Raw genomic sequence first — 123,975 nt, 5'->3', positions numbered from 1 at the left:
CCTCTGTTGAAAAGCGTAGCACTGTTTCCTTGACACGTGGTCTTGCCTCTTTCAAAAAACAGCCTGTGAAGATTTTACCATCAATATCGACTAACCTTGACTGCACAGTTACATTTTACTGTAATATGCCTTTCATCATCATGACTTTAGCCCTTGGCCTTTGTGATTTTGTAGTTTTACTGTATACAAATGCTAATTCCACTAACATTCAATACAATCATGCTCGAATGAATGAATTTATCTTATAAAGATAAATCGAACACCAACTTTTTTTTACTGAAATACTGAAGTGTTGTGCTTGTAGTGCTGTGATTGAACGTTATTTTGTTTTGAGCACAGATAAAACACCTTGGAGAGGGAAAAAAAGAAAACAAAAACCAACATTTTATATCTTACACAACAGTATTACATGAGTTGTGAGAGGAAAATAATGAAACATAACTAGTACTTACACGCAATTCAGTTTTATCTTCATAGCACCAGCCAGAAAAATAGTCACCTCAAGGCACGTTATATTTTAAGGTAAAGATTTACAACATTAGAGTGAGAACTTCAATAAGAAAGGAGAATTCAATTTTAGCAGGAGGAGACCTCTGGCAGAGCCAGCCTCAGGCTCTCTCACAGTAGAGAACAGATGAGAAAACAACAAACACGGCATAACTAAAGGACAAATTGCAATACTGGCGTTAAAGACAGAGAGAGTGGAGACGAGCTTAATTCCTTTATGGGATGTCCCTGAGCAGCTTGTGCAGCCTATAGTAGCATAACTACGATTAGATAACCCTGATCCACTATTAACTTTATGAAAAAAGGGAAAATTAAAGTCTAATCAGTCTAATAATAATAAGTCTAATAAGTTCAGATTCCAAGCTGGGACTGGTCCCAGTTTGGGGGGTCCAAAGACTCAGTGGGATTAGCTGGTGATTCTAAATTGCCCGTAGGTGTGAATGTTTGTCTGTCTCTCTGTTAGCCCTGTGACTGCTGCGATAGGTTTCAGCCCAAACTAACTTTTGATTTTCCTCAATGAGTACAGTTGACAGATTTAAAGGATATATCACAATGAATGTATTATCCATTTGTACAAATGCAAACAAAAACCCTTTCAAAGTAAGATGCTAGCAGAGCTGTAATGGCAATGCCATAGAAGAAGCAAAGCAGGAGATAGTCCTGGGGGTGTATGGCCCAGGCTGAAGTGCAATTTTGGTTTGAAGACAGCTGCAGTCATTTCAGAACAATTTATTTTTCTGAATACTATGATACCACATGTATTTCCTGTGCAGCTTTTAAATAATTTCCTCACTTCTGGCATCAGATGGCTGCTATGTGCTTTTGACCAAGCTAGCATGGGGACCCTTTAGCCGCACATTCACAGATTTTGGTGGGATTGTATAATAAGATAAGATAAGATAAGATAAGATAAGATAAGAAGTACAAGAAAGTACAAGTTTAAGAGCAGTAAAAGTTAAGAAATAGAATAAGATAAGATAAAATAGAATAACATACTATAGAACAAGAATAAAATACTTTATACAATAGAATAAAGTACTATACAAAACAGAATAAAAATGCTCTGTTATAGTAGGAAAAAATGGTATGCACTTGGTAATATTGCACATCAGGTAGACAGTTACATTTGTGTATGGGATGTGTGTGTGTGTGTTTGTCTGCACATGTGTGGTTATCTGTAGAGACCATGTTGTAGAGTTTGACAACAGTTGGGAGGAAAGACCTGCAGAGTCTCTCCGTCCCACGTCGTGGGTGCTCCCCAGCAGAGATTCTGCCACCCCAGCAGGGTGCTGTAGAGAGCATCTGAATTATGAGTCCAGTCCAGTTTATTGTTCAGATGAACAACAAGGTACCTGTAGCTATTAAGGTACCTGTATTAATGGGTGTATAGATGGATTGCTACTACACAGTCAACGGAACATACTCACAGGATACAACATCACAACTTGTGGTCATCCTCAAACTTATATATACACTATAATATAAAAGAACTATTGGCTGCATAAATATAAAGACATTTGTATATCTACCCAAAAAAGCTGATTGTATAGCGTCACTACAGAGCATACATGCCAACACTCCTGGTTTTTCCCGTAGTATCCCGAATTTCAGTGCCCCTCCCGAAAATCTCCCTGAGCCACCATTCTCCCGAATTTCTCCCGATTTTTCACCCGGACAACAAAATTGAAAAATCATATCGCAGATTGACCCAGCCAATTCCAGTTTCCAGCCATGGCTACTACTACTGCAGCTACTTAGTTTTAATATTACACTTGTTACTCTTTCTTGGTTGCAAAATAAACTTTTAACATATTTTCAGGCGAGAATGTAGCTGTGTAAACTTCAAATATCTGAGCTGACGAGAACAGCAAACTCCGGGCACATCGTTTTCAACCCCCCGCGGTCTTTCGCTACTCAGGTTAAACATGATATATAAGTCACTTAGATAACGTAAAAATGTTATTATTTGGCGTTTTTCAGTGTTTTATTTGTTCGTGAGTAAATCGGTTTGGCTGAGATTAAAGTTATTAGATTAGATTAGATTAAATAAAACTTTATTAATCCCTCGGAAGGGTTTCCACACAGCTGTATCCCCCCCCCCCCCCCCCCCCCTTTTTTTTAATGTCACCCTAATTCTGAGGTCTCAGGGTTGTCAAGTATGCTACAAAGGCTAAACATTCCAAGTGCTCACAATCACCATTTCCTTCTTTTGTAAGCTGTTAACATTTAATTCAAACGTTGCTTGAGGAAAACCTCAAAAGCCACCAATGTTAACATTGCTGCTGTTTAGACCATGTCTCCAATGAATACTGGCTTTAACAGATCAGGTAAGATTCAATAATGTCTATAAAAACACAAACACCCTCTTTTTGCTCTTTGCTTAGGGAGATCTCTGCTCTTCAACCCGGCTGATCTGATCTTTTACAGTGATATTTAAACATTTTTAACCTAAACTACAAATTTGCTTTAAATTGTGACATCTTCAGAAATTTGGAGGTACTCATCACAAATGCTGTCAGAGTTGTTCATTCTGCTCATGCAGACATGTAGGTGTCGAGCTATGGCTTAATTTGAATACACTCCCACACTCTGTTGCTTTGTGCCGTTTATCTCCCCATTCCCATTTTAACAGATCACTAAGGATACCACATTCAACCTGAAAGGCTCATTTAATTCATTCAGCCAAACATTTACAGGCGGGCTGAAGCAAACCAAAATCAGATGAACTTGCAAAATCAACCTTTAATCGCCTAAGAGGATTTTATAATCAACTTTATAATCATTCACTGCACATAAAACATGGGCTAAGAATAAATACTGGATTTCATGATATTATTTTGTGTATTTCTGCAAGTTTGGGTTTGTGCATGGCATGTAGCCATTCTTAGTTGATCCTCAATCCTATGGTCATCCTGGTTGCTTGAATAAGGCTTATAACTGTAAACAGGCAAAAGCAGAACATAACTGTCCTTTTTTTAAGGCGCTGTTAGGGAGCGACTGAGTGAACGAATGCTGCCTATTCTGACCGAGAACTCATTTCCAGAGGATGGGGTAAATGTTGCTCCATTTTTACCTTCTCATTAAATAGAGACTGCATGCATGTGTTTGATCTGTGGAAGAACAAGGGCGGAAGAAGAGAGGTAAAGGGGGTTGGGAGGCAGTTCCGGGATCATCCCACCAGTAAGAAGCACTTAGTTGAAAGAGCAGCAAATGAGGTCACTTGTCTGCAACCACATCATCACCGATGGGATTTAAACAAGCATCAGCTGTGCTACACACATGTGCACAGACGCACACATACTGTAATTGCTCAGGCATGCTAATGGCACCACTATGGAGATCTATTATATTCTTCCTGTCACTGAACATTGAGTTACTAACTTGTTTGTGATCTCTGGGTGGAAACACATGCAGAAACCTGAGCTGATGCCCTCTAAGTGCGGAGTAACAGAAAGTGTTGTTAAAACATGAACCTGGCTACAATGAAAGATGTGCATTTCAGGGTACAATGTCAGCAATAAATTACTAGCTTCTTGGGGTAAAAGACAGAATTTCTTTTGCCCCAGTTAATCCTGAGATGCTGCTTGTGGCCAATACTGTAGGTTACACATTAATTTAAATCAGAAGAAAATCACAGAGTGCATAAAAGTTCCAAACTTACTCATGTTTTTAATATGTTTCTCACATTTTGGATGACAATCTAATATAAAACCAAGAGAAAAAGCAAACTGACACATTTGCCACATCTCCCATTGAACTTGTTCACCAGTTTGTGGGTCCAAATCGGAGGAACCTCAGAGCTGTGAGAATACAGTTTAACCAAACCCAAATCTTAAAACACAATTTTTTTTAAAATCAGCCTTTTCTTAAAATTTCACGGGTGACTTGAATGACTCATAGACAGGAAAGTTGGGTTACTACCACTCGGTGTTGTGTCTTTAGATGTGCTCTTTCCAGGTAACACCTGCGTTTCCTTGTTCACATGTGCTCTTCATGGCTGCTTTTACTTCCTGTCTGTGTCTGTTTCCTACACTTGTCCCTCCTTGCCCTCATTGGTTGCATCTGTGTCGTATTTGCTCCGAGTCATGTGCGCCTTTCGTTTGTTTTCAGTCTGTCTGTTTACCTACCCTATCTGATCTCCAGCTGTGTCATGTCTTATTTGCAGTCCACTTCTCCTCGTCTTAGTTCACAACACAGTTGTATCCAGTTAAATCCTCTTCCTGAATATTTGCATGCAAAACATTTCAGTTTTGTCCCTTTCTAGCGTCATTTTCAGTCCATGCCAATAACATATTCATTCATCCATTTCTATTCAGCAATAGGCATCACATAAATCTTTTCGAATGAATTTTCAAGCACATCAAAGGTGCAAAGAAGCATGTATGTTATTTTTAGAACATGAAATGAAAAGCAGAGAGACTCGATTGACTTCTGTAGATGAGATCATGCATATTTCACATCTGCTGGCAAGTCAGATCTCTAGACTTTGAGCTCCTGGTGTCTTTCAGTTGTCCGCTAGTAAACTGGATAAAGCAGAGCCCAGAGGGACAGGCAGATTGATGACCCTGAATAAAACAGGGGTTTCAAGAAATGCTTTCTGAGGTTCAGGGAACCGCATACAGTATTTTTATGTATGTTCTTTCTTTGGAGATCATGATTATGACTTGCCCTCTGTAGTGTTCTTACTAACTGATCATAAGCCTGAGCATCTGGCATCACAAAAATAAGTGGATTATCGTTGGGATTTTGTTTGTTTGTTTTGGGTTTTTGCTTGTTTATTTGTCTTAATTGGATGGATTGCTGGGAGTTCATATCAGGCATCACCAGCAAGTGCATTTTATTCAGTGAAGTGGGATGCAGTTGCATCCTTGGTCCCAGGAGGGTCCCCTGCTCTGTCATTTCCTCTAGCACTACCATGAGGTTTACAATTATGTAATTCAATGAAATGAAAATGTGACAAAATTTTTTTGTTATTAAATTTAGCACACACGTTTTCCTATAAAAATAAATTGTGGTCACTATCTTGGTATTTTACAATCTTTCACTGACTGTGAGTGGGTTGAACAAGTCCACTGCTTACATAACAGGTAAACTCATGATAAAGATTTTACTCATTTTAATCAGGAAATGTCAACAGTCTAGCATTCCAAACCTAGGTGGTGAATATCATCATCCTAAGCACCTGCCCTATAGCTTAATTTGGGATTCTGCTTGATTGTCCTGTTTCTTTCCAGGTTTTTTAAATTTTATATCTTTAGATACAATAATGTAAAAAGAATGTTTTCAACTTAGCACATATTTCCTCCATAGGAATCAAGAAGGTAAGTAGTAGCCAGGGACTGATATTCAAATGCACATGACATTAACATGGTAGCACATGTTAGGTTTGAAAGGTTGCTTCCATAGAAATGACAAGACTTCTGGAACAATATCCTTTGGAAGATGAGACCAAGGTGGAGATGTTTGGATGCTGCATACCATCTGACAAGCATGGTGGTGGAGGGGTGATTATCTGGGTTTGTTTTGCGAACACAGGACCTATGCACCTTGTGGTCATTGAGCCGACCACAAACTTCTCTGTTTACCAAATATCCTAGAGTCAAATGTAAGGCCATCTCAGTGACAGATAAAGGTCGAACAATAATCTGAGTCAACAGAATGGCTGAAAAAGGAAAGAGCTTTCCGCCACACAAATCCCCCACAATGATGTGAACTGATAAAGTCATGCAGAAATTAATTTAGTCATGTTTTTACTGCTAATGTTGGCTCTACAAGCTACTAAATCATGGGATGTACTTATTTTCCCCAGGACTGTGAAAGGCCTGTGCCTCTGAAATTCTGGACTTTGCAAAACAGTGCCTACTTTTATTGAGTTTAAATGATTGCAGAAAGTTTTTTGTACTCAAAACTGCTGTGCAGTCTCTTAAATAAAGCATTACCCACGTGGCATATGGAAACAATGTATCTATTACTGGAACACCAAGTCATGAAAGTGCAGTCACTTTATATCTTACTGTTAGAATGTTGAGCAGCTTGACCTGAAATCTTGAATAGATGCTTAAAATTTGAGTGTTGAATAAGCAGCTTCAGTTTTCATAACCTCAGATGTTTATATTCTAGTTTGTGTTCTATTTTCTTCTTTGCTGTGTCATCTTACTGTTGATGCTGCTGTGTCCCAGTTTTTTTCTTTCTTATGGAAACCACATCAGTTTCTGCTTGTCCTCTCAGTGAAAACAGTGAACCACACAGAAGCCACAATGACACAGGACACAAAGCAAGCTCGGTTCGATTTATTCACATATTACCTGCTGCATGTCCGAGTGGCACTACGGTGATGGGCACAGCAGATATGGAGCAAAAGTGGGACGAGAGTGGCAAAGAGATGGAAGCAAAAGTGCAAAATGGTGTGGGTATTTTAGTGAAAATGTTCTACAGTATGTGATGTTGCTGTGAATATAGGTACTTTTATAAAGGATGAATGTGAAGTCCATGAAAAAAATCAAATGTATGCATCTTTTATTTCATTAAAAATATTGTAGTTTATTGCTAGTTTGCCCCTTAATTGCAGGGTCAGTGATTAGAAGTGTCCTGCTTCCAAAGGATGGAGGTGCAGAAGGAATATTGCTTCCAATAAGGAATGTAATGTGGCCTGAAATAATGTGCACGTGACACCCAAACAGTAGAACAACAGTTGACTTCTTAACTCTGCAAGTTAGCAAAACTCTTAAGAAGTATCAGACACAGATACAAATAAGACTCTGTCCCTTTAAATCTGCCTTCAAGAATTAACCATCACACGTTTATACAAATATTTAATCGGATTGCTCTAACACTGTGTTCCCTCTCACGCCCCCTTCCCTTGAGAGATGCTGACATCCCAACGTCTCTTTTGAATGCTCCACAGCTGCTTTTGAAGGGTCTCCAACACTATAGTTCTGCTCACAGCAAGAAATCCATTGAGCATGTTCCCTGAACCATTAAAACTATTTGAAGATTTTCTAGCTGGAAAGGTGAACTTAAAAATCTCAACTCAAAAACAAACAGGTAGATAGCTGAAATTAACTCAACGTTGGTTTTGAGAAAAGGTCAGCCTCAGAAGGCAGAAAGCATTTATGGAGAGTAAATCCAGCAGGGTAAATAACAGGATCCAGCTCTGCCTCTTGTCTTTCTGTCACTGCTACTGTTCCTCAAACAATGCATCATAGCAGGTCTTACTACCATCTCGTAAACCTTCCCTTTCACTCTTGCTGGTATCCTTTTGTAACAAATCCACCCTGACACTCGTCTCCACCCACTCCACCCTTCCCGCACTCTCCTTTTTCACCTCGCCATTGCTTTGAATTGTTGACCCAAGTTATTTAGATTCATCTACCTTGAGCTTTTATCAAGGTAGATGAATCTACTGCATGTTTACCTTTCTACCTGACACAGGACAGGATGGAGCTACAGCACTGTGCAAAAGTTTTAGGCAGGTGTGAAAAAATGCTGTAAACAAAGAATGCTTTCAGAAATATAACTGATTGTTTATTGGCCCCAAATGTAATCTGCAGCAGGACAACGAGTCCAAACATACAGCCAAAGTCACTAAGAACTATCTTCAGCGTAAAAAAGTACTGGAAGTGATGGTATGACCTCCACAGAGCCCTGATGCCAACATCATCGAGTGTGTCTGGGATTACATGAAAAGACAGAAGAATGTGAGGAAGCCTACATCCACAAAAGATCTGTGTTTAGTTCTCCAAGACGTTTGGAACAACCTACCAGCCGAGTTCCTTCAAAAACTGTGTGCAAGTAGAAGAATTGATGCTGTTTTGAAGGCAAAGGGTGGTCACACCAAATATTGATTCGGTTTAGATTTCTCTTTTGTTCATTCACTGCATTTTGCTAATAATGAAAATGAATGATTAACGCTTCCATTTTGAAAATATTCGCTTTCCACCTGCCTAAAACCTTTGCACAGTACTGTATGTTTTCATGTTTCATGCATACAACAGCTTCGATCTCTACTTTCCAAATGTTGCAGCAGAAATCAAGTCTATCACGGCATCCACAGATTAGTCATTACAGAGGAGAGCAAAACAGCTGTATTGGAGACAGAAGAACAGAACTGCCATAGTTTTGACATTACTTCTACCAAGAAGCTGGAGTGTTGCCCATACAGTTAATGGGCAAGGTAGAAAGACTCTTGTGAGACACACAGTGTTTGCTTGTGCTTTTTTTGCTCGTCTGCTTCAATATTTGACATGTTGTGTATTTAGAGATGCTTATTCGCATTCCTTTATTCTAACAAATTTGAGTTATTATTGCTTTCCTACCAGCTTGAAGCAGTCTGGCATTGCATTCTAACCTCTGACATCACCGGATCTTTTCCCTTTTCCGATCCTTCTCTCTAAACTCCAGAGATGCTGGTGTGGGAAAATCCTAGTAGATCAGCAGTTTTTGAAATACCCAGAACAAGCCTTCTGGCACGAAAGTTAATTAAATCACCTTTCTTCCCCATTCTGATGTTCGGTTTGAACTTCAGCAGACTGTCTTGATCATGTCTACATGATTAAATGGAATGAGTTTCTACCATTTGATTAGCTGATTAGATATTTGCAGGAAATTGCAGTGAACCTGTGTATCTAAGTGGCTGGTGAATGTATGTATTTATTATGAGGCTTCATTAGAGCCTCTATGTCTAATGAAGGAAAAAGGCAAACACACAAGCCTGAGTGAACAAATAAGTGATAGTGCTGGCAGACAGTATCTAGTGTAAGCCTTTTTGATTTAGAATATATATTGCACCTATGTGCAGGACACCAGATTTTCTCAAGAATTGTACAGGAGGCATCATTTCATATATTTACCCTTGCCCAGCCAATGCCCCTCTGCTTGTTGCTAAGAATTCAAAATAACAACATGAGTTTTGGGAGTTAAATTATTAAATATTGCAGCAATGTTATCACTGCATCAGGACGCCTATCCTCAGATGAACTTTTCAGGGTCCAAGGTTTTAAAGGAAAGTGACTGCAGTCATTGTCATGGGAACTGTCATAAAGTGCTTGTGCTCTGTTCGGAGCTGAAAGCATGTCTAATTGTTGCTCTCACTGTTTGAGCTGAAACCCAGCAGCTTCAAAACATCATTCAATATTGATCTTTGGTGCATAAAAAGCTATATTGTACTTTCTCTAGCATCTCTTATTCATAAGAATATGATATGTGGGCTGACTTGATGACACTTAAAGTCTCATTGGATTGCACAGGTTTGTTAAACAAGCAGTCAAAGTTCAGAGTTGCAAGTTATGAGGCTTCAGGTTTTATGAGGTTATTATATTTTTAAGTTAAGTCAGTTTAAATATGTAGTTTTTGTGCCTTTTATCTTAATTAATAATAATAATAATAATAATAATAATTTTTACACATTTTTCTGGAATATTAGAAATAACGGATTGTATGACTGTGGTCTTCTTATTAGACAGAGAAAACCAACTCTGCTGAAGTCATAGTAATGTCATTGTAGGACATGTCAGGTTTGCCTGTTATCATTGTGAAAGTGTGGCGTTTTATAGAAACTGGTTTTCAATGCAGGTGCAGCAAAAGGAGCCATTATGGGAAATGTATAATTTCATGTGTTGGAACTTAAAAACAAATGACGCAGACTGCTCTACCTCAGCTTTTATTTTGGCCATGTTTTTAATGTCAGGTATAAGCATTTCAGTAGATGATAGACAGCAGATGCAGAGTAGGGTTATAGCCATTATGAAGCTGTTAATCTGAATATAAGCCAACAATGTTAACAGACACTGAATAAGTCGGACTACATTTTTAGTCCACTCCTACAGAAGAACTGCCGTCCTCATGCCTGTATCTCCATCTAGTGGAATTAAATTGCAAGTACATCAGACACAAGAACTAAATACCACAAAACTACCACCCATAAATGTAATTATATTAGAACTATGAGCTACTCAGCACTCATTCCTGTACTAATTACAAACTTTGGGGTGAGGAAAGAACCAGAAATCTTGATTACTATGAAAAAGACTATTATTTATGGTAAGAATAAATAATAAATAGATGAAGATACATATTCTCACTGAACCTGGACTCCTCTTTGGGTCATATTTTTCAATCCATGCATACAGTCATATGAAAAAGCAAGTACACCCCGAAAACAAATCATCTCGTCTTAAAACGGTGCTAAAATTAGGCAAATACAACGTTTTTGAGCAACAACATGACATATTACACAGTCGTGTTATTTACTGAACAAAAACTGAGCCAAAAATGTAGATGCAGTGTGTGAAAGCAATGATTTTCAACCTTTTAGAACCATTTTTAGTAGCAATAACTTAATTGTTTTCTGTACGACTATCAAACGCTCACATTGTTGTGGAGGAATTCAGGCCCAGTCTTCTTTACAACATTGCGTCAGTACATTGAGGTTTGTGAGGATCCATTTATGCACCTTTATCTTGAGGTCCCACCACAGCACAAGTCCAGAGTTGCTGCTGTGCTTAGGATCGTTGTCCTTTCGCATCACACAGTTTCAGCCATGGCTGATGGACCTCGCATCTGACTCCAGATTACATTATGATCACTGAAAGGTGAAGTGAGTAACACTGGTCATCTGTTCATCTGGTAGTCAGACCTGTTAGTCCGGCGGATATGTTAGGGAGCAAGTGAAAAGTGGGAAAAATGGACACAATTCAGTGATTTAAGCAAGTTTGACAAGGACCAAACTGTGATGACCAGGCACCAGGACTCCGGGCAGTGTTTTGCTGGGAAACACTGGGTCCTGCCATCCATGTGGATGTTACTTTGGCACATACCACCACGTATAATCAAAGGATTTTTGCGCACCATGTACATCCTTTCATGGAGAAGGTATTCGTTGATGGCTGTGGCCTCTTTCAGCATTATAATGCACCTTGCCACAAAGCAAAAGTGTATCAGGAAGAGGAGAACTACAAGTTTGAGGTGTTGACAACATATTCTCCAGGCCAGTCAGTCCAATTGAGCATCTGTGGGATGTGCTGGAAAAAACAAGTCAGATTCATAATGGCCCCAGCTTGCAATTAACACAACTTTGTTGGAAATATCTTGGTGCCAGATACCACAGCACACCTTCAGGGGTCTAAAGAAGTCCAGGGCTCCACAGGCTGGAAATGTTTTGGCAGCAAAAGAGGAATTAGCACAATATTAGGCAGATGGTCATAATGTTATGCCTCATGGATGCAATAACTACTGTTATTATTGCTATTTATTTATATAACTTTTAACATTATTTAACATTAAACAGCGGTATGATAACTAATATCCACTTACCAGTAGTATTGTTAAAATGTCATTTTCTTATCATGAATTAAAAGAATAATAAATTGGTGTTTTGCAATGTTTCACTACTGATCAGCAAGTTTGTTCTCATCCTTAAGGCATTTAAATACAGCAAATATAGTCTGACTAAGTCAGATCAATTTTGTAGTATTGTAGTCATCACTTAACACTTTATACAAGACCTAATATTAGTTATCAAGGAACTATTTATTAGCGGTGGTTATTATAAAGTTGTATGTGTTTCTTTTTTTATTTGAAGGACAATATTGCTTCTTCACTTGTCACCTTGCTGTCATTGTTGGTTCTTACACAACATGCTGAAGGAAGAGCTTCATTAGTGCAATGACACCATGACTCTCACATTTACCATTTTTTTTATTGTAAAGGTGGTTTCTTACAAAAGAGTCACATGGTACAGACATAAAGAAACAAAAGAAAGAGCCCTGTAAATAAAAGAAAGTGACTTCAGAGAAAACATCTACAGAAAACACACCTTTGTGTTGACATTCTTATAAAAAAAATGCAACAAAATCTGCTAAGTAATGCAAAAAAAAAAAAAAAAAAATCCCCAAAAGATTTTACAGATCGATTTTATCTTCACAAAGCGCAGTAAAAACAATACATGGGAAAAATGTGTTGTAACCAAGGTCCCAGTAACAGTCTGCTGTACATTGATCTATCCTACAGGTTTGAATACTGTAGAAACTTCTATATCCTCTACAGTACATATGCCTTTTACAGCCAGCAGATGTGTAAGATGTCTAAGACACTTCTAAGGCTCCGTCTGAACAAAGCAGATACAGTCATTTCGCTAGTGTTTTACGACCGCAACTACAGCTGATAAAGCGTGATGTCCAAATAAAACATAATCACCTCTGAACATGCTAAAATAAACTCTTCTGACAGAATGAGAGCTATCGCAGGCTTGATGCTACATCAGCTGAAATGACAGATAAACAGCAGTACAGTATATAAAGACTCATTTTAACAGTATAAAACATCTCCACTGAAATGGTCTGTTCATAAGGAAAGTGGTTTTTAGTAATTACATAGCAGTGTCATTTATATGCGTTGGTTAGATAGTGAATGTACGTATATCCTCAGATTTTTAGAGACTTCTGTGTTACCATCTATGTCTTGCAAAAAAAAGAAGAAGAAGATTTTCACAGTTAGTTTGCAGTCAATTATTCAATCCGTGGGATTTTTTTCTCACTAGAACCGAAGCTCATTTTTAAAGCAGTGGGTAATACATCCTAAAAATGTTTCTGTTTCCATTATCTGACGTTAAGTTTATTTCATACAACAATAACACTGGAGTAGCACATTAACATTTTGAGAAACAGGCTTCTTTTACACTGATCCAATTGAGTTGGATGTATAAACTTATCCTCTGATGTTTGTGAGAACCAACTTAGTTTGTTTAGCCTGAAGTCTGAAAGCAAGGGGAAGACTTATCCTGGCTCTGCAATGCAATCGCTGTTTCACTGTCACCCTTACAGTGACTGCACATGTCCAAAAAATAGCCCTTCACAGAGCCCAGTGGAAAATGGTGTGCACTAAACATTTTACATAATGAGTAATGTGTCAGTGAACTAGACACACTAGAAGATGGATTTTGTGCTTTTTGAACAGAGCCACTCAGTGCGTTTTCTCATTGTCTTTTATGTAGTTTTCATTTTCCCTCAGCCAACCAGGTAGAAGTTGCATCCTTTTACCACACAAACTAAGAGTAATAATTAAACATGGCATTACTCCAGACAGATCACAACTTCACACTCGGTCACAATCCCGGCTGATTCCCTTCTACACATTCATCCATCCAGCTTCTCCACTGTCACTACAAGCTGCTTTGCAACTGCTCTCCACCCTGCTCCTCCTGTTACCATGTGTCTGACCTTATAGTACAGATGTACATAATATTCTTTTGAGTATAATAGCTCTCACTGAACTAATATTTTTCCTGTGCAAGAAATCTTAATATTACAGTAGCACTGGATGAAACACTAAATCAAAGTAAAGTAGTATCACAGTATTAATGGCATTTAATGGTCAGATTAAAGTTGTCTGGTAGTGTTATAGGAGGCATCTTAATGGGGACAAAGCAGGTTAACATATTTCCAATACAGAGCGTGTAATCCACTTAGCTAATGCTAATTTTGAATTCTCCCCAGTAGAGCCTTTACATAAACCGTACATTAAAAGTATCCAGCTTTCATTAAAATGCTCAGCTCCTGATTTTTTAGTAGCTAAATCAATGTTTTGTAGGTGCTGCAGAGGACAGGGAGATATTGGTGAAAATACACAGAAAATACTTTCCTACTAGGAGTAAACAAAACCCAACTAAAAAGTTAAAGTTTGTTGCAAAATATGTATTAGGTTACTTTAGCGTCAGGTTTCTTTCTTCTTCTTTTTTTTTTGCAGGACACAGGCTTTCTCTCTAATACTTCCACTATGCTCTAAAAGGAAAATAAATCAACCCAGTTAACTAAATGTCCACAAAATCGTCACTAAAACAGCATGTCATTATGTCTTATTCTTCTTATTCCTTCCCTTTCTTAAATCCTTACTTAAATCCTCCGATTTTTCCAATAATAACCCATAATAATCCTGTACGTCTCCTCCCAGCTACATAAAAAAAAAAAATCAATCTCTGTCACCACTGTTTTTAATGAATTCTGATTTTCATGTTTAATCCACTGCACACCTCCCTGCCTCTCTGTAGCTTAGCAGTGCCCCCTAGCATTCCCGAGCGTTACAGGCACGGATCTCCTTCCTGTCCTTACAGCCTTTGGACTTTGTTCTTTTCTTTGCCACCCTGAAACGCTCCTGGATCCCTCCCCCGCACGGTTTGGTGCACTCTGTCCAGCTAGACCACGGCTGCATCCTGCAACCTGATGGAATAAAACAGACTCTTAGTTAATAGAAAAAATTACAAGGAAAAGCAAAATATCCCAAAATTGCTTGAACTTAAACATTTGTTCATTATTTCTCTTACACAGAGGCTTCGATCTCGGAAGGAGAGACAAATCCCTTGCGTCAGGAAGGGCATCTCGTGTTTTTTAAGAGCAAAAAGAATGATCGGCCAAATCAAAACATGTGGAGCTATCTACTTTAACAGTCTCTTGTGAATAAGGGAGAAGCTGAAAGTAGCTTCACTGAACATCTCTGCTCTGTGTATTCTCATGCTTGTCTGCACTCTTGCTCGACCCTTTGCATCGACTATCTTCTGTTGTGGACATGGATACTAAAGACTTAATGTCTGTGCGTCACATTTGTTAATGTGGTATATTTCCACATTCTATATTTCTATCAGGAAACAACTTTAGTTTAAACAGGTCACAAAATCAAACTCAGGCGATGTCATCGCGAGCCAATGTAACCTCATGGATCTGTTGATACGGTTACTCACGTCTAACTAGCTAGGTCCCACATGGAGCCATGCCACCAAAAACAAACAGCTGCAGATGGACATATCAGGGTTTGTCTAGTATCTCAGTCCTGACTTAAATTGCTTTGCTGGAATAAAACAACTAACCATCTAAAACATCGGCTCGTTAAAATGTCTAAATGCTACATGAAGCAGTTTCAACAGACTACCACGACCAACCTGGCACCTCTTCCTCCTTAATCGGTTTTCGCCGACACTTCCGGAGCTTGCACTTCTTCCTCTGGATGGTCTCAGGACAATAGCTGCCTCCAAACTGTGGCTCCACTTTGATCATACGGGTCCGAATGGTGTGTCCTTTACCACAGGTCTTGTTGCACTCTGACCACTCTGTCCACTCTGAGACCATGCAGTCGACAGCTAGATAGATGGAAAGAAAAAAGGAAGAGAAGGGGAAAAGGTAAACATGGAGGGAAAGACAGGAATAAAAGGCACAAAATTTAAAAAGAGCTACTCCAGGATTGGTGAGCTCACTTGACTTTATTATCTTCTCTCTGGCGTTTACTTAGTGTGCTTTTGTCTTGACTTTGCTGGTTCATTGTTACATAGCCCTTAAATATTATTATACCATTTTTCTATTTCTGTATCCATTTCTTTCTTGGTTTTTGCTTGGATCCTGATTCAGTGCTGTCACCAGCATGACACCGTGAGTGCTGATGAACATTTACAGTTACAGCCCAGAACAAAGAGTCTGGAACAAAGAGAGTGTTGCACACCATGCTAACTAAGGCTACGTTCACACTGCAGGCGAAAGCGCATCAAATCCGATTTTTTGACCCTATGCGACCCATATCCGATCATGGTATGACAGTGTGAACGGCGCAAATCCGATATTTTCAAATCCGATCTGGGTCACTTTCGTATGTGGTACTGAATCCGATACATATCCGATGTTTTAGAAAGCGACTGCTGTTTGAACGGTCATGTTGCATTAAATCAGTCTTTTACGTCACCGACACAAGACAGACGCCAATTATCAGCGCCCGAGAAGACATCGCGAACGCTTCCTGGCCATCCCGTGTAGATGTCAGTGAAACTGTTGGGAAGACAACGTTGGAGAAACGTGAACATTTTATTTGTACTGTATAATCTGCAGATTCTGACAGAAATCTGCAACTATCCTTTGAAGCACCGCTCCTCTCTAAAACAGCAATAAGGATAATTATTAGGTTATTTACATTATTATGTAAATAACAAAATAACTTAAAGCAAAAATTGGGAAACGTAAAGTCCGAAGTCTTTATATTAAGGGCCATCAGTCAAACAATACTGTTTGCTCTGGGTCTAAACAGAGCGCGTTGTGTGTGACGTCTTCTTTTGCGCATGCGGGCCGCTTTGAGCGTTCACACTAGAGCACATTTGCTGTCGCATTTTATTTGTAGTGTGAACAAGCAGACAAAAAAATCGGATTTGATCAAAAAATCGGAATTGAGCATTAAGACCTGCAGTGTGAACGTAGCCTAAGACTTAACTTTTGTGTCTCTCTGGATGTACATGCAACTAGTGTATTCACATTATACAGATCAACTCCCAATGAGCATGGCAGCTGCTCACTTTTATACCAAAATTATAAAGTTAATGCAGATAAAAGATTTCTAAAAGCCAACAGTGCATGCTATATCGTGATTGGAAATGACCAATCCAATATGGTGTTCAGTCATGTTTTTGTCACACTATAGTGCTACTAGTCACATGTGGCATGTGGTCAATTTAGGTGAATGGGCTGAATTCATTTCATGCAAAGTTGCTACATCTTCAACACAACGAAACGGTTTATGGTTAATTTCTAACCCTGTACGTGACTAATTTATCATACAAAAATTTTTTGCTGTGCTCAAAGGCAAGTGATTACTATTGTCAATTCTCTGCCAGTCCCCCTGCTCTGCAAGTTTCAGCTCTTAAGCAATGACATATGACTCCACATAGTCCCCAAGTCTGAGAAAAAGTGATGGGGGCATGTTAAATAATTACTGAAATACACTGTGGGCAAGGACAATAAATCTTACTCTTTGGCTATGAAGATGGGAATGACTCTGTGCTGTGTGTGATTTATGTCTAGTAAGTGTGGCAGCGCCACTGTTTTAGTCCTGGAGGAAATCACTGACACCCTGATTAACTAGCCCCTTCTATAGTCAAACAAGAAAAGGAAAGAAAAAAACACTTTTTAACACCTTTCTTAGTAATATCATTAAAGCCTGACCAAAATGTGACTTTTGAGGTTGATACCTCAGGGGGTAGGTTTTGTTTGAGCATTAGGAGGGGCACAGATGAAGTCCAGGGTCCTATCTGAGGAAATATGGAGGATGAGACTCTTATTTCCTGCATTCTTAGGGATCTTTGTAGAAAGGACACCATTATTACATATCAGCTGAAGTTGTAGTTGAAATGAAAACACAAAAAAAAATCAGGAATCAGTTCACAGTTTATCATATTGGGATCTCTTTTGCCTTAACTCCTTCTGGCATAGATTCGGTGAGCTCATCAGAACATCCAGTCTTCTATTGTCCACTTTTGGTGAGTCTGTGCAAAATAGCCTCAGTTTGTTAATATTAGCTGACAGGAGTGGCATTCGATGTGGTCTTTTATAGCCTATTTGCTTTAAAGTTCAATGTGCTGCGAGTTTAGAGATGCTCTTCTGCATCCCATGGTTGTAACAAGTGGCTATTTTGAATTACTGTTGCCTTCCTATCAGCTTAAAGCAATGTTAGTCACCGTTTTAATGGTCAGTTTGAATTTCAGCAGGTTATCTTGGCCACCTCCAAATTTCCAAATGCATTGAGCTGATGTGATCAGATATTAGCATTAATAGGTAACTAGTTACTATGTTAATATACTCTGGCTTTCTGTATTACTTTCAAATATTTAGTCTCCACTTTTCTCATGTAATCCTGTTCAGTTAATGCAAACAGGGATCGTTTAATCTTCAGCGCTCTTTTGTGTTTGGCTGGTTTTAGATGTGAGAGTGTGAGCTGTACCCGGTATCTACCTAAGAACAACAACAACAACAACAAAAGAGCACTTACGACACTCAGGAAGCATGCACTTCTCTGTCTGCTCCAGCTCTTCAGTGCACTCTGCAGGATCAGACTTCAGCATCCTCTGCCGTGTTCGGATCCCCCGTCCACATGTGACACTACAGTCACTCCACTCCGACCAAGGCGACAGCATGCAGGGGATGGTATCTGGTTTAAGTGATACACACACGTAATTATAGTATTTGCTCATTCATTACAGTCAGCTAAAATAAAATGCAAATGAAGTGCTAATATACCAACAAATGCTCATGCAAAAAAACAACATATGACAAAACAGCAACTGTTGACTCACGGCATTCTGGCATCATGCATTTCTCCACTTCAGCTACCTCGGTCTTACACATGGATCCATCTATAGGGGGCATCTTTACCATACGCTCCCTTCTTCTCATGCCTATCCCGCAGGTGACGCTGCAGGGATCCCACTCCACCCACTCAGTCACCACGCAGCTGCTGGGTGCTGTTGGAAGGACAGAATACAAAAACCATCTCCATCCATCAGTTTCAGCTCAAAATTGAACATTTACGGCAAAAATGTATCGTTAGTTCACTTTCAGTTAATATATGTTAGTATTTTAAGCACAGTGGAATAACTACTGTGCAAATTTGACCGACCGATCAATAATAGAGGACAAGTAGGAGAAAAAACACTCCTTTTGCCTTTAAAAAAACCTTAAAAAAAAGCCACCACTGTGATGTAAATACGATGGTTTCTACTCTGTATTTTTATAAAGAGCTTATAGATCTGCCTCTCCTTCAGTTTCCACTTAATTCTGACCATTAATAAGAAAAACTCCTTGCTCCTTTAATATGCAAATGTACTCAAGAGATAAAACAGGCTACTCTCCAAATTTACAAATACAGAGCACATGTTTTATACAAGACAGATAACCTTCACCATCATTCACTTAGTGAATACCAGGAACAAAGCTAGAAGTCTGACGACCTTGAATAGCCATATCTGCTCAGCGTGTCTCTCATGAATTCAATAAAAACCTTACAAACAAAGATGATCACAAATAGTGCAATATCGACTCCTATCAAACTACAAAGAAGCAACAGACACTACGGCAATGAAGCCACTGGCATGGACAGTGTAACAAGACTCAGGCACAAAAGGCATCCATGTGGGTCAGTTAGCTCATAACCTCTGTTGCTATTACTGTTTATCAAGTTACACACTCTTCAGCCACACTACAGGGGGAATTATAAAAAGCTTCCTCTGTCTGTTAATCTCAGAGATCTGAGCCAGTCAGACTCCTCCTAGACTACAAAACACATCATTTTTACTTTTTACTACTTCCAAAACCTGTTTTTATGTAAAAATGTAAGTGACTTTACTTATGTTATTACATTTGTAACCCAAAGTGAGAGTTGGAGAACATTTCTTGGTGTGTAAAGTAGGTGTAATGCAACCACTGACATCCCCCAGGTGATCTGGAGGTGTTGGTGAGGAGAGGGAGTCTGGCATCTCTGCTTAGAACGCTGCCCCATGACCTAGTCCTGGATTTGCAGTAGATAATGGATGGATAGATGGACAGATGGATGTTTGCAGAAAGTGCACTGCATTAAGAGAAGTCCAGTCCCCCCCACTCTGTTTCAAAATGGATATCAGAAATGGCTGCCTGAATGCCCTCAGAGAAAAATCACATATATCCTGCCCAACAGATACGATCTGGCAACCTTATATCGGCTCTATAGGAACAACTTCCTTATCAGCTACACACATTTTCTGGTACCAGTGCATGTTAATGCTAACATCCAGATAAAATTGCTGAAGTAACTTTGTTGCTTCTTTCATGGTTTTATTAGGAGCATAAATACATGTGTTCTAAACTATATTACGGCCGTGAAATACACCTTATTCACCAATTAAATGTGCATTATTTATTTCATTTATGTCATTATTTTTTCACTTTGTTCTTTTATGCTTCTTTGACAACGTTTTTTCTTTTTTTGGTTGGACTATTTTGCATATTAAACACGGTGAAATTAGATGCTCTAATTTAAAGACGACAGGCTACATTAAACTCTATGCGAAAAAGAAATGTAGCAGCTGGCTCAAATTAAAGGCATTGTTAATTTGGTTGGTTGGGTCAATCTGTTCATACGGGAGAAAAAAATAGACTCACAGCATTCATCGTTGACAACACACTTCTCTGTCTCCTCAGTGTTGAGCTGGCAGAGCGAGCCGTCCTCGGGATACTGTTTGACATATCGCTCTCGAGACCTCATCCCCATCCCGCAGGACACGCTGCAGGCCGACCAGCTGATCCACTCTGACATCATGCACGTCGAGGGCTCTGTCCACCAGGAAGAGAAAGCAGACGACAGACTCTTACTGAGTAAACACCAGCATTTGTACTTGAGCAAAATTCAGTGTTGTAATTTGTGCGCAGTGTATGCAGTATAAAAGTAACACTCTGGAAGTCTGTTTCCACAAGACGTCATAAAACATACACTGTCGCCAAAATACTTTTCCTTGTGAACATTCCTTGTTTCAAAAGAGACATGGAGAGGTTAAAGGTCAGATTCTTGGAAATCAGTTTTTTCAATTTTAAAGAGAGTCCTTATTTAAATCTGCTGACTTACAAGTGGCAGCCATGAAAACAAAAAGCCACCATGCTGCCCTGTGTCTGTATGACAGTGAGGTAGCTGATATCAGCTGCTGCAAAGCACAGCTGGTTACTGGAATGAGATCAACAGAGCCTAAAAGCTAAATTATCTGTATATTAACACTAAAACAATAATAAGCAGCTCACCTAACCCACCTCTGGGAAAATGGAAAAACCTATTGATTGAAAACTTACAAACATACATGGAAATACTGTATATAAGGCAAAACCAGAGTTTTTATAATTCTAATAAGTTTAGTCAGTATGTGATATGAGTGCCTTTATTCTTTGTCACAGCCTGAATTCTCTTAGACAAGCTTTTGTGTAATTTCCTTGTAAGTTCAGGAATAGCTCTCCGGGCTTCTTAAGGGACCTTCCAAAGCTATTAATTGGGTATTTATTCATTATCAAATAAAATAAAAACATAAAAACACAGGTAGAACTAAAAGTGGCCTGAATAGTTTTACTCTGTTTCAAAAGCCCAAACATGCTATCAGATTCAGTTTTTGTTTTTATTGGATTTATGAAAGTGAATTCAAAGCCAGTGTTGAAATTCAGCTCTTTACTTATCAAATGTACCACAAACATGACATTGATGTAATGCTGTGTAATATAATAATAATAATAATGATAATAATAATAATAACACCAGACACCAAATAATCATACAGTAAGTAACCCACTGCAGAGCAGTCACATGTGGCAAAAGATTTTAATTTACACCTTTTATGTTCAGACTAGTATATATGGATTCTTGCAGCTCCCTATAGATTTTCAGTGGCAGAAAATTGCCCTAAAGTGGCTCTTTTGAAGGTTACCAACCAATGCTGACTCTACAGTGGCCTTAGGATTACTGGACAATATCCTCATACCCTTTTTTGCAGATTTATCAGACAGTACCTGGTGGGTTGACCATCCTCTTCTACGTTTAGAATCAATGGAGGGTGCCTGACGTCATGCCGCACTGAGCGGACTATTGAGATTAGTCTGAATAAGGAACACCCTGCATGTATACGCTTTAGTGAGCCAATAGGATGAGCGGGATCATCAATAAGACATGAATCTTAGTGACATGCACATATAACTGAACACAAACACAATGGATAAAAACAAACAAATGGACAACATACACACAATAATAACATGGACTGAACCACCACTCACAAGCACTTTATATAGCCTCTGTAGACATTATCCACATACTTCACTTACCTTAACTCCACTATAGAAAATGCTGTATGGACAATCATTCTGTGCAATACGATAATTATAATTCTACAACTGTTTAAAACTGTTTATAACTTGCATAGTTCATATTTCTGTATAGTTTTCATAATTATATCCTGTTCATAGCTTGTACACTCACTGCAGCCTGCACATACTTATACTTATAGTATATTCATAACCTACCTTCATACCGTGTACATTGTAGCATACCCATAATAGACCCATATTTTGTACCCTCATACCTATAACAGACCTATTTCTGTAATATATCTATATTATGGCTAAAGAACTTTCTGGATGGATGCAAACTTCGTTGCCTGTACTTGTGACATGTGCAATGACAATAAAGTTGAATTCTATTCTATTCTATTCTATTCTATAACTTCAGAACCTTCCAGATTCAGAGCACAAATGAATAAGTCTTAAAAACAAAATTGTTGATTTTACAGAATATTACAGACACAGCTTTTATATGCTGCATATTACTATTTTTTAATAAGTCTAACTTTTAATATACTTACCTTATTTATATGGAAGTGCTGTTTTTAGCTCCTAAATTTTAAGCAAATCACTCCATTTCATTTTTTCAGAAGATGCTTTTGAAATGTCAGCTTCTTTAGATGTTTTACATTTTATCCTAGAAGATTTAAACCATTGCGGAAAAAAGACTCAAAAATTCCCAACATTTCCATGCAAAGAAAAGTAATTTCAGCAGGAAACGTGTTTTATTGTCCCACCTGTGCCTTCTGCAGAAGCAGCCTTTCTGCTGCTAAAACCCAGTATTGGAATGGGAACTTCAGATCTTCAGTCTAGCACTCTCCCAAGTGAGCTATTTCAGCTTCACTATCTCAGTCAAGAGGTCCTCATCAAAAAGACTCCATACAGGAGCACTTGAGTTACAGGATTCTCTCTCTACACACCAAACCAGAATCCCCCCACAGCTGCTTAGGTTTCAGACTGTTCAGTCATCTCAGAGTTGAACGTGCCACTTTTAAAAAAGCCCTTCCTCGGACACTGCCTTAACTCTCTTTTAATAAGGCGAGTTGCCTGAGGGACAGTCTTATTCACAGCAGGGGCCTTCAGGGAGTGGAAGTCAATATGTATGACCTCGCTGTGTATCAGCTGAAAAGTGAACTGCAGCTTCTCGAACTTAACAAGGTTCCACTCTGGTATATTTTATCACTATTAGCCAGAATGGTGCTTCGGGATCTCCCTGTTCTTCACTTACACAGAGACGCTGTATGAGCCATCTTGTTCCAACACCTCTTCTGAGAATAGCGACTAAGACAGTGAATCAAAAGTGACAAAAGGGAGTCGGATACAAAGAGATCGTTTTGTAAGAATTTTTTTAAAAGAAGGAACGAATGAACTTCAAGCAACTTAGCATGGGTTTTTCTTTTTTTCTTCTTTTTGGAAATGTATAAGCCTCCTACCAAACTGAGAATAGTGTTACTTATCAGAGGTGGCCTAATAAGCAGAGCTAAGTGAATCATTAATAAAAGATACAGGTATTTGAAGCTTGGATGAGGCCTCTAGAGAGCCAAAATATTTCCCAGGAATATTAATCACCCTTGGAGGCGGCCTCTATCCAGCCCCAGCATGAACCCTGCAATTATCCATCTCCCACTGCACACTAACGGAGCGCTAAATGAAAACAAAGGAGAGGCGCTCAGGAACAAAAAGCTATCCATGTTGCTGGCTGGTAATCAATAAGAGGAGTAGTGAGGGGTGGAAGTGTGTGCATGTGTGTGTTAGAGGCTTGTTGAGCCTTGAACAGCTGGAGCTTCACTAGTTTGAGGCCTTGTAGACATCCTGGGAGCAAAAGAAGAAGAGCGAGGAGGTGGGTGGGGAGCAGACAGGCGCTGACTTTACTGCCTCTCAGTATTTGTTCCAAACTGACAACTTCACCGAAAAACGGGTAAAAGCAAACTTCCGAAGTTTTCTGCTCGTTTGTGTGCTTGCTGTCATTTTTTTTTAAAGCAAAGGTCAACTCTGACTGAAATCAGACGAAAAAGTTTCTCATTTGGCAAGAAGAAAGAGAAACTGAGAGTAGGAGGAAAGAAATGTGGAAAAAGTTGAAAGTAATTTGATAACCTAGATTAGCGTGAACTGCCAGCTTAGTAAATATGTTTGTGTGTGTGGGCCCTCACTTTGTGTCAGACTGATAATTGGCTTCCCGCACATACACAATCCTCCACTTGCTCTTATTAGCTTTAACATAAGATTGAAAGCACGGTGCTTTGATTTCTTTTAGAGATAAACACAATCAAATCCTGATTTAAGTGTCCTGGATGCAGCAGGCCATCCGGCACCAAGACCTGATCCACATAATCTTTTATGTTTGAGTGAAGTAATTAGGGTATCCAATTACCTGTGTTTACTCTGTGTGATTAGGGATTTCCTGTATTTTGTCACATATTCCCTTGATGAAACTATATAAACATATCTTCAGATATGCGTGGCCTTTTTCTCAAATGGAGCTTTCATAGTAGCTAGCTGGAGATTTACTTTTTAATGACAAAGGTGCCACCTGTTTCCTTCCATAAGCGCACAGTAATCCCTCATAACAATAACCTAAACTGTCACAATGGAATTTAGGTAGAAAATAATTTCACCGGGCTGTGAAATATAACCAAGGGAACAAAATTCAATTGGTTTAAGCCACAATGAACCACCCAGAGTCACTGAGTGCGTTTTGTTTTTGGAATAAGATAAATAGCGAAGCTTTAATCTGCTTATTTCGAGGGTTCACCGATTGCCCCTCTTGTTGATCCGATTTTAATGTCTCAAACTCTAAAAGGATTAGGACACAGGAAATGCAAACTTTTTTTAATGTAATATTACAAAATTGTGTTTTGATTCATTTAGTACAATTTGTGACTGTGACATTCCACGTGTCGTTGCTCTGTTAATTTCTGTAATTATTGTTTGTGTATTATTGTATTTTTAACTTCGTCGCTATTAAGTTTAGGTTTAGGTCCACTTGAAACAAGCTGAACATTCCCGTGATGAGACTGAGAGCCAGAGTAGTCAATGTTGTAGCTGTGAAATGATGACTCGGCTTAATGGCAAAGAGAAAAAGCAATGAGCCCAGGTGGTGTAGTGTCCAGGTTTCCTGTAGTGAGGTCTCTGCCCTCTCTTCAGGGGAACACAAATGCATTTCACTTGTGTTTTTTAGGTCAGGACACCTTTACAGAATACAAAAACTTCCTGCTAAAGCTAAACTTTGAATAGTGTGATGAGCTTTTTTAACAGACTGAATTTGAAATTGTGAAGAGAAGAGACTCATTAGTTTGTTGAAGCATTTTTAAAAATGGTTGTTGTCATGTTAGTTATACATTCAGTCACTTACATTACAATTTCTATTCCATCGGACATGAGATTTATTTTTCCGAACCAGCCACTAGAGACCAACTTATCTATCTGGCATTACCATTTTAAGGGGGCACTGATGTGTAGCCATGCCAACATACTGGTTTTGCTAAGGTTTTATGATGTGGAGCAGAGTGAGGTAAAAAACAGTTCAGCACTCCCCAGCTTTCCTCTGGGTGCAGAAGACAAGTGAGTGTTGGCTGCTTTGATTATTTATTTATTTATTTATATATATTTAGTATCTTTAATACATTTTAATAATTTTAACAACTGATTGAAATTTCAAAATTGTGGTTAACCTGAAATCTCTATTCAAACTTTTGGACCCAAGAAAGTTGCAAACTAAATACCATTTGGCTTTATAAATACACTATCAGCATTATTAGTGCCATTTTACATGCTGGGGATCTTAACACCTGACAAATTTATATTTATTTATTATTACAGATCGTAATTTATGTTGATAACTTGGTTAAAAGATGGTTAAAGGATTTGTGAATGTGTTCACTGCAGTAGTACATTTAGTTGAAGATCAGATTGAAACTGAGATTTATGTCACTCAAGGAATTAACAGCAACTTTTAATTTATTTTACACTAGGGGGCAGCAGGAGGACACAAACAATGCTGATTTGGCTTGTGGCAAACTTACTAGTCATAATAACGTACCTTCTTGAAATGAAACAAGGGTCGAGAATATAACAATAAACACAAAAATAAACAGACATTATATAACAGAAATGTTTTTTCATTTTTTAAATCTTTTGTTTCTGTTGTACTGGCTTAAAGGACCAATAACAAGATCATACTGGAAGCCAGAAGTCCAAAACTCTAAAAGCACATTTTTAAGAGGGAGTTCATTTAGTTGTGTTGCACAGATACTTAAACAGTCCTCCAGTTGTTCTTATTAGCTTTAACAGAACAATTTAAGCTTGTTTTGACGTGTGCTGCATGTGTTTGGAGAGAATATAGAAATGTAATTATTCTGCTGCCACAGCATGTGGGCAGACGTGTCAAAAACAGATGGACGATGTTTAATTAAAATGCCTAATTTACTGTATAAGAAGGTATTTAATTAAAAGTAATGGTGTCACAATTTAAAGACATTAAAGAAATCTAAATTAGTGCCACTCAAGAGTTGCTCTTAACTTTTACAGTAGGAGAAAACAAATAAATGAAATAAATGTCTATTTTCCACACTGTGAAGGACATCTTTTTTTTACTTCTGAATTTGTATTTTAGATCATTTTTATAATGTTATTTGTAGAATTTTGTTTTCAGGGCTCTTTAGTAGGTAAAAATCTTCTCTTTTGGCCGTCCTCAGAAGGAATTCAAAAGCAGTTACTTTAAATTTAATAAGGAAGATGAAAAATGATGTGCATTTGCATTTTGTCAGGGTTATTAGAGGTCCTTCTACACAACTGTATAAATATTATTTAAATGGACTGATTCTTATATAGCGCTTTTTTACTCTCCCGGAGTGCACAAAGTGCTGTATACAACATGCCACATTCACCCAATCACAAAAGTACTGTCTCTAAATTGAGTGCTTTTCTAACAACATTCGCACACATTCACACTCCGATGGATGCATCAGAGAGCAACTTGGGGTTGCCCAAGGATACTTGACATGCAGACTGGAGGAGCCAGGGATCGAACCACCAAGCTTCCAATCAGTATTTGACCTGCTCCTGAGCTACAGTCACCCGATATTTACTGAAATAAATCTGGCTGAGAAATCTTAATCTCTTCTAAAGCCTCCATTATTAATGCAGACAAAACTTAAATGAACTCCTGCCCAGTACACTCACTGCAATCTACTGTTGGGGTCTAGAAGAACTTCACGTTCGACCTCTACCAGAATATATACGGAGGGGAAAATAATTATTTGATCCCACTTACAAAGAAATAAATAGTCTCCAAATTTTAATATTTCATTTGAATGGAGAGAGACAGAATATCAACCAAAAATCAAGAACAAACATATAAAAGTTATAAATTGATTTGCATGTCATATTGTGAAATGTGTGTTTGATCCCCTACAACACAGCCAAGATCCAGGCTCCAATTTAGAGTCTCAATCCACTGCGTGTGTATAAAGCACACCTGTCCACAGAAGGTTTCTTCCATTCCAGCCTCTCCACTATCATGGGCAAGACCAAAGAGCTGTCAAAAAAAGATGTCAGGGACAAGATTGTAGAGGCCGGGCTGGGCGACAAGACCATCAGCAAGAAGCTTTCGGAGAAGGTGACAACTGTTGATGTGATTATTCGGAAATGGGAGAAACTGGAAATGACTATCAATCACCCTCAAATAAAGAAGGAACATGATCCCAAGAACACCATCCCCACAGTCAAGCACAGAGGTGGAAACATTATGCTTTGGACAAGTTTACCACATTGAGGGGCCAACGGATGGCGCTATGTGCTGCTAAATTCTGAATGAGAACCTCCTTCCCTCAGCCTGAACCCTGAAGATGGGTTTTCCAGCATGACATTTAACCAAAACATATCGCTAAGGCAACAAAAGAGTGGTTAAAGAAGCAGCACATTAAGGTGATGGAATGTCCTAGCCAGGTTCCAGGCCTCAATCCTATGGACAATCTGTAGAGAGAGCTGAAGCAACATAAAAGATTTAGAGACCTTCTATAAAGAGGAGTGCGCCAGAACCCCTCCTGGTTTCTTGCCACCATTTGCTAGTAGGGATGGGTACCGGTATCCGGTGCCATTATGGCACCGGTTCTGACATAAACTGTAGTAACCAGACCGAAAAGCAGCGCACATTTCAGTGCTTTATTTCGGTGCTTTTTTTCCCTGAGATGTGATACACTCCAGATTCTAGCCAATCATTTTATGTTTCCATGTATAGTAGGCGGGCCCAGGTACGTACGTTCTTTTAGAGCAGAGCTACAGATTAAAAATGCCCAAGGCGAAGTGGTCAAAAGTCTGGCTGTACTTCACAGCAAAAGATGCAAACTCAGCAGCCTGCAACAAGTGCTTTAAGCTGATACTGTGATACTGTCAAAGGAGGTAACTGATGAAACACCTGGCAACACATAGCGGGTTTTTTTAAAGCCGAGAAATGCACCGTACCTACTGCGGGTGTGGTGCCTGTTATCGGACCCGGAGTTAGCAACATCCCCCAAGAACCCAAAGAGTAGAGTCCTGGCCCCTAGCCCTGCCAGTGTAGCAGAAATGATGATGATGGCAGCAGCCGTTCTTCTCTGCGTGAGTAGCTTAATGTTGTTCGTGTGTAGTTTGCGTTGAGTAGGCTAACCACGTTATTACATTAATGTATGTAAGGTGAACTAGCAAACACCGTCGTAGTTACATGCGGCTGTCTTCTTGTTTGATGGCAGATACTCCCTTCACCCTGGCCAAAAAGGCTAAAATGACCAAAGAAAAAGTGGAAAACAGCTAAACATGAGAGGTTTTTGGACAAAGTTTGTGTTTTTTCCATTGATTAAGCACTGCTTCAAGCCAAGAGTGATACAATATGTGCCCTCTAGCCGCAGAAAAGGCTAACATTGTTATCTTTTTACAAAAAAACAGCTAAACATAAGAGGTTTTAGAACAAAGTTTGTGTTCTCCATTCTTTAAGCACCGGTTCGAGCACCGTTTAAGCACCGGCACTGTTTCAAAAGTACCGGTTTGGTACTGGTATCAGATAAAACCTAAACGATAGCCATCCCTATTTACTAGTTATGCTTTGCTTGGGGATCTTATTTCACTTAATGACATGCAAATCAATTTAAAACTTTTATGCAATCCATTCTGGGCCATAGAATGAAACTACCATAAAAATTTGAGACTGTTCACTTCTTTGTAAGTCAGCAAACTTACAAATTAAAACAGGAGTTTAAATAAATATTTCCCCCCAATATATGCAGCCATGTGAAAAAAAACAGAACTCCGCGAAGTGCTGTGAAAATCTAAGCAAACCTAAACACTCTGTTTTCGTTGCAGTATTAAGTAGCAGTCAGGTGCTGCTAATCAAATGCGCCTGATTAACTGATCATCAGTAAGTGTGATGATCTCTATAAAAGCTAAAGCTTTTGCAGTTTGCTGGTGTGAAGAATTTAAGGGTGTGTTGATGCAATGCTACAATCTTCCCAGGTATTCATGTCCTTGCAAATTCACTCCAAGGTCGGAGCGGTGCTCAGAGAAACCACAGGAAAACTTGAGCACTACATCTCAAACTTAAATATTCTCAGCTGTTTCTTTCGATTGTTGTATTATGTGTTGCTTTTAGGGATTCTTTTTAACCTACTTTACTTTGTTAGATTCGGTTCAAGTGACAGTAATCAGTCTTAGGTGCAGCTAGTGAAAGTAAGAAAAAAAGTGGTTAGTCACATTTAATTCATGAGTTAACAAATTACTTTTATCACACAGAGCCAGGTAGGCTTGAATAATGTTCTTCCCTTAATAAATGAAACTGCCATTTAAAAACTGCAGAGTGTATTTGCATGAGTTATCTGTCAAATAATACCTGTGTGTGTCTGTGTGTGTGTGTGTACCCTCTCTGCTGCATCCTGGGCCCATGCAGGGCTGGAAATCTTGAGTGTGGGGACACGGCACGCTGAGATCCAGCTGGGCCTTCAGCATCCTTTGTCTCATCCGGCGACCTTTTTCACATGTAGAGCTGCTACAAGCTGACCAGGGAGACCATCCTGAGTAGATGCACGTCTCAGGTGTGTCATCTACGAGAGAAAGATCGGGATGACTGGGAGAAGAATAATTTCATTTTTTTCAGCAAATAAATTTTCTTTTGCAAAACTTAATTTTCCTTTTCACTCCAGCAAAGTTGCTGAAGTCATTTGTCACATGCAGTGGGAGGGGTGAGGGATGAGGGACTGCACTGACATTGATTGTATAAAAACTGCATCCAAAGGTGATTACCACAGGTAGTCGACCACAAGAGGCCACAAAGTGACATCTGAGGGGGAGAGAAAGGAGCTGAAGGGAGAAGCTGGAGAGGAGTGTGATTTGTGAATGTCCTGTCCAATTATCAGTGATAGCAGAGCTATAAGAAGTAGCAGGGGTACTGGCTTCAATTAATAATGCTCCCTCAGGGCTTCAGAAAGGCAGAGAAAATGAGACGAGAGGCGAGAGAGAATATACTGCCAGGCCACAGAGACAAACGTGAGTGGGTCCAATTCTCTGGGATAAAGTGTAATGACAGGAGAATGAGGGAAGAAAGGAACTGCCAACACTAAGCGGAAGGTAAGAGAAGCGTTGAGCTGATGTGTAAGCGAAAGCGTCAAAGCTTCAGGTGGACCTGGGGGATCAGCCCAAATAGATACTCATCTCTGTAGTGTCATCTCATGCAGAGATAAGGGAGAAAGCGAGGACAGGTTGCGGAACAGAGGAGGGGAAAGAAGCAAATGGCTCATGACTGACTGAGGAAAACATTCATTAGGTGGCAGGAGATCCTTGTTAAGAATTCTGCTGTGTGGGCAAAAACCTTCCCTCTTCTCAAAGCCACTTCTAGTAGAAATAGGCTAAAACATCTACGCGCAGCATAAACAATGTCATGCGACAACCCATATATGGGCTAAAAACCGTTAAACCATTAAAAAACAGGATTTAAAAAACAGGTTACAGCAGGCAGTAACCTCTGGATCTGAAAAACTGCTTCAGTGTCTACAAACATGTGTCAGTCCTTACAGACTGCCATTTAAAACAGCACTGAAAACATATTTACAGCCTCCTTTCTGTAATTTCCTCCTTAATAACTGTACACTGGGTGGAAAAGAAGAAACACCCTCCGTGCATCCACTTACATTCATCTAGACCTCACTTTGATTGACGGGCATCTCAAATTTGAAAGTGGAAGTCATTTTTTATACGACTTTATCAGTCTCTCACATCGTTGAGGAGAAATTTTGGCCCACTCTTCTTTACAAAGTTGAGTCAGTCCATTGATGTTTGCAGAGGTGGACTGGGGACAACCTCTCAGTGGTCCGGTGAAAATTGACCAGTTTTTTTTTAATAGCTCTTAAATTAGCATAACAAACATTTTTCACCACCAAATTCAGTTCAGTGGGTCTTTCATTTGGTCGTTCAGTTCCCATTCATTTCCTATGAACACCACAGATGCAACAAGGTTGATTAAAACACTCAAAATTCAACAAAAGGGGTGATCATCACTTTTTTAAATGTTCAAGTGCAAAGTGTGGAGGATGTCATAAGGCCTTGAGGCAATCAGACGTAAAACACAATATTTATGAGTGTTTTACTTTGTAAATCTATTAGATTTGACCCAAACATGACAGGTACCACAGGCATCTGTGTACCATCACAGCACTTCAATTTAGGTCTGGACTTCGATTGGGTAATTGAATTCTTTGTCAGCTATTGTGTTGTAAATTTGCTGCTGTGTCTGGGATCATTGTCCTGTTTGGAACAAGCTGTTGGACAGATGGCCTCATATTTGACTCTGGAATACTTTGGCGTCCAGAGGAATTTATGTTCAATAACTACAAACTGCCCAGGTCGTGTGGTTACAAAAGAAGCTCAAATCATCACCCCTCCACCACCGTGCTGACAGTTGATACTAGACATTTCTGCTGAAATGCTGTGTTTGGGTTGCTCCAAACGTGGTGCTGTGCATTCTGGCCAAATATCTCTATTTTGGTCTCATCTGTCCAAAGGACATTGTTACAAAAGGCTTGTGGTTTGTCCAGATGCTGATGTTTCTTTTTCCTACTATCATGAACTTTAAGATTACTTTAAGTCCAAGCATTTCACTACATATCGTACTGTGTATGACTGTGTATGTGACAAATAAAATTTGAATTTGAATTTGATTTGAAGATTTAACATCCAGACTGAGTCCTGTAGAGTCTGAATTAAAACAAAAACCTGTGCTTTTACAGAGCAAGGCAAACCCCGTGATCAGGTTGATTTAAATAGCAACACCTTGCTTCTACTTATCATCTTAATTCTCCTTCTTAACAATTTGTAGAAGACGCAACTGTGAAAACTTTTTCACATAACTGTCTTTTCTATAAAGTTTAATGGTTAAATAAAAATAGAACTACTGTCATAACCGTCATAATGAACGTCTTATGACTTTATGCCAAACAGTTAACTCTCACTAACAGCTTTCATGTGCAGAGCCTCAGCCATCAGTGTCCAGACTGAAAACATCTCTGCTGCATCACAGAATATCAGGTATGTTTGATAAGGGCAGGGCTTGCTCCAGACGCAACTGTGGGGGTCTGGAGCTGTGGGGCGCCCACCTGCACACAGCAGGGTGGAGACAAAGCCCTGGCAGATGTGTGTTATGACTGTGTGACCTTCCATCTGAGTCTCAGATGATACCAGTTGTGTCTGTAATGAGCTGTGCGTGCGTCCTTGATAATCTGAAGACACTGAATCCCTATTGTGGCTGCTCATTTTGCCAAGAACAAGGTTTAATAGTTAAAGTAAAAGTTTTGCGAACAAAGAGGCAAGTTCAAAGCACAGGAATGCAATATCTTATAATCATGGGGTTTGAATAATTAGTTAAACACTGAGGCTCTCAGGTAATCTATTATGTCTTGTTTGGGGTCTTTCCCTGAACAACTTTAATTAGGAAAGAATGTATGTGAGTGTGTGTTTACCTGTCTCCTTCTCCTCTTGTCCGATATCTGCTACTATGTCATCTATGGTGTCGGGGACCACATTACACTGCTCCCCCTGTGCACACGAGGAAAGATGTGACCACACACTTAAACACTATCAAAAGCATGTTGACAAAGCGTGACTTTGAGACTTTATTTCTGAAGTTAAAAATAGTAGTTTAACATAGGATGAATAACACTAATTTAAGGCAGACCGCTTATTCATTTACCTTTTTTTCTGCTGTGTATATACGTACTATATGAATTTTAAATAATAAATTACTTCAAAGTACTTCATTTCAAAAAGTTTTTCTACACTTGGCTCTCTATGATCTCAGTGAGATCTCACACTCACAGCCGCCCACCTACTCCTGAAATCTTTTGTTTATGAGGGCCAGCCAATCAGGAAAAAGGTTGGCCTAAAGGGAGGGAAAAGGAGCTAAAACAAGGTCCAGCAAAGGTCCCTGTAATTAGGGATAATTTTAATTGTCATGCAAAGATACTTCAGTATCTTCACTGCAGTGAAGTATCTTTGCATGGGAATGCAAAGATGCTTTATGATACTTCAAAAAGCAGTGGAAAAACTGCATGGGTCACATGAGGTGAGACTAGTACCTGTGCTGGTGAGCTAATTTGCAAGCAGGTTTGTCATCTGCTGACCTTCACTGGCTTTGCTAACCATTATTACAACACAAACTCAGATTCTAACAAATCCCACAATTAACATAAAAAGCTCACTGATGGCTGTGTGTGTGTGTGACTGGCATTTTTATTAGTCAGATTAAAAACTTTTTTTATGTTAACTTTAAAGTTTAACCATCTACAGCAAAGGCATCAACCACAGTAGAATTTCACATAATTTCCTATGAATTAAACTGTGTGCCTTTATTTGTGGTTCGGATTCAAACTTCCCTTATTTCAACATGAAATAAGTTAGGCATGAAAGTACACATAAAATAGTACACGTAAAATTGATAAGAGCCAAAGTCAAAATCGCTATTGGCATCTGTTTCTGCCAAATTTTTATATTAAACATCAGTGTAAGAATCGGTCCCTTAAAGGTCTCACCACAGTAAAAAGCTGCAATGTATAGTTGTGTTTATTTGAAGCCCTAAACACATTCACACAGATGAAATTTTTACCTTTCTAGCAATGCGTTCCACCACTACCCTGGCCACAGGGGTGATTGCTCCGCCCTCTGGGTCATAGAACGGGCTCTGGAGGTGGTCCAAACTGGTCAGAGGTCGGATCTTCTCCTGAGGAACGGTGGGCTTGTTTGGTGACTAAAAGAGGCAGAAGAAAGGGTGTCGATGAGCTTATACGGTGTTTAACATGAACTATAAAAAAATAATAACGCATTTATATTATAAGTGACTCAAATGACTGTTAGTGGAAGATAAAATACATGTACACGCTGACAAACCTAATGATATTAATTTCTATTATGTTTTAGATGTTTTATTGGTTTAAACATTATATAGATTACTGCATCCCTCTTTTATGCTTTTAGTAATCTCTCTGGGCAAAAATATTCCACCATAGCAAAACTAGACAGATGCTATCGCCCAACTAAAGGCAGACCTGCTATACTGAAATCCAAATCAAAGGGCTCTTACTTTTCACTTTTATCTCCCTAGGTAGATGTTACAGAGTTTCAACGTGAATCTAAAGGTGAATCAGCTCTGACGGCTCTTTAACAATCAGGGGAAAGCGGACGTGTCCAAATAATATGCAATGGCTAAAGATCGGGTCGTGAACTGAAAGAGAGCTATTCACACTCTCCCATATTAGGATTGAGCAAAGCACTTGGTCTAAGAAGAGATGGTGTCCTAGAGGAAAACATCTGCTCTCCTATATTGTGCATCCAAAATGCCTGAAAGAAGAGAGTCCCAGTCCTCCACTGAGGAATGGTTAGAGTAATTAAAGTTAAACAGCAAATATTTAGGGCATGGCAATTACTTGTGGGACAAGAATACTAATCCAATAGCGGCCTATTGTGAATGCATGTCTGTGAAACAGGCTTTTAAAATGGGAACAACAGAATTCTTCTTGAGTGAAGCAAACAATACAGAAGTGGCTTATTCATAGTAGAATAATAAAAAAAAATGAATAGCAACACAATAGCTTTTTGATTTTGATTTTCCATTCTGTTCCAAAATGGAGAGGTGGGGAAGTAAAAAAGGCGTGAAAGATCTTATCGAATCACAGATTTTCCCATAAACCACCTGGTCTACAGCTTCATTTCTGTTTGATCTCACCATGCATCATTTATATCCATTCAAACAGACCCTTAATAGGAGATACTTTGTTTCCAGGTATGTGTGTGTCATAGCATGTGTTGCCATGTTCAGTGAGGAGATAAAAACATGTGACAATAATGAATTATTCTCTGTGTTCTCTCAAGTTAACACCGTCCTGTTTTGATGTATTTTAATATATTCAGCACCACTAAATAAGCCATTAGAGGAGGTACAAAGTTACACTCTCATCTCCACTGCAATAGTGTCAATGATTCTCTTCATAACTCTAGCATGGTGACGCTTTGGCGCTGTGTTGGAGCTATGCAGAGCTTTGCAGGTGCACATCTACATGTTAGAGTTGTTTATTGCCACCACAGAAGATGTTAAAATTAACAGGAAATGATTTAAGCTTTACTTTTAATTCAAAGGTTATAGGAATTAGAGCCATAAATAAAAAATCTCCACTTTGATATAGTTATACATATATTGTATCCAGTACGGGTCCATATTGGCTTGGATGTCGCCCAGATTAACAAGGTCCGCGTCAGGTGTTGAGGAATCAGGACACCCTGATGAGAAGTGCGCTTCTGGAACAAGATGGCATAGGTGAGTAAGAGATGAAAATAGGGTGCTGTTGGAATTTTACTACACAAGTAATCCGAGAGGAAGGGGTTACATGAATAGCATGAGTGACCTATGGAATCTTAGATACCCAGGATCCAGATTGATGGCGAAACAACTAGTAGCTCAGTGTTCCAACATTAGGAAGAAGGAACTGCTCTCACAGCTGGAGATTGATGAGGTACAACACAAATGCTACAGCAGGGGGGAGCCAGGACCATGGGTCAGGGGGCAGACCACAGCAACCTCCTTGAACAGGGTCCAGTAACCATCACAGTGGCAGACATCCAAGAAAGGCAGGAAGAGTTGGACAGCACCAGGCCCTGACATGGTTCAGCCAAAAACCTGCCAGAGTACCACATGGCAGCTCCTGTCAGGCAGCATAGTGGCTAAAGGTTGTCAACAAAAGAATTGTGGTTACTGTAACTTATATTATGTTTCTGCTTGATGCAAGAGGGGGTGTGATACCCTGACATATAAAACATTTTAAGTATGCTTTCTAGTGGGGATTTATGCTGAGGATTGTGATGGTGTATTTCTTCCCACACGTGTGTTTAATAAAATCATTGGTCGTTTGTCTCACACCTCAATCACGAATCGGGACAATGATCAGGCACATGGCTACAATACATGAGCAGGGCACAGAAAGGAATTGGCAAGAATACCAGAGGAGCAAAACACTGACTGACCAATCTGTGCACTGCCTGGATTGATTACAAGAAGGCCTATGACTCAATGCCCCACACCTGGATCCTGGAATGCCTAGAACTGTACAAGATCAACAGGACCCTAAGAGCCTTAATCAGGAACTCAATGGGGATGTGGCGTACAACATTAGAGGCCAACTTCAAGCCCGCAGCACAAGTCAGCATTAAGTCCGGGATCTACCAAGGAGATGCTCAGCCCCCACTGCTGTTCTGCATAGGCCTGAACCCGTATGAGATCATTAACAAGACTGGCTACGGATACTGACTGTGGAATGATGCAATCGTAGGCCACCTCCTCTACATGGATGACATCAAGCTGTATGCCAGGAGTGAACGAGACATCGATTCAGTGAAGGTAACAGTCGTCCCAGTGGTAATCGGAGCGCTAGGTGAGCGACTCCCAAGCTAGGCAAGTGGCTCTACCAGATCTCAAGAACAACATCCGAGATCTCTGTCCAGAAGACCGCAGTCGTAGGAACAGCAAAGACACTGCGCAGGACCCTCAAGCTCCCAGGCCTCTGGCAGAGGACCCGAGCTTAAAGGATAGACCGCCTGCAGGAGCGAGAGGGGATTTTTCTTTTAAATATAATGTATCAAGTTCAAGCTTGGCAATGTTGGCTTATTAAATGACCATGTACAAAAGACTCTGTTGCCTTGGTTACTGGTTGAATTCATATTATCCTCGCATTTGCTAAACTGAATAGCTTTCTTCCATCTGCTTAACGTCATTTCCCTGCTTACTTTCTCCTACATGTCCACTGGATTATCTAACTAAGACCAAAATGTAAAAAAAAAAACATTTTCTTCTTACATTTTGGTTGAAAAAATTGTATTTGTGGAAGAAACAAAAAACAATAAAAACAGCTTCACTAATGTCTGCAAACACAAAAACTGCAAAAGCATTTTTGTATAGTTTATGAGAAAGTGTCTGGAAGACTACGTTCCTCCATATGTCTGCATGTGGGTGGCAGGAATTCAATGTCTGATGTACAGGATGATGCATTCATTATCTCGTAGTAAAACTTTTACAACAATACATTGTTTTTACCCAAGTAAGAAGACATTATCGGCTTGGAATGTGTGCCATTTAAGGACAAAAAAAAACAAAAAACAGCAGGGTCTAGGCAATGCATAGTTACATATATTACTTGTGTTATAGCCCACATTTTATACAAAGGCTGACTCATACACAGAATAAAAGAACATGGTTACAAAAATAGCTCACTACTGCTCAAAGTTACATGTTTTTAATGAGGAAACTGTATACTTTGTGTATACTTCCTTTTGAAAATGGTGAGTAAATTGACGACACTTTTATTAATGTCCCTAATTTTATAACTTCGAATACACGTGCATATACAGAAAAAAACCTTGAATTATATGAATGTGAGTGTCAGTGTCAGTTAGAGTGCTTAGGTAGAGACTATGTGATAAAAGACTAAGAAGAAACACTTCCATGTTTACAAAGTAACAGACGTGAGGTGAAAGAGGACCTGGTTTTATGTAAGTGAGGTTTTTGAAAGGTATTTACCACCTCCACTCTGCAGGGTAAGCTCCTTGCTTATTCATGAGCTTGTAAACTATAAATAAATCCCTTTAGTCTCCAAACGGTGGGTGAATATGGATGAGCACCTTTCATTCCAAAAATGAAGAAAACTAAAGAAGTCTCTCAGAGTAACAGACAGGTGAAAGTCAAGAGTGCTGTGATGTGATGAGGCAATTTGATATAAATTCTGTTTAATGCCAGCACAGCCACACAGCACTAAACCTTCTAATAACAGGCAATAAACAGTTTTATCTCTTAGAATTCACTTGAAGATATTATACTGTGTAGTCCATCTGATCTGGTATTAAAATATATGTAAATATTTGGTCTGGTCAGAACATCATGGAGTATTACACCATGTCTAGAGTTATGCCACAAGCTTGTCTGCTGGAGGTGCAGCGTGCTAAGAGTGGAGCCTACATGCTGGACCCCATGTTGATTAAAGAAAAGTTAAAGATTGATCTGCCACATTTGCCCTCCTGCACGAGCTGATGTTGAGCATTTGATGCTACATAAAAAGGCATATTTCTTAAAGCTAATTGTCCCATAATTCCTTAATGATTCCTGTGGCAGTTTTGTTAAACTGTGACAAATCTTCGACGCCTCTTCTGCCTGTCGCACTTTACAGGTGTCTTCTAGTGGCAAAAACGTTTGAAATAAATAGAAAGGTTCTCCGAGAGTGTTTTCAACCAAGGCCAATGCCTTATTTCACAATTTTAGCGAAAATGATCCAGATACTCAGAAAATTTTCATGGGATGAAATCACCTCAATCGGGGGTGGATGTCGCTCAGGAGGTAGAGCAAATCACTTGCTTATCGTAACGTTGGCGGGTCGATCAAATATCCCTGGGAAACATACTATTCCCAAGTTGAATGTTTGCAAATGTGAGATACACTTACATAGAAAAAGTGCTTGTATGAATGGGAGAATGAGGCAAGTTGTATAAAGAGCTTTGAGTTTGCATTGGCATCAACAGTTATTAACTTTAGCCTGGCACCTTTTATGTGATCTTGCTAACCAACAGCAAAGATCACACTTGTAGAATCAGGATACACCACCTCATATGTGACGCCACTGTCAGTGCCTGCATCCCACGGGATGAGGTCTGTCTCCAGTCTCTGGACCCAGCCACACTCCTTGGTACAGAGGTCCTCTCCTGACAGCCCCACATTCCAGTCTGGGCTGGGCCCGAGCATGGTGAGGAAGGACATCAGGTGACGTGTCCGGTCTACGGAAAACTCTGCTGAGGGAGCTGCTCGCCTAGGAATGGTGGTGGAGAAAGAAATCACAGAAGGTAAATAATTCAAAGCATATCCTAAGTACTACTGTAATGGCAGAGCATAATAATCTCATCATTATATCCAACATTCAGCTGTTGCAGTTTCAGTGAAAAACAGCCAGTTTTGATGTCATGACCTCTGATCTATGCTGCACTACTAATTGCTCGATAATTGAGGCTCTAAAATGTCCAATTAGTGACTGAAAATTGCTCATCATTACATATTCGCTTTGCAAGTCCAAACGGTAGTGAAAGCACTAAAGCTACTCTGAATACAATAAAGTAAGCAATTTGAACTTTCTTTTAAAAAGACAAAACAAATCTTCTTAATTATCATGAATTAGCAGAGACATATGTGCAAACACAAATATTTCAGAATCACCTGACAAGTCTGCAAACAAAATACAACAAAATGAGCCAATGCTTCAGACGCCCAGTGAGTGTGTGGAGGTATAGCTGTGCAAGCATGTGTGCGAATGTTCTCATTAGTAAATATAATAGTGGCACAATATATCGCAAATGACAGACAACGCTAGGAGGGGTAATTAAACAGATGTTTAGTGAAAGATACAGTACATTAGTGTGTGTATGCGTGTGCGTGTGTTCATGCTCATGCAGTGCTGAGGGCTACAATTGTGATAAGTTTCTAATTGCTCTTGAACTAATTCCAAAGAGAGCACAGGATGCCAGAGTGTGCAACTATTCAAGTGAGCCTGGCTTTTGAGAGGCGCATAAAGAAAACCGTCATAAAACAATTACGAGTATGTTTATTAAAATGTATGCATTACATTACAATAGTATCTGAATTTTAATTATAATACAAAGTTCACTGAGTGTGTCAGAAATGAAACTTTAAGCCAACGTTTAGATACTTATCCTGCAAATTAAGAATTTAATACTGCTCATCAGGAAGATTAGCTTTCGTTTTTTTGTCATTTGCGGAGAGGTCACGATGTCTTGAAATTGCCACCTGGTAATCAGTAACAAAGACAGAAATATGAATCTCGTTCCGCTTTGTCTTTTGAAGACAAAGAAGTAAATCAATAATAAAAACTAATTCTTTGCCGCGTTGCTTCAAACCAGACAGATTATTTTATGCTTTACAAAACAGACACTTTAAAATAATTTTGGCTTGAAGGAACAATCTTTTCAATTGGACAGATTGATTTAGGGCCTAGAAAGTAACATATTTTTATAAATTTACAAAACCAGGCATTTCAACTATAGGAGATGCAAACTGTCCTGCAAAACAACGGTGCACCTACCAACAACAGTGGCCCGAGTTGGCCAAGCCAAAGATACATAAACATGGGGACAAAATTTTACATTCAGGTAAAACATGCAAACGGCACTATTATGTCTGGTTAAATGTTCCCCAGCAAATACTGCATGTATAATGTACGAGGAAGTGAGATTAATGGGCTAGTGAGATTTGCCTCCTAATGGAGACTCCCTTTAAACTTGGCTAACTCAACATGATAAATAACGGTAAACACATAACCCAGTCCCAATTTTGGCTTAATATCAGCTCCAAGCACCACATTTTCACTGCTTTCTTTCCTGGGGACATGTTGTAAGATAAGTATATATTTCCTGGTGAAGGAATACACATGCTACCTGGTAAGCCACACATTAGTATCAACACAAATGGAACCTTGCAGCAGGGCAAACTGTATGAGTCACAAACAGATGGTATAAAGGATGGATGGAGCTTCTGGTTCAAAGGTGAAGCCAACATGGAAGTGGCTAAAACCTGACAGCCTTTTACTGGCCACCAGGTGGCGATACCTGTGGCTGCAAAAAGACTTTCAGTCCTCTAGAGCAGCAGTCCCCAATCGGTTCAATGTCAGACAATATTTTCACGGACCGGCCTTTAAGGTGTCGCAGATAAATACAACAAAATAAAATGATACGACCAAGGCAAAAACTGTGGTGCGGTATTTTGTAAATATAATAATAAATGCAAATTCACTGTGTAATTGTGTAACTTTATTAGCAGCGTCCTCTTGTTTTGTTTTCGCTTGGTCCAAAGTTGCTGCTTTCATTCTACACTGCTATTAACTAAAGGTAGGCCATCTATCAGCAAGGAAAAAAAAACAACAATAAATACAATTAATTTCACTTTGATCGAGTCAAGAACTAAATTGATTTCCACTGTTTTGAATTGAATGAATCAAATAGCCTATAATCAATGTTCAAGTTTCGATTTTTCCACTCGAACGTTCAGCTTTCACACAAACAGTAAAATAAATATGTTCACTTGTAAACTCAAAAGATTAAGAATTTTCTGCAACACTGTTCTCTTATTTGCAACCAGTGTTGCTTATTGTTTTTAAATTGTTTGACCTTCTTTATATCGCCTATTGTGTCTGAAGCGCTCCAGCTGTCTATTTTGTAGAGAAGAAGAGTCAAACGTCATATTAACCCAGATGATCAAAAAAGGTTTAAAAGTCAATAACTATGTTCAGGATACCCAAGGTCTCTGACTGGGGTTCTTTTTTTTTTTATCATTTTGTCAGCTAATACAATGTTAAGGTAAATAATAAATAATACACAAATAATTAGGTAATAATAAAGTAAAACAAAAACTTTAATCAAGAATTTAATTTTATGGCTGATGTTTCACAGGTTCAATTTAAATTTTCAATATTTCCAACCACATCTTTCCAAGATGCACCTCACCCTTGAGCAAAACTGACACTGTAGATATACTTACAGGTTGAGAGGCTGCCACGCAGGCCACTGAGCCTTCGTTTTAATGACGGTCAGTACTTCATCTCCCTGCAGAGCGAAAGATAGAGAGACATTTACAAGACGTCATTTGTCACTAAATGGATGACTGTAAAGGGACAAAAAAAGAAACATTGAAAGAGAAAAGGACAAAATTGACAAATTGACATGACTGAGGGTGAGTACTCCCATCCAAGGACAGCAAAGCGTATTCCACTTTTCAAAGGCTTAAGAGCCTGGACAAAGTGTGTCTTATCAGGACAAAATGACTCGATGCTGTCTTATAATAGCTGTCTGTCATTCTAGCACAGAGCCACACTTTATACTCTGCGCAGCACCCACCACTCTCTATAGTCTCTCGGTAGCATTATGGCCACTTTATGGACCGCGCAACACATTATCTATCATAATGCATCTCATCCAATTATTCAGCCAAAAGCAGGAAGACAAATGATGAATTTAGTGTGGCGCAGCACTTGATTAGAACTGAATTGGAAAGTCGAAATGTGCCCTTTCTGCTTTAATAAGAGCCTTTATTGTGTTTTCTCCACCTCCATCTTTTGTCTCTTTCTCCTTAAAAGACAAACACACACAGACACACACACACGCGCGCGCGCGCACGCAGTAACACACACACTCTTGTTTTCTCCTTACTGCCCCAGGGAAGAGAGGAAGAGAGGAGGCTTTCAAGGCGACTGTAGAACCTTCAGTCAACCAGAAAAAGGGATTTTTTTTTTGTTTTGGCATATCCCAAACTGATTCAGTTGTGTGTGTGTGTGTGTGTGTGTGTGTGTGTGTGTGTGTGTGTGTGTGTGTGTGTGTGTGTGTGTGTGTGTCTTGGTTGTTTGTTTGTTGGGTGTGCGGGTGTTTGCATGTGTATGTACATGGAGGAAAACTGGTGTAGAAGCAAGTGTCCATCTTCTCTTGAGAGTCGCCCGGGGCTCTGTGACTTCTTTGGCTTCAGACCCCACCAACCTCCTCTCACACACACACACACACACACACACACGCACACACACACACACACACACACACACACACACACACACACGCACACACACACGCACACACACACACACACAAATACATGCACACGCAGATATTTATATGACTACAAAGAGCCAGAGGAGCGGAAATGCAGTGCCATCTCCAAAAGCTGCCACGATGGACTCAAAAGAGACAGACTCATAAATAGAAGGACACATGAGCCATGAACGGATAACCACACAGGAAGGGCGTCATCCACAGAGACAGCAATAATATATGCGTTTTTTTTTTCATATTTTCACTTGAAGCAAATCTGCTTTTTGTGTTTCTTTCACGAATCCACAGCAGCTCCACAAAGTTCAATTAAAAACAAAAGCTTAGGAGAAAAACAATTTTGTCATGATGACAAAAAAAAAAGTGTCTTGATTGTATAATAGACAACAGAATGCTTTGATTTTATCATCCATCAGCATATTAATACACAAGCTCTCCTCGTTTATGTGGCGCTTTCTTCCAAAGTCATGTAAGATAGGAAATGATCCATGCTACAGCTGCTTGGTGTGTCACTGAATACATTTTTTCCCTGTTGCTTTAATGAGACACAGAGCAATGACTCATTTCACTTTTCAGTGTCATTTTAGTTTAACTTTAGCTACTGCTCTCACACTGACAGAGGATAGTTTAGGAAAATCCAACAAATCCTCATCACAGAGTCTAAAACAAAACCGCAGTGTCCCCATCAACTGGTAGCACAGAGATATGCAAAAAGGCTTCCATTAGAGTCTGGATACGATGGCAATGGCAAAACTGGACACAGATAACTCTTTTTTAACAGCCTGATAAAGTCTGGATTTGGAAGCCGACTGGGTGGCAATAGAGAAAGCCACAGCGTTTGGGTGCTTTGAGTATTGCCCTTTAATTTGTGTTCGCTCTGTTTAGCTGTGTTTGGGTTTACACACCACAAGCCAGGAGTACTTTACAAGGATCCACATTTGATGAGTTCAGGGTGACCAAGCCGTCTCACTATTGCCAAAAAAAACATGGTGTGTTCGGGTGCCAAGTACAGAGAACTGGAAAAACATTAACACATTTAATTACCAACATTTAGGGCCATTTAGTTTTGCATGATTAGGGACAAGTTATAGACAAAAGTTAGTGTCAGTTTGCAAGCAGACCAACGTTTACAGAAGATTTGAAGGGAGAGAACAACTAAAACTTATTCTTACTGATAAAATGACAGTTTATTTGAGTTGCTGACTGGTTACCAATCAGTTTGTAGAAGATTATTATATCTCTTTTATTATAAAAGTTAATAAATACTGTGTAGAACATTTATACATATGTAAGGTTATTTTAAAGGTAAGCCAGACATTTATAAGACTTTTTACTAGTTATTTATCCATGCATACAAAAAGTCGTTGGTTAAGTTTTTCAAAAGATTGGGTTTTTGGTTCAAACATGATGTGCGTGGAGTGAGACTGGTCACACTTTTGCACCTCGTGTGCATCTCTGAGGCATCAGCAGCTTGGACTAAATGGAAATGACACAGGGCTCGCTGACCTGGCAAGAGGGATTCTCGTGATCTTGTGAATCGCATAAAGAATTCAGCTGCCTCAGATGGTAATGGGTCAAAATTGGCCAGCAAAGAAGGAAAGAAAAATGCATGTGGCTCATTTTGAAAAGCAGTTTCAGCATCTTTTCATATAGTTTTGCAGACTTCTTATGCCCAACAAGTTGTCAAAATTTCAACATTACATGTAATGTAATGATTCAGTCCAGGCTTTAAGAGACAACAAAGTCGTCTGTGGAAAGGTTGAGGTATTCAACACTGGTGCTGTTTACATAGGTTTTCACACCAAGGAGAAAGTGGGTGAAAGATTATGTACATTATGTACTTTTTTTCCTGTTCAAATGACAGATAATAGGCTACTAGTTCCTAATATGAATAAACTAAACATGACTAAACATTTGTCTATGTTTCATCTTTCTTGTTTAAACATGAGAAACTCAGTAATTACACAATTTATACTTTCAAGAAACACATTCTCAGGATAAACATGATGAAGGCAATTTTCTCTGTCGTTCTTTCACCATCTGCCATTACCAGACACTCTGAATGTTTTGGTTCAATTTAGGCTAAAAGAAACAGCACCCTGTTCTTGTGAATCACTCCTGCACATTTTATGGCAGACCTCAGCCAATATCACATAATGCAAAATGCTTTGTGGAGGCTCATAGGAGATGCAAATCTTCCTGTAATGGTCTTGTTTGTTTATGGCAATTATCGTAATGGCACAAAATGACTGTGATTTAGTAATGTTTAAATGCACATTACATTTTCACGAATGTTTTCGAGGAGAAGAGAAACAGGAGAACAGAAGGACGCGGATTTAGAGACGCTTGTTGGGTAAGGACAGAAAACGGGAGGGAAAGATTCTGGAGGAGGAAGAAGAAAAACGACAAGCATTCGTGAAGTGAGACAAGGAGGATGAAAGGAGAGAGATTTTAAAAAGAGCAAGGCAGGAAATGAGAAGACTGAATTTAATGGTGGAAGAAAATGACAATCTGAGAGGCTACAGACAGGATAGAGCTTAAAAAGAGATGCACACATACATTTAGTTTGATTAAATTGACCTTACCTTCATCACACTTCCCTAGCATAATAACTACTCCCTCCATGCTTGTTTTGTTCTATATTACATTTCCTCAGGTTTGGGAAGCCTTTTAAAAACAATAGCATAAGCTATTTGGGGGCAGGTTAAAGTAAAGACTGCTTTGTTTTATTTGAAATTTGTCACTAGCCTAAATTTTTGGTGATCTTGACCGTGCCATGATCATAAAAGATGGATTTTGCTATTGTAAAACAGCATCTCAGGGAGTAGTTTATTGAGGACTTGAGACACAATGAATCAATTCTCTGCACAGTTAAACTAGGCTGATCGCCATCTGATTCTAGGTACATACCTATGTCATGTACAGATATGAGACTGGAATTTAGTTGTCATCTAATTTTTGGAAGGAGAAAATTCAAAAGCAGGCAGCAGGAACAAACAGGAATTAGGATAAGTGAGAAACAAGGAGCAAGGTGGCTGGTGATGAACTAAACAGCCAAATTATGATGGAACACCCCCATATCTCAACATGTCAGCATGTAGCTGCTTTGGCTAAATGACAGGGACCTCCGCAATAGAAGGAAGGTGGTTTTATGGTGATGATTGACTGGTGTGCACTACAGACCCAGTGGAAACTGTACTCCAACACACTGTATTCAAGTTTAGTTAAATGCTTAAGTAAATATGTTGAGATGTTCACTGTAAGAAATCAATGTTTTTCTCTTTAATATTTAACTTGTCCGCCTTGGACGCCTACTTTGGGTAACCCTTGTTTCTGTTTTCTGAATTGAATGGTTCAGTCATATTTCTGGCCTGATTCCTGAACAAAATAACCGGGTGTTAGTGAGGTTGACCTCTGCTTATACAGCTTACAAGGGCTTCTCTTGGAATGAGGTGGTCATTAAATGGTCATCAAACCACGTCTTTATTAATATATACCGAGGTGTCAAAGCTCACCATTAAGACTACAGGGGAGGAGGTCAAAACCTATCTTTATGGGGAGAAAAGTTAAGAAAGATTCAATTTTAAGTTTAGTATCCTATTTTACTAACCCCACTAATCCTAAAGTAAAGCGCAGGCTATTGAGTTATAAAAGGTCTTACATATCAACTACAATACTGGAAATCGATGAATCCAGTCTCAGCTGGATTTCATGCATTTGAACCAATAATTCATCAGACATCTCAAAACTGTCAACCTCATGTTGACAGTCATCACTGGTGATAACCCTAACTCTCACCTTAGGCCACCAGAATATTTCATTTTTGTTTTTATTAAATTCTTCTTTCAAGTCTTAGCACTGCAGAACAAAGAAAATAATAACTCTAACTGAAATCCATCAAAAACTATTTTATTATTTCCTCTCTCCCCCCCAAAAAAGTAGAGTTCGGGTAAAAACAAATAGCGTTAGGACAGGATAAGAGTTTGGTTTATTACCTACGATGACCTCAGAGTGTTCATGGCGATAGTTTGGAACAAATGTCACTGGTGTAAAAGTACAGGTCGGTTCTCTCTCTGTGTGTCAGGGCTGAAGACAAAACCGCTTGCTGGTTTGTCTAGACTCTAACTTAATCTATCTTTAAGTTAAATTAAATTAAAGCTATCCAGAAACTAACTATTGTTACACTTTGGCTGATGAAAGCTCCCTCCTACAGTCTTTTCATTAGTAATGCAGGCAACAGAAAGGTAGAAGAGACGCCTTTGGGAAGTAAACAGTTAGCAGGTGAATGAATCTTCTCTGCCACAGCCTTTTGTAAATGAATTAGAGTCTTGCTCTGTTAAGCTGCTAGGGTGGCTAATTTTACCACTTAAAATGAGAGTTGAATGGGCTACTGTACTGAAGTGCCAGGGTAACACAGTATTAGACGTCCACACAGACATACAGGTTGGCTAAAAACATACATGCAGAGAACTATAATAGTTTTATTACAATACATTTCTTCTTTTCGCCTAATCAACATCACAACATTTTTTAATGTCTTCCACATAGATGCACATTTACTCATGTGTGCAAAGTGTTGAACTGAGAACCCACTGTTGGGTGAGCGCTGCTCTGTCAGAGACTCGATGTCATTCGTGTTCTGTCAGACTGTACAACAGCAGGTGTCACAGCAGTGAAGAAAAAGCTGAGGCCCAGGACACATATTACAGCAAAATTACAAAGATTAGTGAGTGACACTGCTGGCAAACTCTCGGGCACACGGAGCTGAGGCGAAAGCTTGAGGAAAATAGTGCTGTGACTCACTGCTGTCCATGCGGCATCTGAGCTGTGACAGCAAATATAACGTCTATATCTGGACAATCAGACTGACGGATGGGGAAAATGGTGACAGGGTAAAAGCAAGAGACAGCGACGGAGATCTAGAGTGATGCCGACAAAAAGGATAAATATAAAAGCAGAGATGGAAGCGCACCCGACGAGCCGGTGTGTTGCCTATTTTTACCAAATTAAAAACTGAATGATGAAGGCAGACGTCGAGAACTAATGTTTCCCATTAGGGCAAAAAAAGCTTTTAAAGTCAGTTCACCCTTCAATAAATAAAACAGGAAATAGCCAGGGGTTGAAATGTTTTTGCAGTATAATAATTAAGAAAATCATCCCACGATTGTCCAGAATGGTTTCTGCAGCTTGCATCACAATAGCTTAATGGCCAAGGAGGTTCATAAATGTTCAGAGACTTGTTGACAGAGCAGAACTTCAACCTTCAGCCTATACGCTGATGAAGGCTGTAAGGTCTTAATCAGTTATGCCAGTCAAGTGTGAAGATTTGATCATTTACTAAAAAGCTGATGCACAGGGAGCGATGCCGCAATCTTTGCTCATCCAGTGTCGGGTGTGTTTATGACCTTTTAACCTTTTCTCAGAAAGGAGTTTCAAGTTTTGATTTTAAGCATTGGTCTGCCAATACATCGTTTTTACATTACATTTTACAGCCACATATAATCATCAGCATCAAAAGAAGACACAAACTTTTATAAGACTTTTTCAGTCTTTAACAAAGACTTAAATTCAGCCTAATTTTATAAATCAATACATATTTAACCAGCAAGCAATTTTGTTGTACTCCTGTACTGTTGTATCAAAATGCAAATGCAACCTTTTTGTTTTTTTTTTAAATTATTTTGGATTATGAAATGACTACGATCAGTGCATTCACTTCAGGTACAAACACTACTCTCAGATAGCAAAAAGTCATTTTAATATTGCAGTGAAAAAGTGTTTGTCCTGTTTTTTGGCATATTTGTCACATTGTTCAGAAAGTAAGTAAATAAAAAATGCAGTTTTTAAAAAGACAATTTAATTTATTAAGAGAAAATGTTATACAATACAAGTATAGGAAAGAAATGAATCCAACCAGGAATTTAATCTCATTCTCTAATGTGAGAGAAGAAATGAGACGTATGTCAGACAAGTCTTCTGGGCTCGGAAGGAGGGGGAGGAGTCAATAAGATGGGTAGTGTTTGCTGAAGAAATGTCTCTGAGAAGGTTAGGTTGAAGTTAAAGCATGTATGTAAAGCATCTTAAAATAATCTCAGGTTAGGGTTGTGTCTGCTTTCTGCAAGAAAACAGTTGCGGTACCGTAGCTATTATCTGGAGTCACGTTCCTGTCTACCTGTCCAAAGCTCCACCAAAACTAGGTGGGATTGCAAAATGCTCCACTACGTATATATGTAATGATCAGCTGCCTTTTACAGCTAAAAACAATGCTTGAACCAAAATACATAACCAATCAACTCACAGACAGTTGGGCAGGAACTTGGGGTCATATTTTGATTATATTTTATTGATATTTAGTGTAATTTTCTCACAGACACAGTAATCCTTCAGCACTGATTTCCAAGACAACAAAAAGCTACAAAAGTCCACATTCTGGGGCACGTGGGGCAGAAACAAAAGTCCATGTCCTTTAGGGGATTACTTTTTTTTTTTTTACACTTTGTTACTCCTTTCTGAGTTTTGGCTACACAAATTTGCCTCTTTGGATACTGTGATTATGGGTCCATTGACAGTGACAACACCAGCTGAGTAAACTGGTGGAGAGCAGCTGTGCTTGAATTTTCATATTTGTGGTGCAATAAAAAGGTAGAACTGGAGCCCCGTCGGTGTGCAACCCGTTCATCTTTTTCTTTTTGTCGTCTGCTTGTTTTCAGCCCAGCATCTGCTCTCATTTTGTTGTCAATATATGTTTATTTTTGTATTGTTCAGACAACATACAACTGGTACATCTACCAGGTGTTCAGCTGAAATCAGGTCATGTAAATATTTGGATAATAATGCAGATTGAACCAGTTGGGTCTGAAAAAAAAACCAGCCAGTGATATTAGTTGGTAATTTAAAAATGCCAAATCAATCCTACAAAAACAACAACTAAACTAAAAAAAAATAACCAAAGGTGAAGAAACAAAGATACAGAAGGATCCTAGACTTAAATAACACAATAACCAAAGTGTTTTGAGTAGGATTTTTAAGACTGGAATCAATAAAGATACTTGGTGATTTAAAAATCCAATATAATTTTTATATATTTTTTTCTTTAGACACATGAATTAGTCCAGGATATTGGCAAATGGCTAATATTGACCGATATAGCCACCCTCCCCATATATAGGCTCTAGTTGCCATGGCGATATTACACATTGTTTGAGTGATAACGTAGTAACATAAAACAATGATCCTTGGCGATATGTGTCCTGTCACTTATCAACCATCTTTGAAACACCTCCAGCGAGTTATCTGCAAGACAGTCTCTCAACTGGGAGGGAATTATATATTCTGTTACACTATCCAATGGGACACAACTTCTTTTACAGGATCACCAGTCAAGCCTGGTAAAAATAACGTCAAAAGTCACAAAATAGCAGTTCTAAAGGTTTTATTCCCAGCATAACAACACAACTGGTTAACATCCTTCCTACTTTTAATAGTTTGATAACTTTTTAGGGACAGGTGGGACAACCCTCATCTCAGCAAATCAGTTAGTAGTTCAGTACGTAAGTGGCAATTATTGGGAAACGCATTGATGGAGGAAGAGGGCGTACTCTAGAAAGAGTAGCTTGTAGCAGTTTATTTAAAATAAATACATAAACAAAAATAAGTTGCCTAATAAGAGCTCATTCATTTTAACCTGCACAAACTGATTTTAGAGTTATTCCCTGTGAACATCATCACTTTTAATTATCCGATCAAACGTTATCACTAAAACATCCATTTCCAAGGTGTAAAGTAAACTTTGATGCTCCTACATTTAAGCTGCCCAGCACTCAAAAATGGATCCAGTCAAGCGTAGTATTAAATATCCATCTTTTCTAACTTGATCAAAACACGAATTAGCAGAGGGGATTAACGTGCACGAGGGGAGCATTGCATTGTAACTAGAGCTGCAACGTTTCATTGAGCAATTCAAAGAATTCGATAATAAACAATTCTGGACACAAATTCTTTGCTGCGAAGCTTCATTTAACACATGGCTCTGTACCGCACCGATGTATTAAACGATGTAAACGTGAGCATTTCACCCACATTCACGACTAAAAAGGGAGCTGCAGAAGTACAAACACTTCAGTACTTGAGTAGAATTTATTTTAGGTATCTGTACTTTACTTGAGTTTCATTGTACTTGAGATTATTTATATATTTTTGTATTTAAGAAAATGTTTTCTTAAAAACATTTATTTGAATGTAGCATGTAAAAACAATCAAAGGATTGAGTTATTTGCAGTTATTAAACTTTAAAGCACTGTAATTTTTGTGTCTTTTCTCTTTTGAATATTTATTATTGCTAATTAATAACACAATAATTATTAAGAATAAGAATTTCTTATGCGATTACTCGATTAATCGATGGGATAACCGATAGATTATTCAAGTATTATAATAATAAGTGTAACACTTACAGATTTTCGAGTACATTTTGTTTGTCAGCTAGATTGAAACATACTCGTGTGCACAGGACAGAGGCAGACACACAGGCAGCCTGCAGCATTCCTTCCCAAATCCCCTCAGTGATCTCAGTTCTGCCCACTTATCACTCAGCTCAGTTTGGAATGAAGTTTTGTCTGCAGGGACTCTGTGACAAGAGGCTCTGTATTGTCTTTCCAAACTTGGTCTAATAAAGGAAAATGAGCCTGGGGACTCTGGGAAAAGGTGTCTAATAAAAAATCAACACTGCACTAATGCAATTACAATTGCATAGGGGCTGTGGAACTGTAACTCAGTCGGATAAAATTCCCAGCTTAGGTCAAAGTGTGGGAACACACACACACACAAACACACATCCTCTTCTCACATGCACATGCTGCACAAAACCGCACTCAGGAAACCCATTTTGGTTTTAGGCAAAGGTGAGTGCACGATGAAACAATCTAACCTTTTAGAAACAGCAATTCTCATCATCTTACAGGATATATCTTCAGTCATTTCTCAGATATTATCTTGCATACACACACAGTATCTCAGCTCGGGAGGTTATTTATCAACCATCTGCGACATCGATATAAAGCCATGGGGCATTTCACATCATCTGTCCAATTACATTGTAATTTACTTGTCCCTCAAGCTAGGTGCTGTAATTGTACTATACAATATAGCAACCAGTGTTCCCCTACAGCAAAACCAAGAACAGATTTCAAATAAACAAAGCCAATATCTCCTTTCCCCTGAAGACTCACTAGTTCCAAATCAATCATATAATGTGTTTTTTTCCCCAAGACAACTGATGGACTGTGACAGTGAAATGTTTTGTGCTTTAAATGTTTCTCATTTTAATTTTGCTTCTGGAAAGTTTGTTCATTTCCGTGTACATGTAAAACCCATCATAACTCATATTATAGGAATTTGAGTTAAATTTTAATACTTCACATAAAACACACATATTGGATGTCAGCGTTCAAAATCAAAGTAATGGAGCAATAGAAACCACATTAGAAGTGAGACTTTACGACTGTGTTTCTAATTGTAATGATGCTACTGGCAAATGTTGTAATGTCAGCACAGTTAAACACACTGTTTTATTTGATGCTGCCAATTAAAATCCTGGTGTTAGTACAGAGAAAGAATTCCCCATGGTTTAGGATTTATAGGCGTTGGATCTGCTGTGACAGCAAAAACCACACCCACTGTTTTTAAAGCCACAAAATCTAAAATCTGAGGCAATAACCGATAACACTGAGTATCCACAAGAAAGGTTGAAGAAGAAGAGCAAGGGGAAGGGGGTGGTTGACCAGGCAAATTACAGCTTTGGCACAGCGCACTAGCTGGTTTACTGAAGCCTGGAAAAAAATCTCAGGGGACAGAGATTTGTCACATTGGAGAGGAAAAGGTCCTAGCAAGGATAGTAGAATGGGACCAGAACTATCAACCACAAGATTATTTGACGACTAGGCCTCTGAATCAGTTTTCTGATCCAGTTAAAGTTGTTAGTTCCATCCTTGTTACTTGTTTTAATTTAAAAACACTAGTAGCTTACTTTGGGCATGTTTGGATCTCAGGAATAGCCTTCTCTGAGATGAATACAAAACTTCCTGTTAACTCAGAACAAAGATCATCTTTTGAAAACCCAACATCCTGTCAGAAGCTAGAACAGACTCAAAAACTCTTCCAGATACATCAGCATATAGGGTTGGCACAACAAACAGCAAAACAGCAACTATCTCAGTTCCCTCCACTTTGGTTTCCTTGTTTCGATCTCACAGCTCCACAGTTAATAACCATTTTGCAAATTATAACATCACCTCATGAGATCAGTGGGTCCCACATTGTAATCAAAGAGACGGCCCTGAAAGAGCTGATAAATGGGCTGTTCCGGTAAACTCTGCAACACAGTTCCAGCTGTGAAAACAATGCTTAATGCGGGCTGGCCCCCAGTCGGAAGCCTTACCAATAATATTAAAACCTAGTGCTGAATGTAGTGTCACATGTAATCTAGAGATGGTTTGACAGAGTAGAGTAGAACAAATGCACTGAATTAGTTAAGCAATCTCCTTTGTCAGAAAAACCCCATTTTCTTTCCACTTACAGTCACAAGGTTGACCCAGAGAACCATATTAGAGACACGCTAGCTGCTTTTAGACCAAACATGTCTGGGTGCTACTTGGAGGAAAGTACTCAACTTGAGAAGTCACCTGGGAACTAAATATCTTTTAAGCCTTTTTCTGTTTGCAGACCCTCTACTAACAGGAACAGTGGAATCGTGCATTAGCTGAGCAGCTGCTGGTAAAGCAAAGTCACCTAAGATTGTCCCTTACTTTCTAATCCTTGTGTGGGTTCTCTCCGAATACTCCGGGTTCTGTCAGCCCTGTAATAGACTGGCGACCTGTTCAGGCTGTATGTCGCATTCGTCCTATAAGAGCTGACATAGCAACTTATTTCAAAACTGGAAGGCAAGAGTAAAGAGTTGAAAGCACAGCTGAGTGAAGTAAAATGGCTCTGTATAATTTATCCATTTGCCATGCAAACTACTTAGAAACCAATTTTTTTTATTTGTAAATTTGTGACAGTTTTAAGTATACTTTAGTTGCAGTGATGTGTGACCAGATCTAGAATTCACTCAGTGCAAATCACCTCTGGTTGGGCAGTGGTGAACCCTGACAGGGGCCCTAAGTCAGTGAGCATCTCCTTTATCTCTCTCAGAAAAGCATGACTTCCCATGTCTGTCTTCACGGCATCCATAATGTGTAGTTTTAGAGGCCTGTGTGCTCCATCACTATATCCTTCAAGTACTGATGTCAACCCAAGGGACTTTTTAAAAATTGAATTTTTCTAGAATAGGCAAATATTTAAAAACAATAATTGTTATGCTTTCCAGACCAAGTTCTTACTGGTCAGACAATCAAGTCCAGTCTCCATTATTCACCAGTACTGCCTTTGGAGCACTCTGGAGCATTTTTATTAGAAATACTTGAAAATTAACATGGTTTGCTATGAGGTACTGTCCTACAAATGAGTTTAAGCTCCAGATTCTATGAATGAAATTAAGGTATCTTGTTAGCCGGTGCAGTTTATGGATGTAGCTTGTTAATTTTAATCTGTTCTGACTTTTTTTTAATTACATAAAAGTGGCAAAAGCTACAGCACAGAGGCTTCAAAATGCTCGTCCACAAACCAGCATGAGACTCTAGCTGTGTCAGTCTTTTGTACTGTCCAAGATGTCTTTTTACAATCTACTGAGGCTAAAAAGGCTGGCAGGTAGAGTCACTTCACACACTTTGGCAGACTAATTGATTGTTTTAGGAGCAGGTAGGATTGCAGCCAGGATTTTGTTGACTGCAGCCAAAGTGATTTCACATGGGCCTGCCCTCTCCAAACCATTAAGGGCACAGGAAAAAAGGCAATTTTTTTTTTTTAAAATATTTAAAACTGTAGCTTTTCGTGACATTTAAACTGTGGTTGCTTCCTACGGGTGTAGCTTGGTATTTTAGAAAAAAATTGGCATCACAACACTGTGATGTTTCAGTGTTTCAATACCAAAAATGTTTTTATTTGTGTGTCTATGTTTGTTTGTGTGTTGGTGTGCACATTCCCTGTAACCCGGAGGCCTGGTAATCCATCAAACCCGTGTCAGGTGTAATATGTGACACGTTCACCTGAGGAAACATTGTCACAGTAGTCAGTGTGGATCAATGTTGAGTTTTGTCTTGGAAAATCTCTCTGTCGCAAACAACCAAACAGCTACAATTAATAACAGCTGAAGAGCGAGGTTTTTTTACGCCGTGCATGATTTACAGAGCTCCGTGGTAAAGCATATGCACGAGCTTTTATATTTACATGAGCAAAATGCGAGCAAAAGCACACCCACAGATCATCCCACTTTAAAGTGCTAACACACCTATCGTGCCGTTTGTTTATGTGTTTGCCGTGCCATTAACTGTGAGGTAGTTTGGGAAAATGGATGACTACTGAATCAGAAAGGAATTTGTTTTTCATCACCGGATCCATGGAAAAAGAGGAAAACATCAAAACATGTTATGACAGATTAAGAGAAAAATACTTTGAAGCTCAGATGCAAAATTAGATGTTGTCATTACAATAAAAATAAGTCGACTGACATGAAAGCACGTTTGAAAGTGAGTTCTTGCAGTAGCAGAAATGGGGGTGCTTTGGCACGAAGCCTTTTGAATTTGCATTTGAAGTGGATCTGGAAATGACGTTTTAAAGACTTCTATCCATACAAGGCTGCGAGCACTCATCCAAGACACCTCAAAGGCTTTTAGACTAGGCACTCAGGTTTAAATTTGAAACATCATTATCATCAAGATCTACTGGAGATGAGAAGAGAAGAGGAGGGGTAGCCGAGAAGAGGTAGAAAATTTCGTCTTATTAACCTGAGTAATTTAGTACCTTGTCTTGTGTAATGGGAGTCTCGTACCATTAGGGGGCTTCTCCTCTTCTCCTGCACACTGTCTGTCCATTTCCCTGTTCCTCTTGGTCCCTGTGGTGACTGCCAATTCTTGCCATATTGTTGCAATCACTCATTTCAAGTAAACCTCAACTGATTGGCTCTTTTGTTTCTGCATTTCGGGGAAAGAAAGGTTCTGACATTTTCCCAAGCTTACAAATGTTGCTTTTAGCATAGTGGGCTACAGATAATTGATCAAAACTGCAATCTTGAACCTTTCCTTAGCTGTAATTTAGGAAGAAGGCAAAGGTCATTATGTGCTCAGCTGAGAACTGGTTCTTTGCTTCTGGCAGCTAAGGTGATTATTTTGAAAGCGCCTCTGGCAGTTTCATTTTGTGCTGTATTATGGTAGACTGAAAGGAAAAAAAAGCCCTGACTGACCTGAAAGAAACCTTTTTATATAAAAGAAGGAAGATAACATGCTGCTATTTTTTTTTTTAACGCCTAGTTTTTGCTTAAGCGTTCAGGATTTAGTATTTGTTCTCATGCATCGTTGCCTTGCTACGATTGGCTGGAGGGTGGGCAATATTTTCCAGTTACACCACAGCCCTGACGTAGGACTGGGAACCTTACTAAGGTTAACGTTAACATATTTTTTCGGACAAAGCCAGCTGAGACAGGCCGGCGTTTTTAAACACATTTGTTCCATTCGTTCTTTGGAGCCTGAATCGGGTTTTTGTAAACACCAGAGAAAAAAAGGAAACCTGTTTGGTCTTCACAGTAAGTCGTGTTTGTGCCGGTGAGGGCAGATTTTAAGGTCTGCTAGTAGAAATGCACCAGCTACAATTTTCTTTCCAGTTTCCTCCCAAGTCTGATCTAATTATCTAAATCTGATCATGACAATAACTCTGATTTTCAGCATCATCAAACATTTTCATACGTTTTCTTTAACCCTTTCATGCATGAATTGTGACAGCCGCAATCAGGATTTTTTAAAGTATTTTTATTCATCTTTAGGCATGAAAAATTTTAAACATGTACTTTTCAAAGAGTTTTTTACATGTCCACTTAGGTGGACAACTGGCTGACCAGTGGGTGGCAGGGTATGGAGTGAGACATCAATGTCCAATATAGTGGTTTATGTGCAAGTATACCATCAACACTGACACAAACACAAGAAAACAGCCTTTGAATAGCTGTCCACTGTAGTGACCACTTTGTGTAAAAGGGTTAATGTAAATATCAGTCCACGTACAGAATAAAACACTGACCATTTAAATAATTTTTATCCTTTTTCCAATTTTTTCCTACCAAAAATTCTACAGGTTACAGGGGCAGGGCATCTTTCCACAAATAAAATCTGTATATCCAACTTTCTACAAAATGATTTCTTCAGTGTGCTTCATGCCATGCAGATCGGGCAGAACATTTCACTACTTTTACTGAAATCAAACAAAAAAAGCTTAATCTTTAGAGCTGAGAGTTACTTAGAGTCACAAAGCTGCGAAAACAAAGGAAACGTCGGACAGCCGGCTGCTGCATTAGCATTATGAGAAAGCTAGACACAATTACATTTTTCAAAAAAAATCTCTTTGCCCAAATCAAGCTGCCAAGTTTGTACTGATTTGCATATTTGCACAGCTCATTCTAGCAAGTGGAACGATGCAAGTTGTTCCGGTTTGACTTTGTTATATTGCTCAACAGACGCATGGCTAATTTGATCAGCAGGCAATAAGATACACCTGAGGCTACACAGAAACTGACAGACAGCAGTCACTCACTGATTGGTTGGTGCATCTATACGTAGAAGTTAAACTAATGTTTACTAAGGGACATCGTTTGAGGCAATATACACTTCACACAGCTCCCTCTAGAGCCACTAAAGACATTATACAACTGCTTTTACGTAGAAAGTAATCTCTCCCTGACAGTCAAAGTAGTGCTGGCAGGCTACCAAGCTATTATCACATAAATCTGTGTCTGAGTGGTTAGTTCTCTGTCAAAAGTTACCTCTGAAAAAATCTTTTACTTTGAACTGTAATGATAATGACAAGCTGTATGTTAAGATAATCAGACCTGCAGACTTCTTCTGAGGCTATCACTGGGTCTGTTTGGATGAAGTAGCTGGAAATCTTTTACCACAATCAAACCAATCTGCTGCGATCTGTCCGTTATATCTAATCAGGGACTGATTTACACTCCAGATACAAGGTCACTGCTGCTGACCCGACTGTGGTATCAGCATGTGAAGTCATGTGAACCAGAACTACAAAGTGTGATTTAAAAGCAATTGAATTTGTGTTACAGAGTACAATCAAAGCATCAATGTGACTGAAAAAAATACATTTTGAACACTTGTTAAGCAGAAAGACATGAGTGAGGAAGTAGAGGGGAGTAAGTTCACTAAGGTGCAAAAAGAAAAGCGCAAGGAAGAAAAACAAAGCACAAGTAAGAACAGACGATGGAGAGAAAGCCCACGCAGCACGATGAGAGCGAAGGAAGTGAGGTCAGGGTGGGGAGTAAGAAAAGTAGAGTTTTGTGAAGAGGAGAGCAAAGAAAAGGGAGAGGGGGGAGGTCAGAGAGGGAGTGAAAGTCCAGTAATTGCTTTGACCTTGAGCTGAGCTGAGGTGTAACTCAGTCAAAGCGAGTGATGAATTCCATGCCCTCGGCCCTGTCGCGGGGATAAAGCCACCGCTCGCAGGGATTTTTGTTTATGACCACTTGGAAAAAAATATGGAGGGAGGACAGAAGAGTCGCTGAAAGAGAGCCTTGCTGGGCAGCTTTCACAGCCGCAGAGGGAAACCGGTAAATGGAAACGGTGAGCTGGAGGGGTTGCTTAAAGGCCAGAGAAACAAGACGGAGTGCAGTAGAAATAATTGTAACACGTTTGGGGAAGATCTATTTTGGCTGTGTGACCTGTCAGACGAATGTTTATGACCACTGACAGACCGAGCTCTGGAGAAGGACTCGGAGAAAGCGGCACTCGCAGAGCTTCTCTTCACTTTCTTTCCGGGGTTATAGCAGCTCCAGCACACATTAGCAGGTTTTTCCTGCTCATTAAACTTTCATAAGTCTTATAGCAGCTACAGGAAAATGTCATATTCTGAACGCCTTATACCATGTCACCCACTGTATGAAGAATGACCTTTTATACGACTTGCTTTTCATAGTGTTTCGAGCACATAAATGATGTCACATTGTTCTAGTGGTAAAAAGTCGAGACAATTTCATTCCTTCATTTTTTTCTAATAAACAAATACGCAAGAGTTTGATGATGACCAACGCCAAAATGTGGACACATATTTAACTTGATACGAAAAACCCTTAAAAAAATGTGAAATATAGCGCATGTTTATTTTCTCAAACTCTGTACCTAAAAAATGAATCAAACAGAAAATGCTGATTCTTTGCAAATTTTGCTACCAGCAGATGTTAATACTGAAAAAGTATAACCCCATCACCCACCCGATTCTAATCACAGACAACTCACTCTATTATAGGTTGAAACCTCAATAGGAAATCCTCAACTGATGCCGTACCTGTTACAAGTTAGTCAGTTGGGAGGCGTCAGCACTGTTAGCAGAATGTGCTGATGGTGCAGACGCAACCATTACTAGGAGTTTGGGCAATTTACCACCACACCTGCACCACCACACCTGCACCATCTTCCTCCCTGTTATTATGTGTCAAAACAGCACAGCGTTGCTAAAGTTAGTGAGCTAGGCTAACATGCTTCAATATTAGACCAAATAAAAGTTTTTGTTAATTAGAACTTAGAACTTGTTCAGCAAAGGATAGGGCTACTTAGATTCCTAGGAGGCACATCTTTTGCATGGGGTGGAACACCAAACCTGCTATTAACACAGGTGTGCGACATACTTGCCTAACTGGAAAAAATAAGCAAACTTTAGAGATACAGGTTACAGTTTGGTTAAATGCACATTTTTGACCTGCAAATTCACAACAACAAAAATATTTGAATGTCTCTGCAGGATTACTGCCCGTTTCCGAGCGCCTCTGTCAAAAGCTTTTTGGGAATATGGTTACGTTGTATATATTTTAAAATACTTAAATTATAACCAAACTTACTAGGGCTTCATTACTCTGGCCCCTTAACCCTGTCAGATTAAATTAGGTCCCAAGTTACCCGAAATAAATAGCGGGGCCATATTTTTCTCTGAAATGAGGGCTACAAGTTTCTATAAAAGTAATTACTCCGTAAACTACATGTTAGTCTCATTATTTATGGGCACTCTTATGCATATTACGAACACTCTTGCAGATTGCCAAGCACTCTGCACTTTCTACACTGACCCCCCACTGAAAACATTTCCACCTACGCATTCCTAAAAACAGCCACTAAAAATCCCTGATTAACTTGATGGAAATGACACTGCTCTCTAAAGATGCGACTGCTGCTACAACTTGTACTTGAGTTCCCGGGTCCTCCGTACTACCTGTCTCCCTGAGGAACCCATGGTAATTATCTTGTCATGGGGCTAGATTGGTGTGTTGAACACAACTGATTACACCGAGGCTGATTGGCGCAAAATATAAATGGCTCCAGCGTCACTAATGAAGAGGGATGTGAACTGGTGTCAAGCTGCTGTCATGCAGTAAATGCCAACCCGCATGACACAGCCACTGAGGTTGAGATGATGGCCCTGATTACACCTTATCATCCAATATCCGACTGATAACTGTTAAACAACAGTGGAATGACAGGAATAACATGGAAGAGAGAAATCTGTAGAAGAAATGGAGACAGAAAATGGGAGAGCACAGACAGTCGACAGCATAGAGGATGACATAATGTCTGCGTGTGACAGGGTATGAAAAGTGAACAAATTATTTAAGCCAACAAAAATGAAATGATGACTATTTTTAAGTTAAATTTCTCGAGATATAGGGGAAAAGTACTGTGAGGACAGATTTAGTGTATACTTTACATAAATGACTTTGGGCCAATCCATGACTGATGTGTGTTTTTCTATTGTTGTCATATTGAAAAATTAAGCTGTTGCCAATTAGATGCTTTCCAGATGGTACTGCATGATGGATCAATATATAAGAGCACATTTTTGCATTCATAGTTCCATTAAATCTGACAAAATCCCCAAACACAGTTCCAAACCACAGCAGAACTTTCACTGTTTTACAGTGTCGACACTTACTGTTGAACCTCTCTCCTCCTGACCCGACCTCCTCTGTACACACTGACAATGACTTGTGTTTCCCTTCCTTAGGAATGGCTTCTTGTATGCTACCCTTCCACTGAGACCACTCTCATGAAGCTTCAGCAAACAGTAGATGGATAAACTGAAGGGTCACATGCATTCTCAGGTCCTGTGTCAGGTCTTTGCTAGATTTTTTTCCCCTTTAGGATATTTCAGACACTGCTGCGGATATTTTTTGGCATCAACTTCTTTCGTCCAACAGTTTCGTTAAAATATTTACGGGAAAAAATGATGTGTTGGCAACAGCCTGCTAGTAAAAAAGTGCCTAAAGATATAATTTAAAATGGGTTTCGTTGCCAAGCTGCCCGTTATGTGTAGACACAACATTGGTTCATCACTTGTGTTAGGTGTCTTTTTTATGCTTGAATAAGTAGCTTAAATAATACTAATCTGAAAATGATTAAAAAAAAGCAGCCAATGCCCAAAGAAAAACTTTAAAAGACCTCCAGCAGGAGATTACCTGGAGAGCTGGATATGCTTGGAAGCCAATAATAAAATCTCAAGTGGCCTTTCAAGGACTACATGGCACCTGTGGACAGCAGGTGTTAATACTCATATAACTACTGGCATGCACAGAATGTTAAATTGTTATCACAGGGAGAAAGAACAAGTAATCACAGGCTCATTTCATTTACTCTGTTTTGAACCTGTGATATATATAGGTAATATTTAACCATTTAGCAATCGCAACAGCGCTGTCTACAACTTCTGTAAAGAAACCAAGTCATATGTTTAGGCTGAATACAAGAGCAACAAGCAAGGCTCTAAGACAATGTTCTTCTGAGCAAACACTCTAGCAGCAATCAAAGCCAATCACAATCTCAATTTTATCTGAAAACCAACAAAAGAATAAGAAAGAACAAGTTAAGGTAAGAAGTTTTTAGGTTGATAAAAACAGGGCAGGAAGGAAGAGGAAATGGTCAGGGGTAAAGATACAAAACAAAATATAAGGAAGGAAAAGAGAGACAGTAAAACATCCAGAAAAAAAAAGGAGTGAAAAGTATTATATGTAAGCAAAAAGTAAGGAAAGCAGAAGCTGATTTGAGAAGAAAGTGAGGAGAATAAGTGAAATGCATCAAAGAAAGAAGGTGACAAACAATGCACTGTTTACCATATGTCATTCTGCTGATGTGTTGGGGATTAAAGCTTCGGTCCACATGAAAGAAGCAGCCTCATTATAAAACTCCCAACATATTGCTACCTGGTAGGCGTGTGAAGCTAACAAGCTACTGTACATCTCCCTATTTGTTGTTAGTCATCTGTGCATTCCTGTTACCAACTAGACAACTGATCATCTCACCTCTGTCTCTCTCATGCATGCAAAAAGCCACACGCCCAAACACACGTCTCCTGATCAAAACTTAATCTCTCTTCTCCAACCTAATCAGATACAATGGAAAAAAAATAATTAGGATGAAAATCTATGGTGGGAAGCATGCTAATACGTTAAAAAAAAAATCTGCTCATTATTTCAAGACTGGAAGACAGACTCGGATCTCGCCCCGGGGCCCGCAGCTTGGGAGATAATTGGAGATTCATGATGTGATTGTGATTATTGATGATAGAGGAGAGGGGATGGTTGGCCACTGTTAATCTTGACCCGCCTCCAACAGAGACGCTGCTGACATAAACAACAGGTGTGGACTTGCATCTTAGCGTCCATTCACGGCTTTTAATGAATACAAATTCCCAATTAGGAGAGGACACACACGCACATGCACGAACACACAAAAGCTGCAGATGCAAACATAGAAAAGTGGCAGCTGTAAAAACGCAACGGCGCTCCCTGTGGAGTAGAAACAAAGGATTAACAAAGGGGAAGTGAAGGTATGTAATCATTTGTCCTCAGCCTCAAAAAGGTCGACGCTGACTTTGGATAGAAAGCTTAAAATTGAAGATGTGGCTACGAGTGAGTGCAGAGATTGAGGCGACCTTGGACGTGGTAGTTCGTAAAAAAAGATGTTCACCACAATGCGATTAAGTTTAACAGAATAATCAAGAAAATGACACATTTCGGTGAACTTGTTAATCAGTGTTTATTGTCATTTTCTTACTTTTTGGATAAAAAGTTGCCAAAGTGGGCAGCTGCAATAAAGGGAGGGTGCAATAAACGCAAAGGTGGGGAATAAAGTGAAACATTTAATGCTGTAATGAGCTCATGTAGCACTACCTGCACGCATGAGGTGGGACATCGTATGTGCAGGAAGAGAGAAGATGGACATGGTGGCATTGTTTCTTATTTCCAGCATGTCCATCCCAGCAGGACAGCACACAATCACCCTTAACTTCATTTACATACACCAATGACTCAACATGTAGACATGCGGTCAGCTAAACATCATTAAAATTGCCTGGTTCTTTACTTCTTTATAGCTTTTTTCCCCCACGTGATTTAAACAGAACCGCAGCCCAATAAGGTACATTACCACTTACAGCTTGCCTAAAGAATAAATATAACTAAAAATCACAGGTGCAGACCCAGCTGGTTTGTAATAGACCGGTGCTAAGTGCAGATTGTTCTCACTGTATCATATGGAGAAAAAAAGAAACCCGTAAATATCATTTGCTCCACTGGCCAAAAATAGTCCAGGTCTGATATCAAAAACTGCAGTTTGTTATGAGGCAGATGGCCAGAGGAAATGTTTCCACATGCAGTGGTGGTGTAGTCAGACACTCTCTTACAAACCAGGAGATACTGAACATATTACCACAACTAGGGCTGCCACAAATGATAGTTTTGATAGTCGACTAGTCACCGATTATTTTTGCGATTAGTCGACTAATCATCATCATCCATTGGATGTAAAACGTACAGCTTTTTGCACCAGCAGCATCTGCTCTTATATAACTATCATTAGCTTGCAGCTTTAAGTGTTTAATGTAAAAATAAAGAAAAGATGATAGTTTATTACATTTTAATGAAATTTGCAGATTGTTTCGGTGAAGTTTAATAAACACCTTGCTATCTAAAATATAACAGGACACCGGAGTATATTCTCCAGCATCTCACACTTCTGATAATCAGCTGTCTGCTTGACGTTTATTCAGCTGTGTAAAAACTATAACTTTGATCTCAGCCAAACCGATTTACTCAGGAACAAATAAAATACTAAAAAAAGCCAAACAATAACATTTTTAAGTTATCTAAGTGACTTATATTACATGTTTAACCTGAGTAGCGAAAGACGGCGGTGGGTTTGAAAATGATTTGCCGGGAGTCCGGTGTTCTCACGGCTCTAGTGAGCCTTGAACCCGGCTAGCTATCAAGCTAGTGGGTAACAGACGTCTCTGAAAACATCGGAGCGCTTTTGAAAATATGTGGTGTCTTGATAAACTGAGCAGGTATTTGAGGTTTACACAGCTACATTCTCGCCTGAAAGTATGTTAAACGTTTATTTTGTGACCCAGAAAGAATAATAAGAGTAATATTAAAACTAACTAGCTGCCGCCATTGTTGGAAACTGAGCTGGGCCGCGCTATGAATTCTGGGACAGAGCTATTTCTTCTTCGGGGTTTAACGGCAGCTGGCATCCTTGTACATGCAGTGCTGCCATCTTCTGTTTCAGTCCGTTATTACACTCTTAAATCCTACTACTTATTCCTGCGTCTTTTGTGATCTTACAAAGCTTCAAACAACGCGTCGACTATTAAATCAGTCGTCGACGGTTTTGATAGTCGACGTAATCGTGACTAGTCGACTAATCGTGGCAGCCCTAACCACAACGACAAAAAAAACATAATACAAGAAAAACCCTAAACATGTCTTTCTTTCATACACACAGATATTAGTGACGTTTATTTTTTATACTTAGAAAATCATATTTATGCAAATAATGTATATCTACTTACAAATGATAAAAACCTGTGGTGTTCGCATTTAAAACATGTACACATCACAATATTTAAAATATGTAGCGTTAAGTGTTGACAGTGAAAGGCAGAGTGTGATTAAACCTGGCACGTTTTCTTGCTTCCTCCTCTTCCCACGTTGCACTCGTTGTTTTTCTAAGTTCTAATTAACAAAAGGACATTGTGCACAACGTACGAGGCAGAAAGCCCAAGAAGGACATTCAGCTAATCTTCTTGAAGAGCAACTTTAATTTGAATTTCTTTCTGAAGACCAAAACTAATCTGCTTTTTACTGCAAGAAAAAGCAACAATTTCCTGACGTTCGTTATTATAGATTTTTATTGTTAGCTTCTCTTGAACAATTAATTAATTATAAAAAAAATGCTACTGCTTAGTGTTGTGTTTATGAACTCGATGATTAAATTATTGTTTGGTTCACGTCTATAATAAGAGCTGCTTTATTGTTGCAATTCTATTCCAACTACAATTTTAATCAAATTTTCACATTCACAGTTAATTTACTTGACCTAACTGCTGAATGACATTTAATATTTTATCTGTCCCTGTGTTATAATTGTAGTGTTTTTTTACAGCTCAATCTTCAGTCGAGCTGAATGTTTGCAGATCTTAGTTTAAAGACATTTTCAGACTGAGTGCAAACTTCTGGCTGGGAGCAACTTCATACAAAATTAATGAGAAGATGTTAACTCACCCTGTGTAGCAGCAAATGAGGCAGCATTTATGCGTGTTAAAAATATTTAAACTAAAACACAAAATCTAGGCTCGTAGTAGGACTTAATGATGAGCAGACACAGCTCTCACTTTGGCCATACTAGAAGGACATAATGGTTGTCTGCTGTTGTGAGACACTGCGGACAAAATGGTTTAAGTCCAATAATCAGATGCTTGGGGTCGGGTGGGTTGGGGAGTGCTGGGTTTTTACTTAGGGGGCTGGAGGGAAAACAGCTGCTCCACAGAATGAGCATTGCTCTTCCTGCGTCTGGTTCAACAGTCAGCCAGAGACTTCATTCCTGCACCCTGGGAGGCAATCTTCTGATAGCTTGATGAAACCGCAGATAAAATTCACTTCACAAAAAGTTTGAAACCACCTCGAGGCTGTGCTCAACCCCTAGAAGAAAGTCAGTCACTCACCCTCCACGGCTTGTAAAACTTATTGCTACTAGGACAGGGTAGCAATTAAAGTAGACTCAGACCTTTTTGCGTCTGGTTTATGACAGCTGGAGTACAAGAGGACACATCAAGTAGAAACTGCAGGCAAATTAAAAACTACTGCAGCAAGGGATGTGGATTACTCCCATTATTAGAAGGTTTAAAAAAAGTACTCAAAGTGAACAATGACATCATTGAGGCTGATTTTTTTTAAAGGGACTAGCCAATCAAAATAATCTACTTGTGTTAAGCAATTTGTTGTATTAAAGTCTGCAATCTACCAACAAGCAGCCAGTGCTACTTTGATAAGGTCAAGAAAACAATTAACAGGTTATGTGCATGTCAAAATGAAAGCCCAAACACAGAACACTGAAGGCAGGGACACGGACCAAAAGGCAAGCTTTTCATAATTCACAAAAATGTCCAGAAATCCAGAAAAACAAAGTTTGGAGGGGACGAATTACAAAGGTAACAGGACTATAAATCCATATGGGAACAAGAGAACCAATGAGAATGGGGCATAAGTCAGAACAGAGGGACAAAAGGAAAAAGCAGGAAGGAAAAACACAATTTGCTTGTTAGGTGTCGACAAAGCGATCCTTTGCTTTTTGTCTTTTTGAAAAGATTCAAGTCCCCAACATTTGTGCATTTGTCACTATAGGCCCAAATCTTTTTTAATGCTTCTAAGATTTCAGTCACATCAAAAAATTCAAACCATGCAGCATAATCTTCATACTCCAGTTGTACATGGGGTCCTCTCAGACATTTACTGGAGAACTTAAGGGAGGTTTTATGTTTTGGGGTTTTTTTTTGGGACTATAATGTGATGTGTTCAGTGTGAACAGTTTTGCACTCTTAGAACTGCAATAAAAGACACAACATTAAAACACAGCTCTGCTTTTGGTTTTGTGGATTTATCATCATTTGAATGGCAAATTTTGGAACACTCAATGCCCTTTGTTCTCCTCTCGCTCTCATTTTCAGCCTTTTCCGTTCCAATGAGGCTTAGGTAAAATCCCTTTACCACCCTCCCTTTTCTTCTGAAACAGGGAAAAGAAACCCTGACAGTGAAATAAAATGACCAAACAAAATAAAACAAAGTAAGACATGCCAAGGACAAGACAGGCCCTGCGGTGCCAGCCAGCCTAACAAACTGTCTCGCCACAGCCTCAATCTCCCCCATTGATTTGCTGACAGGGGATCTTTAGCCCTGAGTAAAAACAATCCATCGGGGACACCGGTTTCTGTCAGTGCTGTGCATTTTGAAATACCTTATTAAACATTTATGACCAGGCACACGTTATTACAACCACAATTCTATTAATCTAATTCATCATTTATACATCACTGGATTATCCATTCGGCTGTGCTGTCACATTATCTTTACAGACTGAATTTCAAAGTGGCCTTTAAAAAGATCACTCATTTATAGGGATCACATACTGTATATTTAAAAAAAAAAAGAACACTGTGACATATCACATTTGATAGGAGATAATTCAACAGACAGTTGAAGTGTCGCAAAAAACATTAAAGAATTAAAATGTGGGAAAACTGCAGAATAAAGGGCCCTTTAGAGCCAGCAGTCATCTCCACAGTAAAGAGGATATGTTACAGCAGAGACCTGTGAACGCGAAAATTCCCCAAGTGCATCTGAGCATTGAGCTTAAATGAAGTCCCACTGCAAAGTGAAGCATTAAAGCCTTTCAAAGTAAGATGAAAGACAGACAGAGGCATGAGATGTGCTATGAGCGCCGTCGTCATCCTGCCTAACACTAGAATGTAATTGTAAACCTTCTTTGATGACTGCTGCTAATAACTATGCTATAAAATCCCATTTGGATTACATAGTCTGTCTAAACTTTATTTGTCTCAGGGAGTCTCTGGATTCTGCATTAAAGACTTTTGAAAGCCTGACTAACAGCTTTCATGTCGGAATCTCCATATGGCAGGAAGTGGAAAGTGAATTTTAATGCCTCAAATCGGGGTGCTGATGTCCATAAAATGGACATTTATGTTCACTGGGCTAGCTGATGTGTCCCGCTTTATATCAAAAGCGGATGAAGGTGAGAAATATCTCATGTCAGAGAGTCCAGCTGTCTCTGGAGTTCTGCCCAGTGCTGTTAGTGAAAGTCTGCATTTGCCTTTTCAAGTTTGAATTGGTCTCTTCCTCTGGGGGGGTAGAAGGATCTATACCTGACACCAGAATTCAATTTAGGCACAGAGCATGTTTCAGTCCAAGAGCTTAAAACCGCACTAGTAACTATGAGGGCGTACTTAGGCACAGCTGTAGCTTGAGCTAAATGCTAAAATCAGCATGCAAACACATTGATGTTTTCGCGTATTCAAAAACACATAATTACATCCCACCTACACAGATAAAACACGGCCAGTTTAAATCACAGTATTGTTGATAGCCCACGTGTTAAATATAACTGCAAGCACATTTTGCTTGAGTAGCTGTAATTGAATTTTTTAAATTCTCTCAAGTTCGTACAAACATTTGTTTACTACACAGAACATTGAATCTAAATATTGGGAAGAATACAACAGAGCTTATGATTCGATTTCTTTTGTTACAATTTACACCCAACAGTGTTGCTGTGAACTCAGCAAGTTTCAACTGAGGTGCTATAACGTGCACACGCTTGTGGGTGGAGGACAGTAAGCTGAATAAATGTGTTAGACTTTTGATAAATGTCTGAAAGTGCTGCAACTACAGTAGAGCTAAATGAACTAAGATGTATTACTCACTGTGCAGCTCTGAAACTTTAAAAAGCTTAAACCCGGATGGTGCAGTTGGGTCTAACTACAGAGATGTTGTAGGTGTACAAACTGTATTTTTACCATTGAGATAGATGAGTGACAGAAAAAAGTAACATTTGTGCTGAATGTAGACAATTTCAAGACAGGTGAGGGACTGAGTACAGCAAAGAGGGGCCCATGTATCCATAAGAAACAAGGCACTCTCCTATACTTATAAATGAATAAAGTGTTGTCATTTCAAAACAACACACCAGCAGAGATGTGATGTAATGGGCAGGGAACAGTCTATAGACATAACTGAAAAGAGACAGGCAGCTACATTAAAAAGTATTCCTAATATTCCAACCCGAAAGTGATGAAGCTGTGATGGAGACACATTTTTCAAAGCAGATTGCCTCAATCAGAGAGGAAAGTATTTAAAAAAAATGCAAATTATTTATTTGCATTTGTCTTTGATCGGCTTTTTAATGTTAGAGTCCAGGTCAATGACTCAAATTAGTAGAAGTGAGGCCTAGTGAACATCTGGCAGGTTTGATAAGCACACGAGTTAATCGAATTGGCAGCGCGTGTAATTTTAAGCCTGAAAGGTCACACGCTACAGTCGTTGTGAAGGGGGAAATTAGCTCAAACTGACCAAAACTGTATTTTTGCCCTGGACTCTAGAAAGTCTTTTCTGCAGGGTTAACTTGAGCATTTTTATATTGCAGGAAATCCCCATCACAGGAAATCTCACAGTCTAAGAATGCTAGCCTGTCATTTTTCATATATCCTCCATGGTGAACTTGATGTGTCGGTCCACCATAGTGAGCCCGTATGTGTCAGGAGTATCGAAACAGCTGAGACACATGAAACACTGCGTACCTGTGGCTTTCAAACCCCAAAACATGCTGCCCCAAAAATCAGCCCACCCCAAGGATCGGCTCCCCCGACACAAACAGAGTAACATAGTGTACGCTGTTAAGTGCCAGGAGGATTGCCAGGATTTATACATCGGGGAAACCAAACAACCTCTGGCAAAGTAGATGACACAACACAGAAGAGCCACCTCGTCAGGCCAGTACGCTGCAGTCTATTTACACCCGCAGGCCAGTGGACACTCTTTCAATGACGAGGATGTACACATCCTGGACAGGGAGGAACGCTGGTTTGAGCAGAGAGTCAAGGAGACGACGTGAAAAGGGAAAAACATCTGTGAACTACTGAGGACGGGGCCAAAGGGTACATCTTTCACCACCTTACAATGCTGTGATTGCAGCCATTCCCCAACTCTCTGTGAATGGGACTCATGACCATTGATCAATGATGATCAATGGTCTTGACAATTTGCATATTAATGCATATTAATGATCACAGAACTGACCTTTCAGTCATTGTACAAATGTACTGTTTATAAGGTCAGGGAAACCTGCAACCAGCTGAGACTGAAGAAGTCACTTGGATGAGTGATGAAATGCTTCTCCCAGTGAAAACGCTACGTCCAGATGAACAAAATCAACTTTTCGGGATTGCAGTCAATACCCATTTTCACTCCGATTTTTACACCTTGGCTCGTGTGATTAGGTAGAGGATCAATAGGGGGCCCATGACCCTCTTGGGGGACACTCACATAGTGCTTAAAATCTGGGACTCTCCACCAGTTGCTCTTAGAACTGAAGAAGTTTCTCAGGTGAGAGGTGAAAGTCCAGATGCTTTTCTTTCCAAGCTCCTTAGACTACGATGACCTGGATGACAGAGAACCTTCAGACAGTCAACAGGTGTTGCTTTGCAGCCTCATGTTGCCATCAGTGGAAGTGCAGGTTTTGGCACTTTCATGTTGGCCTTATTGGTCAGTGTTTAGGGATTGCTGCTTAACAATTAAAGGTTGGTGTGCAGTTATAATTATAGTTCTTTTAAAATGTAGTTTTTGTTACTGTTACCTGCTTTAACGTAATCTGTCAGAAAAAGTCGGCACTGTCTGTTTAGCAAGCAGTTAATATGTGCCGCACAAGGAAATCAAGTCTCTGCCAAACTAAAATATTGGATTTAAAATGAATCAGCTGATAAAAAAAAGGAGGCTTTTAATAAACGACTTCCTCCAAACGTATGAACATTTTTATAGTAAAAACAAATTGTCAGATTGTGCTGTCTGAGAGAAACACCCTGAAAAAAGAAACACTGTTCGTTCTCATCCTCTCATTCACTTCACATGCCACGCTACCTCGAAGAAGCCGGCTCCTCACTACGAAGACAAGGATCTGTGTTTAATATTAACAAGATTATTCCACAGTCAGTATAAGGAGGAAACAAAAAGACGAGAGATGCCAGATGCAGTCATTAATTGGTATTACACACTGATGCATGAGTGAGATTGACATGAAATAATTTTTAAAACTAGGGAGGATGTGTCTTGCCTGTCACCGTCCTCCACTTCATTCGTCCAGTTGTCTCCCTCCTGCAACTCTCAGCCAATTAGAGCCAGTTGAGAGACGTTGTCTGTCTGTCAGCCACCAAAAGCTTTTCAAAAATCCCCCAGGACTGACTCTGTGAACACGATGTGTGCATCTGTGTGTGCGTCCTATTGTTATCAGCTGCTCTCTAACTTAACAAACCTAACGCAAGATCCATAATATTACTCCCACGAGTTCACAAATCAAGATACATGCAGAGGAAAAGTCACACACACACAGACACACATACAGCCAACACTGGGTTGAGCTGTCTCTCATTTTTCCAGCCTCCTCCTGCTCTCACAGACAAATGAAGTCCAAAGATAGTGCAGCTGACAACACCCTTCATAGTAACCTGCTGTCAAATCACCCCAACACCCAGTAAAGAGCACATACAGCACAAACATGCATGAGGTGATAAAGTGCGTGAAATAAAATGTCTAAACTATAAAAAATACACAAGCTAAGCATTGTTTTCTCTAGAGCAGCAGTACTGGGGATAAAAGGGGAAGATATTCTAGTTGTATTTTACTGAGGATGATATGTATCTGACTAAAGAAAGAAGCTGCCTGGAGGCAGAGAAAATGTGTGAATTATCAGTGTGGTGTACGGCAGCAGCGCGAATTCGTCCAAGACACCAAGAGATATCAAGGTGAGAGTCCTACTACAATGAAAAACAATCTTGTAATAAAAACTGAATTATCCAACGTCTCCATCAAGAAACGCTGTACCTGGAAGGCTTGACCAGCTGCCTATCACCTGTTTCCCTGAAAGGACCACACGATGTGAAACAGATGACGTGTATTCACAACAACTACTTAGCCTCACATGTGAGTGTTTGCATGGTACCCTCACAGGTGAGAGCTTTCACTTCCCCACTGAGGCCTTTTGAGCAGAGCCAAAAGACATTTCTCTCAATGGAGTTTAGAGGCTGTGACGAGTTGACAAAACATTTTGTCAACGCGTCACGGTTTGTGAACATGCAGAGAAAGTACATCACTTAGCATTACTTCCTCGCTTCTAAATGTGACAGATGTCAGCAACGAGAAAGGAATGGAAGGAGAGCTTTGGAGCACTCTCCGAGCGCCTTGCGTTGTCTCTCTTTATTCAGCGGTGCGCTCCTGACTTCTATGGGAAGCAATAAAGATGTAGGGAGTGGTTTTGTGTGTGAGTGCATGCGTGCCTGCCTATCTGTCCTTCTGTCTAGTGGCACGTCTGTAGCAATTTCCTGTGAAGTGTTTTGCAGAGAGAGAGGAAAGTGAAGGATGGAGTTCTTGGTCCTCTTCTCCCTCTCTGTCTATTCATCTTCATCTTACCCCCCACCCTCTTTCTCTGACATTCTCTCTGAAATAAGGACCTTCAAAGCAGGGAAAGATAATGCAAACACTATGAGATTACAGAGAAAGGAAAAAGCAAGAAAAAAAAGAAATGACATTAGGATGAGAATGTCAAGAAACTGGAAAACCGATATGACATTGGATGCACATTTTATTGCACGTAAATGCTGTGTGCTTTACATAAAAGGAATGTAGCATATGCCTTTGATTGATTGATCATGCTCATAAGAGCATGAGAAAAAGGAAAACATTTTTGGGTGTTTGGGAGGGGATGCCAGTCAGTTAGGCAGTGAGGTGTTTGAAGAAAATGAACGGGTGAAAAGGGAGCAAAAACCCCAAGAAGAAACAGTAACATTATAAAAAAAGACAAGCTGAGAAAATAGAATAAAAATAGGAAGCCACAAAGCCTTTTTGAGTTTATTCAATTAAAAGATGACATTCAAATTTAAGGTCATGGCCTGTTCCAGGAAGACTGAGATTACCCTTTGTAAATAAATACGCTACATGAAAAAAAAAAAAAGATAATTAATGAACTTCTTTAGTTCCTCTAGAAATTCATTTGCTACACTGCTCATTATGTGACATCTTTTTCAGTTTGACATTATGTATTGAATTCTACCACAGCAACGTTGGTGAGAGGCAGCAGAAAGATAGCAGCAACAATTCTACTGCAGAAAAGGGCAACTTTTCCTCTACAACATTCAAGCCTGTACAGCTCTGCTTCTCTTACCTGTTGAAAGTGAAGCTTTGGTTGTTACTATTATATTACACTGTTTGGCTGCTGGGTCATTTTCCTCAAGCTCTGCACTACCATTGTGGACTGGCTATGGAGCAGGTTAGCATATTACCTTCACTTTTATAGACGGATAGCTGTCCGTGGTCTGGAAATAGTTTGGACTTTACTGTCATGCTATAATGCATCTCCAACACATAAAATCTGTAGACTGCTAAACAGAGTTCCTAAACAGAGAAGCCCTCTCCCTCTCCCAGCCACCTCCTCCAGCTTGTCCGGGGCAACACCAAGCCGTTCCCAGGCCAGCCGAGAGATATAATCTCTCCAGCGTGTCCTGGGTCTGCCCCGGGGCCTCCTCCCGGTGGGACATGACCAGGACACCTCACCCAGGAGGCGCCTAGGAGGCATCCTTATCAGATGCCCGAACCACTTCAACTGGCTCCTTTCGATGTGGAGGAGCAGCGGCTTTACTCTGAGCCCCTCCCAGATGGCTGAACTTCTCACCCTATCTCTAAGTGAGAGGCCAGCCACCCTTCGGAGAAAGCTAATTTCTTCTGCTTGTATCATGGGAGCCCATCCTCCTGCAGGCCACCCGCAGGAGGGGCCTTAGGGGTTGAGTGCATTGTGTGCCGGGCGGCGGCCAGGAGTGGAGGCCTCGTCACTGGTCGCCAAGACTGGCGACTGGGACATGGAAAAGACACTAACACATAAAAATGGCTTAAAACATGTTCATTTCCCAAAAATAAAAAATACAAATATTTCAATTATTTATTAGAACCGAGTCTATGACCCAATCATTAGCAACAGCTTTTCCTCTTAAATTTCTTGAAAAATGGTCGTCAGTCTCTTGACAGATTTGGGCTCCCATGGTTGCTTTGTGAACAACATCTAATGGCCTTTGTTACCCTTTGTACAAACAACTTTTCTTAACTTTTGTTTCTTATTTTTTATTCTTATAAGCCTGCTAATTTTGATCAGCTAAGTTTTTTCTCACTCAATACACAACAGTAGTACTTGTGAGGTCGGGCTTTTAACATCAGAGCTGAAAAAGCTGAAATAGCAAAGGAAGAAAGTAACCTTTTACAGCAGGTCAGCATTCCCTTTCCCCCACTCCATCCCAACTTTTCACCCTCTCTGATACTGGTTTTGCCAGAGGTCTCTTCCTGTTAAAAGGGACTTCTTCCTCGCAACAGAAAGACTTTTAACCTACAATATAAAGCACCATGAGATCACTGTTTTTGTAAACTGATACTAAAAACATTTAAATTGTATTTACACTGAACTTTCAAAAAAAGTATAAAATTTCCTGACATGTTTTAAGGATGGATGAAAAAATTTAATAATTAAATTTTGAACAAAGTGGACAAAAAAGAAACTGCAAAGAGAAACAAAAAGCGAGACAGAAGATAAAAGTATAAGATAAGTAACTTAAGGAACTAAAGTTTGTCCACTTTTAAGAGGGAATGGGGAAAAAAAGAAAATAGATATTAATAAAGGTAATTCCTAATGAAATGAAATAATGAAAATAGGTTCAGACTAGCAGCAGAAAGCCACAAACCTCTTGCGATGACCATCCTCTGTGGCACAGAGGTCACTGTGACACATTTCAAACTTTTTGTGAAAGTGAGATTTTAAAAGCATCACTTTGGGCAGAGAAAATGTCAGATGCAGTTTTCCCCAGGGAGGTCTGATAGGTAGTAGCTCAGGGCAGTAAATGGTCAGGTCTATGGCTCAGGGCAACGTTTGGAGCGAAAACCTGTGTCTGTGACCACCTCTGTCCACCTCTCTTTATACCCCTGCCTCCTTTGTGTCCCTGTTTTAAAAGGAAAAAAAAAAAACATGGATTCTGGCTGCTGCCTACAGTGCTAAAAGCTGAACAACTTTTTAAAGAAGATACAAAAAAATGGTTTCCACAACAACAGCTGTAGTCATAACACGCAGTGCCCTGAAGCGTTTGCTGAGCAATGCATGCGGAAAGAAGAAGATTGCGATTCACAAATCCTTTCCGAGGTAAGCTGGAGTGTACAAGTAAAATGACAATTAAGGCAAAGAACGAAATTAAGGTAATTAAAATGTGACCAACACTTCTTCATTTTAAAGTTGATACAAATTTCTTGTTGGCCAGCAGCTCTTGACATTTCTCTGTCTGATCTTGACGTGATCACAGCTGGTTGAGAGTACGTGGCATTTCAGTGGAAGTAATAATCAGGTAGCTGCAGGTTTTTTTTGTGTCCTCTATCGTGAGCTGTGGCATTAACAAGGATGAGAACGTAATCCCTGGCCAGCAGCACTTTACATTTTACAACCTCCATTCATGTGATGGTTATAAACTCTCTGCCTCATGTGACATTTGAAACCAATCAATAATTAAATGCGGCGTGTAATTTTGTTTCTTGAGTTGGAGAGTGGTGACATTAAAACATACTTTTGGGTCCCAAAGGGACAAAAATCTCTCATACTTGTCTGCTCTTAACCTGCTGACATGAGTGATTTTCACTTTAGTTCACTAAAGTAAAAACCAGACACTTAGCATTATTATCGCAGTGGTGGCACCAAAGGTCATTTAGGAATCATTTGTGGATGATCAAGAATTTGTAGCATATTTAATAAGCTGCCCCATACAACTTGCCAATAAGAGGATTCCACGTCTTTAAAAAGAATTTAAACAGCCAAACCATAAGCGAAACGTCAACATTAAAAACACACACTGATCAGATTAAAACTACCTGATATGGGATTACACTGTGCAGTGATTATCACTGCTTCCCGACAGTAAGGAGGTCCAAACCCAGTGGCTCAGTGGGGCCTGTGTGGAGTCTGCATATTTTCCTGGAGCCTGCACTGTGTTCGCCCATAATAAGGGTGAATCCCGCCTCTAGCCTCCGAGCTCAAGACCTCCAGAAACCCCAAAATGGATATGCATTATCTCATTACAATGCCATGTTCTGCTGGGAAAACTTGGGCCCTTTGTCTGGATGTCACTTTCGAATGCATCACCCACCTAAAGTTTGCTGCAGACCTCATTCCTCAACTAATGTCTCTGTAGCCAGCATGAGCAGAGCATGTTGTCATTACAGTGGCAATTCCCCTTAGCAGTGAGCTCTCCCATTAGGATAACATACCCCATCACAGTGGAAACTTGCTGGTTAATTAATGAATGAGAAAAATCAACAAAAAACACAAGGTGCTAATCTAGTCTCCAGATCTCAATCCCATCGAGCTTTAAACAAGCCCAAGCCTTCACAAACTCCAGAGATTCCATGTTCCCATCATCACTCCAAAGCAAACACTGCATCTGTGCTTTACGGCTAAAAGGATACAACAGCTGATGGTAGCACAGCACCCCTGAATTTCAGGGATTTCACATTTTGCCAGGTGAATTGCGTTTTGATAATCTTGATAACCATCTATCAACATATGAACATATGATTCTTTTATACTTCAACGTTTCTTAATTCGTGTTGTAGTCTAAGAAGCATTTTGTAAATCACCTTTGATTATGTTGCATCCACATAAACAGTCTGTGTGAAGTACAAAAGAAGGAATGGATAACTTTTTAGCTTTAAAAAATGTTTCTGCATCCACTAACAGTGAGAGAGTGCCAGCAACGCATGTGCTTGCAACACCAAAAGCCCTGAAATATTGTCCAGCGTCCCCAGAAGCAAAGTCAGCAGGTGACAGATAATGGGTTCCCAGATTGCATCATTTGTAATGTAGGCAGCAGGTTTTGTGAAAGTGTTCTAATTCAATGCATTAATCACAACAAACATTTGCAATACAAGTAGTCAGACCAGGTAAAATGTAGTTATACACACATCTGTATTAAACACATTGTGCTGTGGAACTACAGAGCTGGGCGATATAAGAGGTTTTCATTTCACAATATGTTTTTTTCATTTCAGGCGATAACGATATCTATCACGATATAAGCCAAATAACTATATTTGTAAGATTTAAATGTGCCGTTGCTCACAAGTAAAATGTGAAATAATCAGCAGCTTGTTTTGATTTAAATATTTATTTCCCATAATGAGTTCAACAGGGTAGATGTACTTAAGGAACATGAGACTTTTTCAGATAAATAAAGGCAAATATTGCAAACTACACAAAAGGCAGCCGCTAAAGCGTTTAAGTTTCAAAATAGAACAAACGAAACAGACTAAATTGTCAATTCCACTTAGAAACAAAATATTAATTCTAAAAATAAATCTTAGTTTGTTTTACAGAAGAACAGACAAAACTGACTAACTTTTGTCAATATCAAATAAACTGAGAACTAAAAGGAAATTCTCAATCTCTCCTTGTTGTATAGCTTAGCTTTTCCAACAGTTTTAACAGTTACTTAAAACAAAAGCCGAATGACGAATTAGCGCTTCCAGTGAGAGATTGAGCATGCACCGCTTTATTGTATCTCCAGACTTGCTTTCGGCACAATTTACAGTGCGTGCTACTCTGTTTTTTGTCAGACTTGAAATAGCCGAAATACCTTCACACTACGGAACTTCTATGGCTCTTCTGTTCGACAATCTCTCCGGCATTGGAACCATCATCTGTTTTCTCTTCGGTAACCTTCGGTCACGCTCGGTTGATTTTTCTAGTCGGCACACTCATTTCCTCCATTACCCGGGCGGCACGGCGGCTGGCTGCTTCCCAAACAAATACACATGTGCGGCTTGGCACTTGTGCTGTACGTAACAAGTCACGTGACGTGACGCTGCGGCTGTGATTGGTTCGGCTCTGTGCTAGTTAATTTGGATTGGCTGTTCTTTTTTTTTTAAGAGGACAAGAGCGGTGAGGCCTATCGCAATAGTTTAATTTTTCTATCGAGAAAAAGTTATTTCGCAATACATATCGTTATCGTTCTATCGCCCAGCTCTACCTTATGGTGATTCGCATGTGTTACCAATTAAATTCCTTCAACTTGCATTAAATATATCCTAATATTGCTAATGATACTGATTAAACAAACAATGGAATGGCAGTTTTAAAAAATTAGAATAAAATCCTTTAAACTCTACCTGAGTGTAGTCGTAGGATTACAGGTACTATAAAAGGTCTGCAGCTTATTAACTTCAGTAAACTGCCAACAGCACTTGAGGATACTGGCATGTTTAAATCTGCAATATAATGCTCTATGTGCACTGTGATATGAGCAAATTTTCCACAGGCTCATGCATGTTGGGCTGCGCCCGTTGGGCATTTGTGCAAACGGGAGTGGATGCCAGGTGCAGGAGGAGGACGGACGGCAAGATCGGCAAGTTCAGCTTGACCAAGCAGGAGAGGACTGTTGTAAGTCGTGTCTTTAATGAACGCAGAGGCCTTGTGAAAAAATGTCACAGCTGTTCACTCTTTTGTAATGCGACACACGCGGCTCTGTCAACATCATATTTACCATCTAAATATTTATGTGCAGAAAACCCTGTGTTTAACTTTCAATAGGTTATTAAATCTCATGTCATTACTTTCTAATAGAGTATATGACGTCTTCTGCTGCAGCACCTTTCTGACAGAGATGTTCTGGCTTGTAGGTACATCATCACAGTGAGAGCTCTGAGGTCTCATCTCCCCTCCCCGGCCTGTCTGTGTCTCTGTCTGCCAGTCTGCTTGTCTTGTGCCGGGCTTAGGCGTTCGTTAGATGGGGAGCATTGGCTGGCGCTGCGATGGAGAGGTTGGTCTTAAGGCTTTGTCCACACATCACCACAGCTGATTGCTCCTCTGGATGGTTGGGATTCTCAGCTAAGACAGGGATTACTGACCCATGTCGGCTTCCCACCTTTACAGCAGCCACTTCGATGTTCACCCAGTCTGAACCTTAATGCCCCAGCGAATTGAAAGAAAAATGTGTATGTGTGTATCTGTGTTTTACTTTTCTTGTGCCTGAAACCTTGGAAAGTTAACTAATATATATTTTTGAAACAGATACCCAACTATACATAACCCAGCTTAAAATAACAAAGCACAGGGCCCTGTGTGATATTGGTATTTTGGTACCAAGCACATTTTTTGAAATTGCAGCTTCAAGCAGGATAATGTGCCATGTCGCAAAGCTCAAATCATCTCAGACTGGTTCTTTGGACAATGAGGTCACTGTATTCAAATGGCTCCCACAGTCACCAGATCTCTATTCAATAGAGCTCCTCATGGATGTGGTGATATGGAAGATTTACAGAAAATTTGCAGCAACTGTGTGATGGTGTCATGTCAATAAAGGCCAGGATTGTTGAGGGGCCAAGGATGCTGTATCTGGAACACAGCTCATGCAACAAACTCAAAATCATCAGTTTACTGTCCATAGCAATTTACTCTCTACCGTTCACCTTTAGGATATTACTAGGATATGAAATCATTCTTTCAAACTGAAAAGAAGGAAAAATGTCATTCATACTTATCTGCAGTTTAACATGTATAGTAAACGCCAGTATCACAAAATTCCGTTCCAAGCTGAGTAAAGCAGATGTTCTTTCTTTTCATCAACATCTCTAGCAGTGTAAAAATGGGCTGACTTGGCTTATGATTAAAAACTAGCGAATCGACAACCTCAAGCAAAGTACAACAACAAAAGAGCAACATGAAAGAGGTGCCATTCTCCCTCTTACACGTCAATGTAACATCAAAAAACATTTCAAGCTGCTATTTTAAGGCAGTCAGTAGGTGCATTTAAAACTACCTAAAAATTCACCTTAGTCAGTGCACATATAAATGAGAGCGTTAGAAGTTTTCCAAAAAAAAAAAAAAAAAAAACTGTACCAGATCCTGATGATTTGCTGTTTACAGCACTTCAGATTTAGGTTTGTGATGCTGACAAAAGCAAAAACCAGAAACAGACACTTGGCATTCAGCACATATTGTGGACTTTTCCTTTGGAATCAATTTTAAATACTGTACAATACATAAATATCCGTTTCATGGCCACTTATTGAAGTAGTGTAGCCGCTCTGTCTCAGCTATCCAAGCTCACACTGGATGAGGAGCAGGATACGACTGACACGCTGCCAGTCCAAAACAGCGCAAAAGTAGCTTTCAAACAGGATGATGATATGGACCATGGGCAGTCAACAAAGTGTAACACACTGCAACTTCAACCACTGCATGCTTGAAAGACCAGCTAACAAAGGCAAGTCATCATTTGGGGAAGGCAAAATAGAGAAAATGTTGATAATGTGTTCCTGAATTCACTGAATCATATAACACAAGTATGGAAACACTGTTAAACCCAAGTGGAAATGTCAGAGAGACAAAGGTACAGAAACCAAATGACACAAAATTTCCATAAATTTATACCATATTAAATTTACTAGTATACATTACTAGTACAATTATAATATATTGGAAATCCTTTTATTCTTACTGTATATGACTATTTTCATTTTTTGTATTTTTGAACTACTGGGTTGATACTGTATTTATATATTTTTTAACTTATATATGTTATAGGTTTAGTGTATCTTAACGGATATGAATATAAAAATCTTAGATAAATAAAAATAAGCCAGCCTATTGAAAGACTGAAACACTGCAGGTCTACAGTACATTTTCACATGAACAGGACATACCGATAAAAAAAAAAACAACCTTTTGAATCATGGGCGTATTAGAAAAAGTTTTTAAGACTCGGTACAAAGTCCAGCAACTCGATAGCTGACATTCCAGTGTACAATCGGGCTGTTTCATCCAACGGCTCAATAGCTAACATTCCAGTCTACAGTACACAATCAAGCCATCTCATTCTACCATGAGACAGGCTGAAGTTTTCATTGTCTCAGGGTGGTTATTAGCCCCAGAGACAGACAGAGCCAGCCAAGAGAGGAGTTAGGGCTGTCTGTCAGCTTATAATGTCTCCACACAACAGCCCAAACCTAAACTGACAGGCACACACCACACTGACAGCCCACCAGCACCACGCTATTGTTCCCTCGCAAATGGCCAGGACGCACCTATCAGTGCCCACAGAAACAGCGTGAGGCAGAAAGAAAACACGCAGAGACATCCATATACTTTAGGTCAAAGCAGTTCACACGAGCAACATTAATGTAACATTTTAATTAGAAGACAGAAGACTAAAATGCACTATCACAGTAATCACAGTTTTATAACACACTAACATACTGAACGTTAATGTTAATGTAAACTGAAACACTGTGTAAACTAAAATGACTGCCAGCTCTTTTGAGAGATGGACAAGAGAGCTTATACTATTTATACTGAATATTTCTGTGTAAAATAAATGCACGTTATAAAGTGTTAGTGGTATACAGCAAAATAGGCTCTTTTAATGCAGTCAAACATTTTTGCTATGTGCAATCACTGACATCATTTTATTTTTCCCCAGTCTACCTGTTATGACATCTGTTTATTATAACCTTATTTTGTTTCCACAGTACATCGTGTGATTCTGTGCTTTAGACCTGAAAATTCAGTTTGACATTCCCTTAAAGTTTGGAAATATCCTATAATCAGGTCTTACAAATCAGCTCTTTGCTCCTTCTATATTTCTGGAAAGCAAACAGGGAGACAGGAATTAATGAAAGAAACGGCTGAAATAAACTAGAACTATATCATTGTATTATTTAAAAATTGTATTCATTAATTCGTTTTTTGCGAAGAGAAGCCTTCACAAAATTCCTAAACAGTCACACCTGCATTGCAGGCAAGGGGAAGAAAGGGCATTGTGTTCATAGTAGTGGTGCTGGACAGAGAACGATGGGCTCCAGCTATTCTCCTAGAGCAGGATTGTTTATGTAACTTTAATGCACTTTAGTTATAATTACATAAAGTTATATTCTTAACATTAATCCTATTTTCTCATCCTCTGTTACTGCATAATGATTATTGGCAAATGACGCTGCAACTGAGGCTATATTCCCCAACCAAAATAAGAAATAAAAAACAGAACAGGGAAATGGAAAATGAGATTTTTAGGTCCTTTCACCAGAGTCAGAATCAAATGTATCAGATTTCCACCACATGCAATCCACTTTAAATCTTTACATTCAGCAGCAGTTAGCTACCTGTGTAGCCAACACAACAGTTACTTGTACCAGGAGCTTAAATGGAATTTTATGGTAAGAAGAATTAATCTGGACTGGGGCTGCAGCGCTTGCGGGACCCTGCAAGGGAGCCTTTGGGCTTTGTTACCATTAGTGCCTTACAATGACCCAACCTGCTGCTGCACTCGTTCATCCAGGAGTGGTCGATGGACCCCTGTGGGGGATGCAGCGAGATGATGTAATTTTATTGACGTTATAAGATAAAAAGAACTCAGCTTTTACTTTTCTCTTGCGCTTGAAAGCCTGTGACCAATAATACCCTTAATGTCCCAGCATGTAAGGCAGAAGGACTCATCAGACACTTTTGCATTTGCTTTTTCACCCTACATACAGAGAAGAACCCAACAATCATATGACCCCCTATCAGCATTCACTTTGGCAACAGTGGGAAGGAAAAACTCCCTTTTAACAGGAAGAAACCTCCAGCCATAAAGAGTCCAACTTCCAAATAACTACATTTTATTCACAAATTTTTGCTTAATTTTGCTGCTGTAGCCACAGAGCCCCTGATTTCTGAGAAATTCAGTGATTTAAAAGGTCTTTTTTCTAAACACTACCCTTTTTCTACATTTCAGCTATACTTTACTAAATCAAAGCTAAATACTTGTTTTGACACAACAGAGCAGAAACACTGTGGACTGCAGAGACACAAGCACGAGTCATCAGAACGGAAACTAAAAAATCTAAAAACAAAAGTCTGAATATGATCTGGTCTGTATATGATTGGGTAAAGATTTTGGCTTTTATAGGCTGGTTTTCAGAACCTTTTATTCACAAATTCATCCATATAAGATTTTACATGATGAATGGAAAAATTGAGGATAAAAATAAGGTCTTGTGCTGATTATAAATGTCTGAAATGCAGTTCTCAGTCACGTATTGCAGCAAGTAAACTCCAAGTGAATGAATGAATATCATTTATAGACGGCAGGTTGAATTCTAATTCAGGATGAAGCTATGCAATTTGCAGTTGAATCCTTCCACGTCACCTTATAGTTGCTGGGACTAATCCCAAGATGTAAAAATCACTGTTCCTTTAAGAATTGCAGTACATAAATGTATGAAAAAATGCCTTTTGGTAGTCCAGCATATAGCTATAGGAAATTATATATTATATTGACAGACATCCAAGCATTTGGGTTACACACACACACACACACACACACACACACATGCTCAAGCAAACCTGTCAGCTGTGTCCTGTTATGCACTCTTCTCTATCTGCGCTATGTTTCAGTTTTGCCACACACACACGCACACACGAAGAAGAAGAGCTGAGACAACAGCTCGTCCTCCCAGTGTGCTATCCAGTGAATGCCTTCCAAAAATATCCGATCCCCTAAAGGCATAGTTCAGTCAAAAGAAGTTTGCTGATGGTTTCCAAAGGAATCTGATTTCATGCAGTGGCTAGCATTAAAAGCTGTCAATATGCATCTGGTTTAATAAGCAGAAAGATCATAGATAATAATGCCGAGACATGATGTGAAGATGGGAGTGTCACTGTGGTGCTGCACGTTCATCAGCTGCAGCTTTGAAAATGCGTGTTTGCTCAGCGTGCGTGTTGGTGTGTGTGAGCAATATTTCAGCTTGTTCTTCGAGCAACCTGTCATTAATCTCACAGATGGTTGTAATAACCCTCGAACCCGAACGCCTCAAATGATGATTATACCATATACACTGTTATGGTCTAAAATTGGTGGTTTTTATTTATACTTTTGATGTGTCGTGCCACTAGAACTTTTAATCCAACATGATGGGAAAGGATCATATGAAAAGATATGAAAATAACACTGACACTTCAAAAACGGAGTGGGTGAGAACCCACAGAGAATCCGTATGATGGTAATCCTACCTTCTGTCGAATCTCTTCTTCCATCTTGATGGGGGAGCCAAACTCAGCCACCTGACGGACTCCCTCACTGGCATAGCCTCCGTACTCCCACAGCACATAACTTCTGGAGTGGGATGCACCAATCAGAGCTGACCAGTGGTTGGCACGTCCTACAACACAGGAAGTCAGGAACACTCGTAACTCACTGAAGCTTATGACAACATGTTTATGATTTTTTTAAAAGAAAACTTTTGTTTCAGTTCTTTCATTCACTCATCCTGACTCTGTGCTCATGTTTAACATCTTTAATTTATTTCTACTAGCAGTTTCAGTTACCAGAAGTTACCACAATTGGTTAAGTTACAGTTGTACACGCGTTATGTGTTGGACTGTGTACAGAGACTTAGTGAAATCTCGTCATTTACCACGAGGAAACCTTTATAAGCCAAATACTATATAGACATATGTCATCTAAACCTTCATAGAACATAGACTTATTTGTTGTGTCTATACCAGCGTACTTACACTTGCCAAGTTGTGAGTGTATAAAGCAAGCATATCCTAAAGCTGAGTTATAGGAATGCTATACACTTCATATCCTCAGTGGCTGCCATCTGGGCTACACATCAATCACATTTCAGACATCAAGATGAAGAAAGCGCTAATTCTACCTACCTAGCTAAAAGAGATTTTTATCAAGCAGAACATGTAAACTGGATTCGAACCCAGCACCTTCCACCTATTTATTCATTTATTTATTTACTGTGAGCTGAACTTAAAAAAAATGTCAAAATGTCAAATTATCAAACAGTTTTTTTATCGTTTCTGTCATCACGCTGCCATCTTACAATACTTTTATACATTTTTCATGCAGACCTACAGAGCATTTCCAGGTACCACAGTGCACTGTGTACATGTATGCATCAGTCAGAAGATGTTGAGAAGCTGAACTCACTTGGATAATCTTTAGGATGTACTTTCTCCGACCAGTTTCCATAAAAGGTGAGTCTGTACTTGGCGGTTCCACAGGCACAGCACTCAATGGCAGGAGCTTGCGTAGCTTCACCCTCTACGAGGAGACAGAATGCGACGATGACAGCACAAACAAAATGACACTCGGGTGTAAAAATTTAAGGTTAATCGGGACGCAGGGCCCTGATTAATCCAAAAAAACACATTTCTGGAGTAAACAAACAGACACACCGACGTGCAAGGTTTGATATAAATGCACACCTGCATAAATTACCTGGCGACTGACAATTTGGAATCACCGAGAATGACACAAAATTACATCCCCGGAATAAACCGGTATTAAAATGACACATTAGCTTTAACTCAGGCTTATAAATATTCAGATTTTGCCCAGGACCAATGTTTTGCAAAGGTAGGTCAAGGGGATTTCTTGAATATTTATGAATCACCAAATTATTAAAAAAAGAAAGCCTCACTTTACATCTAAGTTATAGCAGGATGACTCACAACACCTAACTTACGTCAGCAAATTGAAACAGGGCGGCTTGATTGGCTTGCATAATAGCCTGGAAAATTAGATTTCGGAGAGGTAAGGAGGATTTTATGAAAGTAAAATTCCCCTGAGATTAAGTTTGAGAAACCACTCGTCCAGGCTCTCTTTTTTTATTGTACAATAAATGTGTGCATCAGAGCTGAGAGAGTCCTGACGCCTTATTGTCTCGCAAGAGCGCAGTGTTTATCAGGCTGGCTGTGAGCTTTAGGAAGCTAGAGTGCCATTTTTCTCTGCAATGAAATCACAGGTAGCATGAAAGCAGCGGCTGGGCTCTGCAGTGAAACAGAAAGCAATATTTAAATTCCCATGACATCCAGGATTTGTTGTCCTCACAATTTTCCCCAGCTGGCTTTGTTGGTTTGAGATTTTTTTAAATATAGTATGAAATAAAGGGAGGTAATGTGCTCCAAAGACGGAGGGGGGGTAAACTACACGTAGAGCACAGGACACTAGCAACATGATACGCAATCAAGGATGAAAAGAAAGACTGGATGGGCAGCTGTTATTACCTTTCTCGCACAGTTGAACGGTGAGAGAGCCTTCATCCTGGAAATAGATGACTCTCTTCTGGACAATACTCGCCCTGGAGACACAGAGAGACATGTAGTGAGAAAGGCAAAGAAGCAGAAGAAAAGTGAAAGAAACTGAGAGAAAGTTTGATTGTAGGAGGAGTGCAATAACAGTAGTAGATGGTTAATAGGTGACCGCAGTGTTTTTTCCACTACGTGATCCATTTAATCTTCAGCGGAAGGGGGGGGTAATGGGCTCCCCGAGGTTAGACAGGGAGTACACATCTTTTCACAGGAGCAACGTCCTATTCTCCAAACCCCATGATACAGTCATCCTGCTGCAATATGAAATGTATCACAGCAATCATGCCCATGGACATGAAGAAGAGAGAGCAGGGATTACAGTCAGAGAAGGAATATAGATCTTTCCATGGATTTTAGATGAAGCCCGGTTCTAAGTTATGAGCTAATACTGGCTGAAAATGAAACTCCCCCAGTGAAAATAGGCTGTTTTACCAGTACTATTTACATTTCTCTTTAGGAGAAAGGAACTGCATTACTCACACTGCACAGATAAAACTCTGTGTGCTCTGGCACTGAAAATAGGATGAAGAAATTGTTGGAGGAACACTAAGGCATGATGGTCTTACAACACTTTTGCAATAGATTTGCAACAGTTATATAGAGTTTGAAATCATTCCTAGGCTCTTATATATTTAGTACAGCTTTTCATAGATGAAAAATTGACTATCACGAACACCAAGCTGCTGCCATTACATTTGCAAACTAAGAGTTAAGACACGTTTTATCCTTGATAAACTTGTTCTTCCCAATAAAACTCGCTAAACTTACTTTTCCAATGTCTTGGTCTCTGGAAGGGCATCTATCTCACACTGGGTGTGTTTTCACACAGCTAAACTACTGGTCTGTGAAATGGTCTAGTGCAGCATAAAAGGACATCTTCGTAGGCAGGAACAGGTCAGAACAGATCAACACATGGTTATGGTTAACGAAGCTCTCACACAATCTGCAAGTGACATTTTAAAGAAACTGTTCTGACCAAGGTGATCATTAACTGGAATAATTCACAAGACCCTTCTAAAGAGCATAACTTGCCAGAAAAAGCCAAAAAAAGATATCAAAAAGTTGAGAAGCATAACTGCTTTATGTAGTTTATTATGAGAGGATAAGAAGGTTGATTATCTCTCCAGACAAACAGATAATTGAATAAACAATGTTTATGTATTATATAAATTTTATATATAATTAAATAAATCACTATAGTTTTGTTCATCAATGGCTTTACATACATATAATAAATGTACTCGAAGGAACCAGTTGCCAAAAAGAATGAGACACATCATTTAAGACACACTACCCTTGACTTGAGAGGCAAATAAATAAAAAATATATATAATTAGGCATATTGTTGACAACAGGTCATTGTTAACAAGTACAGAGTAATGAATACCAATGTCAAATTTCAAATTGCATTTAAATATTTGATTACAGTAACTCTGATTTTCTTCCTCTGCCAGAAAACCAGAAAATCTTCCTGGTCAAATTTTGAAGGACAGGAAAAAGAATGAGAACTGCCTTGATGATCTTGAGTCCTGTGACTTTGCAGTGCTTTTTCAGTAATTCATGTTTGTATTGCTTGCACATAAAATAAATCACTGGATTAGTTGTAAGTTATAAGCTTCATATTTTTTCTCTGACTAAAAAAAACCAGAACGACTACATTTTAATGGAAATTGTGTCAATCGGATGCAGAGGCTTTTAAATTATAAAATGTAATTACTTGCATTGAGTTTGTGGGTCTTTTCTTTAATGTCTGATTTTAGTGTCTTGGTTTTAATATCTGCTCGTTAGGTAGGTATTCAGGTTTCAATTTGGGGATTTGGATTTTTTCCCTCTAACCTTTCCACTCGATATCCATAACGTTGACAACGTCATTTAAATTTCTCACTAAATGCAGCCATTTTTCATACCTCTTTCATACAAAAAGGTCTAGCAGAAAACGAATGGACGGTATGTTACTGCTTTGCATTAACCTCTTCCTAACCAGGGATAGTTTTGTACTCTCCAGCGAGGCTTCAACAGAGACACAGAGAAGTGGTGCAGAATTTGAGAAAAACAAAAAAGTTTTTGTTTTGTGTGTGTTCAAATCCCCCCACAGCCCCACAAATATGATTTTCAAAGGCCAAACATCACACACACGTCAAGAACCTCATAAAAGCAACACATGTTGATTGCATAGATTGTCCTGAGAAAATGAACCAACTTGATTGTGCATTATGGGACTGAAATTATACAAGCTTCCCCCCTACACACGGAGGTAATCAAGCTTCAGTCATGAAGCCTAAGGTTCTGCAGATATTATGCAATTACACAGCATACACCCATTATTATCCTAAATAATGTCTCACAGTAGCAGGAATTTCACAGCGACTCCACCTCATATTGTAGAGAGACATAAACCGAAAGAAAGTGAGCTGAACAACAGTGACGGTGGAGACAGAGGAGGGACGGGCGATATTAAGTAGGAGTTATCGGTTATATTGCTCCTATAAATCTTACACAGGCTGAATGGTGCAATATACCCTGCAACACGGGTTGACTGCCTGGGCATGAAATTGAAAAACAAAAGTGAAATATGCTGACTATTATTTAGGCGCCCTTGACAGATTTAAAGTAAATGTGTTAATAGTTTGACTGGCATTAATTATCAGTTGGTTAAATGTATAAACAACAATATATCTGATAATATGAAAAGATACATTTTAACTTGCCTCCAGCTACACTTTCCTCACTTTATAATATCCTCCCTCTACTAGACGTACATCTTCAGTGCAATCAAGTCTGCATGTTTATTCAATTTAGTTGCGAAATTTTGTCAATTTCAGGCCAGTGCAAGCTCAGAAAAGAGCACTAGAGATGTGTGGGTGGAAACAAGTTGTAACACTGTTGCTGCTTTTCCCGCTGGTCCTAAAAAGGTCAAAGATTATCAAATACAACATTCCAGCAGTGTACAAATAGGGGCTATATGGTAGAATACACACTATAGGCACCGGATGAAAACTGTTGCAACGTATCTGCTGGACAATTTATGCAAAACGCCAAAACTACTGTCGGTAGCTGAATGATGACATTTTTTCAACGTCACCTGTTTAGTTAACACGTGTAGTTCTGCTGTTCTTTGCGTACCACAATTATTAACACGCCTTACAGGCAGGTGGCACAATAGTGTCAGCCTTTGTCATACGTTTTATGTGAATAAAACTTTTTTTTTTTTTTTAATGGGAGTGACCTTTTAAGTCTGGACTCCTGCAGCAATTATGTTACGGCCTTTCTAATGATCAACAGTCTCTTTCTCCCTTTATGTTGCTGAAGGTTTTTCCCTTCTCTTGTCTTCCATGTTGGGTCTTTGTTCATTCTTGGCTCCCTTTCAGGCTACTTCCAGTTTTATTTTGAAGTTTAGGGCATCCATCTCTTCTTTATTACCTTTCTCTTCCTAGTGCGTTTTTTGTCCGTTCCCTGCAGCCCCATAGGCTGTCTACTGAACTACCTCTTATTTTTGCATTCCCCATTGAGTTTAGTTCAGGCTTCCTATTTGTCATTTCTCTTGTTTTTCTTTGGTTTTTCTTTGTTCTCAGGTTTTTACGTCACCTTTGTGCAGGTTGTGTTTAACACCTTTTGAAATTAGGGGCAGTCTGCCTTCTTCCTTCCGTGTGGCTCATTGAAAGATGATTCTAACACCACACTGGCACTTGTGAATACTGCAGAAGTGAGCATTTCTGTTAGTGGGAAAGTTTTACTTATGGGTTACACATCCGCTGACCTTTAAGCAAAAAAATGAAGAAAAAAAATCACTGATGCACACAGTCTGCATTTTTGCTACAGTTTCCAGCCTTCTATACTCCTGTCTGGCATTTCCTTTTCCTTCATCTCTCTTCTCTTCAGGTTTCTTATTAATCATACTTCTAATGTCTGCTCACTCTTCTTCTGGGAGGCTTTCGTTGGCGCTCCCCGCTGAATCTTTGGTATGCTGTTTCGATTCATGTGGGGAGAGCCCCAGGGTGGCAAAACCAATACATACAACTGTGCAACTGTTCACACAAAAATATCAATTTCACTGCATGATAAATGCTCGATAGAACAATAACAAACAACACAGAAGTAAGGAGAGGAAACTCAACTTAGATGAAAAGATCAAGAATCAATTATCCTGTTCAGTTCTACTCTGAGCATTTATTCAACTATAAGCAAAAACTGTGTATGTGCAGGAAACAATCCAATAAAATGTAAGGCATAAGTTACATAATGATGTATTTATGTTTGCAAATAGGAAGCTGTTAATTGATGAACAAGGATGAGAGCGAATCCATAAAAATATGAATTAACCATTCAGTGCTTGTTCTCTTTTATTAAACGTTTGACGAAACATCGTTTTGTACAAGAGTAATTATGTTACAGTTTGCAGATAAGCGACTAGGAATCGCATTGGGTGCACCAGGAATCAATTTTTAATTATATAAGGCTGCATTTGTTGGTTTGTTTAAAGTGGAAGTGAAAGCAAAAAACATGTCTGTAAATTGAGTTCAACTTAGTAATTTAAAGGGTAAGAAAAACGCTGGAGGGCATGTCAAAGTGGGTAAGTTCATTTCATACACTTAACTCCACAACTCTAATGCCATCATTATGTTTTATGGGGACCTCTGGCCAATTTAAATGCTCATTGTATTAATGAGAAATTAAGTGTTGTTTTTGAGCTGTGTGTTACACGAAGCACATTACAGCGAGGATCGTAACTGAAGACGATCCTTGACTGCACTATGGTGGATCTGGTGAACTCAGGGAATAACCAAAAGGAACTATATAAACCATTTTTTACTATAAATTTCTGAATGGGAATTATTTGCAGTCCATCTAATTGCTGTAGCAGCCTATACCGAAAACTTGTTAATACAAGTCGTTAATACGGGGAGTTATTGTGATGTCAGGATTCACCACTGCCTGCCTGTGGTGCTGGCTAAACACAGGGGGGTCCAAAACCCCATGTGAGGTCAAACAGTCCAGCAGGAATCAGGGACAAGTGTGAAGGTTGAATAAACCCACCAACATGTTTGGGCCTCACAGCAGGCAAAGCAAGAATCAATCTAGAAATAATCAATTTCTTTTTCTATGAATGTATTTGTTTTAGTATTCTGAGAACCCCAACGTTAACAAGAACTGTGTTTTTAAAGGCTGGCCATACTTTAAATAGTCTAGTTTTATAATCAGTGAAAAAGCATTTTCTCTCGTTTCTCAGAGAATCAGGACACAAGAGTTTAAACTCTGCTGTCAAACAGATTCAGTGCAGTCAGACTCGTGCCATCACCGAGCAAGCAGATGAATTGTGGCCTCATCCCCTTCCTGGAGTCCTTCCACTAACGGCTTTGGAATACTGATGGAAAGATCAGGCAGGAGGTCAATGTGAGGTGACAATGTGATGAACAGATGGCTGAAGGGCAGAATTGGAGAGAGGAGGGAGATGTTTAAGTGTAAACCTGATCAACAAAGTGATCAACCCCCCATCTTCCCCCATGCACACTCACTTTCTCTCATCGCTATCCATCTCTCTGTCTAGCTCAGCTCTCGGGGGAAACGTCTCCCAACACTAAAAGATTTTTTTCAGGAGTTCGTAAAGATTAAAGAACAGATTCAGGCTGAGCTCATCAGAGCTACAGAAGGACCTTAGTGACCTGGTGTGGAAAACAGACAAACACACATATACGCAAACACATATCCTACATCCACAGTTATTAGTATACAGGCTCCTCACTCTATTGAAAGATAAAAGTCCTAACAAGACAGAAATATGAAAACCTTTCTCCTCAGAGCTCTCTTCATAACATGCAGCAGTTGAGTCTGGATGATGCTTTGAAGATGCGGAAAAGGAGGGGAAATGTGGGTGGCTCACCATTATTAAAGTAATCTGATATGATTTGACAGTTTCCCTACAAAAAAAGAAATGCAATCAAGTCATGTTTACTACAGTCTCAAGATATAAACAAAACCCTGTAAAGCCAAGAGTTTTCTTCTACTGAGGTTTGAAGATCACTTCGAAACGACGAGTGCTCTAGTGCTGTGAGTTTTCTTTTGATAGTTGATGATAGTTTATGTGGGTAGATTAGGAGCTTTGCTTTTTGGTTCAAAAGATGGAAATATTACCACCAAAAGAAGAAGACGAAAACCTTAAAAGTTACAGAAACTACGGCTTGCGGCTCAAATAACTACATGTCATACATGAAAAGTTGTAGTGACAGCTTTTTGCTGTGTCGGCGGGGGAAATCACTAAAGCTCACTGAAAAATCATTGCAACATAAAAATTTCAGGGCTGAGAAACAGTTAAAAAAAATAACCAAATCAACTTCAAAAGAAACTCAAACTACAATTAAAAATTCAAATTCTATGTAAACTTGGAGCAGTAAGCTTTGTTTGATTTGGGTGTGATGGGCTGTGGGTTCCTTGGACTGTCTCAGAGAGAGCGATGTCTTATTGTCAACAACATCACTGGCTGAAACACAGAACTGAGTAATTCCAGAGATGTGTGAATTAGACCATCAGAAGAGTTGCCGTGGTGACAGGATGGGATGCCTGTGGGTTTGTTGAAAACTCTGGCAATTGGAAGTTTTCTGGCAAATCTCCTTTGTGAAAACAACAGTTGTTCAAGTTTCCAAATCAATGATATTTTGTCGCAACGTGTTTTGCTCTAAGTTGGTGTTGGGAAAATCGTATTTTTATGACATCATGATTATCAGGACTGAGCATGTGGCTCATGTCATCAGCAAATGGTCAAAGTTGATCGGTACAAGCTACGTATATACATATAGCCCTGACTCACTCAGCAATATCATGGTTTTAATTCTTTGAGTAAATAGAATCTGATATTTTATATTTGCCAATTATTCGACCATGAAAGAAATGAAAGCTAGAGGAATAAGCCTGTTATCAAAATATAAGTAAAAGGCAGATCATTCAGTTGCATTTAATCTCTTTTTTCCACTGAATTATCAGAAAACAGATAAGGCATGCAGCAAATCAATGCTCGTTTCTCTTCCACTGCATTTCAGACATTAAAGTGATGCATTTTTGCTTTTGAAATATTCTCTTATATTCAAGCTCAAAGTTGGCTATATAACAAAGTTGTTGGGAAAAAATGTTTCAAATTGATAAGGTTATTTTGGTTGTAGTGTTTAATGGATTTCAAATGTGTTTTTCATTCTTGAATGTAGTTTCCTCCTGTACTTATGAGCAAAAATGCATTATGAGCACAAAAAAGATGTGGGCTACACCGTTACCTTATTTTTTCCAGCATTTTTATATATAAATCAAAGTCAAGTGCCAAGTCATAGCTTTTCTCACATTTGACCAATTTATATATTGAGCCTGCACACAAAGTTAGAGAGACAAGTTTTAGAGGGTTTTGGACGTGTGCAAAGGAGGGATAGTGAATATAGGCCTCCTAATAACAGCAGGATAAGAGGAAGACCAAAAAGAAGATCCATGAACTGAAGGAGGACATGCAGAGCGTTGGTGTGACAGAGGAGGATGCTACAGTTAGGGTGAGATGGAGGCAGATAATCCACTGAGATGACGCCTAAAGGAAGCAGCTGAAAGTAGAAGATATTGATTGAATATGCTTTATTTTTAAAGGGCACGTATTATTCTCCTTCCCAGCGCCATATTTTCATTCGTGAACTCTATTTTTCGATGAATCACAGTTCAAAATAAATGATAATCTCAACAAATAAACTTTATTTTCTTATGTTAGACCTCAACACAGCTCTTCAGTTCATTTTCTGTCTAAAAAAAGTATTTTAGTTTCCTTCCCCAGATCCCTTCAAGCCACATTGAAGGCTTGAAGGGAGGTTGCCCCTTCTAAACAACAGGTTTGAACAACAGATGGGTAAGGGTTCTGTCCCTGAGATGAGCATGTGAGGGATGTCCACTCTCACTGACATTATATAAGGTCCAGAGTAGTAAAACCTTACTAACTAGTGACGCTACTGTTCTCATTTATTGCCAATGGATCTTGATTTTTGACATTTCAGAAGATGTCACATGTTCAAATTAAGCAACTTGCTGTTAAACATAGTGGAACTTTAATAGTAGCTGCTAGCACATATTTTTTAATCGGTAGAGACCAAAATAAACTTAAACTACCCAAACTATAGGGATAAGCCGTTATACTTAAATTCAAAGATTGTATATAGCGGATAGGGTATGCACTCATTTATATATTAATGTAAGGTACATTTAAAAATTTATTATTTATATTTAACAAAACATCCCTAAATTTAGGGAAATGATAAAAGGGATACCTTTTTGGATTTGAATGTATGAAAGGGTCACGGCCTCTGCAACTGACCACTGACCATAAAGAGAAGTGAGACATTTTAAAGCACACATTGAGTGCAGATCATAGTATGAGCAAGCCTGTAGAAGCTGCTATGTAAAGCTTTTGTCCACCCATACATTTCTAACTATAGCTGCTTTCACACTTGCACGGCCGCCCCATACTTTTCTTACATTTCCCAGCAGAGCTTCTCTGCGCTCTCTAACAAGGCAGCACCCTCACCTAGACCAACAAGAGCATTTTCCATTTGTCAGAATGCATCTGATGGGAAGATGTGTACATGTAGGAAAGGGCCACTTTGGACGATGTCACAGCATAGTTCAGGATGTCCTCGGATTTTGAAATTCTGCACAGCTGTTCTCATATTGTCATCACAGATAAACACGAGTTAGGCCAACACTAAAAAAACAAACAAAAACGCAGCGTTTCCACCAGAGCTAATTCTGCTCAGTGATAAAACAAACTTACTCAACAAATGTTGGCAAAATTAATATTCAAACATTTCCTCTTTTCAGGCATTCAGACACTGACGATGGTAGACACAGTTTTGTGCTTTATATAACACTAAGTATATAGCGTATACAAATAGTTTATTTATAAAAGTGCTATACTTGTAGTATTAGAGCCAAAGCATTAAAAATAAATACAGTGAAGCTAAATATGCAGTAGAAAATAACGCATACAGTGCCTGTGAGGGTTTTTTTTACAGCTTGTTTCCCTCAGCCGGAGGCTACACATTGTTTCCAGACAGACAAAAAAGCCAGATGAATGACGACAACTTGACCAGTTGAGGGGGAGGAGGGCAGGCCTGACGGTACACTACCTGCCTCCAGGAGAGAAATTACACACAGTTGTTGTTAGTTCCACTGCCAGCGAGCGCTGAGCAGGTATAGCACATGATAGAGAGCGCTATTTAAAAGCTGCAGACACGTTCTGCTTGCCAAGAAACCGATGAGCGTGTTTAACAGCCGGCTTCTTTCAGGTGTTCTCAGCTCACACATTCCTTCACTGTGTGAACTTTAGAAAGTCGCTTCTTCCAAGTTTCACAAGAAGCAGCGATGTCAGGTATGGACATAGCAGTCGTGATAACATGAATATTTTCATCATTGCCTAATCAGTACAGTTTTTACTTATCATTTATTATGTAAACTCTCAAAATGTATTATTATATTATTGACTGAGTTTGCTATTACTATCCACGCCACTGTGGCTACTGTTGTTTTTATCACGTGAGTCTGTGTGTGTAGTGTGTAACGGGTAAAACCAGTAAGGGGGCCCACTGACCCCGACACTTTGAGCCCCTGTTTTGTGATGGCACGACGTGCATCTGAGGTGTTTAGTCAACAGTGCAATAATATCATTTTAAATTTCCATCACTTATAATAAAACAAAACTAGATGCTGGAATCAGAAAAGTTATTGTTTAGTTTAGTTATTAATTGATTATTCAAACTGTAATTCATCAATGTTGATTATTATAGGACTGTAGTTACCATAGAAACCGCTAAGATCTGGCAGTTGTTTCACTAAAAGTCAGACGGAAAGGAAGCAAACCTACAGTTCAATCAGGTTAGCTACACACTCACAACCTCAGACATAATCCCTTACATGCACTACAGCTCGAAACTCTGATGGAGTTTTATAGTTGACAGTTTGAGTAACAGACACGATTTTTATTCTCTTGGGAGTTTCTTTAAAATTAATCTGACAGTCTGACAGACTTTGGACAACAAAATAAAACAAATAAATAATATGTTGTTCAAAAAAATTAGAGGAATGCTTTTTACCTGTCAGTTTACTGGGTGTTCACTTTCCCAGCAACAAAGCAAGCAAAATACAGGAGTGGATGTAATAGCAATTAAGTACACTACAATAAGAACAAAAAAGGCTTCCCAAAAAGTGTTAAACCTAAAGTAACATAATGAGACAGAGCTAAATAAAAGAAGCTCACAGAGAAAGCCTTTTCTTTCTTGGTTTGCAGTTAAGACCAAAACAGACAAACAGAACTTGCTTTTGTAACAAACGATTAACATCTCCAAAGCACTGACCCCTGTGTGTTAGTTTCTTCCATGCAATGCAAGTTTTTCTTCTAGCAACCTGTGCGCTGCTGCTCATGTTCGGTGTATAAAACACAAAGCAACTATTCTTATAAAGTTTGAAAGCAGATCTTGCTTTTCACCACTATATATTTTTTTTTAATAAGAAGAAATAAAAACCTGCAGCTGATTTTGCAATTTAAAAAAACCCAAAAAAACCAAAACAAGACCCTCTTTTTAAATGCTACAGCTGTCACTAACAGCTTTATCACCCCCCCTTGCAAAAAATTATAATTGCAATGATTCCAAAATAGCAGGTGTTGAAGTTGGCATCGAATGAAATACACAATCCCAGAGGCTTTCTCCAGCACTGAAACGACCAGTGGGCTCATACGGGGGGGAAGAAGTACTGGAACGCTCCCAACTGCAGGAAGCTGTATTTGAAAGTGCCTGGAATGAGCCGAGAGACATGTGTTTGACGTTGTGGACGGACAGCATATTTTTTCTCCAAGCGAGTGAATGCTGAGTGGGATGAAACAGATCGCAAGATAAAGAGAGGCGGAGAGAAGAAGAGCATTCCCACAGTGGGATGAAAATGTGTAGCTTTGCTGTGAAGATTGCTAGAAGAAGTGAAGTTGTGCGGGGTTTTTTTGCCACTCTCAGAATTGGCCAGGGTAAAGCTACATGATTTAAGACAGCTGCCTGTGTTGTCCACTAAAGCGGTGTTTTATAGCGCAAACCTACTGCAAAGTATCTCCTTCCTGGCTGATGTGAATCTGCTCCTCGACACTGTGAAAAGCATCACGGGAAAAACAGAATAGATCCGAACCAAGATAACATGACGGGCACGTTACAACAGCAGAGAGCAGACCGTTAAGAAAGAAGACGAAGTGAGACGAGGAAGGCGAAGATGTTAAATGAAGTAATACTAAATCTCTATCTCGCAGCTGACAGACAAAAGTGACAGAAAAACGAGGTGAATTTGCATAGCAGATGTTCCACTACATAGGGCTAGATTTATTGAACCGGCAGACACCGGGATGGCTATGTGCCATCTGTCATACAGCAAAAGCAGATAAATTAAAAGTAACAGCTGTGAGTATACGGTGGAGGTGAGGGCAAGTTATAGCAACTCGCTCAGTGGAGGAAGAGATGCATGTCAGGGAGGTTATTCCCTTTGGGAAGTCGGATTGAAGAGATGGAAACAAGCGAGAGAGAGAGAGAGAAAGCTAAGAAAAAGAAGGCATACCTGTGGAGAGAAGAGGAGAGAGGCAGACGCCTTCAGAGGTGTGCTCCCTCTGAGTTATCTCAGTTTATCATTTGTATTCTCAAGTTGTCAAAGAGTGGCTCACAGCTACATATTGCCATAAGTCACTGTAGCTGTCTGAGCCCACACATCATTTGTTTTTTCCTCGCACATGGCTTGAATTATACGTCACACTCCATCATGTATTAACGGGAAGAGCTATTTGTTTTCTGAGAATATTAAATTTGTAGAAGCATAAAGTGTAGCCATTGTGCATAACAATCATCCCCTTCGTTCACTAAAATCAGCTTTGTATGTTCCTGCTCTGATTCTCTCCCATAATTTTCATTAAAATCCAGAAAAACAAGTAGCCTTTAAAAAAAATGGTCTAATAAGAATAAATGCCTTTGATTAGTTTGAATCTCAGAGAGAAACATTTCTTTCCTTTTGTTTCTACACCTGTACATTTTGCTAATGCATTTGTAAAAATGGACATAAAAACAACATTTTACTGACTGATTGCGAACAATAAAAACATTACCCAAAGGCAACGGTCAACCCAGACGGCCAACACTCTCTGCTACACCTCAAAAACTACTCAGGAACGACTCTAGGAACACAATGAAAAAAAAACAAAGTTCTTATTGTCGAGCATCAGCAGGATGTGACTGAACTGGATCCGCCCTAAAACCCCCAAGACTGAAAGAGCCAGACCACACTTCATCCTCCAATCAGTGGTTTAAATGTTGTGGCTCATCTGCATATTACAGCCCAACCGATATATGCATATGTCGGGTATGCATATATCGATACATGTTCTTCCTATCATTCACATACAGTGCATTTTCTCGCCTTTTTTATTTATTTAAGGAAACACTGTTATCAAAAAAAGAGCTCTTATTTTATGGAGGCTTTAAAATGACTAATAAAAGGCACAACACTGAACAGTTATTGTTCTTCCAGTGCGTGTCTAGACAAAATAATACCTCCTGATACCGTGCACCTTCTTTAGAGTTTCACAGCATTTCTCCTCAGAGTCGCTGGCGCCATCTCACACATGCACATAAAGCTAAGGTCACACACACTCCTGAAATTACACAGAGGTTTAGAGCCCCACCTGCTTCAAACCACAAATTGCCCCCAGTAATCACCATCCATCTCTCCTTTGTAGAGCTGGTCCCTTTACAGAAGCTAATGCGTGCACCAACTAAAGAAACACCTGGCATCAGCTTACTTAATGTGCTGCCTATAACCGATTACGAGTATCTGTAAAAGCAACAATGACCACACCAGTGAACTACATTCACTAACAGGAGAGATTCTGCTTTGCGGTTGTTTTGTGAAGGAAAAGAAAAAGTAAAAAGGGAGTAAAGTGCTCCTGATGTTGTAGAATTATTTAAGATGACACATGGATGTTAATCTGACCTATTTTTCCATTCCAAAGTATTCTTATGCTCCTTTCTATTAGATACTGTTGATTTCCAGCAGCATGAAAACCAACTTGCTCAAACTTGCTTGAGTAAAGTTATCTGTCACTTTGACCTTTATGGTTTTGTCACCATGTACAAAAGAAAAAAGAAAAAAAAAACACACACAGACAAAACACTCCTATCAGCTAGCAGTGACTGATTTAAAATCTGCCATCATGGCTTTTAAATCCAGACACCTGTGCCTATCACAGTTCAAATAATCTTTCACTATGTGTTATCTTTAAGGTTTGATTTTCCATAAACATGTACTATTCAAGCTTTAACTGGCGTTATCAATCTGAACTTTTAAACCTGTTTTGACGCAAGAAGCAGCTGGGGGTTTTTTTCTTTTAACTTTACTAAACGTCTCTGTGATGAATAATCGTAAAAGCAAAAACTTACTTAAGTATAACACAGCCAGTCCCACTGGGTGGTGCTGTCCATAAGACCTGTATCCTGGTGCGTCTGCGAGGCGTGCTCTCTGTCACCGCGGGAGGACAGTTGGTCATGAACTGTGTCTCGTCTTCATCAATGATCTAGAAAGAAAAGGATGAGCATTCAGTATTAAATGGCTTTGCTTCTGAAAAGGTCACTTTGAACTTTATGGCATCATATAATGTTGGTGTTCCTAAAAATTCCCTGGAAAAAGAGAACTTAGATCAATCCAGGCAAGGGAATTCAAAAACAATGTTACAAGCAAGCCTCACAATGCAATACTGCACCTCTATGCTCTGCCAAGTAGCATAGACAATATATCAAACACAGTACACACAATAGCTTATTAGACAATGTGATTACTTATATTATTTTAGAAGAGCATGCATTAAAAACCAGAGGCAGGTAGAGTAGCAGCACAGAACAGAGCAGGCATCAGTGACAACAGATTACACTCTTCAAGTTTATTGAAACTGACAAACAATTACACAAAACATAAAATATTCTGTAGGTTTTCAGAATAAAAGAAATGTAGCAGAAATTGATGTTTCAACAAAATGTGAAATAGAAGCAAAACACTTTTGCGTGCTGTCCTTGTATTTAATGACTTTCTGCAGCACATAAGGAGTGATCGTGTGTGCTGGCTTTCCTATTATTATAATAAACTATACAGAGTTAACTGGAAATTTCTATTTGCAACTTTACACAAATTTGGTTTTGGAAATTCTTTCGTAAGCTGGTTAAAAATATTATATAATTCCCCAACAGCTTGTGTCAGAACAAATGACCAAACATCCTCCAGCTTCTGTCTCCTGAGGGGCACGCAGGGGTGCCCACTCTCCCCTTCACTGTTTGCAATATTTATTGAGCCACTAGCAGCAGCAATTAGACAGGCTACAACAATTAAGGGCATAAAATGTAAGAATGTAGAACATAAAATCAGACTTTATGCAGATGATGTGTTACTTTTTCTCCAAAACTCACAAACCAATCTCTCTGGGGTAATTGCATTGATAAACTCTTTCTCAAGAGTCTCAGATTATTCAATTAACTGGTCAAAATCTACAGTTCTTCCGATTAATTGCTCCTTCCATAATCGTTTTTGTTTTTTTAACATATATTTCTACAGGGCTCTAGACTAACTTTTTGCCATGGGCGTACCGGTACGCCTAACTTTAAAAAGTTAGGCGTACCGGTACAAAAGTTAGGCGCACACAAATTTTATAATAATTTATATAATATAATGTGTTTTTCTGGATACACTGTGCTTTTTTAGCATTCAAAGATTGATGACACCGTGTCAGAGCACTGGCTATGAATTTCAGAAGGATCAGGCCTTAACTTAACAGAAAAGTTAGCAATAGTTCTTTTCCTATTACAGCTACATCCACTTCTGTCGTGCCTAGGCTGTTCACTAGGGCTGGGTATCATCACTGATTTCTATAATCCATTCGATTCCGGTTTTCAAAGTCCTGATTCGATTCAACTTAGCCTCAGACAGTCAGAAATATTATAATTCTGATCATTTATCAGTACTGACTTCATCAGAATTGTGAACATCACAGCAGATGCCTTTGTGTGAAAGTAACTGAGAATAAAACACAGAAAAACATGAAGGACATTTTCTGCATATAAAGTTTAAATTTCTTCAGTATTGAACAACAGAAAAAACAGGCTTTCTTGTCCGAGGTCATTTAAGTGAAAAAAAGAAAAGAAAAAGACAGCAGCCGACAGCGCTGTAAACAACGGTAGACTGGTGGGTAATAAGCGAATGAATAATACAGAAAACAGAGATTGGAGACGGAAACTGTTCTTGAAGTACAGAGAGAGATATAGAGAGAGAGCTAGCTGTGCATGGAGTGTGATTTTAATAGTCGTGGAAGCAAAACAGCAAAATTCATGAGGACATTGATCAAATGTGAAGCGCAGTTTGCTGCTTCTTTTGCTGCTGGTTCGGTGGATTTTGATTGGAGAGACAAAACCTGCAGCTCAGAATCAGCGCAAAAAGACATAATCACAGCGCGGACCCGACGCATCAGATTCGCTGAGCTCCGACAGCGTGTCCATCTGCGGGCCGTCGGGTGAGAAAGCCGAGAAAGACAAAGTTGATTCTGATGCGTCGGGTCTGTGTTTACGTCTTTGTGTGGAGTCCGTGTACCTGCTCTCATTTGCTGTTTGGTTGTTGTTGAAATGGTTTTGTGAGCTTTAATCTGAGAATCTGGCGTTTCTGGCAAAACACAGTTATATTTAAAAGTCAATTCAGGATTTAATGAATCGATATCGCTTTATTCAAACTACTCACCTCCCACTTCCACCTGCACTTTCAACTGGACCACGGCCAATCAGAGAGGTCCCGCCCCTTACTATCTCTGTTTGGTTTAGTCCACGATAGGGGCAAAATGTGTGTCTGTTGTTGACCACAGGGAAGGTTGCAGATTTTTTTTTTTTTTTTTTTTTTTGCTACCCGAACATTTGGTCGCACAGGTGCAACCAAATTTTTTTTTTTAGTCGCACCACTAAAAAATTTGGTCGCATTTGCGACCAAATTGGTCGCACTCTAGAGCCCTGTTTCTAGTTAGAGAAATTTAAGAGGCTTATCCCTCAAAACTGTAAATACAAAAAGTTGCACAAAATAGTTTCCCACCACAGGAAATTTATTTTGAGTGTCTCCATAGTTTTATTTTTGAAATACACCAATTATTATATACTGCAGGAAAAACGAAAATAAATATTATAATGCAAATTTGCAAAAAAAAAACAGCATATGCATCAAAATAAACTATTTCCAGCAGTGCAATATGAGTCCTAAGCATCCGAGAAACGACACAGAAAGTCATAAAGTCAAACATAACTTTTAAAAACACCAGTATAGGCTCATAAGGCCCTGATGGTAAAAAACTACATTTCTGCAAAATGGCGTCAATTCCGGTTTCCAGGACATGGTGGACATGCTATAGTTCGCGCTGATGGACATAGGAAGTGTTACAAACAGCTGATCGGATCGGCAAAGCGTGTTTCTGGAATATTATGTTTTTGTTGCTGCAAGTGCTTTTTATGCAGTTTTTGCAAAGCTATATGTGGAAGGAAACCGTGACTTAGGACAAGCTGATGGCATAACATGTAAGTACAACTCCTTCGGTTTCATATGCAAAAAAAACTATTGCGCTAGCTTATGTGGTTGCAGTGCTACCTGGATTTAAAAATAGTTACGCAAAACGGAGCATGCCTGCTCCGACCGGCTTTAATCACTACTTTTTAGCCAACAGGCTTCAGTTCATCTCTAGATGGTTAAAACACACCTTCTTAGATGAACCCTGGATAGATGTTGAACAGGCACTATGTAATAATCTAGAGATTTCAGACCTACCATTTATCAGCTCAAACATCAAACAACATGAATGCTTTAAAAGCGTCAACATCAGCTCTTCTCTAACAGCATGGTGGGAGTTTCTAAAAATAACACTGTCAATTTTATTCCGCAACCTAGACATCCACATTACTCATACTCTCATCACACATACATATAGGGGCTTGGGGGTGGGTACATTATACAGCATCCAGAGGATGGTCGGTGTATTCAAACCCCCCTCTGGCGCTGGTGCCCTACCCTTTAATTTTAAATGCATATAGACACTGAGGGTTTTCGGGAGGAGCCGTGCTGCTCTCTGGCAGGAAGCACCATGCCCTCCTGTGTTTTAAATGCACTTTAGAACAGCACGCAGCAACACTACATATGAGCAGGCGGAGGGAGGTTTGGGGTCTTCACTCACCCCCGTTCTGTTAACCGTCGGGGCTGGGGGGCTGGGAGGAGGTGCTGGCCGTCGGATTGGGGTCTGGGATGCGGGGCCTCCCCGCTACTGCAGATAAGGAGGCAGTCTGCTTTTCTCCACCACAGAGAGAAGGGTTAAATCTCCTGGGTCCGGGTACCCCCACCCCCAGAGGGACAAACCATACCCGGACGTGGGATATAGAGTATGTTTGGGGAGTGTGAATGTGTGTACAGTGTCTATTTGTGTCTGTCTCCACGTCGGGTGAGTGCCGAGTATTTGTTTGTGTATATAGGGGTGGGAATGCACGTTTGTGTCTGCCTCTGGGCCTGAGGCCCGGTCCTCTCTGGCACAGCTGGCTGCCAGCAGAGCCCGCGGGCACGTCACTGCAACCCCCTCTGGCCTCTGCTCTGGGGCTGCTGGGTGACCTCTCGTTTGGGGCTCTCCTCAGCTCTTCCCAGGAGGGTGGCACGGTTGCCCCCCTGATGGTCCTCCTTGGGTCCTCGTATTCTGGGGCCTCTGGATGTCTGGGGCCTGGATCTCTTCCATACCTGCTTCATGGCCTGGGGGACGGGGCTATGGCTCTCCACACTCCCTAGCAGATCGTTACACGGAGAAACCTTTTGAATACAAGTGTGCTGAGCCACACAGGTGTGCACACAGGTGTACACGCGGGTGTTCACAGACACAAACTACACCTTTCTTGGCTGCTACCTCAAAGCACATTGTGTGCTGTCAATCTTGCGTGCTGCACAATAACATGTAATATTTAGTATCTACTGTTATCTACTGTTAGCTAGTTTATTGTGATGGCTTTGTATTTATTATATTGCTCTTTTTGCTTGTTTTCTCTTCTGTTCTTTCTTATCTCCATACAGGTGTTCCACGTGTTTTGCTTGTGTTTCTTTTTTTTTTCTTCCCCACTTTCTCACCATCTCTTCTCCCCTCTATTTTTCTTTCTCTCCCTCTCTTTCTTTCATTCTTTCTCCCTGTCCTATCCCCCAGTCATGTCTGTCCCATCTGTAACAACTGAAAATAAAATAAAATAAATACATAATTATAATAAAGGTCAATCAAATGGACCAATATGGCAAGGCCATGATGATCCAATTGGTAAATCCGCTTGGCATCTTTCTTGGCCTTCAGGCAACAATTCTGATGGCTAAAGATACAAACGGGACAGGCAAAAAAAACAAAAAAAAACACCAAAACTATACTTACAGGAAAGCCAGAACACAAGAATACGCTTATAGTATAAGTTGATGCACAGAATGAGAGGTCTCATCTTCATCACACGGCAAGAAAAATGAAATGTTTCATGTATTATATGATGGTGAAAACAGAGTGTAAATTTAGTTTTAATATGATTTGTTTTACCATTTATGCTTAATCTTATGACAATATCAGAAGCAGTTTTGATGACATTGACAATTGCTGCTTTTTGCTACTCGAAATCACAGAAATGACACCAGTTTGGGCTGAAAGCAAAGTTGTGGGAAAGCAGACAATTTGAGAGTCCCTGAGAGAGGCTTTGGATAATAACAAACTTGTGTATTCATGACATGTCTAGCACAGTCCCTTCGGTACTTGGACCTTGTCAGACATTTTAATAGACTAAACACACACAAAAAACAAAAGCACACATCCACACATGACCTCTGACCTAGTAGCTAGCATTCTACAGCTGCTTCGCCTCAACAATAACAATGACCTAACACCCAGTCCCAAAGTCCTGAGGACAAAAAGAGGGAGACAAGAGTCACAGACTCTCTTCTTCATTGGGTTGAGAGAAAGGAGTTTTTTGACAGAGGAATCTAAACATATATTAAGAATAACGAGGTGGATTCAAAACAGAACATGTACAAGGATGGCGCAAAGATGCAGTCTAGACATGAGGAAAACTCTGCTTAATTTCTGTAACAGTGCTGGTGAACATTTAACATTGAGAGAAAGAGCACAACAGTGCTACAGAGTGTGTGATCCTCCTTATGTTATATCAGATTGGTTTGCCTATCAGACAGCACTGCAGTCTGTTTACAATAGAAGCACAATTCACTTTCCACAATGTTTAGGAGTTATTGATGGGAATTTTTGTCCTTTCGTTCAGAAGCTGCATAGACTTCCGAACAGAGGTCAGGATTCTGTGCAGGCCAGTAGAGTTCTTCTAGACTAAACTCACTCATCCATGTCTTTATGGACCTTGTTTTGTGCACTGGTGCGCCGTCCTGTTGGAACAGGAAGGGTCCATCCCCAAACTGTTCACACAAAGTTGGGAGGAGGCGATTTTCCAAACTGTCTAAGTATGCTGAAGCGAGTTCTTAAGAGTTCCTTTCACTTGAACTAGGAGGCTGCTACTTCGTGGCTGAGTTGCTGTCTTTCCACTTTCTTATAATACCACTAACAGTTGAACGTGGAATATTTAGTAGTGAGGAAATTTCATAACTGGGTTATAAAAGGTATCATCCTATCTGCCGGAATTCACTGAGCTCCTGAGAGCAACCAATTCTTTTACAAATGTTTGTAGAAGCAGTCTGCATGCCTAATCACTTCCACTGGGACACCAGAATTCAATCATTTGGGTGGGTGAGTCAATACTTTTGGCATATAGTGTACATTATAGGTTAAAACATATCCCATGCATATTTAAGACAGTTACGTCTTAACCCAACCCAAAACAAGTCAAGATAGATATTTCAGATTGTCAAAGTGAACACAGGGAAGACCCAGTCCAAATTTAGGTAAGGAAAAAGCACCTGGGTCAAGAAAGTTAATTTCCATGTCAAGACATAATTTTCAGGCCAAGGTCAACTGTAACTCATAATGGCAGTTCTCATCTGCTCTCTGTCTGAAGAGTGAGTGAACTTGCTAACTCTGCAGAGTAAAGTGAAGACTGCCTTCAGATACTTAATTTGCATGTAAATGCACATGCTCTAATTATAAGGGGAACTTGTCCCTGCTTGCCTTCTACTTTAGTGGTGTAAGTGCAACAAGATGCTAAAATCATAGTTAGACAAAGGATGGCTGTGGTGCTACCCGAGATCTATGTCAGAAAGACAAGAATACAGTTTTCTCATTTCTAAATGTGAATCTTCAAGTTGACTTTAAAGGTTGATCCACAGAAATGACATCATTCACTGTTTCTCAAGTTGGAAACTGTAGCACTTTAACCTCATTTTATCCAGGCTGAAATACAACTTTCAGAGCATTTAATATCCAGCATGACTACCTTGCAAACTTTTCAAAACACTCATTCCACCATTGATCTATTCAGCGTTTACACTGCATAATGAGCCTTTTATTATGGCCTAAAGAACAGATCAAAAATGAATGCATCACAGCAGTGCTTATTTTCAGAACAGTGCTGTCATGTTGAACCAGCGCTTTACTCAGCATCACGGTCATGTCTTGTTTTGTTTTTTTTATTTAATACTTAAAAAAAAAAAAAATTAATTCTAACCAGACAGTTTGTTAAGTTGATGCTTTTAACTGTTTGTAAAACAGATATATAATCAGCCAATCACATGGCAGCAACTCTGTACATTGAAGGGGAAGAAAGGTGATTTAAGTGACTTTGAACATCGTTGGTCTCAGACAGACTTCTCTGAGTATTTGAGTATTTCAGAAACTACTGACATACTGAGATTTTCCCATGCTACCATTTCTACAGTTTACAGAGAACAGTCTGAAAAGGAGAAAATGCCCAGTGACTGCAGGTCTTTAGGCTAAAATACCTTCATGATGTTAGAGGTCAGGAGAATGGTCAAACTGCTTTACGCTGATAGGAAGGCAACAGTAAGACAAATAAACCCTGGTTACAGATGAGCTATACAGAAGACCATCTCTGCATGCACAACACATCAAAACTTGAAGCAGACGAACTACAGCGTTGGATGCCACGCCTGTCGGGTAAAAACAGGATACTGAGGCTACAATTTGAAAAAGCTGACCAGATTTGGACAACAAAAAATTGGAAACATTTTGCCTGGTCTGATGAGCCTCAAGTTCTGCTGCCACATTTGGATTGTAAGGTCAAAAATTGACATAAATAACATAAAACCGTGGCTCCATCCTGCCCTGTATTAACAGTTCTGGCTGGAGGTGATGCTCAGTTGGTAACCCTAGTACCAGATGAGCATTGTTTAAAGATGACAGTATTGTTGTTGACCATGTGCATCCTTTTATGATCACAGTGTGCCCATCACCTGATGGCTACGTCCAGCGTGATAATATGCCATGTAACAAAGTCCAAACCTGATAAAGAACAGTTGGGACTGGTGGACCAGCAGATTCACATCATGGTAATGGAGTTGAAAAACATGCAGCAACTGTGGGATACGATCATGTCAATATGAAGTGCTATGCTAAAAAAGGGCAAGTCCCAAGTCTGGAAAAGGACACAGTTAAGAGAGATAAATGAAATGCCACTTCAAGATAATCTAATGTTAGAAGTCAAGAAGGTTAAGGTCACAAGTAAAGACTCCAGTCTGAAACACTGGCTTTAAAGTCACTGCACGAAAAACAGTCTGAAGACAGGCGAGTCTTAAATTAAGACAAGTATGCAAATCTGCAACTGCACTAATCGCAGTGAGGCTTTAAGTCCAGACAATAAAATCCCCATTACGGACAGCCTTGTAGAAGAACAACTACTTACACAGTGGTGATATTTCTGTCATGACTATTCTGTAAACAGTAAAGCTACTAACAAGTCAGACACATTGAATGTTCAACCCATATTGTTCAATCACCCAAAATGTGCAAGCAATGGAAAGACAGAACAAAAAACCCTGAAAGGACGAGTGAAGGCGTGTGAGAAGACTCGCAAAGCAGCGTTTATTTTCACTGCACACCCCGATGTCTACGAGTGTCCACGCCACGGTTTGTCTGTCTCAATCTCGCTCTCTCAATCTCTTGCTCCATGTTGAGACAGTAAACACAGATGCTTCAGAGTCCCTGCACAAGCAAACGCAGAACTGTGCTTACACACACACACACACACACAAAACAAAGAGACAGAGAGCTCAAGACAGACAATGCAAACCCACGATCCCCAGAGAAATCTGACAATAAGAGTGATATTAGTGTGCAATGCTGTGCGTGTTGGCGTTTTTTTTTGGTTTCGGTTGGTGTGTGCACAGACTTTGCAAGTTAGTAATTAAATGCAAAGCAGTTACAAAGGAATGAATACAGTTAAAACCTTTGGGACTTGAGTGCAAAGATAAAACTTTTCAGAGGAAAAACATAAGCAGACAGAAAGATAGATTGAAATGTCACGTCAACACTTGAAGACGAGCTTATTTCAGAAAGTAACAAAGTTCTCTTGTCTTGATGAAGACCTCGGAGGCACCGACATTTTGCCTTGAGCTTTCCATCAATCAAAGCTGTGCTATTACTGCAGAACACCGCCGAGATCTTGGGGCTATCACCAATATTGCATCATATTACATTTTTTGTCTGAGCCACCCAACCAAGGGAGAAGTGTCACAAATCCAAACAGCTACTCTGTAAAAGAAAAAAAAATCAGACATATGTGTGTGTGTGAGTGTGTGTGTGTGTGTGTGGCTCTATTTCCTAGCAAATGGAGCCAATTCTGTGGCTTTTGGCATTCAATTACACAAAATAACGCTGAAAAAGAGGGAGTGCATTGTTCATTGGGTCTATTTCATATAAAAAAAGCCCCAAAGCTCTTTTTAAAATCTCCTTCTTTTACAGTGATATCCACATTTATAGAGCACTAATGGTTTGCGGGGGTCATTTCAGAGAAACTCTTAAAACCGTTTTGCTGTCACAAAGATCAGACCAAAGAGTCTTCATCTCTTGTTTGTGTTCATACACACTAGAAATGGTCTGCCAGGTTTTTTATGAAGTCTCAAATGATTTGCTTCCTGCCCTTCTTTCAGTTTGTTGTGTTCTCTTTTCTCACATTATTGACATGTGGCGATAAAAGCGCTGAAAACATCAGACAAGTCTGTCACCTTGACAAAACAGCATATTTAGGGGGCACACTTAATGACTGACCCACAGTAAAAAGACTTTGTATGACAGAAAACTGTTTTTAACCTGTTTCTCAAACTTAATTATATAGTCACTGACTTTTCGATCTCTACAAATAGACATTTGCATATCAATGTGCAGAATCTGTAGGCAGCAGGCAAAATCCCGGTACTGCAAGCTTTCTGGGTACTCTCTATATGAAATCATGGGCCATAATGCAACCACAAAAACCCTTGGCTTTAATATCACAGTAGATTTTGAAGAATGTATTTGCATTGTTACAGTCAGGCTGTAAACAATGACCGGCACACAAACAGGAAGTCTTGACCTGGATGCTTTGATGATGTTAGATATCAAATATCTGAATATGTGATGGTTACACAGGAAGACTCATTGCTTCTGGTGACAGCACCCAGTGACAAGTCATCAGATGATAACCAATGGGTTACCAGATTGCTGGCTTCGCTTCCATGGTAACCAGCTGTTTCATTCTGTGTATGCGTGAATCTGGAGAAGTTAAAACCAACAAAAATAACTAAATAAATACATTTAAAAACAGATCATTAGACTTTTTCAGTAAGTTACCTTTATCTATCAGTCAGTAAGCAGCTGACCTTAGTTTTAGTCAAACAAAATCTCTGGTACAATGAACATTAAGCATATACAAACAGTTCAAATGGGAGGAACATAAAAGGTGAATAACTGTATGAAAGGTTACTGGTTTATTCCAAATGGCAGAAAGCCTCGCCTAGAGTCCATGGTAGCAATTTAACTTGAATAATACCTTATCCAGTCATTTTTCTAACAGATAAACATGTTTAATATGCATATTCATTGGGTCCCTTTGTGTATGTATGCATGTGCCTGTCTTCCAACCTCTTTTGGCCCACAGAGATTGTTTAGGCTATTGCCAGCACGAAACAGCATGAACAAACTATACAGGCTCCTGCACAGACCCAAAGTGAGTCACAGAGAGTGGAGACCACTGCAGTCACCCTCGATCACTTTTTCCTTCCAAACACTAAAAATGAAGTGGTGATAATTTCCGTGACAGCAAACAGTGGCAATTAGTTTTTCCTTTTGCAAGTAATTTTGCCTGAGCTATTATTCCAGTAATGTAGATTAAACCACAATTTCACACAATACTGTGTCATTAGGAATTTGTCAAGTGGGAGGAAATCTTTGGATCCTAATTTGGTCTTCATTTTTGGAGCTTCGTTGTGCTATTTTTTGCACACAACTTCCCAGCGATCGACCGTCAGTCAAACAGTGTAATTAGTATAATGTCAGAGGGCGAAACTTTACTTCAAAAGAAGAAGAAGAGTTTAATTGCAAGACCTGGTACCTCTATTTTGTGTTCCATCAAACAAGCTATTCACTGGTTGTTTTGCAGTGGTGTTGCTGCAGTAGTGTTTTCTATTATTGGTTTTGGGGTCCAATATGTTTTTCTGGTTTATCAGCAAATAAAATTTCAGAAACAACCAATGTATCAATAAGGAAATATTACCAGTTTGGTAATCGCTTATAACCAAAATCTAAGCATGAGCACATAATATTTTGATTTAGGTAATAAAAATAAAAAATAGCGCTTTGGGTGTGCATATGTTAGAGGACAGTGATGTATGTTTTTTCTCTTTAGGCTACTTTTCTCTTGTATTGTATCCTGAACACTGAAATATCCATCACATAGCTTCTAATATGAAGTGTTTTTGATGTTTGAACCTGTTTGAATAACATCGTTCACTAAATGTAATTTGGGAGTTTGTAGAAACATTAGTGGATCTCCTGTTTGTTGCCCATAGCTGGCTGTGAATCAGATTATTGCCTTTGATTTTAATACATACCTGCAGCATTACACAGCATCCATAAACAAAGAGTGATATGTGCATTTGCAATAAAATCTTTTACGCCAGATGGATCAGAATCTGAAGGTAAATAATCCTGTGTTCTCTACGTTTTAAACATGTCAGCTGTTAAACAGACTCCAGATTTATTTGTCGGGAACGTTTGTAATAAAGCAGACACACTCTGGATGAATCCTATGTTCCATGTGAGCTGTCAGTTTTCATCTTCAGAATAGCCGCAGGACCCGCACAGTCCCGTCAATGGCTGACTGTTAGCACTGTTGCCTCTCAGTAATGGCTCATTGGTCGTGGGTCCAAATCTAGGCTGGGTCCTTTCTGTATGTTCAGCTTCCTCCCAAAGACATGCATGAGGGTTAGGTTAGCTGGTGAGTCTAAATGGTTGTCTGCCAATATGAGCCCTGCAACATATGGTGCCTTTGCAGGGTATACCCCGCCTTCCTCTTAGTGCTTAAAATCTGATACTTTGTTACTTTTAATTTTACCAAATAATAATATGTGCCTGTGTTTTCAGTAGATTAGTTGCCCCCTCATCAGGGCTGCTTGTTGGTGACACATCAGATTTGTGCATTTCTTGATCGATGACATTAGTCATAATTGAAATGAACTGACACGTCTTAAAATTTCAATTATCTGTTGTGCACTGTAAGTCCGACTCCTGGCAATGCCATCTCTAGTTGTTCTTATAAGAGTGATGGTTGTGAGGAACCAAGTATGAGATCAGTTCTTTTTTTTTGAAGATTAACCCACTGGGAACCAGTTTTTTTGTTGTTTAAGTTTAATCAGTGATGGAGCTGTAATTACTTATGCCAAATAAATATTTCCTGCAGACAGATATTTAAAATTCACATTCATTGCAGCAGAATAAAGTTATCAGACACCAAAGTGCAGCAAATGCTCTTGCTCAGTATTTGGGTATTGCTTGAATAACCATAATGTTAGATTAATTGCGATGCAGATTTGCATAACGATCATTTATTTATATGTTTTGGATGGCTATAAAATGCCCTAAAATGATATGTCACCTACTTCTGAGAATTCATTTTGTCAGACACTCGAAGAGCTACAACTGAATCCCCAAAGAATCAAAGAGGCCTGTACTCATTGTCTTGATGCATAATGTATTTAATAAGTCTTAATCAGAGCAGCGCGCATTATTTATGCAAACCTCAAGCATCTGAAGCAACCAGCTTGCCAGGCATAATAAATAGAAGTTGTGTAAACTCTTGGAAGTTCCTTGAAGTCAATAAGCACACAGTTGTCCTTGTAATCTTCTGCCCATCAGAAAACAGAGACGGGCTGTTAGAGGCGGTGCTTGGGCTTTGGGTGCTAACAGAAGCAATAATTACTGCAGGATTACTTTAGAGGGTGATTACACTACATATCAGGTCACCATCATTCCAACCCTGCACACATCCTTCACACCCTTTTCTTTATAGCTCTCCAAGTTCTACTTGGCTTGTGTAATTGCCTCTGTCTCAAGCCTATGGCTTTAAACGGATTGAGTTTGTTTATCCCCAGCTAAACTCAGAACCCCGGATAATCTGTGCAAGAAAAAAAGAAGAAGATAATATCTCCCGTCTGCTCAACGCTTCGCTTATCCAAACAAGCTCCGTTTGTCTCCCTGAGCAATAACACGTTGCTGGCCTAGATAAATATGACCCACGTCCCACAGTAACACAAGGAGGGCTGGGAAAAACACACATGCAGTCCCACTCTTATACCCGTATGCCCATTCAGCGCATGTATAAGCACAAAGGCACACATTTCAGAGCAGACAATGAGCGCCGGGTGAGTGCGATACCGAGTCTCCCTCACAGATGCACACTGGCAGCACATGTTCTCCAAGGTCTGACACATTAAGGCAGAAGTCTTTTAATGGTAGTAATGGGGACAAAGAGAAGATTATTGCTTAAGCAAAAAAACTATGAGCAGCAGCTCTCAGTTGTGGTGTTTTAGTGAAGCAGCAGGCGGGCACATTCCAGGACAGCTGCCAGAGACAACGGAGCACCGGAGAGCAAGGAGAGAGAACAGCCGTACAGGGAAACACAACTGTGTTCATTTGGCTTCTCTTTCTATGCGCAATAACAATCATGACTTTGCAGAACTAGCAGCATAATTAACTTGAGGAAAATAAAGTTTCAGGCATTGTTGTGCATAATTCATTTCAAGTATTATTATGTAAACCTCAATGATAAAGAGAAGCCTGGCTTGATGGATTTAGGTCATTTAGATAAAAAGCCAGACTCACTGTCATGCTGCATCTTCTCTTATCGACCCACTATTATAAAATGGGACTCAAAGGACAGCGTATTTAATGAATGAAGTCATCTTAATAACTTGTTTCTGTTACCAAGTGAATCCAAAGTAAAGTTTGCATTTGGATAATCAAGTGAACTATGCTAGGTATCTGTTTTTCAACCCCCACATTAACTTTTCAGAACTTTTCCAAACCAAGGTTTTGACAAGAGCTTATCTCATTGGTCCTTAATCATTTCCCACATTTTTGGGAAAAGTGGAAATCACAACTGTCAATTAAAGAACAAAGAGAATCTGATGGATTCTACCAATATGTATCAAACAGATTGCAAATGCAGATTGTCAACTTTAATTCAGTTCAAGCTCAGCCCACACTGTTCCAGTTTCTGCTCTCTGCCTACTCCCTGGTATCAGCTTCACTCCAGACTCTGCTGGGACTCTGAGGTTGAGACAGGGAGGTGCAAGGAGCAGAAATCACACAGAAGTTTGAACAGTTTAAACCAAAAAGCTAGTTAGCTGAACTGCATGACTGCCCAGCTGAATTGGATGTCACCGAATGTCCTTCATCTGGATTCAGACAAAACCAAGGTCCTATTGGGAGCGACCAAACAATGTGGGGTGTTTCTGGAATCTTTGTTTTCCTACAAGCTGGTTTGTGAGCTAGAAAGAAAAATCCACATTTATAAAGTTTACTTTTTCTGCCTTAAGAGGTTTTCACAACACTTTCATCCTCAAGAACTCAATTTTTCAGACCAGCACACAGCTAGTTTCAACAGTTGGTGTTTTTCTCTTTCGTGTTCAATGTTTTTAATGGATGACTTTTTTTGGGGTGTGTGTTGTTGTTTATCCTCTGGCTGCTGTTTGTCATTTATCATTTGCAAAGAATGTTCATTAAAAATGTTCTTGTTTGAGAAGTTGGAGAACAAACCTAGAGGCAACTCTGCTGCAGGAGGCAAAGACAGGCATGTGAGACTTCACACTATATAGAATTACCAGAGCAAAAGCAGCCCAGTAAATGAACCAATGAACCAATGAACCAGTAAACAAATATATTAAGTATCAGTTCAATCTCTCCCTCTCTTTTAGTCTCTGCGGGGCAGAACAAATGACTGTGAATGAACAATTCACCTGAAGAATGTTGGAAAAACCGGATATTTCAGCAAAGCCTGGACATTTTTATGCGTTTCTTTAAAAAGATGCTTTAAAAGAAAACTAATGTCACAACATGGATTTATTTAAAAGTACATTTAAAGTTCGTCTATAAAAAATATACAAAGAGGATTTTTCCCTGTATTAAATTTGCCATGTCCAAGACAAATGGAATAATGTTCAGAATCACCTGTGTTTGGGACCCACCACAGTGTGCAGTGTGCAACCAAGAACCCAGGTTGCATGTGGGGGATGAACTGATAAATGAAATTTTTATGTCTAGGTTTAATTATTTGTATTTTTTAGCACCTTGAAGTGCATCTGCAGTATAAGAAATAAAGGTGGTTTTTTTTTCTTCTCTTGAATCCTTTTGTCAGAGGTTCTAACTTGTGGGGCCAGCCCCACTGATGGGGCCGCAGGTCAGGCTTGGACAAACAGGTGGAAAATATAAAGTAAAGGTAAGGTGAAGGATTTTTTTTCTTAGAAAATAAACAGGCAAGGATTTCCTGACCGTTATTCAAGTAGAGTTCAACTTGAAACCGTCTTTTGTTGTTGTTTGATGTGAACTTTTTTGGGTGTTGAAGTGAGGCAAGCTGGAAAAAGTGAGTGTCTTTAAATGAAGAACGGCAAATACGGCTCGTTTCTGACAAAAAGTGAACTAAGGGGCTGCACCAAGATGCTAACCCCAACTCGTCGTGGCAGATGGCCCCGCCCCTCCCTGAGCCTGGTTCTGCCAAAGGTTTCTTCCCACTGTCGCCAAAGTGCTTGCTCATAGGGGGTCATATGATTGCTTTACAATATAAAGCGCCTTGAGGCGACTGTTGTTGTGATTTGACACTGTATAAATAAAATTGTATTTAATTTAATTATATCCCAATTCATAAGAATTATTTTGGATTGTGATTCATGCAAAGCTACTGAGATAGCAGACAGCGTTAAGATTATTATAACAATCCTAAACACTGTATTTAGCTGAAGCATTATGTAGCCCTTAGTGATGTTTAGGAAGTTTAAAGACTGCCTCGCATACATCCATGTTTATTAGCACATTTGGTCGCCTGTGTCGCTGATTTGCTTATTCATTGCAATGACAAATGTTAATGTACAATAAAGCTGTCAGGAAATACTAGAAATTCAATCACAGAAACAAAATTTTCCAAAAAAATGCATTTGAATGTGAAACTTAAATACATTTTTAAAAAGAGCACAACCAACAGACCTCTGTTTTCCAAGTTCAACAGAATGAGAAGCTGGGATTCCACCAGAGAAGCTGTTAGACCCACCTCTGTAGGGGGGTTAACAACCGATAGCCTACAAGCAGGCATACTGTGTGTGTCAAAACCAGAACAGCATAGGTCAAGCTTTTGCTGACTCAGTTTTCATATACACCACTGCCAGAGCAGAGAAAGCGGTGACTGATTCAGCGTACCATAATTGGTAGTGGATGAATACCAGCGGAACAAGTTAAGGCAAACTGTGTTAAGTCATAGCACTTGCCTGAAACTTACTGTTTTCATTTTACTTGTGAAGGTCTTTAGTTCTACTAACTTTCGAGGCTCTTTCAGCCTGTTAGGCTGCATAAATAACAGTTAAAGGCTGTAGTAATCTAATTACATACATGAGCTAGTTTGTCAGCTTGTGCCTAAAAAACAGAAAACTCTCTGGTGATTAGGCCTGATGGGCAGATGGAGGCGGTGGTGGTGGAGTGGTCAGGAGTCACAATATTCTAATGGTTTGATTTTGTAGTGTGAAACCAGCAGCAGGAATAAGCATCGCACCACCCACATACTTGTTTTCATTTCAGTCACCGTCTGATAACAGCTCAAAAAAAAGCCACTTTTAAAAACATTGCTCTCCTTGTGGTCAAACTCTCCTCGGGGTGTCTTTAATTAGCGTGTTTTGAAGTAAATAAGACAAATGCTGAAAAAAAGAGAGAGAATTCGTTCCGCACAGTGTTACGGATTTAAGATAACTGCTTCAAACGTGGGAAAGTTCATATATGATTGGCTGTCCAGATTCCAACTTTCACTCTTTCTACTGGGATCATCGGGTTTCCAATAAGCTGTTTAACCAAAGCCATGGAGGTCCATCAAACACAGATGACACTCACTGGCTAAAACAAGTGGTTAAACCTTCTCAGTCCTCTCTTTAAACCCATGGTTACATGAAAGCAGCCTCTCGCTCATGTTTGGTAAGAGTCTGGTTAGGATCAGCATGTTGAAACACAGCTACAGATGTGTGTTCCTGTTTACACTGAGCAGGAGGTAATTGAGGAAGTCTGGCCCTCTCTTCAGGAGCTCTCTGCCGCTCAGTGGGAGTTGTGTTACTACTGAACCAAACATTTCACATCTCGCTCTCTTAACTCTCCCTATTTATCTCTTTTCTCTCCTTCCCTATATGCCTCTTTCTCTCCTCCTCTGCCTTCCCCTTCTTCCACTGAAAGAAATATCTGCTATTTAGCAGGGAATGATGCCATGTCTGCCTCACCCTGAAAGAGCTGCACCAAAGCGGCAGCAAGAATCTCTTTCTTTTTCCACCACAACAGCTTTCTAGCTTCATCCAGGGAAGCTGTGTTGCATCTGTCAGCAATACCTCCTTTAACCTCCGTACCAGAAGACAGCAGGGAGCAGCTAAGTCGACTCCCATGTGCATTAAAGCATACAAATGAGTTCATCTTTTGGGAACTTTCCCAAGGAGCAAAGAGCACATTCGGTATGCAGCGATCCCACCTCCTTCTCTCCACACCTGCTTAGCCTTACCTGGAACTGGCCGGTGTAGTCATCATCTGTGGTGCCCTCTCTGCCCTCTTTCAGTGCGATGAGAGTGAAGCCTCTGAAATAAGCAGGGCTGGTTGCCAGGAGGACCACTGTAAAAGATGTGTGCATTGAAACTCAACAATAACACAAAAGAGGCGTTTACATTGTTACATCAGGGTCTTGCTGTTACAGAGGGTCACCCAGGGAAACATGTGAAAGCAGCACTCCTTTGAGTATTGGACTGATGTGGAAAAGTGAGGGATATAAATACTAGTTTAGCATCTCACAGCAGAATAAAAAAAAAGACTATAAAACTATAAATCTTTTTGGAGTTTTGTGTGGGGAACAGGCCAGGAACAGGAGCCAGATAATGAGATGTGGGTGAAATTTTATTTGGCTCAGCCTTACCTTGACTTTCATACTATTTGTCTTAAATTTGCTCCTGGCGCTGAGGAGAAGTGTCAATATTATCAGCTTTATCTGTTTGGTTTTTTTAGTCAACGTATTTCCTACTTAAGCACCATGAAGGCTGGGGGATATTTCTTCTTTGGTGGTGTCCTTCATAGGACCCTGATAGCTGATTAAAATTTAGACATGGATTGCTGAAATGTGGTGTCACAGCCAAAAACATTGCATGATCAGGGGTATGATCACAGCAGGGAGATTTTAAAACAAGGTGACCTTTTTTTCTTTTCTTTTTTTACAATCCATGTTTTAAATGCCTGCAGCAAAACTGCAGCACATCAGGTCACATCCAACACTCTTCCACTGGACTCATTTCAATTTTTAGAAAAAAAAGAAGCTTTGGACTTAAAACATGTGAGTGAATTGTGAATTGTGATTACAATTGATTAGTGATTCTTCTAAACTCATCAACAATCTCTGTGCCACAGGCCAAAGAGGCCTTTTTTGAAACGTGCTCATATTCATCTGATAGGAGGAGTTTAAATTTGTAGGGGTCAGCTTAATTGGAGCCAGATCTGTGTGAGTCTTCCTGTGGATACTTGTATGTTAGTGTGTGTTTGCGTCCATTTCCTGGCAACGAGAGAAGAGGAAGTGAATATAGGTCAGACATTATAACTCTAAGTATCCTTATCAAACCAGTACTCTCCCAGAAGGGGCCAGAGGAAGCAGACTGGGTTTGGAAAATTGCGTCCTTCAGGCTACAATTTTCTAATAAAATGTGATTGCTGTGGTTATTACCTTGATGCCAGTGAGAACATGTGATTACACATAGTTGTGGTTTTGGAAGTGAAACACAGCAGAAATTGAAAAGTACACGTGCCTCTGTTTCAACTTGGCAAACAATCCACTTGCTAAATTTTCTGAGGATTGCGCGCTAATTGCGCAAAGTGTCAAACAAGCCAACTCTACCTCTGTAAGTGCTGCCAGGCCGGTAGGTATCCGGGTCTCCCTCCACTCTGAGCCTGAACTCATGGTGCCCATCCCTCCGGGTCCCCTGGGTCTGCGCCCGGAGGATCCGCCCGCAGTACCCGTCTGACCTCCCTCCGAAGGGCTCCTCCACGAACGCGATGGCGTTGCACACAAAACTCGAGACGAAATAGTACTGCAAAAGCAGCAGATGCAGATACATCCCCATCTCGGAACTGCAGCCCGGAGATGGAGCGTACGCTGGCAGTTCAATCAAAACAATACACAACCCAGCAGGGGAAAGGCGAAACAGCGGACAGAAGAACAGTTCCTGCCCCCTCCCCCGGGAACTCCCACTGAACTACGGCAGCGTCACAGTCAGTGGTAAAGGTGAAGAGAAGGAGACGCGTCCATCCTGAAGTGAGGAGAGCGCGCGTCTGGGGCGCACCACGGTAAAGCGGTCCTGAGAGGGGAGAGTGAATGAAGAGCTGCTGCCGCTGCTGCTGTTCCTAAATCAGTCAGTGGTGCTGATAGAGAGACTGAAAGCAGACTTGAAGGACTTGAGGGAAAGTCCAAACGGTAGCTTAATGAGGACCGTTTACCTCCCACCCTCCTTCCTCCGTTCGCCTGAAATACGCACAGTAACACTCAGTCTGTGTGGTTCTCGTGGGGGAAATTACAAATGTTTTGCCCGGTGGTCTAATGTAAAAACAGATTTTAAACACTCTTAAAGACACCAGGAAGTCGTTACAACCGTAAAAGTCTAGTTACTTGCAAAGTGAAGCAGGAACAGACCTGTGAGTCTTTTTCCTGAAATGCTATGCGCATTTTATCCACATTGGCCCAATGTGAGCGATATCATTTGCTTCTTTCATGTACTTTGTGTATTTGTCCATTTGGCTGTAGTTTAATATGAATGACACATGTGACACATAAACACAACATTAAAGTCTCTGAAGCTTGACCGTCAGACAACAATGAACCGTAAAAATGCGTAAGTGATCATTTCAATTGCGTCATTCTCATCATAATTTATTTCACTGTTTTATTCCATCATTCCCCCTCACACATCTAGTTCGTGTAAAGCACCAATTCATCTCCCCTTGCATCTACAAACACACTAACCACAACCGCTTTCTAATTATTTATGGAAGCCAGTCAGTTAAACCGGGAGGCAGCTTGTTCCGTCCAGCAGGTGACGCCAAAGTATCTTTGCGTCTTAAGCTACTTGGTAAACTTGTCACTCTTCTCATCACCGCACTTTTCTTCCATCTCGTCAAGTTTTATTATAGTATGGAGAAAAGTATGAGGGATTATGGAAATGCGGCGGGGTGTGGGTTTTAGGGCTCATATTAAATGTGTAGTTTGGACTCAGCTGAAGCAATAAGTTTAAGTTAGATGATATTTTGATCCATTTCCCTTTTTTTAATTTATCTTGTTCCTTTATGACATTTTACAGCCCTCATTTTATTCTGTCTGACATATAAAGCAACTCTGAGTAACTTTAATTTCTGCTTTTATTTAACCGATATCATCAATGACAGCTTTTTGGGAGAACAAATGTACGCGTGGGTGTGTGTTTAAATAATAGATGACACACAGAATTGAGCTGGACAAAATAAACTTGTACTGAACTTGCATGCAATTATAATTGACATGTTGTATCTGCATGCCAAATATGTGTGCGTGTGTTCATACCTAGGGAGTATTACCTAACTCAGAGTAGAGCTGGAAATAGTTAAATTAAACGGTATTGCCTGTGATAGAGCCCATCTGGAGGTACTCTGCTTTATAAGCTATCTGACGGATGTCTGACGTCTGTAGCAAAGCTTTGACCAAGATGTGGAGTCCGAACAACTCATCAGCCACTCAGAATGAAAACAGCCTGCTTGTATGCTAGCCAGAAACATTCCTGCAGTGAAACAAAGCTTTTCAGGAGAGAGTATTGGTGTAAAATGTCCTAGTCTGGTCCTCTGGAACATGTTTTTTTTGATACTGTAGAATAGCAAGAAGCAGTTTAATCTCATTAAGTATTTACATTAAATGTGGTTATGCAAGTTTTACCAGTGAAGTCAGAAGAATTCAGCAGAGTAGTAGTATGAAATGAGTTCCTTTGTCTCCTGACTATAAGTTAATACGAGAGTGTAAAATATCTCCTTTGTGTAAAAAGTCCTGTAGCCACTGCATCTGTCTTGTCTAGTCAATCTGCCTGCCTAAATAAGACTTGCATGAAGGTAATAAGGTTCTAATGCAGGAAGTATAGGCCAAAAGGGTGTATTAAATATGAAAATTGCATTGATCTTAGAGTGTGGAAGTCATTTCCTCTAATGGACCATAAAGATTCTAAAAAAGCTCTTGATATCATGCTCAAGTGTGTAATAGAATTTCTAATCATTTTACAAAGCCCTTTTTTTCTGCACATAGAAAGCATTTGCTTTATTTAATTCAATTCATTTCAATTGTATTTATAAAGCACTAAATCCCAACTGTTGCCTTCCACGCTGTGGAAGAGAGCCAGAGATAAATAATGACCAACGATTAAATGCAGATCGGTATATAAACACACATTTCTCCCACTGAAAACACTATGTCCAGATGAACAGAATCAACCTTTTGGGATAAACACATAGTGAGTGAACAAAAAAGGTGAGTAAAAAAGAAACACTGATTGCATTATAGGAAGCCTCTTGCAGCCTAGGCCCAATGCAGCGTAAGTAAGGGAAGAATCTCTAAATTTACAAATATCAATAAGGAAAGTTGTAAGCCTAATATTAAAAGTTGAGAAGGTGTCTCCTGAATCCAAACTGGGAGCTGGTCCCACAGAAAACGGGTCTGGAAGCTGAAGGCTCTGCCTCCCATGTAGGAACCACAAGTAAAACAACAGTCTGAGAGCAAAGTACTGGACTGGGGTGATACAGTACAATTTAGGATAAGATGGGGCCTGATTATTCAAGACTTTGTATGTGATGAGAAGAGTTTTAAAACTGCATTTGACAGGGAGTCAATGAAGAGGAACCTCTCTTTTTAGTCCCTGTCAGTACTCTTCCAGGAGGATTTTGAATCAACTGAAGGCTTTTCAGGGAGCTTTTAGGACATCCTGATAAAAAATGAATTACAGTAGTCCAGCCTAGAAGTAATAAATAGATGATGATTATCTAATTTTAGAGATGGTGCACAAATGGAAGAAAGCAGTCCTACATGTCTGATCAAAAACAACTCCAAGATTCCTCACAGTGCTGCTGACGGCCAACCCAATGCCATCCAGAGTAAGAATGTTGTTAAATACCTAATTTCTAAGATTTTTTGGGCCGAGTACAATAACCTCAGTTTTATCTGAATTTAGAAGCAGGTCCATGTCTTTATGTCTTTCAGACATTCCTGTAGTTGAGCTAGTTGGTGTGTGTTATCTGGTTTCATGCATAGACAAAGTTGAGTGTCATCTGCATAGCAGTGAAAATGTATTCTTCTGATGATACTGCCTAAGGGAAACATGTATGATGTAAACAGAATCGGTCCTAGCACTGAACCCTGTGGAACACCATAATTAACCTTATTGTGTGAAGAGGATTACTCATTTACACGAACAAACTGGAATTTATTAGATAGATATAATTCAGCGCACTGAATACCTACAGTATGCTCTCGCTGTGATAAAATATGGTCAGCAGAATCAAACGCTGCACTGAGGTTTTAGCAGGATGAGGAAAGAGATGAGTCCACTGTCAGAAGCCACAAGAAGATCATGTATAACCTTCACTAGTGCCATTTATGTCTGTGAGATGGTTGAGTAATTTTACATTTTTTTATTTGTGATGAAATTCATAAAGTCATTACTCATTATGATTAAAGGAATTCTTGGCTCAACATAGCTCTGAGTTTTTGCAAGCCTCGTTACAGTGATGAAGAATAACCCAGGATTCTTATTTCCTTCAATCAGTGATGAATAACAAGAGGTTCTGGCTTCACAGAGGGTATTTTTGTAGAGCAACAAACTATGTTTCCAGGCTAAATGAAAATTTCTAAATTTGTGAGATGCCATTTACTCTCCAGCTTATGAGTTATCTGCTTTAAGGTCCACATTTGAGAGTTATACCACATCAAGTACTTCTGATTCAAGGCTTTCTTTTTCAGCAGACCCACAGTATCCAGAGTCGTACAGAGTGAAGATGTACAACTATTACCAAGATAATTGACCTCTGTATGAGTAGGACTCAGGGAGCTGCTCTGCACTGCACATGCAGGTGCAGAAAGGACAGGTGAAGAGGCTATGCTGCTAGCGAGTCAGCTACAGTGAATCCCTAAATACCGTGAATATAATTAGTAGGTGATTCAACACAGAGTGTGCTTTGGATAAAGCGTGTGAAGATTACACCGCGAAATAAGACAGTATCTGAAAGTTTTAATTAAATGGGCTCCAGAGCTAAGCTGCACAAGCACAGCACTAGATTACTGTCATGGATTGACAGCAATTATTTAATTTATTTAATTTATCTGTGTCTAATTGAAATGTGATGCTTTTGTTTGACAGATACTTAATATGGAATAACCTGGGAAGGATGGAGACTATGTATCTAAATGTAAAAAAGTTTAAAAACCTTCTTTAATATTTTATACTGGAAAATG

At 39.6% G+C, this 123,975-nt stretch overlaps 1 protein-coding gene across 1 annotated transcript; it reads right to left on the bottom strand.

Moving 5' to 3' along the window:
* Positions 1-12,183: 12,183 nt before the first annotated feature.
* spon1b (spondin 1b) lies at positions 12,184-120,080 on the bottom strand. The gene is made up of 16 exons (XM_040035916.1): positions 119,356-120,080; positions 117,985-118,091; positions 100,165-100,298; positions 86,612-86,685; positions 85,533-85,646; positions 84,599-84,747; positions 42,235-42,299; positions 39,298-39,499; positions 34,267-34,407; positions 33,125-33,200; positions 30,035-30,217; positions 20,439-20,609; positions 18,599-18,766; positions 18,295-18,453; positions 15,434-15,631; positions 12,184-14,717 (listed from the first exon to the last, which is right to left on the bottom strand). Exons 1-16 carry the CDS (start codon positions 119,579-119,581, stop codon positions 14,563-14,565), a joined length of 2,322 nt encoding a protein of 773 aa, XP_039891850.1. The 5' UTR covers positions 119,582-120,080; the 3' UTR covers positions 12,184-14,562.
* Between the last annotated feature and the right edge of the window lie 3,895 nt (positions 120,081-123,975).

This window comes from Simochromis diagramma, unplaced genomic scaffold, assembly GCF_900408965.1.
Source record: "Simochromis diagramma unplaced genomic scaffold, fSimDia1.1 OVJJ01000333.1, whole genome shotgun sequence".
Lineage (NCBI taxonomy): Eukaryota > Metazoa > Chordata > Actinopteri > Cichliformes > Cichlidae > Simochromis > Simochromis diagramma.
The sequence above is the reverse complement of the archived record's forward strand: the minus strand, read 5'-3'. Positions and strand labels throughout refer to the sequence as shown.

Bases quoted from the DNA above. Each gene is read 5' to 3' on its own strand.
- spon1b (XM_040035916.1), bottom strand. From the start codon at position 119,581: ATGGGGATGTATCTGCATCTGCTGCTTTTGCAGTACTATTTCGTCTCG. The intron at 18,767-20,438 runs GTGAGTCTATTT...TCCTTCCAACAG, and splicing joins TGTTGTCAACGATGAATGCT to CACCCAGCAGCTGCGTGGTG. The intron at 15,632-18,294 runs GTAAGTGCTCTT...CCATCTATCTAG, and splicing joins GTGCATGCTTCCTGAGTGTC to CTGTCGACTGCATGGTCTCA.